The following is a 142,562-nucleotide window of genomic DNA, read 5'->3' on the forward strand; positions in this document are numbered from 1 at the left end:
CCAGGTAGGGGCTGCTCCATTTTGTTTTCCCACCACACAATGTAGGAGAGGGCCTGTTTTCCCACAGTCCTGCCCACAGGGCATGTTCTCAAACTTTTGAGTTTTTGCCAATCTGATAGATGAGAAATGATATCTTGGCTTAGCTTTAATTGGCATTTCTTTGATTATGAAGCAGGTTAAACATTTTTCCATGTGTTTACATTCTGATTCATGTTTGGGTCCCTAGTGTCCAGCCTAGGGCCTGGCACAGGTGAGGCCCTGAAGAGAGATTTCTAGAATGAGGGAAAGAAGGAGCAGATGAATGGACAAGTGAGGAAATGACGCTTAAGGTTGTGTCCAGTTATCACCAGAGCTGGGACTAGAATTAATCTCTTCTTTTTCCCTGTGTCTAATTAATTTTTTCCTGACTACAAAATGACTATTAAAGAGAAAATTTGGAAATCACAGGGAAGAATAAATATATGAAAAATTTTCATCTTTTTACCCTAGGTAAGTCATTTTCTAGCATTTTTGGATGTTTCCTCCCAGATATTATGCGTTTTTTCAGTTATGATCACACTACATACATGTGTTTGTATTCTGTCCTTTTTCACTGAACACTTTTCCATGTTAATAACAATTGTTTGCAAATATAATTTTAACGGCTGTACACTTTTTCACTATCTGAATGTCTGTTAATGTATTTACCTTTGCTCTTGCTGCTAGACTTCTAGATCGTTTCCAGATTTTTGCTATTATAAATAAATTCTGCCATGTTCTTCTTTGTTCACATTCTGGATGTTTGTCTCTCAGGATTAATTCCTGGAAGTGGAGCTCCTGGAATCCCAGCATCGAGCTCCAAGTTTGGGGTTTTTCTTGGCCATGCTCGGACGGGATTATTTGTTAAGCTCTGCCTCTGTGACTTCACAGAGCCCCAGGCCTGGCCTGCTTCTCCGAATCTGTGATGTTCAGTAAAGACTCACTTGCATCACGCTGAATCATCGATGGGCAGAGTGGGGAGCGCCAGAGCCTGCTGAGGGTGAGGAGTCAGAATCTCCTACCTTCTGTCCCCTTGCTCATTCCTGGGACTAAGGACAGATAACCTGGAATCCATAAGGGGAAACTACACACAGACAAAGTCAAACCTAGTGGAGGGTACAGGGCAGGCAGGAATGCTGAGCAGACACAGTCTGTGCTTTGTAAGCATTCATGGTCCAGTGGAGCAGATGCTGCAGTCAGACCTTCCCATCCTGCAAAGGGTTCCACGATGGACCTACACATTGTGCCATCCACAGATGGAACGATCTGGGAAAGCTGCCTGGAGGAGGCAGCAACTAAGTTTAGTAGAAGGAATATAGGTCTTAATGTGACAGATGAGGCTGGGCAGGGGCCAATCAAGAGGGGCCCTCTATGGCGGACTAAGTATCCTGAATCTTACCGACAATGAAGCAGGGGCGACAGAGTCAGGTCTACATTAAGGACAATCCTTCTGGCAGCTGTTTGGGAGGCACAATTGCAGATGTGAACTGGAACTTAGAAAGAGGCCACCACCAGTCTAGAGACCATGACGCCTGAATCAGAGCAGTGGTCATAGAGACGGAAAAGAAGGATGAAGACAAGAAACATCAGGGATGTGGTGGAGACTCAAAACAGAAAAAGTTACGTCAATTTCTGGCCTTCCTGCAGTGGATGGACCTGCGTTCCAGTCCCAGCTCTGTGTGACCTGGGGCAGGGCACTTGCCTATATCTGGGTCTGTTTCAACTTTTGTCAGCTCCAAGAGTTCCTATGTTTTGAAAACCCTGTGATCCTCAGGCTGTAAAGGGACTGAGGTCCTTGGAGGAAAGAGGAGGGGGAATAACCAGAGGCTGAGCAGAGGGAACAGCCGGGGCTGGGGTCTGGGCTCTCTGTCTCCCCACCCCATCAATCTTGCAGCACTAATGCCAGTGGGGTGGCCTGGGTCCAAGCCAGAGGCCAACTTTAAGGAGGAAGAAACTGTCTCTGGCCCAAGGAACAGAGAATAAAAAACGCAGAGCTTCCAAAGAGCCGCCACCAAGTCATCAGCTCTGGCAGAGCAGCCAGCGGTTTTGAATCTGCCCTGGTGTGAGCCAGTATGGGGCAGAGCAGGCCCATTTCCCCCTCTCTGTACATCAGAGACTGCAAGATGATGACGAGCACGAGGATGCCTTTGGCTGCAGGTTGAGAGTAGACCCTGCCGCCAACGGGCTAAATAAAGCAAAGAGGCATATCCTGTTGTACCACTGCAAGTCCAGAGCAGCTCCTGATGTCGTCAAGAATACAGACTTTTCCCTGCTCTCTGGTCCTTGCCTGGTTCCCCTTCCAGCCTCATGAGGAGGGCTGTCATCCTCCCCAGAGCTGAGGGCGGCTGCCAGTGGCAAAGGGGAATCCATGCTTGCATGGGTATGTCCAGTGGGAAAGAGCAGGAGGGACTTCTCTTCCAACGCGAACCATAGGATGTTTCTTAGGTCTGAATGGGACAACTTGGGTGATGTTTCCAATCAATAGCAGTCTCTCCAGGAATGGCATGTCCTGGTTGACTTAGATTAATTGGACTCTAGTGCTAAACCTGGGGGCAGATAGAATAGCCAACAGAATTGGGGTTCTGTGAGGAAGGAAGAGAAGACCAGATGCTGGGTCAGTAGCCGATGTGTCCACATGATGATGAGTGTTAGTTGCCCCTCTGCTCATATGACCTGCACATCCTGGGTTAGCAGAACAGACATCATTTCCAGATCCCCAGTGAGGACTCAGGCACAGAAATGGAGTGGCTTGCTTGCTTCATTCAGTGGGTAAGTGGCAGAGCCTGAATTAAGAGAAATAAACGCCAACCAAGCAGACCTCAAGCTGCCAGCATAAGTCTCTGACCCCATTACTCCCGGTAGGGGGCTGCTACTTCCTCTGAGCTGCTCCAGCCCCTGCCCACTAGGCTCCAAGGCCGGGGGCGTGGGTTTGAACTCTGGTTTTGAGTCTTTGTGTCCTTCTCTATGACATGGGACCATGAGCCTCACCGTCAGTGCCTCATGGCGTAATTGTTGGGGGATTAAGTGAAAAGAGATGAGGCTTTGCTAACTGTGAAATGCTGCAGAACCACCAGGCTTCCCTACTCCTGGTGGAAAAGGGCTCATTCCATGGGCCTTGTCCACACTGAGAGCTGGCAGACCAGAAGAAACAGGTAGCCAGAGGGACCGACGAGACATGGAATCCTCAACTGCAAAGAGCTGATGAGGAGACACATCCAGAGAGGGGGAGTGACCTGCCCAAGGTCACACAGGATTAGAAGCCAGCTTCCTGGTCCCCAACCCATTACTTTGTAAAAGCACCAGAGGTCCAGGGTCGAGTGAGGACCATCCCTTGTTCTGGGTGGGGAGGTGCAGCTGTGACACAGTCCATGGCTGCCAGCACGTCCCCAAGTTTCTTGGGGGCCATTCTTCAGGGGTTCACTGAGGCGAGGCCACACTTCCCCTCGGGCGGCTTCCTGTTTTGGCCAAACAATGACTCTTGCAGGGACCTGGTGCCAGCTGGCTGCAGCTGTTGCCAAGGCCTTGATTTCTTGCATGCAGAGAAGCGAGAGGTCCTGGCCCCCAGGGTTGTGGCCCCAGGGTTGTGGTCCCGACTCCCTGGGTTGTGCTTCTGGCCTCCCCAGACCACAACCCCACACTCAGATGTGGCCTTTGGGCCCTACTGGATTTAGTCATTCCTTCGAGTACTGTTCACACACACAAGCACCTTCTGCATGCCAGGCTGTGTCAGGGCACCCAGAACGCAGAGATACACGAGACGAGAGTTGAGTGATTCTACAAACTTTTATCCTGCACTCATAAGGAGCAGGGCATTGTACTAGATTCAGATGATACAGAAATGAATGAGATACACCCTCTAAACTCACTGGCTGACTCATTTGTTTATCCTCCCATTACTTTGTAAAAGCTTAGAGTTCATCACCAGTTATTTACATGTACATATGAATTAGTGCAAACAGCTCTGTTCCAAAGGAAAGTCTCAGGGCACATGCGGTAAGGATACTAAGGGTGTGGGTAAAAATAACGAAGATGAAGTTTTTTATGATGACTTTTTATTTGAGACGAAGTCTTGCTCTGTCACCAGGCTAGAGTACAATGGCGCGATCTCGGCTCACTGCAACCTCTGCCTCCCAGGTTCAAGCAATTCTCCCGCCTCAGCCTCCCGAGTAGCTGGGACTACAGGTGTGCACCACCATGCCCAGCTAGTTTTTATATTTTTAGTAGAGACAAGGTTTCACCATGTTGGCCAGGATGATCTTGATCTCTTGACCTCACGATTCGCCCACCTCGGCCTCCCAAAGTGCTGGGATTACAGGTATACATCACCACACCCAGCCCTATGATGACTTTTTTAACAGGTGAGAAAATCAAGATTCAGATATGGAAAGAGACTAGCTTAAGGTAAAGGATGGAGTCAGGACCTTAATCCGGGTCTTCGGACTCCGAGCCTTGCACATCAGAGATCTTCAAAAAGCAGGCCATCCGAGGGAAAGCCCCACAGGGTCAGAGCTGCTGTACGAGGGGCTGTGTGTACAGGGCGGGGGAGGCTCTTGCTGCTATGAAATATGAAGGGGGGCTAGATGAAGGGAGGGAAGTCTTGAGCGCCCACGACGTGTGGGGCACACAGGCATTGTCATCCTTCCCCCTCTGCTGATGAGACATGCAGCTCCACGGAAGAGCCTCTGGAGCAACTGCTGAGCAGTGCGGTGCGGGGGCTCAGCTAGGTTCCCTGCTGTAAGGATTGTTCTTTCGCCCCCACGCCTGTCCTGCTCTGTGCCTGCGTCATTTTTCTGTTAGGTTTGGCCAGCAGATGCCGTGGCAGGAGATTAGCGAGCGGAAGAGAGAGATGGGGCCGTTTGGTGGCCCTGCTGCTCCCTGTGTGGCCATGATCTGGCAGCTGCTGCACTCTGAGGTCCCAGCTACAAGCCACTCCTACGCCTCACCTTGCCATGCATGCCTCAGGGTGGTAACAGCTCCCTGACGTTGCTAGTCTCTGGGTGCTCCCCCACTCCTGGCGGATGGCCTTCACCCTGCCCACAGCTCTGTTCCTCCCTTCAGTCAGTCTCCTTGAGTGAGCCGCCATTTGCGGCTACCATTCTGTCTGGTGCAGGCACCATGCAGAGCCAGGACTCAGGCCTTCCCCAGCCTCCCTGCCTGGCTCCCTGACTCCACTGGGCTGCCCCACCCCCACCCCATCCAGGCTGCCTGAGACAGGGCAGTGACTTGGCAAAAGCTGCTTCCCCTTGAGCCTCCGGAATTGTTTTTGGGCTGGGGCTGCTGTGGAAACAATGAGAGGGAGGTTCTCAAGGGCTGCCACTGGGTCCCCGCCATGTCCCCCACCTCTTAGGACAGGCTGTTCTGCCTGGGGTGGGGGCCCGGGACTCAGAGTGCCCTTCTGGGAATCTTGGGGCAGGAGTGGTCTGGCCCAGGCTTCTCTGCTCCTACCTCCAACCTGGGAGTAAGGAGAGTTCTAAGACCAGAGAGGAGGAGAGGCAGAGGTCCTCCTGTGGAGCCAGGAAGGGGCCAGCAGGGAGGGACAGGACTGAGGTCAATAGGTGGACATCTCCGAATCTGCTCCAAGCCTGACCTCCCCCCGAGCACCATACACAGACCTCTGCTGTGCTCCAGAGACCTTGGTAACGCATTCCCTTCACCCCTTACTCCTTGCCCCATGGCCCCTCTATCAGGGAAAGGTGCTAAACACCTGGAGTCATCCCTGATGGTCTCTCTTCCCTGCCCCCAGCCCCTGAGCTTATCAGGCTCTTGCCGAGGCTCGGTGATCCCACTTTCTGAGCTGTACTGGACTCTGGCCTTCTCTTCAGGCTGTGTCTGCCTCCTTGGTCTGCGTTTCATCATCTACACTTAGTTACGGCAATGGCCTCCTCACTGGTCTCACTGATCCCAGTCTGTCTTCCTTTAATCCATCTTCCATTGGGCAGTCAGTGTGTCTTCCAGAAATACAAATCTAAGCCTGTGTCTTCTGTGCTTAAGGGAAGCCCAAACCGTGTGATATGCCCCAGGTCTTCCTCTCCAGCTTTACTTCTGAAGCAAAACCCTTGTGATGTTCCGTAATCCATCAGCCTTTGCTGGCTTCTTGCTCCCTGCTATAACTGATTTCACAATGGCCCCCTTGGAAAGGGGCACTTTCCCACTGGCACCATCACTGTCTCAATCTGGGTTTCTTCAAAAGCCAAGTGCGAGACAAGGGCTTGGTGCAACTAGTTACTGGGGAGGTGATTCCAGGAGGCAGGAGCAAGGGAGTGGGGAGAACAGGACGGGGAAGGAAGCAAAGCCATTGCCAGGGTGTGTTTTATCAGTCTCCATGGTGGGCGACAGGGCTGTATTCCACCAGCACCCGTGAAGTGTACAGAACGCCTTCCAGAACTGCTCATCTGCAGGACTGGAAGCTGGCGATTGATCTGCTGACTCCAGCCCCTACTGGGTAAGGTCCCCGAGACTTCTGTACTGCAATGTCTGCCCAAGCAAGGTCAGGTGGTGCCAAAGAGCCTGTAGCAGATGCAGAAACTCACGCTTGGGGTAGGATGCTGGCCATGAGGTGAGCCTGGGCTGGCAAGGAATTGTCCACGCCAGCAGCAGCTGATGTGACATGGACTCTGGAGGCGGCTGCACAGAAACATTCCTTGGTCAGTCAATACACACGGATTGTTGGAGCTCAGCTGTGCATGAGGTGCCTGGATTGCTAAAGAAGAGGCGACGAGCCAGGCACGGTGGCTCATACCTATTATCCTAGCATTTTGGGAGGCTAAGACAGGCAGATTGCTTGAGGCCAGGAGTTCGAGACCAATCCGGCTGACATGGCAAAACCCTGTTTCTACTAAAATTACAAAAATTAGCTGGGGGTGGTGGTGCATGCCTGTAATCCCAGCTACCTCAGGAGGCACGAGAATTGCTTGAATGCAGTAGGTGGAGGTTGCAGTGAGCTGAGATCACACCACTGCACTCCTGCCTGGGTGACAGAGTAAGACTCTGTCTCGAAAAAAAAAAAAAAAGAGGAAGAAGAAGAAGATGCTATGCACAGAGTGCACCTGCGGGACTATGGAATGAACATGGGTTTTGCCATCAGACTTCCTGGGTTCAAACCCACTTCTGCTGGTACATGCTGTGGGACCTTGAGCAGGTCACATCACCCTTGAGCCACCTCGAGCCACGGAGTATAAATAGGAACTATAAGATAGAAACAATAATTTCCACCATATGAGGTGTTTAAAAGAGTCAAATGTACTCGCAAAAATGAATGCATATGGCAGTGTGATGCTGAATGCAATTAGTTGCGTCCTCCCGAAGCTGGCTGCCCAGGCTCTGCCTCACTCGACTCCCCCATCTCCTCCGCGCCTTACTGCACGGCTTTAGCTTCTGTTGCCTGGCAGCCCTGGCCTCCTGTGGGCAGTGCTGGTTTTGCCCTGTCCCAGCTTTGGGGCCAGCACATCAGCAATCCCCTTCCTGATGCCACTATCCAGAACAGAAATCAATTTTGTGAAAACACAGAATAAAGAGCTGGCATGGCATAGCACACAGCAGTGACGTGTGTGTTTAAATCCCCACACACCGTTTCTGTCTCCTCCAGAACCCTCTTCTGACACAGCTGCCTTTCTCACAGAGGCAAATGTAGCTTGAACCCAGCACCCCCAGTTTTATTCCTCCACAGTCATCCCTACCCTTTGGGTTCTGGGCTCTCCCTATCTGTTATGGGTTGAATTTTGTTCCCCTTCACCCCACAACTCATATATTGAAGTCCTAACCCTCAGTACCTCTGAATGTGACCTTGTTTGGAACTAGGGTCACTGCAGATGCTGTGGGGCTACACTGAAGTAGGGTGGGAACTAATTCCAATATGACTGGTGTCCTTGTAAAGAGGGGACACGAGCGCACAGAGACATATGCACAGAGAAACTCCACGTGAAGACTGGAGTTACACTGCCACAGGCCCAGGAGCTACCAGAACCCGAAGAGAGGCCTGGACACATCCTTCCCCGGAGCCTACTGAGGGAGTTGATCTTGAACTTCCAGCCTTCAGAACTGCGAGATAATCTATTTCCTTTTTTTCTTTTCTTTCTTTTTCCTTTTTTTTTTTTTTTTTTCGAGACAGAATGTCACGCTGTCACCCACGCTGGAGTGCAGTGATACAATCTTGCTTACTGCGACCTCCATCTCCTGGGTTCAAGTGATTCTCCTCCCTCAGCCTCCCAAGTAGCTGGGCCCACAGGCACCTGCCACCATGCCTGGCTAGTTTTATATTTTTAGTAGAGATGGGGTTTTCACCACATTGCCCAGGCTGGTCTTGAACTCCTGACCTCAGGTGATCCGCCCACCTTGGCCTCCCAAAGTGCCGGGATTACAGGCGTGAGCCACCACACCTGGCCAAGACAATAGATTTATGTGGTTTAAGACAACCAGTTTCACAGTAGCCCTAGCAAACAAATACATTACCTAAAAGGGCACCTTATTCTTCTGCTACCAATATCGTTTTCCTGTCCTTCCCGTCCTATCCAACCTTTCCAGCTCTGATTATATGCTTATATTTCTCCACTCCTTGATGGACTGTGAAGTCCTAGGGAGCAGAGCTTGAGTCATCCTCGCTGTTGTGTCCTTAGGGCCTGGCAGAGCCTGGCCCACAGTTCCCATTCAGGAAAGACTTGCTAAAGACTTCTTGAATGCAGTAGCTTTGATGCTTGCCCTTCAAGGACAGTCCAGAGCCGGACAGGCTACACTATCAAGAGAAGGCATTGCCAGACATGAGCAAAGGCGCAGTGAGGGGCAGGAAGGGGCAGGCTGGGGAGGTTGTAAGGAGCCCACAGTGGGCTGGGATGTAGATACTGGTAGTGGGGAGGGATAGGGTGGAACCGGAAGGTGGGGGAATGTGACGTCAGGGTATCGAGGTTTGTGAATGCATTTAGTTGAATAAGCAATGGAGCGGTGGGTGCCGCAGAAAGGAGATAAAAAAATAGCAGGGCTCTGGAATAATTATTAAGTTGCAGAATGGAGTGAACACAGGGAGACCAGGGAGGTCTGGGCTGGGACCACAGTCTAGGTAAGAAATGACAAAGGCTTGAACCCTCATGGACACGAGGATGGAGACAAGATCAGACATTCAAGAGGAAGAAATGCCAGCCTGGGGACTGCCATGGAGGTATTTTCCCCTTTGAGGTGCTACCTCCAAGCTCCTCCTCCTGTAGACGCCACGCTGAGAATTTCCATGATGTCCGTAGTGACATATAAACCACACCACCCCCAGTTCCCTCTCTGAAGGCTGACAGTTCTGGTGAGAGAGTAAAGGACGCACAATCCCCACCCCAGGCTGCTCTGGTTTCTGGTTCACAATTCAAAATGTCAGTTCATGGAAGGAGGTGATTTTTCACCTTTTTTAATATCAATTTTTTATTAACAATCATGAGTAATGCAAGTTAATGGTACAAAAAATTCCTGCAACTACAGTGGCATTGACATCTTACAGATATAAGGTGAAAATTACAGTAAAAAAACGACCCTGGATAATCCCTTAAGAAAAATGACCTAGGATATTAGAAATTCAGGAGACAAAGAGTACATCATTTCATCTTTACCTTTTGGTCGTAAGCATCAAAGACCAATGTCTAGTTCAAAGTGGAACGGATTGGCAGGGTTTGGAGGTAGGGGGTGGCTAAATTATGGTGCTTCCTGCGTATGAGTCCACTATACTGATAAACCAAAGAAAAGAGTAACCACCTGAAATCCTTCTCCCACTCTTATTTTTTGGAGAGTGTTTTCATTTCAGTCTTCTATTTTTTTCCTAGTGCATATGATAAGCTAGGCTAGTGGCGTAGAATTATGTAGTAGCTTTATTTTTCTGACAATAGTACCTGCAAGCCTGTTCCACTGGCTTCCCTTTCCCTCAACCTGGATGATGATATCTTACCTTGAGCAGATCTCCTAGCTCTGGGGATGGGGGGCAATACCGTGAATAGATATCAATGAAGAGCCTCGTTTTCGGTTTCATTTTTATTTTAAGTTCCAGGGTACATGTGCAGGATGTGCAGGTTTGTTACATAGGTAAGTGTGTGCTATGGTGGTTTGCTGCACCTATCAACCCCATGACCTAGGTATTAAGCTCAGCAAGCATTAGCTGTTTTTCCTAATGCTTTCCCTCCCCTCACTCCACCCCAACAGGCCCCAGTGTGTGATTCCCTCCCTGTGTCCTTGCGTTCTCATTGTTCAGCTCCCACTTATAAGTGAGAATATGCGGTGTTTGGTTTTCTGTTCCGGCGTTAGTTTGCTGAGGATGATGCCCTCCAGCTGCATCCGTGTCCCTGCAAAGGACATGATCTCTCTCTTTTTTTTTATGACCGCATAGTATTCCATAGTGTATATGTGCCACATTGTCTTTATCCAGTCTATTATTGATGGGCATTTGGGTTGATTCCATGTCTTTGCTATTGTGAATAGTGCTGCAATGAACATACATGTTAATGTATCTTTGTAATGGAATTATTTATATCCCTTTGGGTATGTACCCAGCAATGAGATTTCTGGGTCAATGATATTTCTGGTTCTAGATCTTTGAGGAATCACCACACTGTCTTCTGCAATGGTTGAATTAATTTACATTCTTACCAATAGCGTAAAAGTGTTCCTATTTCTCCACAACCTTGCTAGAACCTTTCATTTCTTGACTTTTTAAAATTGCCATTCTGACTGGCATGAGATGGTATCTCTTTTTTTTTTTTTTTTTTGAGATAGAGTCTCGCTCTATCCCCTAGGCTGGAGTGCAATGGCATGATCTCTGCTCACTGCAACCTCTACCTCCCACGCTCAAGCAATTCTCCTGTCTCAGTCTCCCAAGTAGCTGGGATTACAGGCACCCACCACCGCACCCAGCTAATTTTTGTATTTTTAGTGGAGATGGGGTTTCACATGTCGGCCAGGCTGGTCTTGAACTCCTGACCTCAAATGATCCACCCACCTTGGCCTCTCAAAGTGCTGGGATTATAGGCATGAGCCACCACACCCGGCCGTGAGATGGTATCTCATTGTGGTTTTGATTTGCATTTCTCTAATGATCAGTGATGTTGAACTTTTTTTCATGTGTTTGTTGGCTGCATGAAAATCTTTTGAGAAGTGTCTATTCATGTCCTTTGCCCACTTTTTAATGGGGCAGTTTGTAATGGAATTATTTATATCCCTTTGGGTATCTACCCAGCAATGAGATTTCTGGGTCAATGATATTTCTGGTTCTAGATCTTTAAGGAATCACCTGTAAATTTCCTGTAAATTTGTTTAAGTTCCTTGTAAATTCAGTTATTTTTTTGAAGTCTGGCAAATAAGGGTCTGGCATAAAGTGGCTTCTAATGTGGTTCCCCAAGAAGGATACTACTTCACTTCTGTGGTGTGATATAATTCCCACCACTTCTGCTGGTGGGAACGCAAAATGGCACAGCCACTTTAGAAGACAGTTTGGCAGGTTTTTGTATATGTGTGTGTGCAAAACTAAACATACTCTTATTCTTCTCCTTTGTATTTACCCTGATTAGCTGAAAACTTACGTTCAAAATCCTGCACACAGATGTTTATAGCAGTTTTATTCACAATTGCCAAAACTTGGAAACAATCAAGTTGATCTCTGCCCCTAGTTCCTAAAACAGCTCCCAAAACCCTCGGAATCTCCCAAGTGATAAGAATGTCTTTTGTATGCCAATGAGATGACTGGTGGCTGGAGGTCCCTAGATAATTTCCATATAGGGGCTGGTTACAGGAAAGATCTAGGCATGGTTAGAGGGTTGGAACTTTCAGCCCCAGGCTGAAGGCTCAGTTGATCACCAAAGGCCAATGATGTAATCCATCATGCTTACCTAATGAAACCTCCATAAAAACCCAAAAGGACTGGGTTTGGAGAGTTTCCAGATTGCTGAACGCCTGGAGGTGCTGGGAGGATAGTGTGCCTGGAGGGGGCATGGAAACTCCCACATATCTTGCCCTATGTATGTCCTTCATCAGGCTGCTCATCAGTATCTTTTGTAATATCCTTTATAACGAACAGATAAATGTAAGCTAAGTATTTCCCTGAGTTCCATGATCTGCTCTAGCAGATTAATTAAAGCTAAGGAGACATCGTGGGAACCCTGATTTATAGCTGGCTGGTCACAACCTGGGGCTAATGATGGGCATCTGAAGCGGGTGGAGCACTGTGGGATCTGATGCTACCTCCAGGTAGATGGTGTCAGAAGAGCATTGAATCATAGGATGTGCAGATGGTGCCTGCTGGAGAAGATTGATGGTTGGTGGGAAGAAATCCTGCATGTTTTGGTGACCAGAAGTGAAGTATTCTATTTCTTATCTCTTGCAAAATGGTATTCTCACCAAAAAGGCAGAACCTGACAGAGAAACTATCAGACAAAACCAAACTGAAAAAAACAGTCTATGAAATAATTGGTCCAGAGTCATCAAAAACGTCAATGTCATGAAAGACAATAGAATATTGAAGAACTGTGCTGGATAAAAGGAAACCAAAGAGACATGGCAGCCAAGTGAAATGAATAATCTTAGATCCAGTACTGGGTCACCGGCGAAGATTGCTACAAAGCATGTTACTGGGGGCATTTCGTGAAATTGGAGCTAGCCTAAGGATTGGATAATAGTATTATTTTAATGTTAAATGTCCTGAATTTGGTAACTATATTGTAGTTATGTAAGATAATATTTTTTTCTTAGAAAATACATGTTAAAATGTTTGGGAGTAGTGATGTATGCAACTTACTCTAAAATGGTTAAGAAAAAAATGTGTATATAAAGAAAAAGTGACAAAGCAAAAGGTTAACAGTCACTAACAGCTGGCGAATGTGGATAAAGGGTATATATGAAAGTTCTTTGTCCTATCCTTGCAATTCTTTTGCAAGCTTAAAAGACTGTGATTCAAAATATATAAAGAGCTCTTAAAACTCAACAATTAAAAAAATAGTCAATTTTAAAATGGGCAGAAGACTTGAACAGACACCTCACCAAAGAAGATATACAGATGACACATAAGCCTATAAAAAGATACTCAACGCCATACATCATCAGAGCTGTAAATTAAAACAACAATGAGATACCACTGCACAACTGGAAAAATGGCCAAAATGTAAAACACTGACAACATCAAAGGCTGGCAAGGATGTGCAGCAACAGAAACTCTCATTCATTGCTGGTGGGAATGCAAAATGGCACAGCCACTTTAGAGGACAGTTTGGCAGGTTTTTGTGTAAGTGTGTGTGCAAAACTAAACATACTCTTATTCTTTGATCTAGCAATTGCACTCCTTTGTATTTACCCAGATTTGCTGAAAACTTACTTTCACACAAAATCCTGCACACAGATGTTTATAGCAGTTTTATTCATGATTGCCAAAACTTGGAAGCAACCAAGATGTCCTTCAGTAGGAGAGGGGATAAATAAATTATGGCACACTCAAACAATGAAATATTTTTTAGCATTAAAAAGCAATGAGCTATCAATGAATGAAAGACATGGAGGAAACTTACATGCATATAAGTTACTAAGTGAAAGAAGTCAGTCTGAGAATGCTACATACTGAACAATTGCAACTATACAACATTCTGAGAAAGGCAGAATTATGGCAAAAGTAAAAAGATCAGTCATTGCCAGAGGTTACAAGGGAGTAGAATAATTAGGCAGAGCACAGAGGATTTTTAGGTCAGTGAAACTATTTTGTATGATGCTATAATGATGAATACACGTCATTATCAATTTGTCAAAATCCATAGAATATACAACACCAAAAGTGAGCCCTAATGTAAACTGTGGATTCCAGGGGATAATGATGCATCCATGTAGGTTAATTGGTTGTAAGAAATGTTCTACTCTTCTGAGGGATATTGATGGTAGGGAGGTTGTGCTTGTGTGGAGGTAGGTGGGTATGGGAACTCTGTATTTTCTGTTCAGTTTTGCTGTGAACCTAAAGCTGCTCTAAAAATTAAAGCCTATTTTAAAAACAAAATGTTAGCCTCTTACTACACTCCTATTAAATGGATTAAAGAAAAAAATAACAATACTAAGTGTTGGTGAGGATGTGGAGCAACTGGATCTCTTACACATTGTCAGTGGGAATTAAATATTGGACAATGACTTTGGAAAACAGTTTGTCAGTGTCTTTCAAAGGAAAACATATACCTACCCAGTGACCTAACATTCCCACTCCTAGGTATTTGCCCAAGAGAAACCAAAATTTTTGTTCACACAAAAAACTGTATATGAATGTTTATAGCAGCTTTATTTATAATTGCCAAAACTAGAAACAACCTCCAAACATTCTTTAGTAGCAGAATGATTACACATCCTGTGGCACATCCATTCAATGGAATAATACTCAGTGATAGGAAGGAACGTGCAGTACTTTCAGAAACACGGATGAATCCCAAGTACATTGTACTAAGTGAAAGAGCCCAGACTCAAAAGGCTACATATTGTGTGACTTCGTTTGTATGACCTTCTGGAAAAGGCAAAACTATATGCAAAACTAAATGGTATCACTTTAGGGTGAGAGAAAGGATTTATATCGTGACAGTGGTGTGGTATCAAAAACTCACAAAACAGAACATTATTAAGGGTGAGTTTTACCATGTGTAAATTACACCTCGACTAAGCCAACTAATCAACTTGAGTTTCCCTTGTAGCTCTGTGACCCAGCTCAGAGACCGGCAGTGAGGAATGGGAGCCTCGTTCGCCTCTCCCCTTATCTGCTCTGCTTCTTTGAATTGGGCTCTAGGTTGAGAGGGGTTTGGGGGAGATACAGGCAAGTGCAGGGTCTGCTCTGAATGGAGTCATTGTAACCTGGTATTAGACTCCTCTAGGTGGCAGATGCCCAAACTCTGGCCCTTGCTTTAAAGGGACAAACATCGTTTGGGTTGTGTGCAGACTTCTCTGTTGGTCTCCTCCAGCTGGTTCCTGGGCTTGGGTGACATATCCCTCAAGATCACCTGTGCCTGTCCCCTTCACTCTGGTTGAGAGTCCTTCTGTAGGCTTCTCCTGGCGGGCAGACTTCTTGGGCAGGGATCTTCCATGATGACTGACACCTGGTTACCTTGCACTGTTTCTGGTTGGTAGCACAGGAAACATTTCTCTCTTTTGCACCCTGCAAGCACAGGCTGCTCCCACGGCAGCTCCCACTTCAGCCCCCACCCCTCATGCTACCAACAGGGACAGCTCCCATAGGCTTTTCCTCTTTAGACTTTTCCAGGGGAGAGGTGGGTCAGGTTCTGTTTCCCCGAAGCTCCAGGGAAGCCCCAGTGTCTTGGCTTGAGCCAGGTGGGGTGAAGCCCAGTACTGAGGTGACTCTCCCCACGGAAAGCCCCTGTATCTATCCTCCTCTCCTGGGTCAGTGCCTGCTCTGAGGTTGCTCTGAGGCTGTATGAGGGCATCACAATCTGTCCAAGTCCTGCTGGATTGTGTCTGGTGCTGTTTTTGAGACTCTGGGATACAGCAGCAATTCTGAGGCAGGAAAGTCGTATTTCACATCCTACCACACATAGGTATTATGTTATTTTAACAAAACTGGAATTTTATGCACATATTACCATTTTATAGCCTGCTTTTTCACTTCTTACTAAGTTTTGAGCATCTTTCCACATCAGTAGACTGCTATATTCGTATCATGTTAAATGGTTGACTAATATCACTTATATAAATATACTAAAACTTAGATCCATCCTCATTTGGCTATTTTAGATTGTTTCTAATTTTAGATTATTATTAATAATGTTACATTTGAGGTGAATTTATGTCAAGCTGATGAAAGGGCCCCATTTGCACGAGGCCCTTACAAATGTCTGGGAGTGATCTAGCAATTTTGTATTCATAATTTTGTATTATTTGTGTTAGGGTGGCCCCTAAATTGTATAAACTTCAGGCTCCGCAAAAACTGGATGTGTCCTTGGCTATGGCAAACATCTTCACACTCAATTGTTTTTTTTTTTTTTGGCTACGTCTTTATTTCTTTAGGATAAACTCCTAGAAACAGAATTGTTAGATTAAAGCAGATGCACGTTTTTAAGATTCTTGAAACATATTGCCAAAGGGCCCTCCAGAAGAGGTGGTTTCATTTACGCTCCCACTCTGCCTTAAATGAGAACACCCACAACTGGGGCGATTTCTAAGGGATTATGTTTCCTTGTTATTGTGGCTTGCTTGTAGCTCACATTCCCACCTTTTCCCGAAAGTAAAGGTTTTGATCTGAGATCCATGGGATCTGTGGGTAGAATTCTTGGGGTCTGTGAACTCGGTTGAGAAAAAAATTATATATTTATTTTCATCATTAGCCTCTCATTGAATATAATCATTCTTTCCGTCTTGAATGTAGACCACAAATCCCCATAGTATTTGCAGTACAAATGACTGTAGCAGTTCTGTAACCAACAGAAATCACATGTTTTCATGTCCTGTTACAGATCTCTCAGAATATCATCTATGCTCATCAGTGCTTCAAAATTATAGTAGTTATTAGACCCACCACTAGATCTTATTATGTAATGTGCTCATAAAGAACATGTATTACTAAATCACAATTTAAAAAAATATTTTGATAAGCACAGTCAATAGATTTGGTTTCCTTTGTAATCATTTGTATTTTTTATTGTATGAATTTTAAAACCTTATTCTGAAAAGAGGTCTATAGGCTTCACCAGACTGCCAAGGCAACGTAAAGTTCAGAACGCTTTTTGTATGGGTCAACTCCCGTATCTTTAAAACTTCCTGAAGGAAAGAAATTAAGCTTTCATTAACCCCTGCCTGGAGCCAGGCCCTGGGGATACATGCTGGGGGTACAGAAGGGACATGATGACCTCTTGCCTTTGAGGAGCTCACAGTCTAGGTGGGATATGCAATTTCACAATTCCTGCCACTCATTGTCCTGTGGGGTGAGGGCCCAGTTTCTCAGATCTTTCAGAATTTTAAGAAAAATTAGAAACCCAGATTTTTATATGTTCCCATATAAAACAACTCTTCCAATATTTAAATGTTGGCAACTAGTCAAAACTTTTATAAACCACTATGTGGGCCAAATAAAGCATGTCTGAAGGCTAAATTTGGCCCAAAGGCCACCAGTTTTCAACCTTTGCTCTAGGAAAGCTGAATTCCAGTGAGGGTGGGACAAATTCATTCTGTAGAACAAAGCAGCAGGGAACCCGAGCACCCCCACCCACACCCCAGGGAAACAGGGAACTGGAGCCTTGGCTTTGAGAAGAGAGAAAATGGGAGAAAAAACTACTGTGGGCAGTGGGATTCCCTGTAACTTGGGTGCAGGCTGGGTGAGGAGACGCATGGCTGGAGGTAGATGCTACTATAATGAGAGTGTCAAGAGAACTGTGGGAATAATGAGGCAATTAAATTATTGTATATCTAGAAAACCTCAGAGCCTCTAGCAAATAAGATTAAAAAACTGCAAAAGAAAAAAATCTATTTGAATTACTAAGAAAAAATGATGTTACTAAAGATAAATGCACAAAATCTATCGCTTTTCTTATTTCCATTACAGTATTGACAAAAACTATATTCCAAAATAAATTTAACAAGAAAGATATAGGGCCTCTATGAAGAAAGTCATACAATCTTGTGGCAGGATAGAATACAAGATCTGAGGCTGGACATGGTAGCTCATGCCTGTAATCCCAGCACTTTGGGAGGCTGAGGCGGGTGGATCACCTGAGGTCAGGAGTTTGAGACCAGTCTGGCCAACATGACAAAACCCCATCTCTACTAAAAATACAAAAATTAGCCAGGTGCAGTGGTGCGCGCCTATACTCCCAGCTACTTGGGAGGCTGAGACAAGAGGATCACTTGAACCTGGGAGGCAAGTGTTGCAGTGAACCAAGATTGTGCCACTGCACTCCAGCCTGGGTGACAGAGTGAGACTCTGTCTCAAAAAAAAACAAAAGAACACAAGATTTGAACAAATGGAAAGATACAACACATCTTGGATGGGAAGGCTTAGTACAGAAATGTCAAACCTCCCCAAATCAATTCTAAACAGAGTCCAATGATCTTGATGTTTATATGAAGGAATAAATGCCTAATAATAGCTAAAAGATATGAAAAATAGTAACTGTACAGATGACTTGTCTTGTAGATATCAGAACAAACTCTAAAATCAATCATTAGAGTAATGGTATAGGAACAGAGCAATAGATCAGTGAAAAAAAAATAAGAAATCCAGAAATAGATATCAAATATATATGAGAACGTAATATCTGACAGAGTAACATTTTAATTATTTAATAAGCAATGTTTTCACAATTACTATTCATTTGGAAGCAAGTAAAATTGGATGATTATTCAACTTCAAAATAAAAAACACATCTCAGGCTGTCTGGGGGTGGTGGCTCACACCTATAATCCTAGCACTTTGGGAGGCCACGGCAATAGGATCCCTTGAGCCCAGGAGTTCAAAATCATCCTGGGCAACACAGGGAGACCCTCTCTCTATTAACAACAACAACAACAGGTTATGTAAAGATTTAAATGTAAAATAAAAAGCAAGATAACAAATTTTGTGTGTTTTTTTTTGAGATAGAGTTTTGTGCTTGTCACCCAGGCTGGAGTGCAGTGGCACAATCTCGGCTCACTGCAACCTCTGCCTCCTGGGTTTAAGCGATTCTCCTGTCTCAGACTCTCTAGTAGCTGGGATTACAGGCATGCACCACCAGGCCTGGCTAATTTTTTTTTTTTTTTTTTTGTATTTTTAGTAGAGATGGGGTTTCACCATGCTGGCCAGGCTGGTCTTGAACTCCTGACCTCAGGTGATCTGCCCACCTTGGCCCCCAAAAGTGCTGGGATTACAGGTGTGAGCCACTGTGCCTGGCCAAGATAACAAATTTTACAAGAAAATTTAGGAGGCTATATGAGCAACCTGAGTGAAACTTATTAAAAATGAAAAGCGATTAAGGAAAAGTGAGACTTTGGAAAATGTTGTAGGTCTAAAGATACCTAAGCAGGGACAACAGACAAATGAGTTATGGAAATGTGAGACAGAGTTTAAGGTCTGCAATATACAATAAGGATTTACAAATTGATAAGAATGAGTTAACTCAGTAGAAAAATGGGCAAGGATAAAAACTGGCAATTCATAGAAGAGTTCATCCAAATAGCAAAAAAAAAAAAAAAAAAAGAAAAGAGAAAAGGTGCTCAGATCCAGCAGTAGGAAAATGCAACTTAAAGTGACAATGAGCGCTCATTTTACACCCGCAGCTAAAACCTGCATTTCTGGCAGGGAAGCACAGGAAAAGATATCTCATACGTTGTTTGTCGAAATGTGAAACATTGCTTTTTTGAAAAGAAAACATTATTAAAAGCATATATAGAATATACATTAAAAATGAATGGAATTTATATATATCTCCATTGATCTAGGACCTCACTTTTAGGTATTTATTCCACAAGAACACAAACCCTCGAGAGTCTAGGCATCTGAATAGAATTTTTTTTGCCTCATGTTTATAGTTGAAGAAAAGATAAAGCTATTGTTCATCAATAGGTGGATGGCTGAATAAATCACGGAATATTCACACTATGGAATATTATGTACTGTCACAAATGATTTGAAACTTATATCAGTTTATTTGGGGGAATTTCCTTGAAGTACTATTGAATAAAAAAAGCAAAATGCAAGAGAGTATATAGAATATGATCCCATTTTTATAAAATAACAATTAAAATCTCTAATACATGCATATGTATGTTTGCATACAATTTAAATGTGTCTGTCGGTGATTATCTGATCATGGAGAAAACATACAGGAGGTTGGATACAATGGGTTACCTGGGGTCAAAGGGGAGGGTGGCACAAGCTGACATAAGCAGTGTGGAAAGAAAAGAGGGAGACATTTTTGGCTAATCCTCTGCCAAAAAAATAAAAAAGCAGGGCCTTTGGAGTTGGACTCCCTACCCTGCAGCTAGCTAGGCCCCCGCCTCCGAAATGCTTCACTCCCTTGGCCATCCCTCCCACCACCCTATACATGGTCTTCCGTGTTTTTTCCATGATACTTGATTGAGGCAGTCAAGTCACCAAGGGGTGGGGAGGACCAAGGGGTCGGGGCTGCTTTCAGTGCATGAGAGAGGACCTCAGTGTCCAGAGTTCAGGCCTCACTCCCCACAAGAGTGGGATTTGCCAAGGCAGCTTGGCAAATTCATGAGTGAGGGGAAGAGGCCACAGGGAGCGTTAATTCACTTGTTCTCTCAGCTGAAGTCCTCCTTCCATCTCACTGAAAGGCCATGTCCTCAGAGAGGATTCTTCTGAGTCCACCCCTCAATGATCTCGCCCTTCACTCCCTTTCCTAGCACTCATCACAATTTGCCATGGTTTTTGTATGTGTGTTTAATGTCTGTTTCCTCTATAAGCGCCACAAGGGGAAATACACTTGCAGCGCCCAGTATGAAATGTGGCACGGCTCCCTAAATGCTGGCTGCTTTCAGTCATTGGCTTCCTCTCTCCTCCATGGACTCACTCTTTTATGCATTTCTTTATTCATTTCTTCCCTTATTCACTCCAGAAACACGCTATTGGTTCATGCCTTTTCCTGATCTGAATCTTCCGCTTTCTAGGGTGAATTTTTCAGAGAAGGTGGGAGTGGGGACATGATGGCAGAATTCTGGGAATGCATCCACAACTTGGGAGGGCCTAGCTGGGTGAGTTGGAAGCTCTCCAGGGAAGGAGGGAAGATTCCAGAAGGCCAGAAGTCTCAAGCAGAAGGTGCCAAAGGAGGAGAGAGGTGAAAGTGATGTGGTGGAGGCTGGGCCAGGTAGACCCCTCTACTCCCAGGCATGCCCTGGCTCTTCCCGCTGCCAGGCCTCGGCTCCTGCCATTTGTTCTGCCTGGAAAGCCTCTCCCATCTCCACGTGTTGAAAGCCTACCCTTCCTTGCAGAGTCAGCCCAGATGTCCTCGAAGTCTTGCCTCACTCCACCAGCTGGAAGGGCTGCTCCCTGCTGCAAACAAACTTCCTGAGCAGAAAATCTGGACCTCCCTCGAGGCACTGACCACTTCCTGGCTTGTGCTGTGGTGTGGCCCCTCTCTCCACCCCATAGGCAGAGGCTCTATCCAACTGTTCCCTGTATCCTGCAGGGCTAGGGCCCAGAACAGAGCAGATGTCCAAGACACTCTGGCCGGACGAATGAGCAGTGCTGAGTTTGGGGTGGGGCAATGATTATAACCCCATTTTACAGATGCCGAAATAGAGGTGCAGATAAGTGGCAGACTTGGCCTTGGTCCCACAGTGAACAAGCAGCAGAATCTAGACTCAGTCCTGCGTTTCTGGTCCCAGAGGCCATGGTCTTTCTAGGGCAGCTTGGTGGGAGGTGAGGTAGGGTGGGGTAGAGTAAGACCCGGGTCCTGGGAGCCAGCAAGCCAGGAAGAGCTGGAGTTGGGACGGCCAAGTTCAGGGAAAGCGCATCTGGGGAGGAGCCAAGATATTTATTATGCTTGGTCTCCAGTTCCAAACAGAGCTGATGGATGGAGCTACTCCAGTTCCTATAAACAGTTCTGGCCTCCCTCCCCCCGCCCTCTCCATTCTCAGCCACCACAGCCCAAGTGTTTCCAGTGCGATAGGGGTAGGGGTGGGGGTGGGGGGGATGATCAAGAAGAGAGGAATGGGAGCAAGGGGGGTGAGCAAAGGAAGGGGGAAGACAAAGATTAGATGGGGTCCTAGAGGCCCCAGGAAGCTGCAGGGAATGGAGGGTGGTCAGAGAGGATTCTTGGCCTTCCCACTGGCCCCCGCTGCCGTGGGCGGCCCGCAGTCTGCATTCCCCTGTCCTCTCTGTGTCCCCTGGGTCTGTTCAAAAAGCCTCCTCACCACATTCTCTGAGAGCTTGTCTCAACGCCACAAGCTTCTGAGTCCTGGAGGGCAGGGGGCATTCACTCAGGAAGGCTTTTCTGAGCTGGCTTTAGTCTGTGTTGGCTCACAGGCCCTGGGGACAGAGAGAACTCCGGGTAGGACCTCTCCCCAGGAGCTCTTGGCTTGGTGGCCAGGTCAGGCAGACACTGCTGAGGGCCGCCCAGGGCTGTGGGCAGCTGGAGGAGGGAAATCCAGACAGTCTCCCCAGAGGAGGTGATGGCGGTGATGGTGGCGAGGGTGGTGGAAGGAGATTGTGTGGGTGGGGCGGGGGCTGAGCTGGTTCTGGCAGAGGAGGTGGGAGAGGCACAGGAGGCAGTACTGCCTAATGGTTAAGACTGCCGGATCCAGAGTGGGGCAGCCTGGGTTCAAGTCTCATCGCTGGAGCTCAGTTCTCTAAAATGAGGATGGTAACAGTAGAAACCTCTTCAAGGTTGTCAGAATGAAACACGACAACGCACACCCAGCGCTCAGCATGGGCTCACCCGGACGTGCTTGACAATGGCCATCTCTGAGCATGCGGTGAGAGGTGGCGGGACAGAGATGGGCCTCACAGGCCCTCGAGCTGCCTGAAGGACAGGGGCACAGAACACAGACGGCAGGTCCCACATCCTGGAGGGTGTGGCCAGCCTTGTGGGTCTGAGAGAGTGAGTTGCTGGCACGTCCCAGACCCTGTTACTGGTGGAGTGGCATGCCAGCACAGGGAACCCCAGGAGCTGGGTCCTGTACCTCAGGCTGACTGTAGCCTGGAGGTGGCAGGGCCTCCTCTTTCCCTGCAACTTGCTAAGAGCTCGGGAAGCTGGATGCTTTGATGACCTAGTTGGCAGCTGTGTCCACGTTTGGCTGAAAACAGGAATTTCTGCCTCACTGGGGGTCTTGGCCAGGTGAGCAAACTCCCCTGTTTGTCAGGAAAAGGGGTCGGGGCCTGGTGGGCTCCCTGCTGGAGCGGAGGCCTGCAGACCCTGGGCTAAGCTCAGTCGGAGCTCCTGCCTTCCCCTTAGGCCTTCACGGAGCACCTACTGTGTGCCAGGGTGCTCTCCTCCAGTGTGTGTGGGGCTCTCTCCTCTCTCCCCCACCCCTACCCCATGAAATAAGCATTTAGAATTTCCCTTTGCAGACAGGGAGCCTGGAGCAGGAACGAGGAGGTGAGAGGGCACGGATCAGAGAAATGGAAGAATCCCTAGGAGGCAGAGCTGCCAAAGCTGGGCCCAGGGGAGGGGTCCAGACTGCCTGCTGGTGGGAAGGAGAAGCATCACAGAGCAGGAGCTTGGGGGAGAGGCAGTCAGGGAAGGGAAGGGAAGGGTGACAAGGTGGCAGTGCCAGGCTGCTGAGAGGTGAAGTGGGCCACTAGGGGACAAGCTTATGAACATGGGAGGAAGGTGTGAGGGCCACAGGAACAACCACTCCTGCTCTGTGCGCTCTGCCCTAGCCTGTAATGCCTCTCAGCACTCTTGTGCCCAGGTGAGGCTGCTTCTGTCCCATACCCCACACTCACCCTCCAACTCCCAGCCAGGAACCAGGTATGGTTTTCTACCAAGTTCAACCTTGATCTGTAGCCCAGCTGATCATTGAATTCTCCAGGCCCTGGAGACCTTTAGCCTTCTACCTGGGGAGGCCTCTGGGAACCAGATTTGGACTTTCGAGAGGAGTGGGGCTGGAGACAGGGATGTAGACCATCAGAGAGCAAGGGGTGTTTCCAGCAACGAGGCCCTAGGTTCCCGAGGGAAAAGGGCCTCGGATGGAGCCCTGGCCATCACCATTTAGAGCTGGCTTGAGGAAGATGAGCAAAGAAGCAAAGATGACCCTGAAAAGCAGTGGCCTGGGAGGGAGGGGACAGCTTCCTGTGTGGAACCACAGCTGTGGGGAGAGCAGGGGCATGGGTGGGGGGCCCGCTGCACAGGGCCCAGAGAGAGAAGGTCTAAAAAGTGTGCTGAGTTTGGCAAAGGATATCCTTGGCGTCGTTAGCAAAGGCAGCATGGGGCTGGGAGGAGCTGAAGGCAGCTCCAGGTGGGTTGAGAGTGGGAGGGGTGGGAAGGGAAGCAACTTTACCAAGAAGCTGGCCTGTGACAAGCAGGAGGAAGAAGGGGAAAGTGGCCGAGGGGCTTCTCACTATTAAGATGGGCAAGACTTGAGTCCAGCTGAAGTCTGAGAGGAAGATGTGAATAGAGACGGAGAGGCTGGAGGCAGAAGAGAGCATGATGGGGCACGGGAGAGAGGACGGGGCTGGGGACCCCCGAGGAGGAGGGGCAGCACCGCCTCTGAGATGGGGCACAGAGGGCTGAGCACAGAGAAGGGGAGGGGGCCTGTAGTTGTAGCAGGAAGGAAACAAACGGAAGCCCCCAGCCTCTCCGCCTTGGGGAGCAGGGTCGCCTGTTGAGTGTGGGGTGACAGGTGTAGCAGGGGCTGTGCTAGTAGCTGAGGCTCCAAGGTCCAGAGTGGTGCTGACCCAGAGCCTCCGTGTCCCCAGGGATTTGCCATGAGGATTGAACAACCATATGGGAGTTGAGGGGCACGGTTCAAGTGGATGCAACGAATCGGATAGCAAAGAGGAGGCTGGCAACTGCACTGCTTCTCCAAAATAAGATTTTAATACATTCAGGTAGGTCATACAAAGAGCTGGTCCCGAGGCCTGGGAAGTGACAGCAGCATTGTGTAGTGTTTTCAAAGATCAGGCGTGGGAACCCATACCTTGGCCTCCAGGCCTAAGGAAGAGCGTTATGTGCAGTAGCACCTGTGGTCCTGATCCCAGCCAGGACTGGGTCTGCCTGGCTGCCCCACGCATCACCAGGGCTTAGCCCTGGCTCTGTGCATTGACTCTCCCTTAACTCCTCTGGGCCTTGGTGTTCTTATCTGCAAAATGGGATGGAGACGTGGCGTTTTCATTTTATCACACATTACTGAGTCCACATCATGAGCCAGACTGTGGGCCAAGCACAGGTAAGCTGACGAAGACAGTAACACAGGGTCTTGGGTTGGTCCCAGGGCTTCCATTCTTCCCAGACAGTTCATGACTCCATGGTATGAGGGACAGGGGTTATCTGGGTGAGCCTTTCTACCTGCTTTTTAGAGGGAAAAAAAAATCCTTGCATGATGACATATAGGAAGGAAGTTTGGAGCCAGCATTACCTTGTGATGTGACAGCCAAGAGAGGACACCACTCTGGTCCAACCCCCATCTCACCCCACCAAATAAGGTCTGACTCTTTTTTTCCCCCACAGGCTCTGACACTGACTTGTACAGCTCTCTGTAAGTTTCATTCTCTTCCTGAACCTCAGTTTCACCATCTATGCAATGGGCGGGGGCTGGATTCAATAGTCTCAAACTCCAGGCTCTGCTCAGTAGAGGAAAAGGGAGTGACAGAACGCAAGAGCAAGGAGAGAACAGGCGAACCCATACCAGGGTGTGAAGGAGGGGAGGAGGGAAACTAAGAAGGAGGAGAGGGCCTGCAGCTGCCTGCCTGGGAGAGAGGAGAGAGCAGATGTGCATGGCACAGGATGCTTCCAGACCCTGCGTGGGCTATGTGGGACCACTTCCTGTCCTCTTAATGGCCTGCAGCCCTTGCAGTGGCAAAGATCCAGGCCCTGGAGACAGAAGGATGAGGGTTTGAATCTCACCTATGGCATTAGTTAGCTGGGACCCTGAAGGGAGATTTGCAGAACTTCAGTTTCCTCTTTTATAAAATAGGGATAAAATACCAACCTCTAAGGGCTATCATATAGGGGCAGACACAAGGCTCAAATTCACATCCACATCTGCCAAGCTAGGTGTAAAACAGAACCAGACATCTAAGGTTCTAGCTCCTGGTGCAAACAGCCAAGGTGGGGCTGGGACGGAGAAGGGGGGCTGGGCAGGGAGGGGCTTAGAGCAGTACTAGGGTCAGGGTGTGCAACATGAGAGTGCCAGGTAGAGAGAGGGCCTGTCCAGAGCAGGAGATGGAATGGCCCAGTGCTGGGCTGGACCCCTTAACTAGACCCTGCTGGAGCCGCCACAGGCCACCTAACAGCACCAGATCCAAGACACACTCGGACAGCTCCAGTTCTCTCTTTCGGTCATAAGCTCTTCGTTTTCAGAGAGGCAGAAAGTCATTATCAGATGTGACAAACAGTCTGCTTGGAAACGTCTCAGACAAATCCTGCCGGGTTTGGCCCTCCCTGGCCCTGGCACTGCCGGGGCCTGACTCTCTGCCCTGAACCAGCAGGGCCTGCCGAGCTCCAGACCCCTGGGCTTTCACTCCTCAGGCCCTGAGCACACTGTGTGGTCACCGTGTGGCTCTGCAGCAACCCCTCCTACCAGACTGAGAGATTCTCGAGGGCAGGAATGTATCTCATTTCCCAGCGTTCCCAGTGCCCAGAGCAGGGTGTGGCACAAAATAGATGCTCATTGAAGATTTGTTGATCTGATGGGTCAACATTATTCTCTGCTGTCCCTGAAACCGCCCAACCTCTGGCTTCCACAGCTGGACCCAAAGTGCAGCCCGGGAAGGGAGTCACCTGCTGATGCAGCAGGCGGCAGAGAAAGGAGTACTGGGCTGCGATTTGGGGACCAGCGTTCTGGGACCCTGGGTCACTGTGTGACCTTGAGTCAGGCCTCACTCTTCTCTGTACCTCAGGCTCCTGCACTGACCTAGAGCATCTCCCGGCTTCTTTAGGCTTTATATTGTTGGTTAAACTTCTGCCGGCGGAGGCAGCAACAGGTGGCCAGCGTGGTGAGGAGGATGGCAGAGACCAGTATGAAGGTGAGGATGATAATGAGGTTGATGTTCTTGAGTCCCCCCTTCTCACAGTCTTCGGGACGCACGTGGCTCAGAGACACCTCCTCCTGAGAGCTGAAGCGGCAGATCAGGTCCCGGGTGGCGTCCACGTCCACTCGGCCCTGGTGCAGCTGGGCTGCCAGCCAGCCATTGCCACAGCAGCTGAGTGGATTCCCCTGCAGGTAGAGGCGCCGGAGGCTGGTCTCCAGGCCACCCATGGCACTGCCTGGCAGGAGGCTGAAGCTGTTGTTCCGCAGGTCCAACACCTCCAGTGACACGGCCTGTGTCCAGGCGGGAAGGTGGCTCAGGCGGTTCTCAGCAAGATTGAGCCGCTTGAGGCAGCTGAAGTAGGGCAGGTCCACCTGCAGGACCGCCAGCCCATTGCCCTGCAGTGCCAGGACCTCCAAGGAGGCCTCCAGACCTGCCAAGGCCCCCCTGGCCACCACTAGCCCAGCGTTGGAAGAGAGGTCCAGCTCAGTCAGTGGGGTGTGGAGGAAGGCCCCTGCCCTGATCATCTCTATCTCATTATCCACCAGGCTCAGGCTTCGGAGGGAGGAGATGCCGGAGAAAGCCACACAGCTGGAGGGGCCAGGCTCAGCCGGACCCCCACAGGGGTTGACCTGGTTCCCCTGCAGGTTGAGATGCTGCAGGCTGGCCAGGTTGGCAAAGGTGTATGGGGGCAGGTCCCGCAGGGCATTGCCCTGTAGGAGCAGCGTCCGCAGGGACCCCAGGGCTCTGGTGCCCAGTTCCAGTGCCTCCAGGGCATTGTGGCTTAAGTCCAGGAGCATCAGGCAGGGCAGGGAGCCTGAGCGCCGGGCCTCAAAAGCCCGCAAGCAGTTTCGGCTGAGGTTCAGGAAGCACAGGGAGGTCAGGTGCTCAAGAAAGCTGTCGGGGATGAGCTCAATCTCATTGTAGCTCAAATCCAGATTCAAGAGCTGGGAAAGGGGGTGGGCACTGGCATTCCCCCTAGGGTTTGAGAGGGGCAGGGCTGACCAGCCCTCAGAAGGTGCGTGGATGGCCTTGCTGTGCTGGGGTGGCCCTGCAGGGAGCCGGATGAGGTTATTGGACATGTTCAGGTAGATGAGTCTCGGGAACGCGGCCAGATCAAGAAAATGGAGCAGTTTGTTCTCCCGTAGGTCAAGCCAGGTGAGCTGGAACTCGGCCTGGGGCTTGGGGGCCGTCTGAAAGGTCTCGATGCTGTTGCAGCTCAGGTCCAGCACCCGCAGCTGCTGGAGGCTGAAGTCAGAGATGCAGGTGAGGGAATTCCTGGAGAGGTTGAGATGGGTCAAGCGGGGCAGGGCTTCGAAGGCACCGTCCTCGATGTCCATCAGCACGTTGCTATGTAGGTCAAGCCGCTCTAGCGCAGGCATGCCCTGGAAGGTGTGATGGGTGAGGCGAGTCAGACTGTTCTCCGCCAGCGAGAGGGTATGCAGGCGGGGCGCCTCCTCCAGCATCCGCTCCAGCAGGCCGCTGTACAGGCTGTTCCCAGACAGGTCCAGGGAGGTCACGTGTGGCAGGGGGCCCAGGCCACCAGTACTCAGTACAGTGCCCACCGCCAACCGGTTGTGGGCCAGGCTGAGGTGCTGCAGGTGGGGCAGGGCCTGGAAGGCTCCTGGCTGGAGGGAACTGATCTCGTTGCTGCTCAGGTCCAGGTGACGAAGTGCCGTGTAGAGGCCCAGGGGTGAGACCAGGATACTCCGCAGCTGGTTCCCAGATAGATCGAGGGTCTCAGTGTCCAGTGGGAGCCCCAAGGGGACCTGAAGCAGGCCCAGGCCCTGGCATGAGACCTTCTTGTCTACCTGGGGAGGGACAGGGTGGGGAGACAGCTGGCATGAGTGGGTGTAGCAGGGGATGAAACCAGACATGCTTACCCAGGAAGGACTATGAGACCACTGCCCGGCTGGGGAACCCTTCTCCCGTGGACTCCCAGAATGCTCAACTTTTCCTCATCACGGCTTGATCACCCCATGCCTGGATGACCTGTCTGGCTCCTGATCCATCTCGGGCACCCAGCACAGTGCTGGACATTAGGAAGGAACTCGATGAAGGTTCCATGGGAGGATAGACAGAGAGATGATAAACAGATAGAAGGATAAACGAACTAACCAAGAGAAACCCTGTACTCATTATTACCCCTCTTACAGGAAACAGCTGTCTATCCCACAGAGTGACCCCGAGCCAGTGAGCAGCAGGGCAGAGCTGGGACCCAGGGCTCCTGGTTCCATATCTTGGGTCCCTTCTAGGGCACAGATAGTTAAATTTCCAGTAGTAGATGGGAATTTCTTCACTTTGGGAGAAATGTTTCCAAAAGGGAAAACTGTAATTTGTGCTCTGTCATCAGTTTTTGTCTGTCACTCAGACCTCATTCACGCTCTCATGTCATGGGCACAGCCTGGGTTCTGGGGTCTGCCTTCTTGTGGATGCTTCCCAGATGTGTCCTCCTCTCTGCTGCTGTTACCTGCCCCCTGTAGGGGGTGGCTTTCTTCCCAGGCTGGGTCAGGGGATTGGGACCCTGGAGGTGGCAAGGGGCAGGGAAAAGATGGCCAGGGCCAAATTCACAGTCTTTGGTGACAAGACGGTGCTCGTGCTGTGTGACCTCCGGGAAGTCACATAACCACTCTGCTTTCTTATGTCCTTCCCCAGCAGCCACTCAGCATTTGCCATCTTAGTTAATACTTTCAGGCCCGTGGTCCCATTGGTTTTTACCATAGCCTGCCCATCTGATACGATCACCCCTATTTACAGAAATCTAGGCTCAGGGAGGGGAAGGGATCGCCCAGCTGGTGAGGAGCAGAGCTGGCATTTGAATCCAGGTTTTAACAACCAAAGGCCCCACTCTCGTTCTTCCACAGATGTGCCTTCTGGGGCCAAAATTCCTTCTGTGCAAATGCAGGTGTCCCTTTTCTCTTCAGGCCTCCAGGAACCCTAGCCTTTCCCAGAAAAGGGTCTGACTTCCACAATCACTGGGCTCAGGCTCGCCACCTGCAGCTTCTGTCTCCGCTGACCGGTTCTGACCCATTCACTGCTCAATGCCTGACAGCTGCTCAAAAGCTCCACTCTGACTATGTGGTACCTTGGCTTAAATCCCTCCAGGGTGAAGTCTGGGACACTCAGCAGGGTGTTCGAGGCTGCTTGTAGCCCCTGCCAACCTGTCTCCCAACTCCCACCCCAGCCCACATGCAGTGACCACAGCTGGCCACTGCCCACCATGCCTTCCCACACCCACCGCTGGGTCTCCTCCCTGCACTGGATACACCATCCATCCCCAACCAGATCCACACGTGAACTCTTCAAGCTGAGCTTCAGGGCCTCCTCCACCAGGGACTCCTCCCTGACTGTGCTTCCTCTCACAGCTCTGACCCGCTGAACTGTGGCTGTTTGTGTGGGGACCTGCTAGACAGCGAGCTCAGAACAAACAGGGACTGGTTTGGTGGATGTGGATGCCTTGGACCTGACTCGCGGGTCATTTTTTTCCTAATGAATGAGTTCCAGACATCATTGATTTAGTAAAGGTCTGAGGTACTAAATCAATCACTTCTCTGGGAGGAAAGAAAACAGATGATTGGTATTTTAAGAATACAGTCAAAGACAGCCAGAGTAAGAAGAGTTCAGTTCACCCGCTTCCCAGAAGAGGACACTGAGGCCTGAAGATGGCAGTGACTTGCATGAAGTCACAGTGAGTCAGTGGCTGAGCTAGTAGGGAAGGAACACAGGCCTGCCTATTCCTCTCCTGGTCTAGCTCTGTGCTTCCTCCTGAGAGCCCCAAGGTGAGTAGGATCTGCTGGTAGGCAGGGCTGCACTGGGAGGCCCAGCTCTCCAGTTCAGTCCAGGAAGGGCTTGAAGGCCAGGGCGGTGCTCAGAGCTGCACTTCCAGGGTCCCCATGCCTCCTTCAGCTCTGAGCTCCCAGCATTGCCTGACTTACAGTGGGAGGGAATTAGAGGAATTGGCCCTTTGCCAGAGTTTAGCACTCCCACCCACTGTCCTGGGCTATCGGGATGCCACTGCCCAGATTCCATTTGAGAAGCAAAGACTTGCCATCCAACTCCATTTCACCATCTCATCATGGAGGAACGCAAGGTAAGGAGAGACACCAGGCAGTCAAGGAGAGCTGGGTTCGTAGGTCCCTGGTAGGTCGCACGTCTTCTTAGCTCCTGTGTGTATTCTCCCCATGCTGGTTCAGAAAGTGCTTTCCTATCTATTATCTCATTTCCCCAGACTCCAAAACTCACCCGCTTCCCCTCTGCCTGTTGGGTGGTCAAGGCCTTCTCCTCCGGGCCTCCTCTCCCTGAGGTAGAATGTGTGTTTGTATTTGGTGATGCCTGAGGCCTTCTCTGCCCGTAATTCTGGGCTCCAGGAATATTAGAAGGGCTCTGAAGAGCAAGAAGAGCCGTGGCAGCAGGAGACATTGCACACCCAGGGAAAGGCTACGGGCAGGCAGCTGCCAGCACCTCCTGCCTCCTGAAGCAGCTGCCTGTTGAGTGTCATAAGCTTCTTTGGGTCTCAGGTCCAAGAGGGGCTTCTGGAGGGCCTGTCCTTTCCCAGCCAGGCTCTGGCCTTGACCTCAGTGACTGCCTGGCCTTACCGTGGACCTACATGTTCTCTTTTCCCTGTATCTCATAGGATCACAAGAACTTTAGGAGGCTAGGCGCAGTGGCTCACGCCTATAATCCAAGCACTTGGAAAGGCCAAGGCGGGTGGATCACGAGGTCAGGAGTTCAAGACCAGCCTGGCCAACATAGTGAAACACCGTCTCTACTAAAAATACAAAAATTAGCCAGGTGTGGTGGCGCATGCCTATAGCCCCACCTACTTAGGAGGCTGAAGCAGGAGAATCACTTGAACCTGAGAGGTGGAGGTTGCAGTGAGCCGAGACTGTGCCATTGCACTCCAGCTTGGGTGACAGAGTGAGAATCCATCTCAAAATATATATATATATATATATATATATATATATATATATATATATACTTTATGGCTAGTTTTCCTGGCTTGGGGCAGGGAAAAGGAACAGAAGCAAATCAAAGTTGGTCCTTGCCCTCCTTGCCCTGAGGAAGTTCATGGTCTGGTAGGTGAGACGGGCTTGGACCCATTCACCAAACACCCCATGTGCTCAGTCTGCTCAGTGTTGAGATAGAGGGAAGCCTGGGGACCGCAGGAGCCCAGAGGAAGGGCGTGACCAGACTAGGTCAGCCTGGGAGGGGGCTGGGGAGGCTTCCTGGAGATGGCAGCATTTGACCTGGGCAATAAGCAGTGAGAGGCATCCCAGCGGGAAGTCCCAAGTCAAGGAGCCCAGTTAGGAAGGGGATTTGTCTCCAAGGGGAATCAGCACAGAGGAGCCCCTCCCAGCTGGCCTACCCCAAATTCCCCACACATATATCATTCTAGCTGGGCCTAGTGCTCGTGGGGACAGCTTGGGAGAATACAGTCTAATCACTGTTCCCAGCTGAATGACCTTGGACAAGTCACACTTCTCCAAGCCTCAGTCTCCTCCTTTGCAAAATGAGAATAATGGTGCTTACCTGGTAGGACTGCTGGGTAAACAAGGTATTTAAACATTCTAGTAGGTGCTCATTAAATACAAGGTGCATTGCCTTTCCTCTCCTGACTCTTCTAACTCCTGGCTTCTGGGGCTGAGGCACTAGCACGCCCTAGGGAAGGGAGGTGGGGGTGGCCCTCACCCTGTCTGGGTAGAGCATCTTACCATCTTACAGGGCACTTTGTCTTGGCGTTGTGCAGCCAGGCCTAGCGTCAGCAGGGCCAGGAGCAGCAGGATCTGGGGGCTCATGGCTCTGTACAGGGGGAGAGGAAAGGGGAACACTGTAAGACCCCTGGCTCCTTCCCACTGCCAGCCCCCATGCCCACCCATTCCGTGCCTGTCCTTGGGGAACCCCAGAGCATGGCTGGAGCTGGAATAAAAGTGTTTTGAGCAGGGCAGGGAGCAGGTGGGAAATGGGCCTGCAGCCCATCACAGAAGGCCTCTCACCCAGGCCAAGGAGTCGGCCCCTTACCCAGGGGAAGCAAGAGTTTAAAAACGGCATGTGACTTAGATGGCATTTTCAAAAGACCCCACCTGGTGGAAGACAGCCTGGAGGGGATGCACAGAGGCTGACGGACCCTAAGGCTTGCCCTGGGCCATGCTCAGTGCCAGGGATTGGGGGTGTGGGGGTGGAGAGGGGGCTTGGAGAGTGGGCCTCTGACTATATTTCCACCCAGGTCACAGATGTCCTCCATCCCAGCTCCTCAGTCTCTACATGGAATTTCTTGTTTTCTGCCCACCCACCCCCTCCTTATATTTTGCCCTTTGATTCTCCGGCCCTTGCCATTGTTCAAGGCTGGGCCCAGGCCTTGACAGGAAGCCCCACAGGAGGCCTGTGCTGCCCCAGCACTGCTCTGCGGACTTCCCCAGGAACAGCCTGGCAGGCCCTGTACTTTCACTGAAGCCACACTCCAGCCTCCTGGGCCAGCCCTTTACTCTAAGAGCAGCCAGGGGTGGGGCTAAGGGACTGTGCACAGGCCCTCAGCAGGGTCAAATCCCAGTGCTGCTGGAGGCTCCCTCACTCCCTCACTGAGGATATGAGCCAAGTGCTAGGGACATACAAATCCATCCATGAATTTCATTCATTCATTCATTCATTCATTCATTCACACCTTTATTGAATGCCTCCTCAGGTCTGACTCTGTGCTGGGAACCGGGAGCTCAAAAAAAAAATTGAACACAAAAAAGAAGCAATGGTGATACAGACAGAGAGTCTTAAAGAGGGACACAGGAAGCCTTCCAAGAGGACCGGACTGAGTCACCCACATCCGACTGCTCCATCTTGTGTCCTCTATCTTCCTGCTGTGTGACCTTACAAGTCATTTCACCTCTCTGAGCCTCAGTTTCCTCATTTGAGGTTAATGGCAGCCACACCAGGTTTTGTTGAGAATCAAATGAGATGCCACTTACAGAACCCTCATTATGCACTAGGCCCTCTTCTTGGCCCTTTCTAGGCATGAACTCATTCCATCCTCACAAACATTCAATGACTTGGTTCCATGATCATTTTACAGAAGGGAAAAGGAAGGCTCAGAGAGCTTAGGTACTATGGCCGAGGTCACGTGGTTAAGGAGCCGCCGGCTCAGGCAAGCCTGGCTCCTGGGTCTGTGCCCTTCAAATCCACACTCTCGGCTGCCTACAGTGGGTGCTCCCTGAGTGCGTACTGAACCGCTTCCCCTCTGCCTATTCCCCTCAGCATCTGAAGGATGCTGGAGGAGAAACAGCATTTACAGGGCTTTTGAGGGCAGTGTCTTTGACTGTTGGAACCCGTTAGTGATGAGCTTTGGATGAAGATGGCTGCACTGAATCTCGTCCAGTTCTGTCACTGGCCAGCCCCAACTGTTGTGATGATCAGGCAAAGAATGGCGGCAAAGGTGACCTGTGTCCTCACTGTCCTTCCCAGCTGGTACAGTGACCCTCGTGGGGCTGAGCATCCCAGGTGAGGCATGCTCACTGGGGAGGCCCCAAGCCTGCAGACAAGTGGCCTGGGCAAGAGGAGGCACGAGACATCTCAGGAGTCCAACTCAGAAAAGTGCCAAAGACTGTGTGTGTGTGTGTGTGTGTGTGTGTGTGTGTGTGAGAGAGAGAGAGAGAGAGAGAGAGAGGGAGAGAGAGAGACAGAGGGAAAGAGAGAGAGCGAGGGTACAGGGGGCAAGATTACTATCACAATAAGCCCACCCCTACATTTAAGAATGTTAGTCTTCTAAGCACTTCATCTCATTTAATTCTCACAATCACCTATTGAGGCAATTACTGTAATTCCCATTTTACAGATGAGAAAACTGAGGTTCCGAAAAGTGAAGTGACTTACCCTCAGAGTTACCCAGCTCATAAGGGCTTTGGAGCAGGGATTTATCCAGGTCTACATGACCTGAATCCTGTGTATTCTCTAGCACATGCTGAGCCAACTCCCCGCTACAGAACTGTCTTCTTTTGCCCATGACGAAAAGGAGGCTCAGAGAAGTGACTTACCCAAAGTCACGCAAGGAGCAAATAGCAGAGTCAGGATCAGAATCCAGTTCATCTGCCTCCAGAGCAAATGTTTCCACGATACCAGACCAAGGTCTCCTTCCCTCAGCCCTGCTAACGACCCCTCCCACGCAGGAGTAGGGCTGACTAGCTCATAGTCTGGGCTGGGAGGTCCTCTCTCTCCCTCCTCTCGGCCTCAGCTGACTTACTGGCAGATTGGGGTCCTGGGAGAGCTGCTGCGGACGTTCCTGTCGAGCAGTGAATCACTAAGGGCAAGCCTCGTTTTGGAGACATGTGCATCCCACGGGGGAATCAGACCTTGACCCAAAGGAATGTGGCTGTGATGGCGGAATTTCAGGCAGCTCAGGGTGGGGGTGGGAGTCCCTCACATCTCACCACCCATGAAGAAGGCTGGCTTCAGAGCCGCTTGGAGAGCGGTAGGTGCCCCTCACCCCACTACGAGAGGTGGGCAGGCCATCTTGTGTTGTGAGATGGGCAGCACCACGCCTAGCCAGGATGGGAGCGTTGCAGGAAACCTGAATTCAAATCCCAGTCTGCCCTTGCCTAGCTGTGTGTTCCTGGGCAAGTCCTGGTCTTCAGGCCATTTTTTTCCAAGCTGTCAAATGGGAACGCCAGCCTCACCCATTTGCGGGAAAGATGCGTCGAGACCGGAGCCTTGCGGGCCTCCCCGGGATCGAGGGAGGGTCTGCCACGGCTCCACGCGCGCAGTGTGGGCAGCGGGAGGGGAGGTGTTGGGGGGGCGTCCCGTGGGACCAGCTCCCGGCCTGCGCTCGCGAGGGGCGCTCGACAGTGCGACCCCCGAGGGGCGGCCAGCCTCGCCCGCCCGGAGGCTCCTACCTGGCTCAGCGCGGCCGCAGCTCCTCTCCCGGGCAGCCTCCGCACATTTTGCGCCAACTCGCCCCCGGGTCCCACCCCGCGCCAGACCCCGGGGTCACGGCCCGAGGAGGCGCAGGCCGCTCGGCTGCCCCACGGGAGCCCCGCGCTCCGGCCGCAATTTAAATACCTCTCACGCGCGCCCGCCACGCCACGCCCCCCTCTGGCGAGGCTGCGGGGTCCTAGCGCCCGGCCCGTGCCTCGGTTTATCCGGAACCGACGGGACGGGTGGGGCGGAGAAGCCTCTTCACCACCCTGGGACGTAGGCTAGGAAGGGACGGGGGCCCAGGGGCGGGAGGGAGAGGGGTCGCAGAGGAAGCGCCGCTGGAGAGGCCCGTCCCGGTGGCCGCGGCACGTGCAGTTCGCCGTCCCACGGGGTCCGGAGGGGGGCGCGGTGGCTCTAGCAGCCTCAGGTCCGCAGAGGAAATCCGGCCTGGCCCCGATTTCCCAGCTGCTGGCGCCGCCGCACTTAACGCGGGGGCAAACAGGAGAGGTGACGGCGGGGCTGAATGCGGAAGGAAATGACCCTTCGCTGGCCCTGGGGCGGCCGCGGAGGGGGTTCCCCGCACCACGGCGGTCCGCTCTGGTGGGTCCTGGCAGGTCACTTTTCCTCCCCGGACTGTGCTCTAGTGTCCAGACTCGTCCTCTTCCATCATCTGCGGGAGCCTTCAACAGCCTGTTAAACAGCACCGTCGAAGTCCTCAGTTTTCAGAGAAACTGAGGCTAGGTAGAGGCATTGTGTACACATAAAAACCAGTTGCCTGAGACTAGTAAGGTCCCTATTTATGGTTGGGGAAACTGAGGCTCAGAAAGGTTAAATGTCATGTCCAACGTCACACAGCTTATAAAAGTCATGGATTTAAGCCCAGTCTGCCTATAAAGCGAAGTCTGATCCAGTTTGGCCATTATCTTAATCGAATTTTTAACGTATTGTGCAAATATGGGGTGGTGGTATTGTCCTTTAGATCGGGGGTTGAAGGAGATCTTCCCCAAAGCCACCACTCTTCTAGATGCCTGAGCCCTACCAAATCACAGGTATCCTGCCCTGCTGCCTGTGGACTCTAGGATGCAGGTCGCTAGAGGAGAGGGGCCCTGGCTGGCCTCCAGGTCCTGGTTCCAAGGGTAGAAAGTGCCTCTTCCACGGTGTTTCGCTTCCCTGATGGTCACCACCCCTCAGACTGGGGCAGGGTGCTCATTTTACAGGCATGAAAGTGCAACCACACAGAGCCTTGTGGCAAATCAGGGTAAGGCTGGGCTCAGAAGCGGGATTCCTTGAGGTCTATACCGTTACTGCTGTTTCCTCCCCCTGTTCAGTCCATTGTGGAGACGGATCTGGGCAGATGGGGTCAACCCAGAGAGGACAAGCCATGACAACAGGGGCCTCAGGGGCCTGACCAAGCCTTAGAGGAGGAAGTAAGGGAAGGCTTCCCTAAGAAGGAGGCCTGAGCTGCAATGAGGTGATGGGTAGGAAGTGCAGGTAAGGAATCTCTCAGCAGGACTTGAGAAGGGTATCCAAACCTCTTTCCCTTTGCCCCCAGTCACCTGAGGCATCAGAACAAGGAAACTGTACCCGTGAGGAGACATATGTACCTATGTCCATAGGGTCCTAGCTGGTCCATCCAGCCCCTTCTCTGGTCTCTAGTGCTCCATTTGGTCAGACAGAACCTCAGTGCCCCAATCTGTCAAGTGGGAAAGATAGTAGCTACTTCTTGGAGTGTGCAATGGATCCAGCTGGAGCCTACACCCAGTGGTTGTTAGGCAACCTCTCAGTGCCTTTACTGTGGCAGCCTGTGGGCTTCCTTTTCCAGGTCCCTGTCCAAGGGGCCAAATGTCCAGGAAAGTGCTTTGAAGCTGCCCTGTAGTATAAGCAGAGTGACTGGATCATTTGGGCAGTTCCTGGTCTCACCTATCAGACCAGCTCCCCGCCATCGAAGCCCAGGTTGGCTGAGCACTGCCTCACCCTTCCCAGAGCTACTACCAAGCAGAAATCACTGGGCCATGGTAAAGCTTCTGCTAGGGCCCAGGAGGGCAGAGCTGGGGCTGTGGCAGACTGGGGGTGAGTGGCCCACCTCCCACACCCCCCCAACAAGAAGCTGTGGTTGTGGTTAGTCAGTTCGTGGGGTTCCACTTTACTCAGTGCCCAGATGGGGCTCCCCATGAGTTTGAGGCAAGATGAGCAACCAAGTGTGCCCATCTGCTGCAGATGCCTCTGGGGACCAGGGGCTAAAAGCTGGGAAGCCCACAGGCTCAGCGCCCCTTCCTCCATCTCTTCCCTTCTTCGGCAGTTATGTTGTTGTGTGACTTTTGGCAGGTCGCTCAACCTTCCTGACCTCAGTTTGCTGAACTGCAAAGTGAAACTAATAACAGTGCTTGATGTATGAGGATGGCCTATAACGACATGGGTGAAGTTCCGGGTTGGGGGTGGGGGGAAGCTTTGCTCAGTAAACATGACCTCTCTTCTCTGGTGGGCCCAGGACAGTTGGTGAATAAAAATGTCCAATGCCTACCTTTGTGGAGCTCCCAGGCCAGTTGAGAGACAGATGAGAGCACAGAGGATGATTGAGTCCAGAGGCCTTGAAGGCCGCCAAGTCCAGGAGGCAGAGCTTGAGTCTGCAGGAGGAGGGGTGTGTGGAAACTGAGCAGACTCAGGCTTGCCTGGCAGCCATGCGGACGGTCTTTTAAAGGCCACCAAGGCCAACTTTCCATCCAGTGTCACTTAGCTTCTGCTGGCACACCTCCAGAAATGGGGAGTCCTCCTGGGCAGCCAATCAGCAGACAGCTCAGACTTCACAGTGCCGGTATTATTGTGGAAATGCTTCCATTCCTTCTTGCGTTGTCAGTGAAGATATGAGAGACGCATCTCTTCCTGTGTCCTCAGGACTACCATTCTGAGATGAAAAACCCGCTCAGGCACCAAGGCAGGCTCAAGCCTCCCTGGGAGGATTTCACCTCAAGCCATATTGAAACCTGAGGGTCCTATGAAGGAGCTATTGTCCCAGAAAGGCGATGATGTGCACATCTTGTGTGACCTTGGACAAGCTGCTAAACCTCTCTGAGCTTTGCTGTCCTGATCTAACTGTAGAACCAGAGTGGAAAGGACCATGGCACCCTAGACCACAAATTTAGTCTCCACTGCTCTTTGCTGAACCCTCACTGTGGGTCAGTCCTTCATCTCACGTGGCAAATGGGAGAAAAGACAGCCATAGACAGCCTTCCAGTTGGGTGTCTTAATTCTCAGTTACTGACTAGGAAACTCAGGCTCAGAGAGGTTAAGTAACTGCCTCAAGTCACACAGCACAGCTACGGAGCCAAGAATTGAACCCAGGTTTTCTGACTCTCAGGCCAGATCTCAGTGCAGAGATGTGGCTGTCCTCACTCCCTGCTTCTGCTCAGCACCCACATGCGCCCTAAGAGTTTGGGAGTTCCCGCATGTGCCCCTTCTGGGCCCTGCCTTCTAGTGCAGAACCCTGGGTTCCCCACTTCTTCCCTGACTCCCCTCCCTTTCTCCCTAGGGCAAATGGGCTAGGTCCCACCAGCTCTAAGCCACCTCCTGGAGGGGCAGGAGGATGTTATGAATGGCCCGGTGGTGGGGAGTAGCTGGTCTGCTGAGTGGGACTATCGAGTGCTTGCAGGACCAGGCCTGGGCCAGGTGCTTGACTTATCCCCTGCGCATAGCCCTCCGACGAGGGGAGGACTATCTCTGCTTGCCTTTTACAGAAGAGGGATGAAGCCTAGAGGGACCCTATGACTTGCTGGTAGTCATGCAGCGGACACAACGGGCACTCCCATCCCAGTCCTCAGGCTCCAAGTCCTCATTCGTGGCCAGAGACTGACTCAGCTGGCTTTCTGCACCCCCTCATGGCAGCACTTAGCGTTACCAAGGCAGGGGAAGCAGGTGCTAGTGAGGCCCCATATACCCCGCAGCCACCACACGGAAGGCTCCTGGCTCAGAGTCCCGTCAGTGACTACTGTGGCTGAAAGGACCAGAGGCTCCCAGAGGCCCCAAGGGAGCTGGGGGGATGGAGCAGGCAGGGCAGGATCAGAAGTGTCTCCACAGCTTGCTGCCGTGCTGAGCCATGGAGCATGAAACCGCAGCTTTCTGCAGCACCAGGCTGCTGGGAACCTGGGGGTTTGTCCCTTTGAGCCCTGACACTTTGTTCTCCATTTCAACTTCTTGAGGGGTAAACCCGATATGCCCTTTTTTGATGATCCAAGGTTTATCACTTTGGGCTTGGTTATGGTCCATGAGGTCACAAAGTGCCATCTCCAAGGTACCCAAAACAGCAACATCAGGGGAGCAGGGCGCCGGCAGAGGAGGCGAGGCCCCGTGAGGGTGGCCCTGCCCCCAGGGAGCTGGTCAAACTTGGGCCAGCCATTTCCCCTCACCGGTACAGTTTCCTCGCCTGTAATGTGGAGACAGATGTTCTGCTAACTTCAGGGGGTGTTGAGGAGAGGATGGCTTTGTGGAGAGCTGAATGGCACAAGGGTTGGGTCATATGATTATTGATATCATCTTTCTCACATGAAAGTCTGTGATTCTGTGGTTGACAGGGACCTGTCAGGGAAGGGAGCACCCAGAGATGGGAGAGCATGACTGCTGAGTCCTGGGAGACTTGAGGTCTGGGAGGGGAGCTGAGTAGGGGAGATCCTAGCACTTTAGGCTCAGTGGACCCCGGACAAGCCTGCCCTCGACCCCCCAGCTCCTGAGGCAGGTCCCTCTCCTGTGAAGGGAAGGGCCGTGGCCCAGGATGCACCCCATGGTGAATGTAGCTGCCTGCAGCAGTTCCCTGGGGGTCCCTTTCCAACTTCCAAATCAGGATTTCAGGTCCTCACTGGGCTGAGTTTCCAGTAGGCTGTAGGCTCCTGTCTCTCTCAGAGTGGTCAAAAGTCTTGAGGCCTGGCAGAGCTTCCAGAAGCTGGTTTTCAGGTATCCAGTTGATCCCCACAGATAATGGTCACCTCCTGAAGTTTCAGAGAAACTTGCCTGCCTCCTTTACTTGCATGCCAAGAAACAGGACAGATTCTAGGCCCAGAGAGGGTGAAGATGTGGCCTGAGGTCACACAGTGGGCAGAGGGTCTCATTCTCCTCCTCCCCGACTTTCTTCCACAGGCCTCACATGGGGTGCTCCTAGGTTCACACAGCAACCTCCTCAGAAGTCTAGCCCAGTTCTTCTCAAGCTTTGGCAAGCACATGAATGAGGGCTGGTTAAGTAGATCTCTGGGCCCCACCCTAGAGAGCCTGGTTTAGTAGGTCAGAGGTGGGGCCTTAAGTCTGCACCTCCAGCAAACCCCCAGTGGTGCTGATGCTGCCAGCCCTTGGACCACCCTTTGAGATGCGCTGCTCCAGGGAAGCACCGTGGCCATGACGGTGAGGGGCAGGTGGGCTCTGCGGTGGGGCTCAGGGCAAGTCCTGGCCCCTGCTCTCACAGTTGCCCAGCCTTCACCATGAAATGGAGATAACACGAGCCCCTCCCTCACTGCATCACAGAAATGAAGGAATGACATGTAAAGGTTATGGTTAACAGGATTGTTAATCTTTCTACTGAGGGTAATTCAAGTTGGGAAGGGAATAGGCTGGACCAGGCAGCTTTCTAATGCAGCTGTCATGCTGCAACCCATTCAATCCTTAACTACACCCAAGAAGGTAGATTTGTTGTTATTATTATTAGCAGCTCCATTTTGCAGATGACACATGAGGAAATGCAGCAAGGAGGAGTAATTAGCTTCAGCCTGCACAGCCAGTCCGCGTGAACCCAGGCAGCGAGGCTCCAGCGCCTACACACTGAATACTCGATCGTACCGTCACTTGAAAGAGCATTAATGAGCCCAAAGAGCAAACTATCTAAACGCTCTGTGTGTAGCTGTGTCCCCGTCCCACCTTAGGTGGGATGAGGAGGGGACTGAGAAGGGCAGAGTGGAGAAAGAGAAGCAATCTGGGTTTCGGAGAGACCCACCTGGGCTCTCACCCTCACTGTGCCACTCACTGCTGTGTAATTTGGGCTGGTGGCCTCACCTTTCCGAACCCAGTAGAGTGAGAGCAGCGATGGACAGTGGACAACTAGGGCAGCCTGAAGAGTGAGTGTGTTTGTATTAAGCTGCTGCTCGCCAGTCAATGGCACAGCTCGCCGTGCTCCCTGCCCAGGTCAGCATTTGAGGGTTTGGGCAGCAGCTGTGGTCTTTGTGCTGGTTCATTTCAGGGAGAGGGAAGTGGTTTTGAAGCTTCCCCTGGCTGTGCTCGGGGGCTCAGTAGGGAGGAAACCTGCCTCAAATGTAGCTGTGGCTGCCCCTCGGGGAGAGTGTGAGGGTGCAGCATCCCTCAGGGGGGCAGCTGGAGGCCCCCAAGGGGCGAGTGGGGGGGCAGAGGCCTGGGCACACCCAATTGTCACTGGGGCAGGGTCTTCTTAGGCACAGGTCACTGAGCTCCCACTTGCCCTAGTCATGTTGCCATCTTCCTCATGACCATAGGGCCTTCCCAGAGTCCTCCAAGTACTGCACATTGAGGGGAAACCGAGGCTCTACAGGGGCAAGGAGGAGGCAAGACGGGGGCTGCCCTCTCTGCTGCACTGGGCTTTCACCCCTCCCCCATGACATTTTTCCACCTGCTGACGAGGGCCACATGTGCTCGCCCCACAGACACAGTGCACCTGCAAGAGCACACACAGCCACACACATCCTTCACATGCGACACAGATGCACGGCCACAGCTCATGAAAACAACAAGCATCGACCTCACACGCGAATTTCACACAGGCACACACACGATTCACAAACATTCAGATATTTCAGAGACACCCTCAAAAGTCACACAGTCACCACACATGGTGACACACACCCTGCACAAATCCAGCTCCCAAATATACACCACACATGCAAAACACAACACACACATGCACATTGAGCATAAACAGTGGACACACACTGTATCCATACATCCTACACAAACACCACACTCACAAACATACCACACGCATTGCACACAAACACAGCTCACATCCAGTATGTACAATGAGGACTTAAAATACCAAGGCTCCTCAAACCCAGTGCACACACAGCAGACAGAGAGCACAGAGAAGCCTCTCGTCTGTGTGCATGGACGTGCACACACACAGACACGTGAGCACGCCTGTACACATGGGCACAGGTGCACATGCTCATGGGAACTAGGCTGTCATCTTGCATGGCTCATGACTTTAATTTTTCCCAGAGGCAGACCACGCATGAGCCAAGTGGCTTCCACTAGGGCTGGTTTCCTGACATGGAAAAGGAAAGGAGGGGAAAGGACGTAGTTTGGGCTAAATAAGTCAGACAGACTGCCTTGGCCTCTCAGGAGTCTCATGATTAATCCAGCTGGGAGGCTGTGAGCTTCGAGCCCCAGGAGCTGGGCTCGAAGAGTTCTGGATCCTGTCTCCTGAGGGGTGGAGGCCAGGCCTTGTCCCCAAGCCAGTCTCTCTGTAGGTCTGGAAGCTTGGAAAAGGCCACTCCCTGGCCTCTTCTAGACTGTGTGGCTTCAGCCTGCTTGCCGGTTTTCCTCTCCTGTGGTGCTGGGGTCAGGAGACTCGGGTTTAAGCCTGAACCTGACTCCCAAAACTGAACTTGCCCCTGCTGGCATCAGTGCCTGCCTGGGCTTCTGGTGGACAGGCCATGTTTCCTGCCAGCAGAGGCAGCACCTGCCTCCTGGGAACCTTCTGGGCAACGCCTCTTGTACACGCCCTGTTTCACCAGCCCCTTCTGGGCCTTCCAGGTTCCCTTCAGCTGTGGCCCTTACCTCCTCCAAGCCAGGCCCATAGGGAGCTGCCTGCAAGACAGCTACTCTTGCTGCCTCCATTGCCTGCCCTCTCCACCTGTCTCCAGCCCCTCATTCCAGCAAGCGCATACACGGCAGAAGTGCTGTGGCCGGGCGGAGGGACAAGGCCCAGGTCCCTTGGCTGTGTTCTTCACAGCTTCCCCTCCTCCTTTAATGGCTCTCTCCCCGTGGCACTTTGGAACGCCCCCCTGGCCCTCCTCTCTCCTCTCTTGCAGCTCCTTTGGATCCTGCTGCGGGCCCTTCTCTTCCTCCTCCTCCTCCACCTGATCTCTAAATGTGGAAGCTCGCGGCTCCCACCCCCTCTTCGGCCTGGCTTTTTCTCCCCTGGCCCTTTCCCCAGGACTGCTTCCTGGCCCAGGATCTCTCTCTTCACGCTCATCCACTCAGCCCCCACATGGCAGCCAGATGAAGTCTCTCCAAAACACAGGTTTGACCAGGTCACCCTCCTGCTTAAAAGCCTTTGATGGCCTGGGGCGTCTGAGTCCACGTCACACTTCCCGTTTTCCTGTCTCTTTCACGATGCACAGGGGCCAGGTTCTACATCACGAACCCACATACATCCTCCACCATCTCCTCTCCCCTTTCCTGCTCTCCCCTGCTGTGTCCTGTTAGCCCTATCAAAGTCCTTCTCCCTCTTTCTCCTGCCTCTCGCTCCTCCTCTCTCTTCCTTCCCATCTATCTCTCCCTCTCTCACCTCACTTAGAGTCACCAGAGGTGAGGGCCGCAGGAAAAAAAAAGCCAAGCCTCCAGTTCAAAAGGCTCTTCATTTCCACGCTACATGAGTCCAGGAGGTCAAGAGGAGAGGGGATGGTGGCTGTGGGAACACACAGCCCTCCAGTGGGTTTTCCCAAGCCGCAGGCCAGGGTTCATTACTCTCCCTGCCTTTTCACTCCTCCGTGTCCCCACTTGCACTGCACGTCTTGACCCTGACCTGGGTCCACAGCACACTCTGGCATCTGCCCTGCTCTGCATCCATATCCAGACACCTGGCTGCTGGCCTTGGCTCCCCAGCCTCATCTGCCCCCTCCTCTGCACCCTACCCCATCTCCATTCACTGGGTCCCACCCTGCAGCTGGTGACCTTGTCTGAGTCACCTTTTTCCATTTAGTATGTGACTGGGGCCCATAAGGCCACCAGGGTGGCGCAGGTGGTGGAGGCTTTGGAGCTGAAATCCAGTTCTGCCACTGGCTTGCTGGGTGACCTTGGACTGAGTCTCAGTAGCTTCATGGAAAACAGAGGCAGAATATTTGCCTTGTGTGATTGAAGTGAGGGGTGCATTGCAGATATTCCATCCATGTGGGTTCCTTCTTTCTGGTGAAATAAAGACCCTCTGTGTCCTGCACACAGGGGAAACCTTGGAGACAAGGCCTGGGGAGACCTGAGCTGGCCCTTTGCAGGGTTCTCAGACCTTGGATCAGTCTTGTAATTGTTCTTTGGGTAACCACCAATAAACCAGGAAGCTGGGACTGGGTGCTGGTGGGCCAGGGACAAAGGGAGATCTGGGGATGAGGGGATGATGAGAAAAGAATGGAGAAAGGTGAAGCCACTGCTAGGGAAGGGACTCTGGGAGGGACAACTGAGGCTTAAAGGGTTCATGAAGCTTGGCTACATGGTGAGCCATGATGCGCTGTCTTCTCGGGCTCCCAGGAATTCTTCACCGACTCCATTTCTCACCGGGGCACTGGGGAGTTGGATGTGGTTCTAGGCTCCGTCAAAGTGCAGAGTATGGGCTCAAATTGGACACATGGGAAGAACAGGGACTGTCTCATGGCCGGCTCCCCCCACCCATGTCTGTGACAGCAATTCTGGAAACATGCTAAGTGGATACTGTGATGTTCCTCAAGCTGGAAGGATTTTGTACCTGGACACAATAGTGATGGGAAAGGTCTTCTCCAGGCCACTGGTTCCAGGCCTTAATGGGTAATTGTAATCACTAATAGGAATACTTTTTAGAATCAAAACCCTCTAGGTTGAAATTGGGGGTCTGAGGGATTTGGAAGGACAAGACGGCCCAGGGCATAGGGATAGGAAGGGGCTGGGCAGAGCGGGGAGAGCTGGCGGGGCCAGCTCCAGGAGCTCCTCGGCAAAGGCCCTGGTCGTCAGTAGTGCACACTTGCTAAGTCGGAAAGTGACGTGGCCAGGTCTGTGCTGCAGGTAGATGGGGTGGGAATAGAGGCAAGAGAGCAGCATGAAGCCTGGTGCCCTTGCTGTGGACCAAAGCCGGAAAACATCAGGGCAGGCTGCATAGGACTTGGTGACTGATTGCGGAGGTGGTAGAGAGCTGTCATGAGGAGGACAGGGAAGAGAGGGCCATCACCTGTTTCTGCGCCAGGAGACCAGGCAGAGCATAGTCAGGGTAATCTGTGGCTCACCGGGAAATGTCCACAGATCAGAGATGCTTCTGCAGTCTGTGGATGGGGCAGTCACGCCTGCCTCCCAAGAGAGAGTGTGACAGGCCACAGGAGCCAGTGTCCAGTATAAGACGATCACCCATGCGTTGTGTCATAGAAAATGCCAGTGTCTGGAGACACATTGGGACACACGCCGACTTGGGCCAGGCCTTTCCAGTGGGGAGAGGACCCTGAGATCTGCTGTCTGTTTCAAGACTCACAGGGGCCAGGTTCTATATCCTGGAGCTCACACTCTACATGTTGACAGAGCCTAAAACCCCATCCAGCTCCCCAGTTCCCCGGTGAGAAATGGAGAGTTGTTGAACTGTCTCTGTGCTTCAGTCATGCAGGGAAGTTCTCCACGTGGGACTCCTCCGTGGGGTGCCCCATCACTCCGTGTATCCCCCTCCTCCCTCTCCTTGCTGGGCAGCCCGTAGGCTGCGGTGGGGCCTGCGAGTATCCAGGGTTGCCAGAGGGGCTCCTGTTCACTCTAGAACAACTTGCCTGCCCCCTAGTGGATTACTGAAGAGTCTCTCGGGCCGCAGAAACCTGCGCCGCTCCTGATAGGGAGACTGGGGCCTCCAGCAGGAGGGACTTGTGCAAGGAAGTCCAGGTCAGAGCGTACATGGGAGGTGGCATGGCCAGCCCTTGAGAAGGGGCCGGACTTGGGTGTCCCACAGCTCCGGTGAACGCAGCAGCCCATTTGACCGGTCAGTCTCCTCTCAGAGTCTCAGGTCCTCAGTGCTCAGAGACAGTGCACACAGCAGGCACTCAGCACATGTGTGGCGTTTCCCTCCTGTTCCGTGTCACTTCACCTCCCTCTCTGTAAGAGTGTAGACTCCACTCTGTCTTTTGAGCAAATCTGGATTTTCATGCATGTGGATTTCCTTAAAGGGAGGTTCACCTGCCACCACGGTAGCCTCCTTTACCTCCCCTGCTCCAACATATTCCTTCCCCACTGAACTTTTCTGGTCAGACACTGGGGTCACACAAACAGGGTTCAGACCCAGCTTTGCCCTCCAGAAGCCCCTATTCTGCAGGGAGAGACTGACACAAGACCATACCTAGAGTGTAGTCAGTGCTGGACAGGGTGGCCAGGGCAGAGGAGCCAGAGGAGGTGCCAATCCCACAGCAAGTTGAGGTGAGAGGGAGAGTGTCAGGGAAGCCTTCCTGGAGGAAGTGGCAGAGGATCAGAGATTTGGAGAGGAAGGAGTGAGCCAGAAGGGATGGGAATCGGGGCTGGGAAAGAGCCTCCAGGCCGGGGCAGGGGTTGGAGGTGAGGGCGTCCATTGCAGCACGGGGGCAGTGGTGAGGGTAGGCAGGGCTGTGAGGGGAGCCACGAGCTGATGTGCTGCCTGTGCCTGGTGTGCCGGGATCCCAGCTAAGCATCAGACTGACCAAGCCCAGATGCAGAGAACAGCAGAGGAGAAACCAGGCAGGCGACCTCAGGAGCTGGCATTGCAGGAGGGGAGATTATTTATTAGATGCCTTTGGGCTAGTTAGTTCCTTGCTTTGTTCATTCATCAATTCGGCTTTCTAGCATATGCCTCTTCCTGGGCACTGGACTAAAGGAAGGAACTAGATAAGGTCCCTGCTGTCAAGTGAGGGTCAGGCATGGCAACTACTGATTCCATACCGAGGAAGATTGGGAAAGGGTTTCAGGAGGAGGTGGCATTTTAGGTGGATGTTAAAGGATGTAGAGGCATTCACCAGGTGTTAAAAAAGGGACAAGGTCATCTAGGTAGAGAAAACAGCAAGAGCAAAGATGTGGCATCATGAGGGGTTCGCAGAAGATGAAGGAGTGTGTCATGGCCAGAGCTGGTTGTGTAGGGTGCAGATGAGATGGGGCCAGCCTGTGGAAGGCCTTAAATGCCGGGCTAAAGTATTTGGACTTTTCTAAGGAATCCATCCCAAATTGTGCCCACCTGAAGAACCAGGGACCAAGCAATTCCAGATCACCCAGCCCTGCAAGGACTTTCTGGAAACCCATGGCTCCATCCGCTGTAGTGAGAACCCAACCTCTCTAGAAATGCCAGAATGTCCCATTGCTGGGAATGTACTCCAAGGGACAGGTGAATGGTCACAGGCTGCTGGAGGGAAGGCAAGGGGCCTTCATGGGCACCAGCTGGCGTTGGCTCATCATGAAAGCCATACCTTGGAGCTCCATCTCTGGGGTCCCATCTGAGCATGTACATGGACACCCATATGAATGTTGGACTGGCTCCTCCCACGAGCTTCCTCAGCCTCAGCTGGAAGATGCTGTCCTCACCACTGTTCTGCAGAAGAGGAAGTTGTCTGCTCACTGAGGCTGTCTCCCCAGAACCCTCCAGGGACCACTGCTGTTTTTTCTGGGATTTTGTAGCTGTGTCACCACCTCATATCAGGAGATAGATGGGCTGACACATACAAGGACTTTAGCCCCCAAGCCTCCAGTTCCTCATCTGTAAAGTGGGCAAATAACTCTCTTCTTAGAGGGTGGACATGGTTGAGGCAATGTGCATGAAGCTCCTGGCACAAGCCTGGCCTATAGCAGGTGGCAGGTAAATGGGAATAAATGAGACCTAAAGCCTCCCAGATTGGAGGAAATGGTCAGCCCTGGACTGGGGCATAATGCAGGATCCAGGTGGGCCTGGGCCTCCTCCCTTTGTCCCTAGCTGATGAAGAAAGGTTGGAGAGAGGTGAGAACCTGGTGTGTGGGGGGGAAATATGGTTTGGCCATGTCCCAACCCAAATCTCATCTCAAATTGTAACCCTCATGTGTCAAGGGAGGGACCTGGTGGGAGGTGATTGGATCATGGAGGTGATTTCCCCAGGCTGGTCTTGTGGTAGTGAGTGAGTTCTCATGAGATCTGGTTGCTTGATAAGTGTTGGGCGCTTGCCCCTTCTCTCTCTCTCTCTCTCTCCCTCTCTCTCTCTCTCTCAACACCTTGTAAGAGTTGCCTTACTTCCCCAGGCATGCAGAACTGTGAATCAATTAAACCTCTTTTGTTTATAAATCACCAGTCTCAGGTAGTATCTTTATAGCAGTGTGAAAATGGACCAATGCAGGGAGTCTAGTTACCTGCAGCATGTCAGCTTTGGAGCCAGAGTTTCCTCCTAGAGTCGTTAGGAGCCTCTAAGAACAGAGCTGACTCTGCCCCTCTCAGCAAGGGCAGCTCAGGAAACGGGCAGAGGGGCAAGAGCCACTCCCACCATATAACCTTCCAGAGGCCCGGGAGCATGAAGACCCATGGTGGAATCCAGACACACCCTGACAAACAGCACACATGCACACAACAGGTACTTAGACACACATCACACATATGGGCACACATGGTATGCACACAGATACATGTGCCACTGCCCCAGATTTTGGTGCTCATACAGACATGCTCAGACATAACACACAGTAAAGCCTCATGCATGCAGACACATCAAGGCCATAAATGCACAGAAACACACAGAAATATCAACGCACACATACACAGACAACATGCACAAACGTCCACAGACAAGCATATACATGCAGACACAGACGCAGGGACAACACACACATGTCCACAGGCACAGGCACAGGCTCACTGTCACTTGCCTGCAAAGGGCCCTTTGAGCTCCTGCGTCCACTTAAATATACACAAGGTCGCACAGGTCTGTTCACCTACCCCGCCCCCCAAGTCACGTCTGCACCACACTTCTCAGTTGAGTGTGTGTTCACCTGTGCCGCCTCCTGGATCTAACAGCAGCCCCGTGAGGCAGTTAGGGCAGGGGCCTGGGCCCTCCCGTGCAGTGAGGAGCAGAAGGCCTAGAGACGGCAACCGACCAGCCTGGGTCGCACAGCTCCCGGCAGGTGTCTCAGTCAGCTTGGGCTGCTGCAGCTGAATAATACGGATTGGAGGGCTTCAACAATGGATATTTACTTCTCACCGCTTTGGAGCTTGGAAGTCCCAGATCGAGGTGCCGTCAGGGCCTGGCGCTGGTGAGGCCTGTCTTCCAGGTTCACGGATGGCCTCTTGTTGCTGTCCCTTGGTGGAAAGAGCTAGCTCACTGGCCTCTTCTCGCAAGGGCACTAATCCCATTCATGAGGGCTCCAGCCTTATGATCTGATCACCTCCCAAAGGTCCCACATTCTGACACCATCACATTGGGAGCGGGGTTTCGACATAGGAATTTGGGTGGAGAACACAGCCCTTCAGTACACAGCAGTAGGAAAGAGGAGTCCTGGTTGGAACTGTGGTCCCCTCCTCCCTGGTGGCGGTGCCGGGGCATGTGCTCATGGATGCTCACAGCAGACACACAGCTGTGCACCCGGAGGGGCTTCAGGAGTCACCTAGACCACATGCTCATTTTACAGATGAAGAAACTGGAGCCCCGAGAGAAAACCCACAGGCCTAAAGGGAGCCACCCACAGGACCTGTGGAGGAATGGGCCACACCTCTGACCCTGTCCCGCACCCCACCCCACAGCTGTACCACATGCGCAGATACGATCACACACAGCCACAGGCACATTCCACAGACACACGCATCCAGATCCTCCCTACTCAACACTCCCGCAGGCTCGCAGGGGCACATGTGGTGTTTCCACAGGCCTCTCATTTAACTCTATGGTGATATGGGATGTAAGAGTAACTGGCTCCATTTTGCATTTGAGGAAACTGAGGCATAGAAGGGTTAGGACCAAAGGTACACAGGTAGGGACAGGCAGTAGCATCTCCCAAAGCCAGTTCTACACACATCATCACATCCTTACATACCTCTTCTCTCTTACACACACACACACACACACACACAGGCACCTGGCCCTCTGTGGGCACAGCAGCCCCCAGGCAGAACATTTTTCCAACAACCGCCAGTTCAGTTTTTGTGCCAGCTCCCCACTCCTAAGGGGTCTTTTGAGAAGGGATGAGTTTGTTTGGGGCTTAACTTGCCCACTTGCCCCCGCCCTTCTCCCCTCAGTTGGGGAAATGAATTCCACGTGTGCCTGATCTTGCCTGCTCTGAAATCACCCCAGGGATTTGGTGAGCACTCTTTGATGTTGGAAGCCATTTAGTAAGTTGGCTACTGGGGGGTTTTTGTGTTTGTTTGGTTTTTTTTTTTCTGTAAGACAGAACTCTCGTCTCGTTTTCCTGAGAATCAAGGAATTCTCACCTTCCCTCCTCCATCTTGAGTTTCTGAGTTCCTGCATCCCAAGGCCTGGACTCCAGACACAGTGCTCGCAGACACCGGAAGGTCTAGGCTGGCTTGGGGAGGAGACGCAGGGAAGGAGGCAGCATACTTTGAGCATTTCCTATGGGCCAGGCCCTGTGTTAGAAGCTCTGAATCCTCTCAATGCCCATTTTAGAGATGACAAAGCAGAGATATGTGACAAGTGGGAGGCCCAGAGGAGCCTGAAGCCCTTGTCTGCCTGGCTGCACTTCCTCGTCCCAGCCTTGCTTCTGCCAAAGCAGCTGTGCCAGCTGGGGCAAATGACCGCCTCCCCTGGGCCTTGGGCCCTGCAGCTGGATAGTGGGCACAGGGTTCCTCGGGATTGGCGCTCATGGTAATGAGCTCTCTGCATCAAAACTATTTGTCAAGAACAAAGCAGCACGTGACAGGAGTGAGAGTATCTATTTTTATTGTTGTTCTGTCGAGAGGCAAGTTCAGCTCTAGGATTTGCATGGGAAGGCGTCAATCACTATCACTCTGAGTACTTAGTAATGAGCACCCGGTTGGCCACCAGGGAGCTCAGCAAGGAAGTCTGAAGAAAGTGGAGCAGGGAGGGGAAGGGGGTATCCACAGGAGTCTCTGTGCCTTAGGGCCTGGCCGAGGCCCTTCCAGAGCTCTGGGTCCCTGCCGCGTCCTGACAGGCTTTGGTAAAGGCTGCCTGGATGTCGTGGTTTATGAGGTCTTGCCAAAGGTCTCTGGGAAAAAAAGGAGAAACAAGAATCATAAAATGACCACTGAGACCCGCAGTCGTGGGCGTTCAGAGCCCCATCCTGTTGGCGGGGAACTCCTTTCACTTCCTTCATGCTCCTGGGCCCCCCGCAGCCCAGCCATGGGCACACACCACCTGCCCCTCCTTGAACTTTAGGGAACTGAGATGGGGAAAGGTGAAGTGTCTTTTCCAGGGCCACACCATTGCTGACTCATCTGCAGGTGTGGCTTCAAGCACAGTGGCCTCCTAGGAGACAGAGAGCTAGCCCAGCTTCCACCTCTACTCAGAATGTGACCTTGGGAGGCTGGGAGGCCGTGGGGCAAGGAGCTCTGTGACTCTAGGGTATTATACAGCTCCAGGGTAGGGACCCTGGTCTCCTACACAGTTTCCTTTTCTCACTTGCTGTCCACAGGTGCCGGGAGCAGGGTGGAGCCAGGTCACTGCCATTACGCAGAGAAGGAAGACAGGCTCTGAGGGACAGCCAGGGTCTCACAGCAACCTGGCTGGCAGGGGATGGGGTTTGCACCTGTTCGGAGGGGGCAGAGAGGAGAAGGGGGCCACTTTGTGGAGGGTCTCTGTGACGTCTGACCAAAGGCACTTCCATAGGCACTGCGGCTTGAGTCCGTGGCTACACCCAGACACGGTTGCGGGGAGGGCCTCTGTCCCCTCCCTTGATCTCCACCAGCCTCCTCTAAATCCCCAAATAGAAAGATAAATCACTTCTGCAGATATGGGAAGTACATAAAGTGGGGATTAAAAGTCTTTAGGAAACTTAGCTTCAAAAAAATCAAAATCAGGTTATAACAAACAGTGCAAGCAAAACATTTGGTAACTGCTTTGTACATGCAGCTCCGAGACAAGGTCCCAGCCAGCCTGTCCCGAGCCCCTCCTGCAGAGACTCTGTGTGTGTGTGTCTGTGTCTGTCTGTGACCTCATCTCCAGACAAGTGGGGGGGCGCGTGGTGTTCCACACCCATGATGAGCGTGTGCACCCCGTGAGCTCACGTGCGGGACTGCAGTGCAGCAATTCTCCCCTAGCTGCCCGGAGGTCTGGGAGGCTCCCACGTTAGGTGGTGCCCACTGCGACTAATCTCTGCTCTCCTCCCTCCCGCTGAGCCGAGAAGATGAAAACCTTTCTGGCACTTTCTAAAGTTTCTGTCCAGGAGTGGAAAAGCCATCAGCCGAGGGGGCGCAGTATGACAAAGCTGCTAGATCTGCAGGTCCCCAGTTCCGAGACAGGATGGGCAGGGGAGGGCTGGGAACTGGGCTTTTCAGTAGTGCCTGAAAGGACAGACTGGGTCAGGAAGCTTGGTGGAAGGCGGCTGGTGCACAGGAGACTCAAGAGGTCACGTTCCCTGGGTGCTGAACTCCAATGGACAGATGTGCTGGCAGCTCGTGGTCCGGGATCTCCTGAGTCTTACATGGGCAGGGCAAGCTCCGTCAACTGACGAACAAGAAATGTCAGTAGTGACAAGTGCTATGGAGTCCACCACGCTGGGAAATGGGCTGGAGGGTGACCGCAGGGCCCATCTAGAGTGCGTGCCCTGTGCCACCTCCTGACTGAAGCAGCATTTGACTGAGACCAGGAGGATTGAAGGGGCAGGGCATTCCAGGTACAGGGAATAAATAAGAGCAAGCGGCGGAGGTGGGAAGAGCACGGCGTGCTTTAGGGACAGTGAGGCGGCCCGTGAGCAGGTGGTGAGCAGTGGAAGCTGGCAGGAGAGGCTGAGCCGAGGGGCAGGCACTGGCTGGACAGCGTGGAGCCTTGGAGGCTGCACAAAAGGCTCCTCATCTCAGGGGAATGGGACAGCCCGGAAGCGTTAACAGCAACAACCTTTCCTGTCAATCATGCTTGTGGTTTTTGTTGTTGTTTTGAGACGGAGTCTTGCCTGTCACCCAGGCTGGAGTGCAGTGTTGTGATCTTGGCTCACTGCAACCTCTGCCTCCCAGGTTCAAGTGATTCTCCTGCCTCAGCCTCCCAAGTAGCTGGAATTACAGGTGTATACCACCATGCTCGCCTAATTTTTGTATTTTTTAGTAAAGATGGGATTTCTCCATGTTGGCCAGGCTGGTGTCCAACTCTTGACCTCAAGTGATCCGCCCGTCCCGGCCTCCCAAAGTGCTGGGTTACAAGTGTGAGCCACCGCAACAGGCCCATGTTTGTGTTTAATATCATTCTGGCTGCCAGGTGGAGATGGATGGAGGGAGCCCTGTGGTGGGCCATGTGAGGGGCGTGGTGGCATGGGTCAGGGTGGAGGCCGGGAGTTGGAGAAGCCAGCCAGAGGAGGGGTGTGTGATGGAGTCCAGGCTGGGGGGCATGGGTGAGCAGGATCTGAGCCTGAGGTCTGGGTGTGGGCCTCCCCAGAGGCTCTGGAGGCTCCAGACTTACTAGTGGATGTGGGTGGGTGTGGAGATGCCAGGAGCCCGGGTCGGTGCTGGTCTGTCTTAGGATGTTGGAAAACCAAGTTTCAAGGGTTGGTGGAGCTTTGCAGTCTGTGGTGCTGCGAGGCCCCAGAAAGAAGCGTTGAGCAAGCAGGGAGAGCTTCAGGAGCCTGGAGCCCAGCGGGGTTGGAGCCCGAGGCGTGTGCTAGGTGTCCTCAGTGTCTGGGTAGTGAGGGAGGCCCCAGGAAGGGGAGGAGGAGCTGGTGCCAGAAGAAGAAAGAGTTCCTAGGAAAAGGAGGGCAGAAAGGCAACGCTGCTGAGCAGTCAGGTTGAGAAGTAAAACTGCCCCCAGATCTGGTGACTTGGACGGAGGTTACTGGAGACCTTTCCAAGAGTCTTCTGGGCCCGAGGGGGTGGAAGTCAGACTGTGGGGGTGGGGAGGGAGTGGGAGGTGAAGAAGTGAAGTTAGGGTCAGCTGCCGGCTTCTGAGAAGTTGAGCTCTGAGTGGAGGTGAGCAGTGGGATGGGTGCTGGTGGGGAGGCAAGGCCAGAGGAGGGCTCACTCCTCAGGACACGGAGGACAGCGGGAGGAGAGGCCCTCCATGTAAGGGAAGGGAGAAGAGGGCCACAGGGGAGCTGAGGACAGAGTCCAGCGGAAGAGCCAAGGGGCCCAGACAGGAGCGAGGTCTGCCCAAGGCCACACCACAGTCAGGGCCAGGCCGGAGCCCCATGTCCACACCATGCTGCCTGCCCTGCAAGTCATTCATGACTCTGCAAAGGAGGAGGGCCCCAGTCACATGAAGGCCTTTCACCAGCACAAGCTGGTTCTGTCCCTGAGAGGCTGGCATGTCCCTGTGAAAAGGGTGTGTGTCTGCACCCTGGGAGGCTTGCCATCCCATGCCGGCGTCTGCCCACACACTCACTCTCCTTCCCGCCCTCCCTTGCTGGGAGCCCCTCTGGACCCTGACATGTATGTGGCAATGGGGGACTCAGATGATGGGGAGCAGCTCCTGCCCTGAGACCCAGGCTTCCTGGAGCCCCAAGGCCTTGGCTCCCAACAGCAGGAGGGGAAAGGCAATGGCTGCTGTGACCTGTACTGTCCATGTAGGTCCTGCCTGCTTGGGGGATGCTCAGCCTGGGCTGCTCCAACTCTAGTCCCTTCCCAGGAAGCCCATATTGCTTGTCTTTGAGGGATGGGAAGGGGTGGCCTTGGGTGGGGGGCCATCCTGGAAGAACTGGCGGAGCCAGTCGGAAGTTTTGATGAAGGGTGCATTCTGGGCAGGGAGACAGGCACTGACGTGGGGGTGCTGTAGCACTCCAGGTGGGTCTCTGGCTTTTCTGGCTCCCCACCGGTCCAATCAGCCAGTCAGTCTCTGTGGTCCCTGGGACCTTCTCGGCAATTGGCAATACCTGAGCGCCTTGCCCTCTGGCCCTCTGCAGACTGCCTGCTGAAGGAGGGGCAGAAGGGAATAAGGAACTGCACTTTGAAGTAAAATGCTATTAACATTTCTCCCTTCCCCAGCCCCATGTTGCCCTCAGTGAGGGACATGGGTTCTAGGGGACAGAAGACAGAGGGAAGAGACAAACCACCAGGCAGGCACAAGCTCTCTGAGAATCTGCTTCACATGGCCTCAAAAATGTGGGTGCTCTTTTTATCTGAAAGTACCTCATTTGTGGAATGAGTCTCACTGTTGCCAGGCTGGAGTGCAATGGCACGATCAACACTTATTGCAAACTCGGCCTCCTGGGTTCGAGCGATTCTCCTGCCTCTGCCTCCCGAGTAGCTGGGATTATAGGCACCCGCCACCATGCCCGGCCAATTTTCGTATGTTTAGTAGAGACGAGGTTTCACCATGTTGGCCAGGCTGGTCTCGAACTCCTGACCTCAGGTGATCTACCTGCCTCGGCCTCCCAAAGTGCTAGGATTACAGGTGTAAGTCACTGCACCTGACCTACTGTGGGTATGTTTATAAAGTGCTTTGAACAATATGGGAAGGTGCTCAGGACAGTGAGCTGAGGGCGCAGGTCGGGATGAGAAGTGATCTGGGCTGTGTGACCTCAGGCACCCCAAGCACTTGAGAAGCAGGCGTGCAGGAGTCCTGCTGAAGCGCTAACAGCAGCTGCCTCCAGGGATTAGAAAGACGGGATTATTGAATATTCAAAGAATTCTGTATTTTCCAAGCTTTCCACACCAGGTGGGAAATACTTTTATAATCAGAAAAATAACAAATATCAAATGCAAAACAAAAGCGTCCAAGTTTTCTCGGAAATCTCTCTTACCCAGGTTTGATGTCCAGAGGTGCAGGGAGGGGCCTGGGCCTGGGGAAGCCTGCCATCCCCACCAGCCAGGAGGTCTCTTCCATGCCCTTCCCTTGGAAGTGAGGCAGAAAGGAATGGGAAGGTCCCTCCCCATGAAAACCTCCTCAAGCAGAAGAGCAAAGGCAGAATGTGTGATTCCCATAGCTCTGTGAAGCGCAGCCTAGAGCCTGGACACTCAAATCCTGGCTGTGCTGCCTCCTAGCTGTGTGACTTTGGCCAACTCACTTTACCTTTCTGTGCCTCCGTTTCCTCAGTACCTCACAAAGTCATAAAGATTAAATAATTTCATATTTCTCTGTTGAAGAAATAACTCAGCTGGGTGTGTGTATAGGCTCATGCCTATAGTCCTAACATTTTGAGAGGCCAAGACGGGTGGATCACTTGAGGTCAGGAGTTCAAGACCAGCCTGGCTAACATGGAGAAACACCATTCTACCAAAAATACAAAAATTAGCCAGGCATGATGGCACATGCCTGTAATCCCAGCTACTTGGGAGGCTGAGGCAGGAGAATCGTTTGCACCTGGGAGGTGGAGGTTGTAGTGAGCCGAGATCACACCATAGCTCTCCAGCCTGGGTGACAGAATGAGATTCTGTCTCAAAAAAAGAAAAGAAAAGAAATAAAAGAGAAAACAAAAGAATCATGAGCTCTGTGATCAGCAGATCTAGAGTTCTAAGATCCCAGGATTTTACCATCTATGATTCTCTCTAACCTTCACAATGGAAGGACCTGGTGTGGTGGCTTCCCCTGGGGGTCAGGAGTGAGGGGACTTGAGGGGCATGAAGATCAGGGCTGGCTGGGCTGGAGGTTCCATGCCCCATCCTGGGCCAGGGCTCTATGAGATAGATATTGCCCTTGGAGCCCCCAGGCCCACCTGAAGAGCCTGAGGTTGGTGTGCTGTCCTCCCCACACCTCGCTGCCCTCCCCACACTTCTCTGGCCTCCTTACACCTCTCTGCCCTCCCCACACCTCTCTGCCCTCCCCACACCTCTCTGCCCTCCTTACACCTCTCTGCTCTCCCCACATTTCTCTGCCCTCCCCACACCTCGCTGCCCTCCCGACACCTCTCTGACCTCCCCACACCTCTGCCCTCCCCACACCTCTCTGCCCTCCCCACACCTCTCTGCCCTCCCCACACCTCTCTGCCCTCCCCACACCTCGCTGCCCTCCCCACACCTCGCTGCCCTCCCCACACCTCTCTGCCCTCCCCACACCTCGCTGCCCTCCCCACACCTCTCTGCCCTCCCCACACCTCGCTGCCCTCCCCACACCTCGCTGTCCTCCCCACACCTCTCTGCCCTCCCCACACCTCTCTGCCCTCCCCACACCTCGCTGCCCTCCCCACACCTCTCTGCCCTCCCCACACCTCTCTGCCCTCTCCACACTTCTCTGCCCTCCCCACAGCTCTCTGCGCCCCTTTCTGGCATGCGTCCTCCATTCCTCAGGATGCCCAGTGCTCACCCCGCTAAATAAGACACGGCTGCCCTGACTTATTCTAGCTCATTCTCCTCTAACCCCAGCCATCCAGAGCAAAGGATTCCACGTTTGCTGGCTTTCACAGGGTATGTGACCATGAACACGTTGCTGCCCACTCTGTGCTGCACCCTTCTGCACTGACATTCCACGGTGTAATTAAGTGAGTCCCATACGGCACTCAATTTCTGGGACCCTGATGCACTAAAGTGCATCAGGCCTTTAAACTAGATTGCTCCGGTCTTCCTGCCAGATCTGGCTCCAGCTGAGGAATTTGAGGAGTAAGAGGAGGTGGGGTGGGAAGAAAAGTCACTGATAAGAATGGTGTACCATTGCCTTTATAGAAGGTTAACATTCAGAGAGAATGCACAGGTTGAAGCCTTTCTCTGCCTTTGAAGTACTCAGCCACTAAGATTCAGCATAGGTGTTGACTTAATGGCTGAAATACTATGCTTTGTTTAGTCGTGTGAAGTACGGGAATAATGACTAGAATAAGAATGGAAAATATAAGGGCCAGTAAACCTCCTAGTTTATTAGGGATGGATCATAAGATTGCACATGCAAATAAACAGTGTCACTCTGGCTTAATGTGGGACAGAGTATCGAGGGGATTGGCTAAAGTGTAATTGTCCGGGTTGCCCAGGAGGTCAGGCGAAGAAAGTACTAGAATTGTTAAAAGGAGGAGTAGGAAAATGAAACCTAGACTACCTTTGGTTGTACAGTAGCGGTGGAAAGTAATGTTGTCTGGATCTGATGAAATTCCTGAGGGGTAATTAGATCCTGTTTCACGTAAGAATAAAAGGTGAACAGTTGCTAGAGCTGCAATGATGAAGCGGAAGGCGAAAAATTGTGTATGAGTGGCTTTGTCAACTGAGACTCTGCCTCAGATTCATTGTACGAGGTCAGAATTCATTGCACGGGACGGCTGATAGTAAGTTGTAATCACTGTAGCTCCTCAGAATGATATTTGGCCTCATGGGAGCACGTAGCCTATGGATACTGTTGCTATAGTTGTGAGTAGGGGGCTAATGCCAATATTTCAGGTTTCTAATAATAAAAATGATCCATAGTACAGACCTTGACCAACGTGTAACAAGAGGCAGATGAAAAATATTGAAGCGCCATTAGCACAAAAATAGCAGACTATTCATCCGTAATTTATATCTCAGCTGATGTGAGCAGCTGAAGAGAAGGCAGGTGAGGTGTCTGATGAGTAGTGCATGGTCAAAAATAATCCCGTGATGATCTGAAGAATTAGGCAGGCCAAGCAGCGAGCCGAACTTTCATCACATAGAAATGTTAGATGGCGTTGGAAGATCAATGATAAATAGTTAATAATTTCTATTAGCAGGTGTGTTTTGAGGTTATTGGTCATTGGTGTTCCTATAGCTGAAGTACAATGATGATTTTTCATATCATTAGTCATGGTTAAGTTCATGTGGGAGTAATGGCTATGCTTTATTTTTATTAAGTGTTCTTTTGTTTATGGGATTTGTAGGTTGTTCTTTGAAACTTTCTCCTATTTATGAGGGCCTAGGGCTAATTGTTAGTGGTGCGGTGGGTTCTGGTATTGTGTTGAATTTTGGTGGGGCTTTCATGGGGTTAATGGTCTTTCCGATTTGTTTGGGTGGCTTGATTGTTTTTGGTTATACTGTGGCGATGGCTATTGAGGAGTATCCTGAGGCATGAGGGGGGCTTTATTATTGGGGTTGTGAATAGAGTGGTGTTGGGTGAATAGTTGAGTATGATGGAATGGTGGTGACGATTGATTTTAACAGCGTAGAGAGTCGAATAACTTTTGAGGGTGAGGGGGCGGGGTTGCTGCGTGAGGATTCTGTGGGTGTAGCTGCCTTGTATAGTCATTGGTGTTGATTAGTGGTGGTTGCTGGTTGATCTTTCTTTGTCAGTATTTATGTTGCAATTGCGATTACTCAGGGTAATAGATGAGATGATTAAGAGTAAGGTTGGGTGAGATGGAATAAAGAGAGAAAGTAGAGTTTAATTAGGCCTTTTTGAGTAGGTATGGTAATGGAGGCTGAAATTTGGGTTTGTGAAATGGACTTTGGTATGGACTTTTCTAGTCAAATTAGGTCTAGTAGAAGTGAAGCTAGATTTTGGCTTGTGAATAGGCTTGAGTGAGGGGTAATGTGGTGAACTGTGGTTAAATGATAACCTACTATGTTGGAGAAGTTGAATGTCTGTAATGGGAGTTGTAGCTTAAGGTTATCAGTTACGAGATTAAGCTCCATTGCTGGTGGCAGGCCTAAAGTAGTCACTCCTACGGCTGTGAGCTTGAGGTGGAGTGATGTAGTTGTGTAGGGGGATGAAGCAGGGAATCAGTGTTAGTGATAAGGAATCCGGGGAAGCATTACTGGGTATATATCCAAAGGATTATAAATCGTTCTACTATAAGGACACATGCACACGAATGTTCATTGCAGCACAGTTTACAATAGCAAAGACCTGGAACCAACCCAAATGCCCATCGATGATAGACTGGACAGGGAAAATGTGGCACATATACACCATGAAATACTATGCAGCCATCAAAAACGATGAGTTCGTGTCCTTTGTAGGGACATGGATGAACCTGGAAACCATCATTCTCAGCAAACTGACACAAGAACAGAAAATCAAACACCACATGTTCTCACTCATAGGCGGGTGTTGAACAATGAGAACACATGGACACAGGGAGGGGGGCATCACACACTGGGGTCTGTTGGGGGGAAATAGGGGAGGGATAGCGGGGGGTGGGGAGTTGGGGAGAAATGCCAGATATAGGTGAAGGGGAGGAAGGCAGCAAATCACACTGCCACGTGTGTACCTATGCAACAATCTTGCATGTTCTTCACATGTACCCCAAAACCTAAAATGCAATTAAAAAAAAAAAGGAATCCGGGGAAGATACTGACACTTGTTAGATACTTAATTGAGTTAATTAGGAGGGCGTTATTTTCGTTAATAATGATTAGAGCTGTGAAGCGAGGTTGTCCTATTAGAGCGAAGAAAATAATTCAGTTACTCTAGAGGGCTGTCAAGGAGGTGGCAATAAGAGTAACAGGAAGGGCTCAGGTGTTGGTATATGACGTGTTAGCGGTTTCGATAATAATAAGATCTTTAGAGTAAAAGCCTGCGAGGAAGGGCACACCTGTAAGTGCAAGGCTGTCGATAATAAGGCAGGAGGAAGTGAGGGGTAAAGCTCTGAATAGCCCTCCTGTTTTTTGAATATCTTGCTCATCATTGAGGCTGTGGATCATGGATCTTGGACATATAAATAATATAGCTTTAAAAAAGGCGTGGGTGCAGATGTGAAGGAATGCTAGGTGTGGTTGGTTAATGCCAATTGTGACTATTATAAGGCTCAATTGGCTTGAGGTGGAGAATGCTATGATTTATTTTATATCATTTCATGATGGGCACAGATTGCTGTAAATAAGGTGGTAATAGCCCCTAGACATAATGTGAAGGTTTGAAATGATAGATTATTTTCTATTAAGGAGTAGAAGCGGATGAGTAGGAAGATTCCTGTTACAACTCTAGTGCTGGAGTGGAGGAGGGCTGAGACTGGGGTGGGACCTTCTATGGTGGCTGGAAGTCAGGGACGGAGGCCGAATTGAGCTGACTTTCCTGCTGCTGCTAAGAGAAGGCTAATTAATGGAAGGGAGTTGGGGGTGGGGAATAAATGTTTGTTGAAACCCTCATGTGTTGCAGGATAAGAGGAATCATGCTGTAGCTAAAATAGAGCCAATATCGCCCATGAGGCTGCACAGGACTGCTTGGAGGGCTGCTGTGTTAGCGTCTGCTTGGCTGTACCATCTACTGATTAGGAAGAAAGACATCATCCCTGTGTTTTCTCATCTGATAAAGAGTTGAAAGAGATTGTTGGCGGTGACTAGAATTAACACAATGGTGAGAAAAATAAGTAAGTATTTTGAAGAATTGATTAATGTTAGGGTTTGAATTTATTACCATACTGAGAATTCTACAACAGATCTGGTAATGAACAGTGCTACCGGGATAGACATTGGGGAGAAGTGTCTAGTCTGAAGCTTAGTGAGAGTTTGGAGTTTGGATTGTCATGCAATGTCAGTTGGTGATAATAAGTTCTTGGTCTGCACATATAAACATTGTTGCAGGGAAGAGGCTAGTGAGGAAGGTGCATGCAATAGGTATTTTTACATAATTTGGGTATAAGCCTTTTTTACAGGGGTTAATTAAGGTAGTAATAATTGGTAAAATTAAAGGGATCGTGGCTACTATGGTAGTGGAAAAATACATGACTATTACTTTTATTTGGCGTTGCACAATGTTTTTGGTTCCTGAGACCAGCAGACGACTCTATTCCTTTAAAAGTTGAGAAAGCTATATTGTTAGGCATGGGGGCATGAGTTAGCAGTTCTTGCATACTTTCTCGGTAGATAAGAAGTTGCAGGCTTCTGTTCTTAGATTCACAATCTCATGTTTTGGTTAAGCTATAGCTACAGCATGTAAACTCCATAGTGATCTTGGGGTTTAAGGACAGTAGGAAGATAAGTGTAAGTATCAATACATTTTTTCATGTAAAGGAAGGTTTAATGCTGTTAATGTGACATGTGAAGTCCCCCGTTGTGTTGTGATTAGCACACACAGGGAGTAAAGGTCTGTAATTAGTATATTAAGTCCTATAAGCACAATAGTGACGTTTGATCAGGAGAATGAGGCCACAGTCACAAAGAGTTCTCCCACTAGATTAATGGTAGCGGGTAAGGCAAGGTTAGTGAGATTTGCTAGGAGTCATCAAGAAGCTATTAGTGAAAGCAGTGTCGGAAGTCCTCGGGTAAGTGATATACTTCGGCTGTGGACTTGCTTGTAGTTGGAATTTGCTAGGCAGAATAGTAAGGATGAAGTGAGTTCATGGGCAATTTTAAGGGCGATTGCACCTGTAAAGATTCAAGGGGTTTGAGTAAGGATAGCCACGATTACAAGCGCTTCCAGAGGAGTAGGTGGCTCACAGTATGCGGCTTACAGAAGAGTGGCTTACAGAGGGGTAGGCAATACATGATTTTAGGTGGGTTTGTCATAGACAAATAGAGCTTATCATAAGTATCCCTCATAGGGGTAGCATGAGGAAGGAATGGGCTATATGTTCTGTTGGGGGCTAAGGATGGGATAAGTCGAATTATACCATAGCCACCTAGCTTTAGGAGTACCGCTGCAAGTACTATTGGGCTGGCAACAGGAGCTTCTGTGTGGGCTTTGGGGAGTCGTAGGTGAAGTCCATATAGAGGCATTTTTACTATAAAAGCCATGATACATGCTAGTCACATAAGAGTGTTGAGTCAGGAGGTTGATGATTCCTCATTAACAACCCAACATCACACTGTAGCAGCAGAGAAATGGCGTGGGACTGACTGGTGGGTACACAGAGAAAGCATGACAGTCATTGTTTGTGGGGAAGGAGGAGCAGAAGAAGTGTTCCTGGGTCAGGGTGGGCTGCAGTGAGAGGTGATGTCTGAGCTGGGGTTCTGAGGGATACGTAGGAGCCCAACAGTGCTATGGAGCAGGCACAAGCTTTGGAGCCATGAGATCTGGATTATGAGCTATGTGACTGACAAGCCACTCTGCCTCTTTGATTGAATTTCTTCAACTGTAAAATGGGGACAATGATGCTCCTTTCATTATTGCTGAGTGACAAATATTTTGATGTGTGTTGTACACTGGCATGCTACACAGATAGGTCATCAGGAGAACTGACTTCTCAGTCCTGGCCTTTCCTCTCATAAGGAGCCAGATGGCTCCCGGGGAAGAAATGTTTCCTTGGAATTTGGGGAGCACAGAGAAAGTGTAAAGGTGACCAGCTACATCCCCAACTCTAGGCAGCCACATCAGTCAGATGAGAATCTTTCCTACTTCCCACAGAAACTGGACCCTTAGGGACTTTTCCCACAAAGGCCACGGAATTCTCTCACCTTCAGCTCAGTCTGACTTCTGATATCAATTTGGTAGCCTTCATCAGGACTGAGCAGTATCTGGAGAGTGCTTTGGCTGACATAAATTCTGTATGCTGAGAAGAAAGGCAGTCATCAAGTCACCACCTGGTGACAGCATACCTAGTATTTGGTAAAATCATTAAGAGCCTGCCATGACTGCAGTTCCAATCAATCATACACATAGTCGTGATTTATGTAGCACCCTTCTTCCAGCCTTCTTGTCACTCTAAATTGTTGGCCACTAAAAGAGACCCAGAGGAAAAGCAAATTACATAGATTGAGTGCTAAGGGGAGCTCATAATGAATTCAGACCCCTAGGAACAAAATTTCCACTTGTAAGGAAGCCTGTGAAGGCTGAGTCGGAGAAGACATGCAGTTTGTAGTTTTAAGAGCAGGATTTCCCAATAGAGCCACAGCACCCAGTTATGCGGGATGTGCCCTGAACATTAGAGCAACAACCTACACAGCCAGAGGCGGAAGACCTGGGCCTTCAACACACATTTTAGCTGCCCTGACCAAGCCATCATGGTAGCTCCTGCTGTCAGCAAGGGCCAAAGGCGCTGGGGATGTCTTCATGGTGGTGTCAGGGCTGTCCCAGCACAAAAGGAGGTGGCACATAACCAATTAAAAAAAACACTTCAAAGGCTTTCCTCTTTGTACAATGGGGAAACTAAGGCCTACGGGAGGAACATTTTGCCCAAGGACACTAAGCAAGCCAGTCGCAGAGTCAGGGCCGGGACCCAGATTTCCTGCCTCTTGAGTCATTGTTTTCCCTGCTAACGTCCTCATGAGATCACAAACATGATGTGGAAAGTTAAAAGAGCCGATGACACATATCATCTCCTTCTATTAGGTTGGCGCAAAAGTAACTGCAGCTTTCGTCATTACTTTTAACGCCAAAACGACAATTACTTTTGCACCCACCTTGTGGTTGCTTTCCTAAAAACTAGGGTACGCTGCCACCAGGTGGTGATTTGTTTACTAAGAAACATTTTATTTTATTATTTATTTATTGAGATAGAGTCTCACTCTGTCACCAGGCTAGAGTGCAGTGGCGCAATCTCGGCTCGCTGCAACCTCAGCCTCCCGGGTTCAAGAAATTCTCATAAACTATTTTAAACAGCCAGCCTGTACAGGTTATTGAAAGAGTCCCTCCCTGGGCAGGACAGAAGTATGAGATACTCATGCAACCCTGTGGACTCCATCCAGGAAGCCGTGGTGTCCCCAAAGAGGCAATACTGAGGCGTCGTGAGACCTGTGACCCCTGCTGCACAGGACCCTGAAACTCAAATGAATCCAGTGAGCTCCAGCAGGTCTTGGACCAGAGAGATTCCAATGACAGCCTCACCCTTCTCTACCCACTGCCATTCCCCATTGCATATCCTGGGCTCTAGTTGCGAGCTGAGGACAGACTGGAGTCTCCAATGACATCCAAAGAGGAGTTGATGCTTGTGCCAGGCTCTGTGCTGGAGGCGAGGGTTCATAGATAGATCAGAGCCAGTCCCTGTTCTTGGGCAGCTCCCGGCCCAGTGGGGACAGATGTGTAACCTGCGATAAGCCTGTGATGAAAGAAGCACCAGGACCACCACCAAGAAGGGCCTCTAACCCAGCCAGGGACTTGCTGGAGGATACATGCGCTCTGTCTTGAAGGATGAGAGAATGAGTGGGCAGGGAACAGCAGGTGCAGAGGCACAGAGGCAGGGAACCCATGTGTATGTGTGAAACTGCAAACAGCTGAGTGTGGATGCAGGGCCATGCAGGGAATGCTGGGAGACGAGGCTGGAAGGCAATGACGGTGGTGGGGTGGTGGCGGCAGTGCGAATGGACTTTATCCTGCAGGCCAAGGGAACCGTGGCGGAAGGAGCAGGGGCATGGGAAGGTATGTTCTTGACTCTGAGGGCTCCCCAGACCCATCCCAGCAAACATTTGGTTGTTTGCATGACCACAGAAGGTTTCTGTCCTGCCTCTTCCATCAGACTATCAGCATCACACATTCTGTTTTCTTTTTTTGAGACAGAGTCTTACTCTATTAGCCGGGTTGGAATGTAATGGTGCAATCTTGGCTTACTACAACTTCTGCCTCCCAGGTTCAAGTGATTCTCGTGCCTCAGTCTCCCAAGTAGCTGGGATTACAGGCCTGTGCCACCACACCTGGCTGATTTTTGCATTTTTAGTAGAGCCGGGGTTTCTTCATGTTGGCCAGTCTCGAACTCCTGACCTCAAGTGATCCCCCAACCTGGGCCTCCCAAAGTGCTGGGACTACAGGCATGAGCCACCATGCCCAGACAGGCTCTCTTATTTAGAACTATTAAGACCTTAAAATAACGTAAGGGAAAAGAAACATAAAATATTCTCACCATAGAGTTTTAGAATCTCTGACATCCAGAAGCATGCCACTAGAGGTGACCCAGCCAGTGCCCAGGGAAGATTGGGAGATGGATGTGGCCCCTCACCCTCAAGGCTCCCAGCTCATACCTGAATGCAGGCTGGCCCTGATGCGAACCGGAACATTGGGCACATGCCTCATCCAGAAGTGCCCACAGAGCTGAGGATATCCAGTGCCACGGTGGCGATCTCAGCCACATGCCAACTTCCATTGCGCCAAGGCAGCCCCGACACCACCATGTAGGCACCCCAATGGTCTCCACCTAGAAACTGCAGCCTTCACACTACAGCACGGGAACACACCCTCCCTGGCCCACTGCACATTCTGCTACATGTGGCTGCTTCTCAGGAATTGCAACCCACCCCGTGGGTCTCTGGCCCGCAGTACCATCTTTGCCAGGCCTCCAGTTTCAGGCACTTTAGCAATTGAATTGATTGGATCTGTACATTTCAGATCACCTTTGTCTGTCTTGCAGGTGACAATGGCTTTTTTTTCTTTGTCTCTGGCCCCAGGCCATGAGCTCCTTGGTGGCAGAGCCAGGTACCCCAACTGCTCAAGGCCATAGTGGCAGATCAGGGATTATTCTGGAGAGGACTGTATCTATTTAGAGGACACCTCCCATTTTCCAAGCCCTACTGGCCTTCCAAAGGGGTACCAGAAAGAATGTAGGTTTTGGAATGAGACAGATATAGGTTCAAGTCCTGGTTCTGCCATTTACCTTGGGAGATGACTTCACCTGGGTGAGCCTCAGTTTCCTCTTACATGGAATGATTATTAGAGGTGAAGTATTTACAGAAGCAAGCATACCAGTGCTGAATACACAGAGGCTGCGGCCGTCCTCCTCATCATCACGGTTTTGGAATCTCCTAACTGGAAGGGGCTTTGCTGGTCACCCACCCAATCTCCCCCACCCTAGTGGCTGTTCTCGCCCGCTCACATCTCTTGATAGGAAAGTGTCTCCTTCTTCTGTAACCACTTCTCTCTTTAGGCAACTCTGATTTCCTTTCTTCCCTCCCTCCTTCCCTCCCTCCCTCCATCCCTCCTCCCTCCCTCCCTTCCTTCCTTTCTTTCTCTCTTTCTTTTTCTTTTTCTGTTTTTGAGACCAAGGTTGCCCAGGCTGGAGTGCAGTGGCATGATCTCAGCTCACTATAACCTCCACTTCCCAGGTTCAAGAACTTCTCGTGCCTCAGCCTCCCAAGTAGCTGGGACTACTGGTGTGTGCCACCATGCCTGGCTAATTTTTGTATTTTTAGTAGAGATGGAGTTTCACCATGTTGGCCAGGCTGGTCTTGAACTCCTGACCTCAGGTGATCTGCCCACCTTGGTCTCCCAAAGTGCTGGGATTACAGGTGCGAACCACCATGCCAGGATGCAACTCAGATTTTCAAAAGTTGAGTTGAAACCTGCCTTTCACCAGCTGGTTCCAGCTCCACCTCCTGAACTGGACCCATATACCTTTGCTAAGCACCTTCCTCTGTTCCTAAGGCCTTTCCAGGTGCTGGGAACACAGATGTGAATGAAGCATGGCCTTCTCCCCTGCCACAGGCCAAGCCTGCGAAGGTGAAGACAGCGACTCTTCCCTGAGTCTTTTCCGGCTCCTGCACTGCTCCTCCTACAGCAGGCACGTGTTGGCTCCACTGGTCCTGGGCAGCAGAGCCTCCCCTGCCAGGCACTGCTGCACTTAGCACCTGGTGCACAAGGATAGTGATGCTCCCCTGCCCATACGGGGCGCTGTAATTCAAAAAAATCTCTCAGGCAACATGCAAGTGTGGGCTGTGCCCCACTACCTATGCCCCCATGACCGTGCCATCTCTCCCTCACCCCAGCTGTCCTCCACCTCACCACCAAAAAGCGATCTGCCCTAATCACATCACATTCCACTCTGATACACACTTCAGTTTGCTCCCTATGGCCAATGGCCTAAAATTCAGGCCTAGCTGTCAAGGGCCTCCATCAGCTGCAGGATTTCCTGGTGTTTCCTAACAGCTGCTCCTGGTTCCCCACACATCAGCCAGACAGAAACCCTTTCCACCGTTTCAAGAGACACTCAGTTCTTGCTCACCTCGAGGCCAGGAGCGCCAGGTCACTCTGCCTGAAAAGTTCTCCCCAGTCTCCGTCTGCTGAAATCCCACCCTCCATCAGTCTCGCTCACACGTGATCTAGTGTGCAGAACCTTCCCAGTCCCCAGCTGCAAGAAAGATGTTTCCCTTCTCTGGGCTATGGCCTGCTCTCCCGCCCTGTGGCCTGCCTGCTGCTGTCCACCCAGCATTCATGGGCTAGTGGTAAGAGTGGCGGGGTTGGTGGCAGGGCTGTCCCAAGCTGTGCACCTTTCCACAAAAGAGATCTTCCATGCCACGCCCCAGGAGGGAAAAACATGAGAGACCCCTGGCTTTCCCTGCTGTCTTCTTCCTTGCCAGAGGAAGAGGAATGCCTTACTTGATTGGTGGAACTGGAAAAAGGACAAAGTACCTCTGAAATACTCATATAGTGCTTACTATGTGCCGTACACAATCCCAAACCCTTTACAAATAGGAACTCATTAGACCTTCACAAGAATTCTGGGATGTGGGTACTATTACTAAGACCATTGTACAAGTGAAAACTGGGTCAGAGGCATTAAGTCACTTGCCAAGGTCACTTGCAGCTAGTTCGTGGGTTTGAACTTGGTCAGCCCAGCTCCAGAGTCTGCGCACTATGCTGCCTTTCTATGTACATGGCCTAGGTCCTTTCTCTTTCTCTCTCTCTTTTTTTTAATATATATATTTTATTGCACTTTAGGTTTTGGGATACATGTGATGAACATGCAGGATTGTTGCATGGGTACACACACGGCAATGTGGTTTGCTGCCTTCATCCCCATCACCTATATCTGGCATTTCTCCCCATGTTATCCCTCCCCAACCCCCCACCCCACACTGTCCCTCCCCTATTTCCCCTGCACAGACCCCAGTGTGTGATGCTCCCCTCTCTGTGTCCATGTGTTCTCATTGTTCAACATCCGTCTATGAGTGAGAACATGCAGTGTTTGATTTTCTGTTCTTGTGTCGGTTTGCTGAGAATGATGGTTTCCAGATTCATCCATGTCCCTACAAAGGACACGAACTCATTGTTTTTTATGGCTGCATAGTATTCCATGGTGACATGTGCCACATTTTCCCTGTCCAGTCTATCATTGATTGGCACTCGGGTTGGTTCCAGGTCTTTGCTATTGTAAACAGTGCTGCAATTAACATATGTGTGCATGTGTCTTTATAATAGAACGATTTATAATCCTTTGGATATATACCCAGTAATAGGATTGCTGGATCAAATGGAATTTCTATTTCTAGGTCCTTGAGGAATCACCACACTGTCTTCCACAAAGGTTGAACTAATTTACACTCCCACCAACAGTGTAAAAGTGTTCCTATTTCTCCACATCCTCTCCAGCATCTGTTGTCTCCAGATTTTTTAATGATTGCCATTCTAACTGGCGTGAGATGGTATCTCAATGTGGTTTTGATATGTATTTCTCTAATGACCAGTGATGATGAGCATTTTTTCATATGTTTGTTGGCCTCATGTATGTCTTCTTTTGTAAAGTGTCTGTTCATATCCTCTGCCCTCTTTTGAATGAGTTTGTTTGTTTTCTTCTTGTAAATCTGCTTTAGTTCTTTGTAGATTCTGGATATTAGCCCTTTGTTTGATGGGTAGATTGCAAAAATTTTTTCCCATTCTGTTGGTTGCAGCTTCACTCTAATGATTGTTTCTTTTGCTGTGGAGAAGCTCTGGAGTTTAATTGGATCCCATTTGTCTATTTTGGCTTTTCTTGCCAATGCTTTTGGTGTTTTAGTCATGAACTCCTTGCCTATGCCTATGTCCTGAATGGTTTTGCCTAGGTTTTCTTCTAGGGTTTTTATGGTGTTAGGTCTTATGTTTAAGTCTTTAATCCATCTGGAGTTAATTCTAGTGTAATGTGTCAGGAAGGGGTCCAGTTTCTGTTTTCTGCACATGGCTAGCCAGTTTTCCCGACACCATTTATTAAACAGGGAATCCTTTCCCCATTGCTTGTTTTTGTCATGTTGTCAAAGATCAGATGGTTGTAGATGTGTGGCATTGCCTCCGAGGCCTCTGTTCTGTTCCATTGGTCTATATCTCTGTTTTGGTACCAGTACCATGCTGTTTTGATTACTATAGCCTTGTAGTATAGTTTGAAGTCAGGTAGCGTGATGCCTCCAGCTTTGTTCTTTTTGCTTAGAATTGACTTGGCTATGTGGGCTCTCTTTTGGTTCCATATGAAGTTTAGGGTGTTTTTTTTCCAGTTCTGTGAAGAGGGTCATAGGTAGCTTGATGGGGACAGCATTGAATCTATAAATTACTTTGGGCAGTATGGCCATTTTCACAATATTGATTATTCCTAACCATGAGCATTGAATGTTTCTCCATCTTTTTGTGTCCTCTCTTATTTTGTTGAGCAGTGGTTTGTAGTTCTCCTTGAAGAGGTCCTTTACATACTTTGTTAGTTGTATTCCTAGGTATTTTATTCTCTGTGTAGCAATTGTGAATGGCAGTTCGTTCTTGATTTGGCTCTCTTTAAGTCTGTTATTGGCGTATAGGAATGCTTGTGATTTCTGCACATTGATTTTGTATCCTGAGACTTTGCTGAAGTTGCTTATCAGTGTCAGGAGATTTAGGGCTGAGACAATGGAGTCTTCTAAATATACAATCATGTTGTTTGCAAATAGAGACAATTTGGCTTCCTCTTTTCCTAATTGAATACCTTTATTTCTTTTTCTTACCTGATTGCTCTGGCTAGAACTTCCAATACTACATTGAATAGGAGTGGTGAGAGACGGCATCCTTGTCTAGTGCCAGATTTCAAAGGGAATGCTTCCAGTTTTTGCCCATTCAGTATGATATCGGCTGTGGGTTTGTCATAAATAGCTTTTATTATTTTGAGATATGTTCCATCAATACCTAGTTTATTGAGAGTTTTTAGCGTAAAGGGCTGTTGAATTTTGTCAAAGGTCTTCTCTGCATCTATTGAGATAATCATGTGGTTTTTATCTTTGGTTCTGTTTATGTGGTGAATTATGTTTATAGACTTGTGTATGTTGAACCAGCCTTGCATCCCCGGGATGAAGCCTACTTGATCGTGATGGATAAGTTTTTGATGTGCTGTTGCAATCAGTTTGCCAGTATTTTATTGAAAATTTTTGTGTCTATGTTCATCATGGATATTGGCCTGAAGTTTTCTTTTCTTGTTGAGTCTCCCTTTCTTCTCTCTTTTGAGGAGGTTCTGCCTACTGGGTGTGCAGCTGTGATTCAGGGAGGGTGCTCCAGCTCTGGGGATCCAGCTCTGCCTCAGATGTGTGTCCCCACAGTCCAGACTAGGGGATAGGAGTAGAAGGCCTCATTGTGGCCATACAACCAGACCACATCTCTGATCGGCTAAAGCTGATCTCTGAGATGCTGATCTGCCTGATGCCTGAGCTGGAAGGAAACTGCAGGATGATTAACATTCACTCCTTAACCCTAGAGACAGAAAGATGAGCAGGCACAGGTCATCTTTCCCCTCCAGGTCCCCTCCAGGGGCTCGTAAATGTGATGTGCTCAAAGCTGCCTATCATAGTGGGCTCTCAGCTGCAAGCGATTCCCTTCACAGATGGGAGAAACAGCCAGAGGAGAGGTGCAAGCCAAGGTGTCCATACTAACAAACACAGATGTGAATTCTAACTCCACCACTGACTTGCTGTGTGGCCCTGGGTGAGTCACTCACCCTCCCTGCACCTGTGTCCTCATCTGTACAGTGGGGATAGTAATCCATACCCCGACAGGCACTGAAAGGGTTAGATGAGATCACGTGTGAAATTCCCCAGGCCAAGTTAGCCCTCAGTAGGTGGTTAACTAATGCTCATCCTTCCCTCTTTGCTTTCCGGGATGCCTCAGCACCTGGGATGAGGCAGGTGATGGAGGTTAAGATGGTGACTACGTGAACAGTGGTGCTTTCTCTCCCATTCCTTAATCTGCAGAGCAATCCTAAACCAGATATACTTTCATCCCTGTTTTATACATGGTGTACGGAGGCACAGAGAGGTGATGTGCCCAGAGTGGATTGGCAGTAGGGCCAGGACAAGACTTGTGCCTGGCTGAGCTGTGGGCGGGGGTGAGGCTTTGCCTCCCCGACAGCCTCCAGCAGCTCCGCTCTGGAGTCATGTCCATGAAAGTGCACATTCAGCGAGTGTGGGAGGGAATCACAGACCCCTGTGGAACCAGGAAATGATTGCCTGGCTGCCTTCCAACCCAGACCGGATTAAAGAGCAGTAACCAGATCCTGTTGGGGACCAAGGGGAAACCGAGGCGGATGGCATGAGTGACGAGAGATGCTCGCACATCATGAAGAAGGGGCCTCCTGTTTCCCCACATCTGGAGGGGTGTGCGGGCCTTGTTTGATTTCATTTCACTCTGCCAGAAAGATGCAGACCTCCTGGCTAGAGTTCAGAGCAGATCAGAAGGCATGATTCAGAGCCAGGGACACATGTGTGAGGAAAGATTAGCAGGGGAGGAAGAGACGAGGCTGGGGTGACTCAGGGCAGATCAAAGCTGTGAGGCTCAGCGAGATGAGATGAGGAATCTTTTCCTGGGGCTGTGGGGCCAGGGCGGCTCTGGAGGCAAGGGGGAATCTCAGGCAATGCCTTGGAACTGAGGGCCAGGGCAGAGACCGAAGGTCCTGAATGGGGAACGGGAGGGAAGCTGCACCCTTGGGTGTTGCTGACGCAGGTCCCTGCGGGTACCTGTAGGTCGGTGTGGTGCAATGGACGGAGCACTGTGGTGGACGCCGTAGGCTCCTGTCCTGGCTCTGCTGCTGGCCAGCTGTGTGACCTTAGGCAGGTCACTTCCCTCTCTGGGCCTCAATGTCCTCCTCATTCTGTCAACACACATTTCCTGAGGATCTATGATGTGCTGGACACAGCCAGGCACTGGAGAGTGATGCTGGGTGGAACCACAAAGTGCGACGTAGGGGGAGTTGTGCACGCATCAAACAGGAGGGGGAGAAGGCTAACCCGAGACCAGAGACACGCTGTGGGGAGTTGGGTGAAGAGGAGGGAGAGCACTGCTCCAGGAGGAGGAAACAGCGGGTCCCTAGGCCTGGTGGTTAGAGAGCACGAGGCATGTGTGCGGATCCAGAGGCCTGCAGAGGGGGAGCAGATCGGCTGGAGACACAACTGGGGAGGTAGGTGGGGCAGCTCCTGGAGGGCTTGTGGGCCATTATGAACCTGCGGCTTTATCCTGAAGATGTACATGTCATGGGGATGGTGAGCCTCCCGGAAGAAGGGCCTTTGGACCAGCGTAACCAGACTCAAATCTCAGCCTCATGTCCCGCTGGGACTATGTTAACAAGCCACTTAGCCTCTGTGGCCTCGTTTTCCTCCTATGTAAAGTAGCAGTACCAGTCCCTACGTCATAAATTGTTTTGCTGAATAAATGGGCTAATATATTTAAAGCATTTAATACTAGCATCCAGTATACAGTAAGCACTCAATAAGTGTTGGCGATTATTGTTGTTGGGATTCTATAAATAGTGCTATCACCAGATTGTCTGGAACCTCAAAGAGTTCATTGTGTCCTTGAAAACTTCCTCCCAAGGCATCCTTTTCAATCTGGCTCCAGCCCTCAGGGCCTGGCCCTCCCCTGCCCCTGCCTCCTTGGAGGGCTGTGGCTGGACAGGGGCTGGTGAGTCATGAATTAGGGCTAAGGCCAGTAGAGCCTGGCTGTGGTGTTTCCTGGGACCTCCCTCCATGCCTTCCTAACCATGTCTGAAGCTGCCCCTAGATGCCCTGGATCAGAACAAGGGGCAGGGTTGTGGCGGAAGGTCCCCACAGCAGGAGCAGAGTGGAGGAATGGCGGGCAGGAGGCGACTCCGTCTCACGCTCCACGGTTGACACCCAGTTCTGCGTGGAGGACAGGATCCTCCTATCCTCTATGAACCTGCCGGGACTGTGGTCATCATTCCTGTTCACAGCCAAAGAAACAGAGGCCCAGAGAGGGGAAGCTGTTAGCCCAAAGCCACACAGAAGCTGGTGGCCAGGCTGGGACTCAAGCCCAGGATTGAGAGGTGCACAGGGAGGGGCCTGGAGGCCCTGCTGAGGCCCCTGCTGTCCTCTCCGGTGCCCCCAACTCCCCACTCCTGGCCCATTCATGTCCAGCCAGCCCTGCTGGGTCAGTGTCCTCACACTCACCAGGCCCTCTGAAGCCTCAGACTTTAGCATGTTTTTCCCCCATTGCCTGCCTGGGGCGGCCACTACCAGACTGGACAATTCTGGGGGCCCTCTCAGCCTCCTCCGCCTCCCAGGATTACTACTTTCACTGCGGGTCATCATCTTTTACCTGTGGGACTGAGAGCTCCTTGAGTATAGGGAGGAGAGCTGAGTCATCTGTCTGCCCATGCCCAGCACAGGGTCAGGCACAGAAGAGCCTGCTGATAAGATGGTAAGGGGATGGACAGGCGGACGATGGACAAGTGAACAGTGTGGTCCATTAAATGCAAAATGCCCTTGGCGGATGCTTTTGAACTGAAGATGGAAGAAAAATGCCAAGTCATCCATGAAGGTCAGCACATCCAGCCCTCAGCCAGGAGTCTGGGGCCATGGAAATGCACCAAACAGAACCCCTGCTTGGAGGAGCTGCATTGTTGTGAGGAACAGACATGTAAATGACAGGGAACGGCAGCTCTGACAAGGGAAAAGCGCAGTCAGCTGTGTGTCCCATTAATGGGTTGATTCTGTGTGGGGTGGGCAGGCAGCAAGAGGACTTTGCAAAGGAGCCTGTACCCAGCACAGCATTACAATTAACAAACACAACCCTATTGCACTGGGTCTCACAACGACATTGTGAGATTCTTTGTTCTTCTCAAGAATAGATAGAAAGAAGATAGATAAATAAATTGATGGATGGACAGATGGACGGACAGATGGAAGGGTAGGTGGATCGATGAGTAGATAGATAGAATATATGTAGATCATTTATTTGTATAATCTATCTCTATTTCTACTTCGTTCCTCCAAAATTTTAATGACTAAGAAGAATAAAAACAGTACAGTATCACAAAATAAAATAATAAACATGTGAGAATATTAGGACCAAAGGAGAGGAAAGGTTTTTTTTTTTTAAAAAAAAAAAGGTAAATCTAGGAGTGAAATCTGTATGCAAAACCCGTGCTAGAATTTGGTCACCATTTTAGATATGAGCTTTCTAGCAACAAAGCAAAGAGGGAAATACAGATTACACATCTATGGGGCCCGTAAGACAATGGAGTATTAAACTAATTGCTCAAAAGAAATACAACTGCTCCTAGTGCCAAGCAAAGAGAAAAGCCTCTCAGTTTTTTGTATGAGAACCCTTATGTGTGACTGTGAACTGCATCTTCAACAACAGCCTTACAGGGAATCCAGCAGCCATGTTCCTAGGAAGACTTACTAGAACCTTACCCAGTGTGGTTTGCACCTTCCCAGAGTGCAGTCAGTGGGAAAAGCAAATCAATCATGGTCAAAGTGAAGGGGTCCATGCTTGTCAAAATCCAGCATCTTGAATGTGTGTGTGTGTGTGTGTGTGTGTGTGTGTGTGTGTGTGTAGGTATGCACAACCTCCATTAATACTGCTTCTCTCAGCCAGACATCTACAAGGTAGGGAGTGGCAGCAGCCCCTAAAATGCACCTATTTTGTATTGTCCACTAAAAGCAGAGGCACAAGCTTTGAAGGGTGGGCATGACAGCTGCTGACCTTGAGACACCAGCAAGGACATGAAGCCAACTCCAAGGCCACCTCTGTATGGAAGGTCACCATTTCATAAATGAAGAGACAGAGGATCTGAGAGGTGGAATAACTTGCCAAGGAGCACATGGTGGTGGATCTGGGTCTCAAACTGAAGTCTTTTATATTCATGTTATCACCAGCCATCCCACTGAATTATTTTATCATTTGGAATTATATATATTTCTTCTTCCTTTCCAATATTAATTTTCTTGTCTAATTGCATTGTCTAGTTCTTTTTCTTGGACTTTACTCTCTCCTTCTCAAAGAGTTACGTTAAAAAAATGTAGTTATCTCACTGGACGGTCACACCTATCTGGAGAGTTAGGCCAGGGTTAGTTATCTTTCCAGGCAACATACAAGGAAGCTGAGGCTCAACAGGGCCATTAACTTGCCCAAGGTCAAACAGTGGGTAAGTGGGATGATATCCACTGGATTCTCACATAGATGTGAACCCAGGTATCTGACCCCTCACTTCCCCACAGTGTGAGGCCATTTCCCCACTTCTTCAGGCTGAATCTGTGTGCCCATCTCAGCCTTCTTTGCCATGGGACCTTGGGCAGGAATCTTAGGCAGGAATCCCACAGTCACCCCTCAATCAGGGCAAGAGCCTTTCCCCACCTCACTGCCCATGGCAATCTCTAATGCCCTGGAAAGATTTGAGGCTGGTGCTTTAGAAACTGGTTGCTCGTCCTAGTTCTGCTACCCACCCTTATGGTGATCACTTAGAGGTCTTACTCTGAGGTCCAGATTTCTCATTTGTGGATGGGGGCATCACCCCTGATGCCAGAGCTAAAAGGGGATGGGGCGTGGGAAGAGAGGGGGTGGGCAGGGCTTCTCAAAGGGCACCTGTGTGCTTCTCCTTGGACTGCCTTGCTGCCTCTCTCCCTCTTGTCACCTGTCCTAACCCTCTTCTTGTTCTCTACCATGCAGAGACTGGTGTGCAAGGTCCCCACAGAGTGAACGACATTGCCTGCTTATCATCATCATCATCATCATCATCATCATGATTCTGTCCTCAAGACAACCCGGCCACACGTCATCCTCTCTCCACACCAGGCTGTCAGTGTTCTAGTTCTGCTGTGACTCTAAGCCTCAATTTCCCCACCTAACAACTGATGAAAATAACCCCTGCCACTGGGTCTGCTGGAGAGCCTGGGCGAACCGAGAGATTCTCAAGTAGGCTGGGAGGAAGAGGGGCTAACAGTGAGCTCAGGCTCTGGAGTCCACAGATCAGAGTGGGACTTCAGATGACCCATTTATTTCTGCAAAAGGCACATCGTTTCTCTGAGCCTCAGCTTCCTCACCTGTAAGATGGGCATAACCATACTATATACCTGGAAGGGCTGTCTCAAGGTGGAGTAGATTCATCCCCTTTGAGGAGGGCTGGAACCCTCCTTTCATGAGTGAGGGAACTGGGAGCCCTTGGAGCCAAGGAGGAGAAATTTCTTTCTGGGTTTCAGTTCCCTTCCCATCCCTTTTTGGCCTTCTTGTTGGGGATAGTGCATGAGTCACCATCCCATTTGACAGACAGAGAAACTGAGGCTCCTGGGAGTGAAATCAGTACCCACATAGGGCCAGTCAAAAGCAGACATTGCACGACCCAGATAACTGGGCCTGGTTTGCACCCAGCCTGCATGATCTCCACCGCCCAGTGGTTCAGAGCCTGCAGGTGTTGGACCCCGAGGGCCCCAGAGTGCGGGGTCGGGGAAGCTGTATGTGCTTACAAAGGACTGTGTGCTGACGGAACCAGTCAGGCACCACATGCACACATGTACTACTGCTTTTCAAAGGCATGCAGATGGCACTGTCGTGAATAAAACACAAATCCATTTCAAAGCGTTGCTGATTTCACAGCAGATTTTATCATTGGGTATGTTCTCAGTCAGCTGATATTAGAAGTCAAATAGTAGCATGTGAGACTCTAACCTTTTTTGACGTTAAAATGGAGTCTTCATATGTGAACATGCTGGGAACCCCTGCCCCAGGCTAGGCCAGGTCTCATGCTCCCCTCACCGAGCCAGGCATGCTGTCCACACCCCAGGCACAGCCATGATTGATGGACAGTGCTGAGGGCTGGGGGAGGAGGCTGAGCGTCCAGTTCTGGGGGGGCGGGGGACAGGCTGGGCTCTAAGAGGATGCCCCACAGACGACTCCAAGAGATTTTAGAGCAAGATCACTGAGCTTGGACCAGGGGATGTCCACCCAATCCCAGGCCCACAGCTTCCCCTCTGAGAAGTCCCCTCCCCTCTCTGAGCCACACTTAACTCTAAAAAGGGGGTGATTAGCCACCTCCCAGGGTTGTCAAATGGAATCATGCACATGAAAGTGCCTTAGGAACTGCAAAGTGCCCCCACATATAGGATCCTAAAGAGATGTTAGAGTCAGGAGAGAAGCTGGGACCCCCTTAGCATGCTCCTCACATCACCCCGGCGGGTATTTATTGAGCACCCACTGCATACCAGGCACTCCATCTACAGAATTTCATTGAATCTTCACAGCTGCTCTGGAAGGCAGGCATCATAGTTCCCATTCTACAGATGAGAAAACTGAGGCTTGGAGCTTAAAAGGGATTTACTCAAAGTCACGAGGCAAGTTGGTGTGGAGCTGGGCTTAGGTTGGTGTTCCCTGGAGCCTGTGGACTGAGCCCTGTACTCCCCGAGGCCAGGGAAAGCACACAGCAGGAAGCAGTGGGTCCTAGACTGACAACCTTATCAAGAGTGGCCAGAGTGTTCCAGGCCTGGGTCCCTGCATGGAGCTGGATGGAACCAGGCCTGGAGCGCCTTGCACTGGTGGTGTGGCTTGCAGATCCCATCTGGCCGGCCTTTCCCTCCTGAGAGGCAGATGAGGGGGAGGCATTGAGGAGTGTTGAACAAATGTCTGATAAAGCCCCCCTTCTTCCCACTCCTCCACCTCATAAATTTGGGCCTGGAATGCTCATTATTCATGGGGGAGTGCTGTGGTGGAGAAAGGCAGTGGGGCTGGGCCTCCTGGGAGTTAAAGATGATCCATCAGGGTGGGAGTTGAGGGTGGGCTCGGCTCTGTCACTGCTCTGCACTGTGGGCTGAGGTGCCAGGTGTCTGTGGAGTGCCAGGTCCCTGGGACTGGGCAGAGGCAGTGGGGTATGGCAGAAAGAGCGGTCTGGGGTCCAGGGGGCCCAGACAGAGAGCACAGAGGGGAGGAAACATTTCTGGAGTTGGGCCCTGGCACTGGGGCCAGAAGACAGCAAGTGTGTACAGGCCAGGTGACGATGGGGAAGGTGCGAGGGATTATCCTGGGGACCCAGAAGTGTGAGGACTGAGAGACTCTGAAGGGCCTACCTGCGCAGGTGACCAAGGCCCTGGTACTGAGCAGCCTGGCCACATCGGCCATGGGGCTGGGGGTCTGGCACATTTGTTATTGGATTCCCACTTATAGATGAGAACACTGAGGCTCAGAGAGGGTAAGCGGTTTGTGTAAGGTCACAGAGTAAGACAGTGACACAGCTGGAGTAGGGCTGAGCCCTGTATAGCCTGTGCTGGGCGTGGAGGGGAGGTGCGGTCGGGCGTGAGCACCTACAGGCATGGCAGTGACTCTGGGGAGGAAGGCAGGGGCGGGGATTTTCACCCAGAGCACAATGTCCTTAACCCCTAGAGTAGGTCAGCTGCTATTCTGGCAGAGTCACTGAAGGCTGCCAGCCTAAGTCAACTTCTCATGGTCAGACTTTAGGTGTGTATGTCTATGTGGTTATTTTCAGGCCCAGATTTCCTGATTGTCACAGTTCCCCACTAGGCAGACCAGACTCCAGCCAGGGACAGCCAAGGAGGAGGAGAATACCTTCCTTTCACTGGGAGTCCTGAGGAGCAGTAGGGTGGGCCCTGAGTCAGCACCTCCTGCAGGATAATGCCAGTGCTGAAGATGTCCCCTGTGAGGGTGCCCCGCCCGGGGCGCCCAGGCCCTCGCGGCAGCTCAGGAGCTGTCCACAGCAGCTCTGCAATCGCAGGGCAGGGCCACACCACCATCACCCACTGACCACCCAAGCCAGGCCGGGCGCATCTATTCTCCTTGATTCACAGGTAAGGAACCTACAGCTCGTTCAGAAATGAAAAGTGATCAACTCAAGGTCACAAATGCCGAGGACTGGAGATCGCCCTCTCCCCCCGCCTTACAAGCACCTGGTTAAACAGAGGCCCCCGAACCTACTGGCAGCTGGCCTTCCAGGCTGGCCAGGGTTGGGGAGCCTGCTGAGTGTCCAGGAGCTCTGCATAACCATGGTCAGTGGTCTTGAGCACAAAGCATCTGTCCACCACACAGTTTCGGGACTTGAGGCGGCCATGAGGGAAATGTCGGTGGTACAGATACCTCATGCCCCGAGGTGGACATAATGGGAGTCCACTCATGCCCACCCACAGATTGGTGCTCACAGGGCATAGTGGCCAAGTCACAAAGCCATGGTGAAGCTAGAGTCTATAATGAATGAGAGAGAACCTGGTTATCTCGGAATTCTCACAGGCCCCAGAAAGCCTTCCTGCCTCCCTGTACCCGTGGCCATGCTGTTTGGATATCCCTGGGTTAGACAAAGCTGAAAGAGCCCAGCTGTGGGAAATCTGAGCATCTCCTGTCTCCTGCCCTCCCACTTCCCTGCAGTGCCAGACCCAGGGAGGGATCTCACATGGATGAAATCCAGCGCAGGGAGGCCTTGAAGGTCCAGCCTAGGCGCAGGACTTCGTTCCACAGCAGGTCTTCCAGGCTGCCTTGTGGGCAATGCTCCAGAACCAGAGTACTGATCCCAGGTTCATGAAAAAGCCCAGGCAGGTGGCAACATTCTCATGGCGCAGCTCCCACATCTGTCAGGGCAATGGGCACCTTAGCAGTCCTCAGCGGCCATTTGAGGGCTGGACCAGGTGCAATACACATCTAGGCCACTTGCACTTAGCACCAAGCACAAGGCTAAGTAAGCATGGAGGGGCATCAGAAGTGTTGATGGATGGATGGATGGATGGATAGACAGACGGATGAAGGGGTGGGTGGTGAGGGATGGATGGAGTATGGATGGATGAATGCATGTGTGGATAGATCGTGGTGGGTGGTGGATGGATGGATAGATGGATGAATGGGTGGATGGGTGGATGGGCAGGTGGATGGGTGGGTGGGTAGTTGGTGAGTAGGCAGGTAGATGGGTGGGTGGGTGGTTGGGTGACTGGTGAATGGTGGTGAATTGGTACTTGGTGGGCTGGTGGGTAGATGGGTGGGTGGGTGGGTGGCTGGGTGGATGGACAGGTTGGTGGGTGATTGGTCAGCAAGTGGATGAATAGTTGGTCCGTGGGTGGGTGGATGGGTGGTTGCATGGTTGGTGAGTGGGTGAGTAGATGGATGGGTGGATTGGTGGGTGGATAAATGGGTGGATGGATGGATGGATGGATGGGTAAGTGGATGGGTGGTTGGTGGATGGGTGGTTGCATGGTTGGCGAGTGGGTGGGCAGATGAATGAGTGAATGGGTGGGTAGATGGATGAGTGAATGTAAATCAACCAACAAACAAATTTTTAAAAATAATAATGAAGATTTTTTTCCCCCTCACAGAGCTTACTTTCTAGCAGGGATAGGGAAGGGTGTGTTAGTAAACAAACAATAAACATAATAAGTAAGTAGATGTATTTTTAGTGTTAGAAAGTGATAGGTGGTGTTAAAAAAAGAAGGGTAATAATCCATATTATAACTCTGTGTAAGTGTTTTTCATATTGCTACACAATAGTTGTAATTTCAGTGGTCAAAGAACACATTGAATGGATGTGTCATTAGTTGGTATGGATGGAAGGATCTGAAGCCTCAGTATCTGGTCTTTATTGAGTCTCCCCATTTACCATTGACCATGACTGATCAAGGGAGTATTAAGGGGCTCCCCAGTTAGTATATGGGGTCTGGTCATGGTCCTCCCTGATCCCATTGTGAGGCAACAACCACATTTCCTTGTGATAATTGGGAACAATTACTTGGGCTTACGCAGTGATTCCCTTCTCTATCTGTTGATTCAGGGTCCTGAGGATCTCCAAATGGCCAAGGAATGGTTTCAGTTTTCAATTCATTGGAAAAAGTGCTGCATTCTCTGGAGGGAGTGTTTCTCTCCTGGGAACTAGGTGCTCCAAACCACCGAATCCAAGATCACAGGAACAGGCAGGAAAGATTCTTCTAGTGAGTTTGTGGTAAAAGAGGCCACTCCTATCTTTCTTCCTTTGTTCCCAGCCGATCCATTCTGACTGCAAGAAGATGGCCCACTTGGCCCCTAGGTACAAGGCATATACAGCATCCTGGAAGCACGAGATGCCATCTCCTAGCTCATTTGGCAACTGAGCTATTCCCTAATGGACCATTCCACATTTCTGTCAAGCCAGATGCTTCTGGGCGATGGGAGACGAGCCCACTGCTTCAGTTTCTTTGTGGTAAAATGCTTCCCCTGGTCAGAGGCAATGTTGTATAGGACAACATAGTAACATGCAGGGCACTCTCATAAGACTATAAGTGATGGTACTGGAAAAAGCACTGTAGGCAAGAAAAACAACTCTACACAGTTCTATTTCTATCTCTACAAGTAGAAAAAAGGCATTGCTGCTTCTATGAAGGGAGAGATCTAATATAATTAAACTGTCACCAAGTAACTGGCTTGCCCCCCAGGAAAGGGGTGCCAGTTTTTGGGCTCAGCAGTGACCTCTGCTATCTGCAGGTTGGACACTCAGCTGTGGAAGTCACCAGACGAGCCTTGGTGAGTGCAAGCCCATGTTGTGGAAGCAATGCAAGTCTCCGTTCTGGCTACCATGGCCACACGGCCATTGAGTAAGCACTGAAGGGACCATGGAAGGAAGCTGACTGATAGCCACAAGTCATCTTGTCCACTAATCTTGAGGGTTTCTGTCATAGATGCCCAATGGTCAGGCATTACGTGGACCACATATATCTTCACACTCTGTGACTGCTCTGAGAGGCACATACCTCATTGACACCAATTTCCAATTTTGTTTATAGCAAGATTCTGGCCATCCAGACAGCCCATTGTCAACTGTCCATGAGTCAAAGTAAGTAAGGAGCGCAGAGCTTCTGTGGTACTTATTTCACCCTCTGTGGTACATTTCAGCACAAAACGGACAACTGGCTGCGCCTCCCTGAAATCCTGCCCTAGAGGAAGATTTCCTTTCACAACTTGTGTGTCAGGACCAGCCTTGATTGGAGAGGTAATGTGGCTGCCACCCATTTCTGGCTGGTGCCAGCATACCATGATATTGATCCATGAACCAGAGACGCACTTCCTCCTCTACCAACGGCCGATAAGAAACCCCCCATGTATGATTTTGGTATCGGGTTATCAGTTGAGAGAGAAGTGGCAAAACATAGAAGAAGGTACCACGGCAGTCTGAGCCATCTGCTTGGCCACATATTTGCCACTTCTGTTCTTTGAAATAATGCTTCTATGCACGGCCAGGCCTCTGATCCAGTGAATCAGATAACCCCTGGCTCAGTGGTCAATTCTGGTAGAACAGTCACTCGGTATTCATTGTCATATTGGGTCTCTACCAGGGGTAGGAGCAAGTCAGAGCTGCTTTTCAAGTGGATAAAAGTTGTTCACAGAAAATAATATATATGGCTTTGTGCCCAAAGCCTAGGGGTCTGTGTGTGATTCTCCTGCTGACACAGGTACCACGGGGTCTGTTGGGTCATAAGGTTCAATGGCAGGGCAACTTGCAGACATCTTCTGTTCAGCTCCCTTATTGCCCTGGGATCTACCGAAAACTGGCAGCTTTCTGGACTACCTGATAAATAGATCAAGACAACACTCCCAAATGTGGTATGATTAGGTTGGTGCAAAAGCAATTTTTTGGGGGTATGTATTAGGTTGGTGCAAAACCACAGTTGCTTTTGCACCAACCTAATACATTGCTTCCGACATCCAAACAGGCTCATCAAGCACTATGTCCCTTTCTACGCAATGTTTGGTACAACATGCCACAACTTGCTTCTCGCATTAGAAAAGGTATTCCACTGGGCCCCTAGGAACTTCACCAATATGACAGCCCCCTGAATTTTTGCAAGGTGTACCTCCTTCTCTCTGGCGTGTATCACTAGGATATTTAAAATACTGGCTATCTCCTAAATACCAGATCCAATTAGCAAAATGACATCAATATAATCAATCAGCATGGTGTTCTGTGGAATATTGAGCCGATCCAAGGTCCCTTTGAGCTCTATTATGATAGCAAACTAAAGCAGTAACATAGCTCTGGGGACAAAACAATAAATAAAGGCATCCCGTTGTCCTGCGAACCTGTTTTGATTTTCCTTACCGATAGGAATGGAAAAGGAAATATTTGCCGGGCTAATGGCTGCGTACCAGGTGTCAGGGGTGGTACTGACTTGATCCAAAAGATAGCTGGAATGGCAGCCTCACTTGGCATCACTTACTAATCATTAATAAGTTTGTGATAATATGCTATTATTCTCTAGGACCCAGCTGGTCTTTGCACCAGTCAGAGTGCAATTTAAATGGTGACGTGATAGGGATCACCACCCCTGCCTCTCTCAAGTCTTTGATGTAGACACCAGTTTTTGCAACTCCCCGAGGGGGGTTGCTCTTGCTATACTCACTGGGCAGGGGAAGCTGAGTAGGGAGCTCAACATTTTATCCCATGGAATCACCAGTCCACAGGCCAGGGAACAAATATGGGGATTCCATATTTGTTCTACGTGTCTACTCCCATCATTCATTCTGAAACTGGGGAGATAGCCACAGAATGCCTGCTTGATCCCCCTGGACCCTCCCTTAGAAGCTCTCAGGCCAAGATGGCACATGTTCTCTGATATTGCTACTCTTTACCACTGGCCCTCAGGGCATTTTGGTTCTTCAGGAAAGAGTGACCCTCTGGGCTAGTGTCTAGTAACTTTCTGGATGGTCTGAGTCCCTCCCCAGAGAACAGTCACCTTGGTTAATACCACAGGCCCCCTTGGAGGAAGAGTCATGATCTACAGTTTCCTCAAAGGGACCCAGAGTCCCCTCAGTCACGGACTCTGAGTCTGTGGACGGCTCAATCTGGGAACCTAGTAAGAGGCAATACCTTCTGCTATGGTGACTCAAGGTGGGTTTCCATTCAGCACACTTCCAAGTTTTCATTCCGTTAAGTGTCAAGCGCATATGTGTGCCCCTCCTTTAGGGTAGGAGGCTGTGAGGAGGGAGGTGTTGCAACTCTGCAGCCTTTAGCTGGATCCTGGACTTGGCGCCCCGTTACACCTTACCTGTACCTACAGGACGTGAGGGACTCCTTCCTTCAAGGTGTTGTGGAAGCCTTCTGATTGTCACATGTTTTCAGTGGTATGGTCATAATTTTAAATTTCATATTTCATAGATACATGGCTATAAAAAACAGCCAGGTTGCTTATCTTACCTGAGTCTAAGAAAAAACCAAAATGAAACAAAAGAAGACCTCCACTGTGTTCATAGGTGGTCTTGCTGCCACAGGGCTGAGTGCCACAGCTGCCTCATGGCCCGAGGTCTGGCTTCCGACCTGTGCTTCAGCCCTTGCTCCCACCAGGGATAACTTGCTTGAGTCCCGTTTCTCCCAGCAAGGAGATAACCCCTGTATCGTACGAACATAGAACCACGCAACTCCTGAATTCTGTTTGAAGGGTCTCTTTCCTAGGGCCACTTCTGGTATTAGTCACGGCCCCAGCAGAAACTGAGGTTACACTAACATTAGGACAATTCTAGGGAACCTGTTCACACAGGGCGATGCTAAGGGTGGGGGTAGCGGCACCAGAGAATGTCGCAGTGACTCCAGGCTAATGTTGGCAGAACTGTTGCCTCCCCAGGCACAAAGGTCTGAGCAGTGGGAGTTTTCAGGAGCCGGGAAGAAAGTTGACTCCCTTGACAGGAGCGGTGACTTTGGTGAAAGGGCACAACTAGATTGCAACGTCCCTACAGGGGGGACTCAGGGAACTGGAAGCCCAATCCTGGGTCCTCCTCCCTCCCTCTGATCTGCTATTAGGGTTTCTCATTGGCTGAACTCAACTGAATCCAGGGGCAAGAGACCCGTTGCTGTTGTTCATAGCTGTCAGCTCCTGGCACCCAGAAAGGGCGGGTGAGGGTGGAGAGTGGATCTGGACCGGTAAATGGAAGATCTCGGCACAACCACTTTCCCTGGGAGACTCAAGGGGCAGGGCCTTGGGAAAAGGTTTTTCCCAGGAGCAAATGCCTCCCAGGGCATCCGAGGAGAGAGGTTTGGCACAGGCAGGGGTGCAGAGGCTAGAAGCTGCAAGGTACATGCCAGCGTGTGCTGTTTTCCAAGACACGAAGCTGACAGGCAGGCCTGGCCCTGATCTTTGTTAATCTGGAAAAGACCTTATTTCTGGAGTCTGTTCATCTTCCTTGCTTGGCTCCTCCCCCTGGACACCCAGAGAACCCAGGAGAGACCACCCCCACCTCCACAGTGGCCCATGCATGGCTGATACTGCTGGCTAGGGCCACAGTGCCAACATTCTACCCTGCTGTCCACCTAGTTCCCAAGGCCTTTAGGGTTCTGATCTCACCAGGGCTCGTTTGCCCAAACTTAGCCTTTAGCCAATTTTTCCCGTGTGCCCAGCCATGTAAGCGAGACATGGTTTCCATGCCTGAAGGGGCCACTGTCTAGTGCCCGCCTCTATAAAATCCTGTGGCAATAACAGCTCAGCTAGAAGAAAATACGAGGTGTGCATGGAGCCCAGAAGAGGAGACTAACTGTATGGGGTAAAGACAAGGAAGACGTCAAGAAGGAGGTGTCCTTTGACTGTGTCTTGAGTGCCCATAGCCGTTCGCCAGGCGCATAGGAGAGGAAGGCGTATCAGGCAGCGGGACCAGCATTAGCAAGTGTCTGGAGGCACAACGGCATGAAGAATGCCAGGAAAACCAAACGCCTGGTTTCCTGAGGCTGCGACATGGCAGGGATGAGGCTGGAGGGGTTGGTAGGGACCAAATAAAGAAGGCCCTTAAATACCAGGCTTGGGAGTCTAGATTTTATGCTAAAGACAAGGGGCAGGTAGGTAACAGGGGGCTCTGGACAGTTCATGGCTTAGTCATGAGATGTTATTATTGTTGTCTCCATTTTACAGATGAGGAAACTGAGACTCAGGGTAGGTGAGTAAATTACACAAGGTGATATCATTTGTCCAAGTCATGTGACATATACCCTAGAAGCATCTTATCTCTATGAATTCCTGGGGAGAGCAGCAGAGTATGGTGTTATGCTCTAATGATGGGAAACTACCTCAAACTTCAAGACTTAGCACATTGACAATTGTCGATTTTGCTCATGAATCTACAACTTGGGCAGGGATTGGCAGGGAAGCTTTGTCTCTATGCCATGCAGTATCAGCTGGGGCCACCTGCCCAAAGCAACTTGTAGAGCGTGGGGCATGGCTAGGACCAGGAGGCAAATCCCAGGAAGGGTGGGAAGGCCAGCCACCAGCTCCTAGGTCCTGCAGAGACTGAGTCACAGGCAGAGGGCCATTGCTCTGGTGAGTGTCACCAGGAGATGGGACTGTCCTGGCTGGTGGGGTGTTAAAGGCCACTCCATCTGCTCCCCAGGAAAATGGGCATCCTTCTCTGAGGAAGGAGTTTTAAGTGGCCTCTATGCCACCGCTGAAACAGGACAGGAAGCCCCTGTGGTATCTGCACTCAAGCTTGCACACATCCACTGCTGAGCCACTCACTGCTCCCTGCCCTGGGGCCTCTCCCTGGCCTGCAGGCTTCTGTCCTTGGAGTTGGAAACCGGCCTCACTCTGACCTCCACACTCTGGTCGCTGTTCTGCACTCTCTGCCCAAAGGACAAGCCTGCCCCACTCCCCTTGTCAGCCCCAGGTAGTCAGACAGCAGCAACAAACATACAGCACAAGTAAATCACATCCCCAGAGCCTTTGCAATCACCCAGGGCATGCCTCATTTAGGACTGTCCTAGGTGCTTCGCACTCATTCAGTTGCCACACTCCCGTGAACAGGACAGGCCCTTCCTGTCTTGCTCATCACTGGGTCCCAAAGACCCTGCCTGGCACATATTAGACATACAATAAGTATATGTTGAATTGTTAACCCCATTTTGTGAATGAGAGAACCAAGGCACAGAGGAGTTTATACTTGCCAAAGATCACACAGCTCTGAAGTGGCAGAGCTGGGATTTAGAGCCAGCAACTCCAGCTCCAAAATTTATGCCCTCAACCCCAATATGTTCTGCTTTTTAATTAATATAATGTTGGCTGGGCACGGTGGCTCATGCCTGTAATCCCAGCACTTTGGGAGGCTGACGCGGGCAGATCACCAGAGGTCAGGAGTTCGAAACAAGCCTGGCCAACATGGTGAAACTCCTTCTCTACTAAAAATACAAAAATTAGCCGAACATGATGGTGGATGCCTGTAATCCTAGCTACTCGGGAGGCTGAGGCAGGAGAATTGCTTGAACCCAGGAGGCCGAGGTCACAGTGAACCAGGATCACGCCACTGCACTCCAGCCTGGGCGGCAGAGCAAGACAACATCTCAAAATAATAATAATAATGTCAACCATTTCCTCACATGTCCTCAACTTTTCTTTTTCCAGGATAGCTTTTCTAAATGTTTTCTTACGTAGGTACTAACAATGACGTGAGATAAGTGCACTCGCGTATGGCCCTGGAACATAGTCTCATCTCACTGGAGCCTCGTCAGAACCATGACAGCAAAAGCTCAGAGGAACGGTGGCCTTTCCTGCCCTGTTCATTGCTGTACCCCAAAGCCAAGCCTGGCACATAGTATATACACAATAAACATATGTTGAATTAGTTAACTTTACAGATGAGGAACTGAGATTTAGAGAGCTGATTCTTGCTCAGGGTGACAGAATCAGTAAATGACAAAGCCCTGATTTGAAACTGGTTGCTCTGCCCCCAAAACCTGTTTCTACTGCATCATTCTGCTTGCCCTTTCTGGGTTTCAGTTTCCCCAAATGAGAATCCCAAGGCTCCTTAGAGTGTTTGCCTTGACAAAGAATATAATGGAAGTAAAGGTGCTCTGCAAAGAAGAAAGGGACACACAGGTTGAGGGGGCCTTTCTTGTTTCCTTCACTGAGGCTTCTACAGGGTCTAGAGCAGGGTAGGAGCTGAGGATGCTGCAGTGAGAGAGAGAATGATGCCTACAGGACATGAGTAAAATTGAGATGGAGGGATGGACAGATGGATAGATGGATGGATGGATGGATAAGTGGATGTAGGGATGGCAGATGGATGGATGAGCAGGTGGGTGGATAGATGAATAAACAGATGGGTGGGCAGATAGATGGATGGATCGATGGATGGACAGATGGATAGATCGATGCATGTAGGGATGGCAGATGGATGGATGAGCAGGTGGGTGGATAGATGAATGGACAGCTGGACAGATGGATGGACAGATGGATGGATGGATGGATGGATGGATGAGTGAATGTAGAAATGGCAGATGGATGGATGGTCAGGTGGGTGGATGGATGGATGAATGGATGGATGGATAGATGGATGGACAGATGAATGGATGGATGGATGGTCAGGAGGGTGTATAGATGAATGGACAGATGGGTGGATGGATGGATGGATGGGTGGATGGTGGATGGATGGATGAATGGGTAGATGGACAGATAGTGTCTTAGTTCATTTCATGCTGCTATAACAGAATATCACAGACTAGGTAATTTAGAATGAACAGTAATATATTTGGTTCATGGTTCTGGAGGCTGCACAGTGCAAGATCGAGGGGCTGGCATCTGCTGAGGGACTTCTTGCTACATCACAACATGGTGGAGGGCATCTCATGGCAAGAGAGAGCATGCAGGTGACAGAGAGGCAAAATGGGGCCAAACCCCTTCTTTTATAAAGAACTCGATTCCTGCAATAACAACCCACTCCCACGATAATGGCATTAATTCATTCATGATGGCAGAGTCCCCATGACCTAAGGCCTCACCTTGTTAAGGTCTCACCTCCCAACACCTCCACACTGGGCATCAAATTTCCAACATACAGTCTTTGGGGGACACATTTGAACCATAGTAGATGGAAAACTAGATTGGTGGACAGAAGGCAATGGATTGGTAGGTGGATAAGCAAATGCAAGGATCACGAAGGATGGATGTAAAATAAACATTACTGTATGGTGTGGTCTCAGACTGGTATTTTAGTTTTTATCCAGCAGAGGGCACCAAAGCCCCAATAATTGGCCTACATTAGCGTTTATTGGCAGTAGAAAGCTGCCTGCAGGAGAGCACACCTGGAGTCAGAACCGGGCCAGGCCTGTAGCTTTTGGGCAGCTCAGGCAGGTGACAGGCCCAGAACACAAAGGACCAGGTTAGAGCCCTGGGGTGCAGGGGCATAAAAAACACAGGCTTAGGGCGCAGTGGCTCATGCCTGTAATCTCAGCACTTTGGGAGGCTGAGGTGGGCAGATTACTTGAAGCCAGGAGTTCAAGACCAGCCTGGCCAACATGGCGAAATCCCGTCTTTTCTAAAAATACAAAAATTAGCCAGACGTGGTGGCATGCACCTGCAATCCCAGCTTCTCGGGAGGCTGAGGCAGGAGAATTGCTTGAACCCGGGAGGCAGAGTTTGCAGTGAGTGGAGATTGCAACACGCATTCCAGCCTGGGTGACAGTGAGAATCTGTCTTAAAAAAAATAATAAAATAAAATAAAATAAAGCACAGGTTTAGGGACAGACCCTGGCATCTGCCTCCTGGAATGGGGGCTTCAGGGAGAGTACTTCATTCACAGCCTAGAGTTCAGATCCCTTTCGGGGAAGTAAGTGTGCCTTCTGGGCTTGTGGTGAGGATTAAATGAGATGCACTTGGGGAAAGTTTGGTATGCTGGGGCCCGACACAACTGAGGTATTTGAGGCTGAGAGTCTTGCATGACATATTCTAGGCCACCTGGTAAGTGTGAGATGAGAAGTAAAGACAGTTTCTGAAGCTCTAAATGAGATTTCTATGAAAATAGAGAAAATTCTATTAGAGTAAAAGTGGTTCCTGGGGAATCAAGACAATTTGTGGGGCCAGGGGGGCTGCTCTGAGGATGGAAAAGATGGTCGGAGACCCTGGGAGGCTGAGTTACATCCTGAACCCATCCTGCCACCCAGGGAGGACACCAAATACACACTTAACACCCGACCAGGAGCTCCAGGTGCAAGCCGGTAATGTGGGAAATTACCATTTTAATGTGGAACTTGACTTGTACCTCCCACAGGGATTGGATGTGAATTTGCCTTCTTAACAGAGTGTTTCAGGAATCTGAGTTTTCCCTTTGGCATTTATTTTATGTGTTGCTTTCACTCCTGGTCCCTGCCAGGGATTTATCGCAGGGACCAAGCTTGGTTTGAATTGATTCAGAATGAGCTTTTCGGCAGGCAGCATCCTGTAAAAAAGCCAGGCCCAGTTCGCTCACTCTGGAGTTCATACAGCTCCAAACAATCAGCAGAGAATGCCAATCTCAGGTTTCCCCGGAAGCAGTGGCTGTGCTGAGCGGAGGGAGGGTCCAGCCCAGAGCACGAAACAGCTGCATTGGGTGGAGAGCTGGTCCCCTGGCTTGGTGAGGGCTGGCCTGGAGACTGGGAGAAGGACCCGAATCTGGGAAGGAGACAGTACTTTCAGTTTGCCTTTTTCTTCTCATAAGAGGCCTGCTGAGCTGCTGCAGGCCACTGTAGCTTTGAGCGGGACCGACCCACTGTGGTCTAAACGTACTCCTGCTGGGGCTGCCGCCCGAGACCACCTTCGTGTTTCAGCCGCCCCCAGTGTGGTTTGCCCAGAGTGAGCGAACACCCTCTGCACCTGGAGGGTCTACCTCCTCCACCTGCAGCACATGGCCCCAGCTCCCTGTCCTGGGCCCGAATGTGATCTTTGCATTCATCCCTGATGAAGTTCCTCTGGGAGCATTCTGCTCCTTAGTCCAGCATATTGAGTCTCATGCCTTCCTGCGTCTGTGGGCTCCACATTTTCTGATCTGCTCTGTGCCAGCTGTTTTTGATACTGGCAAGACAAAAGAGACTGCTATAACCTGATGGGAAATGCAGAGATTTGCAACCTGGCGGAGGTACAAGAGGAGGTGAGAACAATCGGCTTTGGAAGGGGACCCTGTGGGCTGGTGAATCCTATCCCCACTGTCCTCATGCATGGTGCAGGTTGATGAGCTTGCCTGCTGCGACCTTATCCCCATCTCCAGCTAGGCGGTGGGGTGAGACAAAAGCAACAGAGGGCAGGCTGGAGGGGACCTGCAACTGGCAAAGAGCCAGCAGCAAAGAGCAAGGAGTAGATGGAAGAATCCAGAGACCTGTGAGCAGCAATGCAATGAGAAAGGGCGCCGCATTTGTTCCCGGGGACCCTGCCAGTGCCCTGGAGGACATGGGGCTGAGAGTTTGCAGTCTGAAGCACTGCCAAATTATTCTCCATGGTCCCAGTGCTGTTCCACAGTGGGCAGGCATGTGCGAGCCTACTTCCAAAGGCCCAGGAAGCTGAGAGGCTGCAGAAAGAGGCTGACATATCCTGTTTCTCAGAAGCATTTTGGAGGGACCCAAAGAAAAGCCATGTCCGAGAGACAAGCTGGTGGATTCCTGAGCCACTCCCTCCAAGACCCAGGCTTATCTACTACAGGGAAGAAATGTGTATGACAGTTATAGGGAAAGGCAAAAATGCTATGCAAATCTGCCCAAGGACAGGATTTAGGGTCCAGGTTGTTTTGGCCTAAAGGCAGGATTTTATGGTAAGTAGGGCTCTTACACCAAGAATGGTAAATAAAGTAGAAATCTTAGAAGCCTTCCCTGACCCCCTGCTTGGGGTTAATCCAAAGCCATCATGGCAGATTAGCGTCTAAAATGGAGCAGCCCCCACAAGCGCCCAAATGGAGCAGACCTGGCACAGTGTTTGCAGCCTTCACCACAGGCCAGAGGCGGGACTGAAGGCGCAGAGCCGACCCTAGGCTGTGCAGACCTGAGGATCCGCAGGCTCCCTGTGCGGAGTTCCAGGGCATGGGGGTGGGGAAGGGGGCAGCTCCTCCTCTGTGCCGATAAACCACCAGTGGGATACCCCACAGGCAGGCCTGTCACGCCTCACTCTGACATTTGGGCCACGCTCTGCGGACCTCTTGCTTGCTTTATGGCTGTGCCACCTGTGATGTGCCTGCCCCCTAGACCTTGCTCTAAAGGCTCAGCCCTGCCACACCTCCCACCCTAAAAATGCCAGGCCCAGAGCCTTTGGTCAGAATCTGACTCTGATGGGTCCCTAGTGAGATGGCAGATCTCACCTGCTTAATTCTTTTGTGTCTTTTCCAGGACTAGGACCCACTGGCAAAGGTCTGCTTCTCCAGGCTCTTTCAGCTCCTCCTCCCACTGGCAAATCTTCAACATGGGGTTGTCACAGTGGGCAGAGGACATATGGGCAGGCCAGATTTGTGCTGGGCTGCAAATTCTGCCTCTGACTGACCTGTGGTCTCCTCACTTGTGAATGGAGGACAATTGCACCTGCCTTCTACAGCAGCCCTGAGGTTTGCCTGGGTGACAGCTGTGCAGGGCGCTGGCAGATGCCCAGTAAATGTCTGTTAGATCCAGATCCTGGGAAGCATGGGGGCCAGACCACAAGATGCAGAATCTGCGGGCTTGATGGGATTATACCAGCTCCTAACCCAGGGCTGGGTCAGAAGTCTTTCTCCCTGCTGGGTCTTTGGGTTTTGTTTTGTTTTGTTTTGAGACAGGTTCTCACCCTCGTTGCTCAGGCTGAAGTGCAGTGGCGCCAGCCTTGCTCACTGCAACCTCGACTTCCTGGGCCCAGTCAATCCTCCACCTCAGCCTCCTGAGTAGCTGGGACTGCAACTCCTGGGCTCAAGCAGTCTTCCCACCCAGGCCTCTCAAAGTGCTAGGATTACAGGGTGAGCCACCTGCCCAGCCTCCTACTGGGTCTGGATCCATATCTACCTGGAGAACATTCCAAGGGCCAGACTGGGGCTGGAATTTTGCAGTTAAGGCTATAGTAGATGCCAAAGCGAGGAAGAAAGCTTTAGATGGCCCTGAGTGCCAGCAGAAACTCCCCACGAGAGCTGAGTGCCAGCACTTGTGCCCCGGCTACATGCACGTGTATGTAGGGGCACACGTGTACATGTGCACGTGCACCCAAAGTGTGCTCGTGGAGCCAACGCCTACTCTCGGGGTTTGGGCTGCAGCAGGAGTTCCACCCTCTGAGTGCCGCGTCTAACTTTCTGAGCCTTCCGTGAGACAGAGGCAGCCAGCTGGGCCCAGCGTGCTTCCTGGAGCCAGCCTCACAGCTGCGGTTCCCACTTCAGGGAGGAGCCTGGCTCTGGTAGGGACAGCATGGCATCAGCTCCCTGCTCTGTCCTAGGCCAGGGTGGGAATCGGAAGGGGGATGTGAATAGGGATAGGGAAGTAGGTGGGGACCCAGAAGCACTGGTATTGGGAACAGACTGAAAAAACAGTGTCAGGGAGGGAGCTGGCAGGCAGTGACCAAGTAGCAATGGGATAAGGAGAAACAGAATCACAACAAAGTTGTCACAGACAGAAAAGAAGTAGCCAGAGAAAGGGGCAGAGAGAGAGACAGAAACAATAGAGTCAGAAGCAATGGAGACACAGAAAGGGGTAGAGGGAGAAAAATATAAAGAGATGCCAAGAAGAAAAATTATGACAGAAGCAGATGTGCAGAGAGAGAAACAAAGTCACAGAGGAAGGAGAGGGAGAGACACCAAAAGAATGAGAGGCAGAGAGGAAATAATACGTGATCCACAAACAAGGAGCAGAAAGAGAGGGGCAAACAAGGATGTGTGCCAGGGATGGGAGGCAGGAGCGGGCAGAGCCAGGAGGGGTCTGAGAATCCACCATGTTCAACCTTGTCCCCATTTTCCAGGTAAGAAAACTGAGGCCCAGCAAATCATGGCAGGATCAGGCTCAGAATACAGGTGACAAAGATAGCAAAAGAAGAAAGGGCCCTGGAGGAAAGATGAGAGCTGGACAGAGAGTTCCAAGGGGAGAAAAGCAGGAGGAGAGACAGATGGGAGTGGAAAGGGCACAGCGGGCTATGGCAGGGAGCCCCTGCCTCTCCCTAAGCCGGGGAATGGCAGTGGCCAACAGACTCCAGGGCCTCTGGCTTGGCCCAGGTCCCAGTTGCAGGCAGGGAAAGAGAAGGTGGGAAAGAAGAACAGAGCACTTGACTAGGGTGTGGGGCAAGGCTGAACAACACTGCCATGGGATTTCCATTTAAATCCCCACATTCCTGTCGGGGCCAGTGATTTGTTCCTCAGGCTTCTTCAAATTAGAAACAGTAAGTCAGCAGGAAGCACCCTGGCGGGGAGCATGCTGGCAGGCCTAAGATGTGTCAGCCATGGAAATCCACAACCGTGAGCCACAGATACCAGGAGTTACCATGGTTCTCTGTCTGGACCAGGCAGTGCAGGGCATGAGCACTGGGGCTGTGAGTGGGCTTAATAATGATTTACAGACATCTTGCTCAAGCGGCCGGGCGCAGTGGCACACACCTATAACCTCAGCACTTTGGGAGGCCGAGGCAGGCGGATGGCTTGAATCCAGGAGTTTGAGACCAGTCTGGGCAACATAACAAAACCCCATCTCTGCAAAAAAATGCAAAAATTAGCCAGGCATGGTGGCATACACCTGCAGTTCCAGCTACTTGGGAGGCTGAGGTGAGAGGATCGCTTGAGCCCAGGACTCTGAGGTTGCAGTGAGCCATGATCGTACCACTGCACTCTAGCCTTGGTGACAGAGGGAGACCCTGTCTCAAAAATAAGCAAGTAAATAAGAGAATGCTCCAGTGCCCTGAAGCAACTCTGCTCACACAGGTATGGATGTATAACATGCATTTCAGGAAAAGGTCTCCAATCAGGAATTTAATGATGTATCCTTAGGGTTCCGAGATTTCTATGAGGCTTCTAACTTGAGGGTTTTCTTTGAGTTGGCATTTTTTTTAAGAGCTCTTCCCAGCTGTGAAGGCAAATGGTTTCTTTTTCCATGACTATTCAAACTTAAAGGACATTTTCCTAGAATAAGACTTGAATTTCTGCAGTTACGGTTGTGCAAGCAAGACTGAGCATCAAGTGGGTCAGTTCAACCAACATCAGCCTTTGCTCCCCTGGCCAGGTCCGGGACCTCATGGGGTGGCTGTCTGGCATGGGCGTCAGAGCACAGGCAGGGTGAGGAAGATATTCACTCAGAGGGGAAAAGGGTGATGATGGGAGACTGGTTATATATGATCAAAAAAGTAAATGCATTTTAGATAGTCAGAGCCAAGTTTCTCACTGCTAGAGAAGGGAGTTACAAGTATGGAAAGAGAGAAAAATAAAATTAACCCAATGGTGTTGGATTGGATTTGGAGGTAGCGGTGTGAACTCCTGGTTTTCCAGCTAGATATGCTTTCTAGCTCTCCCATTGAGAGGGCCTGGAAGCCACATCCCAATAGCAATGAACAGTCCAGTCTTGGCTTGTTCAAGCCAGGGCCGCTTGTAGCAATGGCTGATTCCAGGCCTGGGACAGAGATCGTACAAGATGAGCCTGGAACAGCTTGCTGTGCCAGAAAGTGAATCGGTGCTTAAAGAGTGACGCGGACATGTCAAAAGACATAGAGGTTATTCCATAGGGGCTCCCAAGGGCCATGTCTGGATCACTCTGTGCGTCAAAATAAATAACAGTAATGACAGATTATAACTCACTGAATAAAATAAGAAACCATGAGTCCAAACTGTTAGGGAGGGCAGGAGCAAGGAGGAGGAACAGGATAGTTATATAGTCTCAAAATACCTCCCCACAAAATACATGTTCATTACACATGGAAAAGGAATAATTTTCTGCAGTAATTTTCCTATGGGGAAGCCTGGCAAGCACCATCAAAGTGATCAAAGCAAAGATCACCAGTAATGGGACAAACTGAAGTCACATGCCACCTGACAGGACACAGTGAGAAAAACACAGTGTCACCCCGGTGCTGCTGCTGCTAAAGATTTCAATCCTGAATCTAATCACAGGGAGGCATTCTACAGAGTAAAACTGGCCTGTTGTCTTCAAAGGTATCAAGCTCATGAGGTCAAAGGACTGAGTAACTGCTTCAGTCTGAAAGAGATGAAAAGACGTGACAACGCAGGATTTCAGAGGAGATTATAGTCATGTATCCATGGTCATTTCCTGATGTCGATGGTTGTGTTGTGGTTATGTAGGGGAACGTCCTTGTTTGTAGGAAACGTTAAAATATTCATTCAGGAAAAAATAAAGTGTGTGTATTTTACTTACAAGTGTCTGCAAATTCAAAATTGCTTTTAGAAAGTTTGTCTGTAATCTGCCCACAATAAAACTCCCAAGATAAAACGTTTTTCAAATAAGCAATGCTAAGCCTTCAAGGAATGAATAACCCCTAAATCATACAGCTCCTCCATACCAAAATCAAAGTCGATGTAGTGAAGGAAAATTGCAAGTTTACAGAACCTATGAACATGTGTGTAAATATCTCACATGAAATATTAAGCAAAGTCTAGGGCCTGAGGCTCTGGGAGTCTTTCTTGAGTGCCACCTGGCCAGCCCTGCGCCCCTGCCTGGCCCTTCCCCTCGCCCTGTGGCATGGGGCTGTGCTGGCAGCAGCGCCATCTTGGATCAGTGGGGTGAGTCCCCTGGAGAACTGGCAGAGCAAAAAACAGGAGGGGCCTGGGGCACTTCCTGGTGTAGAGTCGCCAAAATACCCCTGAATTCCCTCCTCCAGACCTGTGTCTGAGAAAGATGTAAACTCCTCTTATGTTTAAGATACAAGTATGTTGGATTTTCTGTCTTTTACAGCCAAATCTAATCTTAGTATTGGATAATAACATATGAAAGGAGAAAAGCCATATTTTCCTATCATAGATGAAAAAAAGGTACTCAGTAAAACTCAACGTTAATTTACAATTTAAAAAGAAAACAAAAAACCTCTTAACAAACTTGCAAGAATACAAACTTCCTTAACTTCATAAGAATACTTGCAAAACCCCAAAAGCAAACATCATATTCAACAGTGAGTTGGTTTTTTATTAAATCCTCTTTAAAATCAGGAACAAAACAAGGATTCCTTCTGTCACCACTGTTACTGAATTCTCTTCTGGAGACCCTAGCCAGCACACCAAAATAAGAAGAGATGAGAAGTATAGAGATATGAAAGAAAAAAACAAAACTCTGTTTGTACATAATGTTATTATCCACATAGAATCTACAAATAATCTGTAAATAATTAAAATAATAGAGTTTAGCAAAACACAAGAACATGAGACATATACATAAAAAGTAGTTGCATTTTTATGTACTGGAAACAAAGTTCAAAAATGGGGCCAGGTGCAGTGGCTCACGCCTGTACTCCTAGCACTTTGGGAGGCCAAGGCAGGAGGATCACTTAAGCCCAAGGGTTCAAGACCATCCTGGGCAACATAGTGAGACCCCATGTCCACATACACACAAAATTAGCTGGACGTGATGGTGCACACCTGTAGTCCTCAGGAGGATGAGGCAGGAGGATCACTTGAGCCCAGGAGATCGAGGCTGTAGTGAGCCATGATCACACCACTGCACTTCAGCCTGGGTGACAGAGTGAGACCTTGTCTCTAAAAAGAAAAAAAAAGTTCAAAAAAAAATATTTTTAAAAGATGCATTTACAGTTACAACAAAAATTAAAATAGGAGCCTTGAGACAAATTTAACAAAAGACATGCAAGCCCTTTTATGGAGAAAGATTTTAAAGCTTTACTGAAAAAAATTAAAGAAGACCTTTTAAAGTGGGTAGATATTTTAGATTTGTGGATTAAAATGATCAATGTTAAATAATTGATTTATAGATTCCATGTTATTTCAATCAAAATTCCAGCAGCTCTCTTGGAGAATTTTGCAAGTCGATTCTAACTTTTATTTTTTTTAATAGATGAGCAAAGGGCAAGATACTCCCCAAAGAGAAAAATAAGGTGAGGAGTCCTGCCCTGCCAGCTATGGGGATTTCTCATAAAACCATAGAAATTAAGACAGTGTGGCTGCCGGCAGAGGTGGCGAATAAATAGATTTATGGAACAGAATGGAGACCCCAGAAATAGGCCCCTGCACATATGGAAACTTGATAAATGACAGCTGTATTGCAGATGAAGAAAGAACTAGTCACTGAATGGTGCTAACACTTCTGGAAAAAATGAAACGTGATCTGTACCTTACACCACACACAAAAATCAATTCCAGATGGATTAAGGGCTTAACATGTGAGAACCAACTTTTTTTGCTAATTTTAAGAGAAAATATAGGAACATTCCTTTATGAATTTAAGCCAAGGAAGAACTTCTTAAACAAGACATAAGAAAATGCAAACATAAAGGAAGAACTGTAATACATTTGACTGCTGGAGAGTTAGAACTTCTGTTCATCAAAATGTATCATAAAGAAAGTGAAAATACAAGCTACAAAGTAGGTGTCACAAATTGCCTTTTCCAGAGATGGCTGCAACAAGAGCTCCCATCTCACAACGCTTTTGGAACCCTGCCACTCCCCAGCAAGAGGTAGAGTGTACGTCCTCTCCCCTTGAACCTGGGCAGGTGCTTGTGATGGCCCTGAGTGGTAGGGTACGGTCAAGTGATGCTGTGTGACTTCTGAATACAAACGAGGCACACTTCAGCCTCTGTCCCCTGCCTCTGGCCTTGTTTTCCTCCAACTCCACCTGCACTATGCAGGTGACACAGAGTGGCATTCTGGCTCAGACCCTGATCTGATACTCCACCTGACACATCAATGTTCGCTTGGGTTTGGCCTCTTCCAGCTGTCTCAGCAAGACCTTCCTTCGCGTCCACCTACCCTGGAACTACCTTGGCCCTACCTGGGGCCAGACACTTTCACAGTCCTCAAACTGAGAGGTAGAGTGAGACAACACAGAAATTAAGGCACACCTGAGCCGGATGCAGTGGCTCACACCTATAATCCCAGCACTTTGGGAGGCTGAGGCAGTTGCATCACCTGAGATCAGGAGCTCGAGACTAGCCTGGCTAACATGGTGAAACCCTGTCTCTACTAAAAATACAAAAATTAGCAGGGCATGTTGGCAGGCACCTGCAATCCCAGCTACTCTGGAGGCTGAGGCAGGAGAATCGCTTGAACCCGGGAAATGGAGATTGCAGTGAGCCGAGATTGAGCCACTGCACTCCAGCCCTGGGCGACCAAGCAAGACTCAGTCTCAACGAAAAAAACAACAAACAAAAAAGAAATTAAGGGATATCCAACATCTATTTGTGCTAAGGAGTCAGAGATAGAGGGGTGGGCTCAGCAAACCCATGTAGGTACTGTGTCCTCACCAGCTGCCCGGTGCTGTCCTCCAGGGTCATGCCCAGTAAGGGTAGGAAAAGGTTTTGACTTGGAAAGTTCAAGTCCTTGCTCTGCCCCTGATGTGCTGTGTGACTCTGGGCATGTCACTTTGCCTCTCTGGGCTTCAGCTTCCTCAGTACCAGGGTTCTTGTGTTTATCATTTTTATGCACATAATACTTGACGGGGTGGGGGCAGCTGACATGTGGAGCAGGTGCTTCATAAATGGAGTTAAAAGAATGCTTTGTTCTCCCCTCTTTGCCCCATTATGCCCACCCAGCAAACTTCTGCTAGTACATCAAGACCCATCTCATATGTCACCTCCTCTAGGAAGTCTCCCTTGACTCATCAAGTCAACTGGTGGCCTCCATCACAGCACTAAACTCTGGTCCCACCTCATCCAGCCTGGACTGTGATCCGTCTGAGAGCAGAAATCATGTCTGAACCATCTCTGTGTCCCACGTCCCAGCCCAGGACCTGGCACAGAGCAGGCAGCAGGGAATGGTTGTTGGACTAATTATTTAATCAGCATATAAGAAAATTTGTTCCTTCAGGATGGATTCTGGCTGAAGGCCACAGAGCCTGTTTCTGGTCAGCGGGGTACCCCAGCGGCCCGGCTCCTCTGAGAGGCCCATGAGTGAGGTGAGCCACGAGGCTGTTGGGGAAGTCACTGGCATCCAGACGGCTGCCTCCTCAGCCGAACCCATGACACACATGAGACTCTCATTTACTCACTTATTTTCCAGTACTGGCAATACTCCAATCGTGGCATTTTTTTTTCTGTTAAGATCTGCAGACATAAATGAGGATAGTAACTGGCATCAATGCTGACTTAAATACATCCTCATGGCTTTCATATCTTAGACGAACGGCGCAGGGAAACTAAGTCACTGCTCCGTCTGTGGATTGCCCGTGGCAGCGCGGACTCCCAGGTGGCTTCCCTGGGCTTCCTGGGCCACCTCCCTCTCTCATCTGGTACTAATGTTAGCCTTAACTAACCTTAAAAAAAAGGTTTAAAATAACCTTAAAATAAAAATCGTATTTTATTTTAAAATAAAATCAAATCTGATGTCCTGAGGTTTGGTCCTGGTGTTTCATCACGGACCCCTGGCCCATTTGAACTCAGTCCAGCTCAATTAAGGGTGAACTCAGATACAAGGCAGCCCATGGGCCATGCTGCAGTCCTTTTATGAGACCCCCGTCGGAGCCAGTCTGTCCTGCTGCCTCTCTTCCTGCTTCCCCATTTTCATACCAGTGCAGCCTGAGACACTGTCTCAGAAACATCCCTCCAGCTGCGGGCAGACAGGTGAGAGAGGGGGAGACTGAGGCAGGAGATCATTGTTGCCGATGCTCTGATGCCCTGCCCCCTACATCCCCCAAGGCCACCCCAGCTGCAAGAAATGGTTTTCAGGCTGTGACAGCGGCCCACCCCACACGCCACCCTCTCTCTGCTTCTCTGCCCAAGAAGATAAGGGCTTTCACATGAGCCTGTTCAGCCCTACAGATACCTCGGGGTTCCCAGTGAGACCAAGTTTGTGTCTCACACACTCTTCGTTGTTTTTTCTCCTCATTTTCCTCACCGCCCGCTTCGCTTCTAGGAGGATCACTACCACCCCCATAAACTACGTGACCAAGTCCAAGGTCTGCTTTCAGGGGAACCCTAACGAAGACAGCCATGGAGGAGGCAGAGGCAATAGTGCAGAGGAGGGATAACGACCTGAACCTGGAGAGGGACTGTGAGGGTGGAGAGAACTGATTGAACAGCAGAATGGGTGGGACCTGGCAACTGATTGGATATGGGGGGTGGGTGAGAAAGAGGGAGGAGGCAAGAGTCGTACCCAAGTTTCTTATGAAAGCAGCTCCTTTCCTGTGGAAGGAAACTATAGGGAGGTACAGTGGCTCACGCTGGTAATCCCAGCCCTTCGGGAGGCCAGGGAGGGTGGATTGCTTGAGCTCAGGAGTTTGAGACCAGCCTGGGCAACATAGTGAAACCTTGTCTCTACAAAAAAGACAAAAATTAGCTGGATGTGGTGGCTTGCACCTGTAGTCCCAGCTACTTGGGAGGCTGAGGTGGGAGGATCACTTGCACCTGGGAGGCAGAGTTTGCAGTGAGATTGTGCCACTGCACAATCTTCAGCCTGGGCTATATATATACTTATGAATATATTGCATATACTTACGAATATCCTTGTAAGATATGCATGAGTATAGTGATCACGTAAATAAAAGGATTTAACATGGCTTATGAGATTGTGTGCATACAGGATTGTACATTTAATCAATGGGATGTTAAAGGCAGTTATCAAAACAATGATGTAGGAGAAAGTGTACAGCATTTTCTAGATAGCCTAGAAAATAATATTTATAGGCTAGGCACAGTGGCTCACCCCTATAATCCCAGCACTTTGGGAGGCCAGGGAGGGAGGATTGCTTGAACTCAGGAATTCAAGACCAGTTTGAGCAACATGGTGAAACCCTGTCTCTACAAAACATAAAAAAATGAGCTGGTCATGGTGCTGTGTGCTTGCAGTCCCAGCTACTCAGGAGGCTGAGGTGGGAGGATGGCTTAAGCCCGGGGAGGCTGAGGTTGCAGTGAGCCATGATCATGCCACTGCAGCCCAGAAACAGATATCTCTTTTTTTCTCAAAAAAAAAAAAAAAGAAAGAAAATTGCATTTATAAAGAAGAGCTCATTTTGGGAGTATGTATGTACATGGGTATGTGTAACAGATTCCAACCACGGAGCACTCAAATGCGCAAAAGAAGTGGTAATTTTATTTTGCTAACTAAATTTAGTTTCTATTATGAGCTACCATTCTGTGAAAGGGAAACTGAATCTCAGTCACTTCTGGATCCCCCCCACCTCGTTTTCCCTGTTCCTACAGGTAGGTCCTCCAATATCATCTGTCTACAGTGGTGCCCCTGAGACAGCCCGTCGGCTTGCCTGAGCCCTGGCTGTCAGTCCTCACTGGTCATTGCCTGGTCAAGCCTTGTTCCCAGCCACATGGCCCTTCTGTTCCAGGCAGCCTTCCTGGCTACTACACGGTCCGTGTGGTAGGCAGAAAAAATATCCCTCTTTTCCAAGATGTATTCACTCCCTAATCCCCAGAACCTGTTAGTGCTGTTGTTGCCTTATATGGCAAAAGAGGAATATTGCCTTTTAGGGCAAAATATGTGATTAAGACGAAGATCTTGACGGCAACAGCTCGTCTTGTGTTACCTGGATGGGTCCTAAATGCAATCTGCATGTGCTCTTACAAAGGGCAAGGGGAGATCAGATGAACTTGCAGGGAAGGCCATGTGAAGATGGAACAAAGAAAGATGCAGGAAAGGTTCTCCCCTCAAGCCCTTGGGGGTAACGTGGCTCTGCTGACACCTTCACTTCAGCTCCCTGAACTGATTTCAGCCTTCTGGGCTCCGGACAGGAGAAAACACATTTCTGTTGTTTTAAGCCACTCAGTTTGTTGCAATTTGTTACCACAGGAAACTGATACAGCTGCACATTGGCATATAATGATTGTTTCTGGGTGTGTGTAAACAAAGGAGGGGCACCTGGGATGCGGGCTCTCCATCCCTCCCCACAATTCCCTGGGGCCCAGGACACCCTCTCCTCTCTCAGTCCCCAGGGATAGGGGACATATTGTGAAGCTCTCTCAGGCCCATCTGCCAGGACTTCTCTCAGGCATCTGTGCTCTGAGAGTCAGGGCCCCAGCAGGCTGTCAGGAACTCAAGTGCCCTGGCCCCTCCCAGGCTCTGCTGAGGGGGAGGGCACAAGTCCTGCCTGCTCTGGGAGTCCCCAGCACCCCTCAGTCTCCGTCTCAGTGTGGCTGGTTCCCACACACTCTCTTCCTGGGACAAAACTGGGGAAGGTGGGTGGGGCAGGACCCCTCCTCAGCACCCACAGTTCCTTGCAACTCTCCCTTCCCTTCATCAGAATATTTTCTGGCTGGTCTGGAAGCTGGGTTGTTTGACTCTTCACCACTTCTTCCAAATGTGTGGCTTACACTCAAACCCACAAAGCCAAAGGCCTTTATTGTCGGGGTTCCACCGTGGCATGAGGTCATGGTCCCCGATGGTCAGGGTGAGAGGGAAGGTCTTGGGTTAAAGAAACTCTGGAGGGTGCCGGGCATGGTGACTCACACCTGTAATCCCAGCACTTTGGGAGGCCAAGGCAGGCAGATCATGAGGTCAGGAGTTCGAGACCAGCCTGGCCAACATGGTGAAATCCCGTCTCTACTAAAAATTCAAAAAGTTAGCCAGGGGTGGTAGCAGGTGCCTGTAATCCTAGCTACTTGGGAGGCTGAGGCAGGAGAATCACTTAAACCTGGGAGGCAGAGGTGGCAGTGAGCCGAGATTGCACACTGCACTCCAGCCTGGGCAACAGAACAAGACTCCGTCTCAATAAAAAAAGAAACTCTGGAGGAAGGGGAACAATATTTAATTGTTAAATTGCTTTTTCTAGCTACGCGTGCACACACACACACACATACACACATACCTTTGTATATGATTGGAGAGAAATACTACCAAAAAGATTAAAAGTCCTTAGCTTTGGTTCACAAACATTTTCTTCATGGTCCCATTCCTGTACATTTCCCCAAATACCTAATATTAACATGTATTATTTTTGTAATTGAGGAAAAATTGTTATTTTAAAGGAATTGTTTAAAGGGCATAACATTTAAAACAAAATTTTTAAGTAGGCGTGAAAGAAACAAGTGAAAGGATAGAGCTGGAATTGCCTAAAGACCAATGCATTTGCCATGGGGCGAGCACACGCTTCGCTTCCCACCTCCCAGCAGCCCGTAAGCATGAGAAACGCAGCCACAGTGCTCATGAGATTGAAACAGACCAACTGCTCAGAAGGACTGCTATTCTTAGGCCCAAAAGCAGACAGACATTCCTGCCAAGGATCTGTTAGACACATAGTATTAATCTACTTTTTAAAGAGGAAAGTGAAGCTGAGTGGTGAGATGATTTGCCCAGAGATGCAGCTATAGAGAGGGGCAACTGGGATTGGAACCCGCAGAATAGCCACGAGAAGTGATCCTTTTAGAATCTGTCACATCATGTCTCTTCCCTGCTCAAAACCTCCAATGGCTCAGGTCATTCACGGCAAAAGCCAAAGTCCTTACCACGGCCAATAAAGCCCCTACCATGGCCAATAAAGCCCCAGTGAACTCGCAGTAACGAACGCCCTGACCTCACGCCTGAATGCTCTCCTGTTCCCTGCCTCCCACAACAAGCCAGGTGACCTGCCTTAGAGCCTTTGTCCTGGCTGCTCCTTGGCCAGAAACATACTCCCCACACACATCTGGACAGTGAACTCCACACCCTTCAAGGCCTGGCCCAACTGTCCTCCTAAGGAGGCCTGCACTGACCACCCAATTTAAAATTGTAACCCACCCCTTCCCCCTACACACCCTCTCGCACTGCTCTATTTTTATTCATAGTGCTGTTATCTTCTAACATTCACTGGTTTGCTCTTTGTCATCTGCTTCCTCTGCTGGAAAACAAGCCCTATGGGGACAGGATTTGTCACTGATGTCACCTAAGTGTCATAGACAGAACCTGACACATAGTAGATGCTAAGTTTTTGTTGAGTGATTGAGTGATGCACAGAGTATGCTCCCCACATTGCCTGGCACATGGGGAGGCTCAGAGAATGCGGCCCTATTTGGCTTGTGAAGGTCAAGGTTGGGGCCACGTCCCTCTGCATGTGTTAGGGTGGATAGGTCAGGTCCTGTGTTGGGTACTGGGGATCAAAATAACCTGGTGCTCCCAAAAGCATTGGCAACAAAAGCCAAAATAGACAAATGGGACCTAATCAAACTCCACAGCTTCTGCAAGGCAAAAGAAACAGTCATTAGACTGAATCGGCAACCAACAGAATGGGAAAAAATTTTTGCAGTCTACCCATCCGACAAAGGGCTGATATCCAGAATTTACAAAGAACTAAAACAGATTTACAAGAAAAAACAAGCCCATTCAAAAGTGGGCAAAGGATATGAACAGACACTTTACAAAAGAAGATATACATGAGGCCAACAAACATACGAAAAAATGCTCATCATCACTGGTCATTAGAGAAATACAAATCAAAACTACACTGAGATACCATCTCACGCCAGTTAGAATGGCGATCATTAAAAAATCTGGAGACAACAGATGCTGGAGAGGATGTGGAGAAATAGGAACACTTTTACACTGTTGGTGGGAGTGTCAATTAGTTCAACCATTGTGGAAGACAGTGTGGCGATTCCTCAAGGACCTAGAAATAGAAGTTCCATTTGACCCAGCAATCCCATTACTGGGTATATATCCAAAGGATTATAAATCATTCTACTATAAGGACACATGCACACGAATGTTCATTGCAGCACTGTTTACAATAGCAAAGACCTGGAACCAACCCAAATGCCCATCGATGATAGACTGGACAGGGAAAATGTGGCACATATACACCATGGAATAGTATGCAGCCATCAAAAACGACGAGTTTGTGTCCTTTGTAGGGACATGGATGAACCTGGAAACCATCATTCTCAGCAAACTGACACAAGAACAGAAAATCAAACACCGCATGTTCTCACTCATAGGCGGGTGTTGAACAATGAGAACACATGGACACAGGGAGGGGAGCATCACACACTGTGGTCTGTTGGGGGGAAATAGGGGAGGGACAGCAGGGGGTGGGGAGCTGGGGAGAGATAGCATGGGGAGAAATGCCAGATATAGGTGAAGGGGAGGAAGGAAATCACACTGCCATGTGTGTACCTATGCAACAATCTTGCATGTTCTTCACACGTACCCCCAAACCTAAAATGCAATTAAAAAAATGATTAAGGGATAGATCCAAGATGGCTGATCACTAGCAGCTCGGGATTGTAGTTCCCAGTGAAAGCGCAAAGAACGAGAGGACGCCACACTTTCAGATGAATTTTTGTTGCTCACGGACCAGGAGATTCTCAGTGGAGGAGCCCCACGGGTCGCCAGCGTGACTCTTGTTGCTGGCACGGCAGTTTTGCTGGTGCCTCGGTGCGGCGGTTCTTGGTGCAGAGTAAGCGGGACTGGGTCCCCTTTTGGCCAACGTTTGGAGCTCCTGGAAGGCAGAGTCACCTATTCAGCTGATTGAAGGACGGACTCAAGAAGGGAGCCAGACCGGAGATTCCTGGGCAGAAAAGCACCATCAATCTTAACACCGCTGTTTTGGCTAGTGCAGTGGATTACTCAGATTTTGGCACTGGGAATCAACAAGTTGGATGTTAACTCAGAGACCTAATTAGAAAGTTGGTAATTACAAAGATGACAGATGGATAAATATATAATGAAGGAAAGAAACCAACCTAAAAAGGCAGAGAATACCCAAAATCAGAACGCCTCTCCCTCTACAGGGGATCACAGTTCCTCATCAGCAACGGAACAAGGCCTGATGGAGAACGAGTGTATTCCATTAACAGAAGTAGGCTTCGAAAGGTGGATGATAAGAAACTTCTGTGAATTAAAAGAACTTGTTCTAACCCAATGCAAAGAAACTAAGAACTTTCAAAAAATGTTTGACGAAACGCTAACAAGAATAGACAATTTAGAGAGGAATATAAGTGAATTAATGGAGCTGAAAAACAATACGAGAACTTCACGAAGTATGCACAAGTTTTAACAGTCAAATTGATCAAGCAGAATAAAGGATATCAGAGGTTGAAGACCAACTTAATGAAATGAAACGAGAAGATAAGATTAGAGAAAAAAGGATAAAAAGGAATGAACAAAGTCTCCAAGAATATGGGACTATGTGAAAAGACCTAATCTACGTTTGATAGGTGTACCTGAATGTTATGAAGAGAATGAATCCAAGTTGGAAAATACTCTTCAGGATACTATTCAGGAAAACTTTCCTAACCTAGTAAGGCAAGACAATATTCAACTCCAGGTAATACAGAGAACACCACAAAGATATTCCTCAAGAAGACCAACCCCAAGGCACATAATTGTCAGATTCGTTAGGGTTGAAATGAAGGAGAAAATACTAAGGGCAGCCAGAGAGAAAGGTCAGGTTTCCCACAAAGGGAAGCCCATCAGATTCACAGCAGATCTCTCAGCAGAAACCCTACAAGCCAGAAGAGAGTGGGGGCTGATATTCAACATCCTTAAAGAAAAGAACTTTCAACCCAGAATTTCATATCCAGCCAAAAAGCTTCACAAGCGAAGGAAAAATAAAATTTTTTGCAAACAAGCAAGTACTTAGAGATTTCACCACCACCAGGCCTGCTTTACAAGAGCTTCTGAAAGAAGCTCTACACATATAAAGGAACAACCAGAATCAGCCTTTCCAAAAATATATCAAAAAGTAAAGAGCATTAACATAATGAAGAATTTACATCAACTAATGGGCAAAACAACCAGCTAGCATCAAATGGCAGTACTAAACTCACATATATTATTATAAATCAAACTGGATAAAAAGCCAAAACCCATCAGTATGCTGCATCCAGACCCATCTCACATGCAATGATACACAAAGACTCAAAACAAAGGGACAGAGGAAGATTTACCAACTAAACGGAGAGCAAAAATAAATAAATAAATAAAAAGCAGGAGTTGCAATTCTCACCTCTGATAAAATAGACCTTAAAGCAACAAAGATCAAAAGAGGCAAAGAAGGACATTACATAATGGTAAAAGGATCAATGCAACAAGAAGAGCTAACAATCCTAAATATATACACACCCAATACAGGAGCACCCAGATACATAAGGCAAGTTCTTAATGACTTACAAAGAGACTTAGACTCCCACACAATAATAGTGGGAGATTTTAACACCACATTGTCAATATTAGACAGATCAACGAGACAGAAAATTAACAAGGATATCCAGGACTTGAACTCAGACCCGGAACAAGTAAACTTAATAAACATTTATAGAATTCTCCACTTCAAATACACAAAACATACATTCTTATCAGTACCATATCACACCTATTCCAAAAGTGACTACATAATTGGAAGTAAATCACTCCTCAGTAATTGCATAGCATTTCATAGGTTTCTCCATTGTTAAGCACAATTATAAAAAAAAATGATAAAAAAGAACAAAAACAAAAAACAAAATAACCTGGTGCTCAAGGACTTCCCTTTCTGATGGGCAACACGCGCCAACTAACGTAACACAGAAAGCAAGGCAAATGTTTCATTGGAGGAAAAGGTACCACCATAAGGAGATAATTTATATGCTACAATCATGCCGGGCACTTTTGTATAAGTTTTCTCACCAAATGTTCGAAGGACCCACAGGTAGGTACAAACAGCACCATAAGCAAGCAAGTGAACTGAGGCTCATTGAGTCAGGGAACCTGCCCAAGGTCAGGTCGGTGTGGGTGTCATTCTGGTCCGGGGGATCTTGGGGAGTTGCAGTAGAGCTAGCTGAAGGCTAGGTGAGGTGTTAACAGAAAGAGAAGGCGGACTGCACATCCCAGGTGGCAGGGACGGCAGAACCAAGGCACAGATGCAGTAACCTGTGACATGTGCTTAAGGGCAGCCAGAATCAGGAAAGGGCAGGTCTGCCTGCTGTGCTGCCTGGACCCATGCTCACGTGGGACAAGAGTCTGGTGCGCAGCCTGGGGAAGAGTGTGCCCAGGCTCAGTGCTGAGATGGGGTGAAGCCTGCAGTCCTGGAGACAGCCTCCGCCCTTGGCCTAGGCCCTCATTGGCAGGACTGGCCCTCTGTCCCTGGCCCCCCAGGCCTGCTTCAGGCTGCAGCATCCCCAGGTTTGCATCTCTGGCTCCTCAGCAGTCACCCTAGCCATTTGGTCCAGAACCTGCAATAGTAAGTTGGGTATGCTGGTTCATACCTGTAATCTCAGTGCTTTGAGAGGCCGAGGCAGGAGGATCACTTGAGCTCAGGAGTTCAAGACCAGCCCAGGCAACAAAGTAAGAGATGCCCATCTGAAAAAAAAAAAAAATTAGTTTGCTGAGTGTGGTGGTATGTACTTGTAATCCTCGAGCTAAGGAGGTTGAGGCTTCAGTGAGCTATGATTGTACCACTGCAGTCGAGCCTGCGTGACAGAGGAAACCCTGTCTTTTAAAACAAACAATGTGCAAAAAAATTTCCAGGCACCTTCACTCAGTCTGCTGTGGGCTTGAGGGCCACTAAAAAGCAAGCCCAGCCCTTTTTCCATGCTCCTTAGCAGTTTGGTCTTAAGTGGGGCCACTCTCTCAGCAATTTGTGACTCTTAATTTTTTGTTTTAAGTCTTGCACTAGGATTATCATAATTTATATAAGGGTGAATGTGTATTGAGCACTGACTGTGCCCTTTCACATTCTTTATTCAATTTCATTCTCCTGACAAGTTTGCAAATTAAGTTTTATGCCTCCATTTTCCTGAGAATCTGTGATATATGCAAAGCCACAGGTGATCAGTGATTGAGATTCAGTCATTCACCATCTCCTTCCTCATCCCTTCCTTTGTTTACTCTTTGTTTATTTCTTTTGAGCATCCCCCCGGCCAGCCACAGAAGGCATGGATGGGATTTGAGCACGGATCCCCTGATTCCTGGCTTATTCCTTTGTCAGGCACTCAGATTCCCTCCCGAATAACATTTATCATGAGCTTCAGCGTTGGAGGTTTTATCCATGTCTTAACCTGTAATTTCCGTAACAGTGTACCAGGAGGGAACGTGCTGTCCCGTTTTACGGGGGGGAAAACAGAAGCTGAGAAAAAAGAAGTCGTTTGCCTGAAGCCACACATTGGCGAGGGGCAGAGCCCAGGATCCAACAGGGCTGAATCTAACCTATTGATTCCCACCTCACGGTTCACATTCCATCCCATTCTTCCTTTCTCTGCCTTGCCCTCTCATGCCTGGGTTCTCTTATGTCCCTCGGGTTGGGTTCTGGGATCTCAACGGTCTCAACGGCAGCAGCGGGATATCTAACAGCCCAGCTCCCAGCAGGCTCTGCGGGAGAAAGGCAGCAGAGGAAAGCAGTCCCCAGTGTATGTGTTTGGGGGTGGGGGCATCAGTACAGTCCCTGTTCTGGGGGCTGCTCCCCGGCCAGGCGCTGGAGCAGTTGGGGACCGGAAGGCACTAGGCTGCTTCATGCAGGGTAGGTGTGGGGCATCTCCAGGCCGGCAAAGCTCAAATGACCTTGGCCATAGGGGTCACAGCCAGTCCCTTCTCTCCCTCAGGAAGGCAGCGCTGGGACGTTGTGGGTGCACTCCCCTGACTGTCCTGGGCACACACCCGACAGAGGTGTGTGGAGGAGGTGGGGTGGGAGAGGGGATTCAGGCTGGCCAGGGCTGGGGTGGGCCTGGTTTGGAGAAACGACCACCCAACAGCCAGGCTTGGGGAGGGGAAGGCCAGAGGAGGGGAAGGAGGAGTCTGGAGAGGGGAGAGAAGGACGTAGAAAAACAAAGACAAGGAGAGAGGGCAGGAGTGGGAGACACAGGTACTGGGAGTGAGTAGAGAGACAGAGATGAGAAAGAAAAGGCAACAAAGACAAAGCCAGAGACGCACAGCCACAGCCCGAGAGACAGAGCCACACGGATAAAACGAGAGAACAGAGAGGGAAGCAGGGGTCAGAGGGCCCCAACGACGCAGAGAAGGACGCGAAGGACAGGAGAGGGACATCCCCTGGGGGCAGGGAGAGGCCTTGGGCAGCTCCTCTGCTGGACTGGGCTGCCTGCCTGCTGGACTCCGGGAAGGAGGCAGTGACCGCACCCGTCTGGAAGCTGTCAGGTCCCTGGAGGATGAGGGCGTGGGGAGGAAGCCAGACATGAGCCACGTCTAGAGAGAGGAAGCGGCGGGATTTGAAAAAGGTGTGAGTGGGCAGAGGGGGCAGGGAGGTTGCAGTAGCTGGGCTCTCCAGTCTGGAATTTTTCAGTGGGGAAAAGAGCAAGGGTCTGGCAGTTTGGGGCTCTTCTGGAGAAGGGCTGGGCTGGGTGCGTTGGTTAGAGAGAAGGCCAGCTCCCCAATCCCACCTCTGTACAGATGGAAAGCAGAGCCCTAGAGAGAGGAAGTGATGGGCCCAAGGTCACAGTTTTCAGGTCTTCTCACTCATTCGTTCATTTATGCACTCACAGATTCAGCAAACATCTACTGAGCCCCTGCCAAATGCCCAGTACTGTGCTAGGTTCTAAGGGAACACAGATGAGCATTAGATGGTCTCTGCCCTGGACCCCACAGTCTGTGGGAAAGGCGGGCACGACTACACAGTGTGCCAGGCGCCACCATGCAGGGAAGCTCAGGGCTGTGAAGGTCAGTCTGAGGGTTCGAAAGCAACTCCTTGAGGAGGGATGCCAGGCTAAACTGAACCGACCAGGAGGAGCAGGGAGGGAGGGCATGCCAGGCCAGGAAGGCCGAATGACCAAAGTGGTCACACTGGCGGGGGGAGTCACAAAATTCACTTTACTCTCCAGTGCACAGGGAAGCTGTGATTTTATGTGTTACTAATCTGACTTTCCTCCCAAACTCCTCCCTCCCTCCCTAACCCTGGGTTAGCAGGAAAAAGTTACATATTGCCAACTAATTTGGTTGAAAGTTTGGTCTGATCTGATCATTGAAACTGTCTAGGTAATGTCAGTCTGTCTTGTATAAAAACACCCTGTCCCTCAGCTTGCTTCCCCTTCTGCCTGCCTCCCAGCTTTGTGGGAGCATCAAGGGTGCGTGGGGAGAGGGGCCTTAGTGGGAGCAGCCAGGCGGGCAGATTGTCCTGAATAGGCAGATGCGGTCAGTGCCGCTGCCTCTCCAGGGCCATCCCACGCCTGTCCAGTGGCTGGTTTCTCACATGGGGTCTCCAGCTCATGAGCTCAAGGTGTGCCTTTAGCCCAGGCTGTTCCTCCAGTGGCGGCCCTGGCCAATCTGGCTGCACCTGGGCTCCTGGTGCTTGCAGACCCACAGTCTCTGCCCTGGTCCCTATCAATCCTCCTGCCCAGAGGGCTCTCATCAGCCTCTGCCACCCAGGCCCTTTATCCTTCCAGGCCTATTGGTTCACTGGCCCTCAATTCAGCCTCCTGGTCCCCTTGGGACCGGCCAGCCGGGGGAAGCCAACACCTAGGCCTCCCTCTTTTGGGCCACATTGTAAGTCTAAGTTCACAGGGTTGTGTTACCCTGTTGCTGCATGGCATTCCATAGTATAAATGTATTGGAGTTTTCTGTTTGTCTTTTTTGAGACAGGGCCTGGCTCTGTTGCCCAGGCTGGAGTGCAGTGGTGCAATCTCAGGTCACCGAGACCTCCACCTCCCACGCTCAAGCCATCCTTCCATCAGTCCCCCTAGTAGTTGGGACTACAGGCGCACGCCACCATGCCCGGCTAATTTGTGTTGGAGTTTTTAACCACGTCTTGTTCTTGTTCATTTTCCTACCATTTTTCACTGTTATAAACAGTACTGCAATAAATATCCTGTACTTTCCTCTTTGTGCACATATGCAGATGATTTTCTGGGGTAGATACCGTGAGATGAATTGCTGGGTCAAATACATAGAGGTATGTGTATTTTAAATTCCGACAGAGCAGGAGTGTCTAATATTTTGGCTTCCCAGGGCCACTTTGGAAGAAGAATTGTCTTAGGCCACTCATAAAATACACTAACACTACCGATAGCTGATGAGCTAAAAAAAAAAAAAATCACAGAAATGTTTTACGGAAGTTTACGAATTTGTGTTGGGCGGCATTCAAAGCCGTCCTGCACCACACATGGCCCATGGGCCACAGGCTGGACAAGCTTGTAGCAGAGTCTGTCAGATGTCCTCTAAAAAGGCTATGCCAGTTTACACGGCCAACAACTCTCATCAACATTGGCTATCATCGATATTTTTCAAGATTTGTCAATGTTATGGGTGAAAACTAATTTCTGATTTGTGTTCCTTTTATTTATTCACTTATTTATCTATTTATTTATTTAGTAGAGATGAAGTCTCATTATGTTGCTCAGGCTGGTCTTAAACTCATGGACTCAAGCAATCCTCCCACGCTGGCCTTCTAAAGTGCTGGGATTACAGGCATGAGCCACCATGCCCTGCTCCTGGCTCTTTTTAGCTTCCATTTCCTTTTAAACTTTCATTTCCCTGATGACCAGCAAGGAGGGCATCTTTGCATGTATAAATCCTTTTTATTTCTTTTGTAATTTTTCTACTCAAACACTTTGCCCAGTTTTCTATTTGGTCCGTCATTTCTTACTGATTTACAGGAGCTGTTTCTATTTTCCGGACATTGATCTCTTCTTATATACGTGGCAAATATTTCTCTTGATTTGTCATGTATGTCTTAACATTCTATCTCTTACTACAAGAAAAGTTCCTAATTGATATGTGGTCAAATGTAGCTTAACTTAATTCTTTAAGGCCACTGTGCTTTTTTGTTTCTTAAATTAAAATTAAAATTTGCTCAGATCTCCAATCTTATCTCTCTTGGGGAGAGGCCACATGAGTTGTCTCCCACACAGTGGGAAAGGGACTTAGTTCAACTTTCCCAGCCAGTGAGCCAGCACCTGTGTCCAAGGAACCCTTGTGGCCATCACTCCCAGCCACCAGTAGTACCGCATGGAAACTTGGCCCTGCCAGCTGAAGCAGGGCCCTCTGCCAGGCCATCGAGTTCCCCTGAGGGATCATCCCACTACCTCCATGCCAAGCTCAGATAAGGGTGCACCTGGTCTCCTTGCCTGGCAGCTCTGCCTGCATGGCCCCTGGCCGTGGGTGGTCCTGGCTGGGTGGAGGCTGGCGCCACCATTCTCTCAACGATAAGACTTCTGTTCCCTCTTCTCCTCTGAGTCGGCTCAGGGGCCTGGCAGCTTTTCCTTTCAGCCCACAAAACACTTTAATTACACTCTAATTACACTCCCATTCCTGCCCACACTGCTGTCCCCACCCAGGCATGGCTTTTCTCCACGCTTCCTTGCCCACCCCATTCAGAGGGTGGCTGTGTTTCCCACAAGTTGAGAAGAATACAAATCCTCCCGCAGCAGCCTCTCCCCTTATCAGCCCTTGTACCCTGACAGCCTAAGCATATGGTGCTGCGGCAATTAGGGGGAATCTCATTCTCATTTTTCATTCCCAGGCAACCCCAGAGTCCAAGACGCAGGTTTCTTCCAGAGTCTGCTTTCTCAAGAACCCTGACCTGGCCCTGTTCCTCCAGGGACCCCTCACTCTCCTAGGACAGTGGGGGCCTCCCTTGCAGCAACATTGTAAGGAAGATCACATTCAGGAATTCCAAGGTCATTTTCTGTCTATTACGCTTCTCATTAAATAAAATAAAATACAATTTAAATTCTTAAGGGTCCCCCGTTCTTGGAGCGCACCCACTGCTCATCTGAATTTTAGAGAACCACTAAAGTGCATGTAGCCATTCAGAACAGCACTCATCCTAAGAAGGAAAATGCTCTCTAAGAAGCCACTATGCCTGAAATGCCACCATATGTATACACCGTTCCACCGTGGAAAACGTTGCCTTTTCAGTCTCTTCCTGTGAAATGCAGGCATATTTAGCTCCTCATGCTATCATATGAATTAGCCTATCACTGGGTTCCCTTGTGACAAGAAAGTCCACGGCAACCAGACTGCCCAGGTTTCCCAGGAACATCCTGATCCTAAATATTAAAACATTGCATTAACCAGTATCTATATAACCAAAGCGTGTACTCCCTATACACCATCCTGTTCTTTTCAAGGAAATGATTTGTTGACTGTGTGACTGCATATGGCTTCATTTTTACGTCTTGTTGACCCTTAACCCTGTCGCAGGCCATGAGCTAGTGCTGGAGATACCAGAGCAAAGACACAGTATCTTCAAGATGGCGTTCTCGGCCATGGGGGCAGGGCGACAGGTGAGCGACAACCATAGCCAGCAAAAGAGCAGACACTGGAACAGAGGTTACAACCGAGTGCTATGGAGCCAATTGAGGTGGTAACTCATGGTCTGGGGAGCTGAGAATGCCCTGAGGCATCTCTGGGTGTAGCCACGTGGAATAGACCGGAAAGGGCATTATAGACAGAAGGAACAGCCGTGCTGAAGCCCAGAGGCTGGAAACAGCATCTCGCTTTCACGAGGCAAACACCTTGGTACTGTGAGGGCTGGAAAAGGGGTAGGTGGAGTGAGAGGAGGGCGGCAAGGCAGCGGCCAGGTCACGAAGGGGCTTGCATTTACCAGTCTAGAAAGGAGTTTGTAGGTTTTATCTTGAATGCAATCAAGACTCATGGAAGATTTTATTTATTGCTTTAGTTTAGCTTTTTATTTAAGTATGATACACATACAGAAAAATTCACCTATCATAAGTATGCCTTTTGGTAAATTTTCACAGGGAATATACCCATGGAACCAGCCTCCAGACCAAAATCTTTAAGGTGTCCAGCACCCAGAAGCCCCCGCAGCTCCCTGCCAGTTGCTATGTGCCCCCAAGGCTGACCACTATCCTGTCTCCTAGGACCACAGGTTTGTTTTGCCTGGTTTTTGAACTGTATAAATGCAGGTGTACATTATGAACTCTGTTGTGTCTTTTCTGTTGTTTGACAGGACATCTGTGAGATCCCTCAATATTGCAGGTATCTCAGTGGCTGGTAACACTCCATTGTGTGAATCTGCCACTCTCTGTTGATGGGCATCGGGTGGTCTCCAGTTCTTGGCTATTATGCATAGTGCTATGAATGTTCTTGCATATGCTTTTAGTACACACGTGCACACATGTCTGTTGGGTATATTCGCAAGAGTAGACTTGCTGGGTCGGAGAGGGTGTGCACGTTCAACTTGAATACGAGATGCCAAATCATTCTCTCAAGTGTTTGTAGACGCAGGGTTTTGAGCAAGGAGCTGGTAGGAGCAGGCCTGGGTCTCGGCAGTCCCTCTCTGCACAGGCTGAGTGTGGGGGCATAGGGACATCCCAGTGAAGCTTTCCCAAGGCTAGTGAGCAGTGGGTCTGGAGCTGGGGAGCCGGGGAGCTGGGCAGCATGGCTCTAGTCTGGAGGGGGTGGAGAGTGTGTGGAGTGAGGAAGGCAGGGACCAGGGTGAGGATGGAAAAAGAGGAGCCCTCAGAGGCGACCGCAGAGGTGCAGCCTAGAGAAGAGGGAAGACCTGGCAAGGGGAGAGGAGGCAAATCACAAGGGTGCCAAGGGGAGCATCTGAAGGCAGAGGCAGGCCTAGAGCACCAGAGGCACTAAGAGGGCCAATGAGTCAAGACTGAGCAGGAGGTGTTCACTAGATTTGACAAGGGGGCTGCGGGAACCTGAAGGAAAGCATGGTCAATGGGTTTGGTATACGTGCCAGGCCACAACAGAACAAAGTAAGGAAGAGATGGGGGATGAGCTTTAGGAATCAGCACTGAGCCTGGAAGCATGGTATTTGTGCCACTGAAGTCAGCCCACCTGGAGGTTGGGCCTCCCCAGCATCCTCCCATCCCCCAGGTGCAGCAGGAGAACCTGCCATTCCCACCAACAAAGGCCTCCCATGGCCAGTGCATCATGGAGGAGGAGAGTAGGGTGGAGACTCAAGGAGATTAAAAGGGCCAGGCAATTCTCTCTACTCTTCCATTGTTTATCTGAAGCTTAAGGGTGATTAGAGAGTATAGAAATGGGAGTAGCTTCACGGGATAAGAATGAAAACAAAGAACTCTTCAAGGACTGTTTCCAACACAAAGTGACTTTGGTCACTGTCCAGGTCCTTTCCTCCCTGGGGACACCCTGCCCTTTACTCTCCCTGGGTGTGGCTCTCTCATACCAAGGAGACCTACATCCTAACCCTAAGGATGACAACCGCAGCAGAGGATTCAGTCAGGCCTTGTGTTAAATGGTTCCCACACAGCTTCTCATTTAATTCTCATTACAATCTGAGGAAGATAGAATAGCGTATCATTACCCCTATTTTATAGGTGAGAAAACTGAGACTCAGGGAAGTAAAATGACTTGCTCAAGATTACCCCAACTAGAAGGCTGCAGACACTGACCCCAAAGCCTATGTGCTTCTGCCAGCAAGTCAGCCTTCCCAGCACCCAGGCTCTTAGAATCTGGGAGTCATAATGTGGCCACCTGCTCTATCCTTTGGGAAAACCCAGGTCTACCTCTTTTCTCTCCACTTCCCCAACGAAGGACTTTGTTTTGTATTAGGGAACGATGGTGCCACCGCGAGAGGATAGAATTTTCTACTAGCTGCACAACCATGGGCAAGTCATTCCTCCTCTCCCAGCTGGTTTTCTCCCCTGTAAAATGGGAATAATAATTTAACCTCTCAGGGCAAAGGTGAAGATTAGCTGAGCTGTACATCAAGGCCCGAGTGCAGGTGTCTACGAGTCAACGGTCTACCCCTGTGAGTTCTGTTCCTTCCCCACTCCTGTTTCCATGCTTGGTCCTCCCCTCTCCCTTTCTCATCAGAGACCTGGGCCTCTGCATGGACAGATCCAGGGATGGTCTTTGCTGTGAGATCTGAGTAAGGTCTCATGTTTGCTTTGGGTCACCCAGATCTCCCCAGCTTCTGACAGCCTCTGCTCACCTTTCAGCCTGAGGAGCCCCTTCCCCAAGACACGAACAAACACTGCAAAAAAAAAAAAAAAAAAAAAAAGATGAAAAACAAAAACAAGGCTGAGAGTCTCTTGGCTCAGAGCCACTGAACTGGCCTACCAATAGGCTAACTGTGGGATCCTCATTTGAGTGCACACCCTGACTCAGAGGCTGATAGGTGTGTAGCACTTGCTGGGCCTTCATTCAAACTTACCTGACTTATTTTCATGAAGTTCATTGTGTGGGCACACACATGCACACATCCTCACACAAAAGCCCTGCTCACACTTGCACTCACAGCCCAGGCCACAGTCACACATACTCAGAGCCAAGAATATATGACCCAACTCAACCTGCTAGCCAGTGAGCTGGAGGGTGTGGGGGCAGCAGCTGGGCAAGATGAACTCTGTTAAGTGGGAAATATCATGGTCCTGCACACATACGGGTCTGTTTTTAGCCCCCACTCCAAAAGAAGAGTGAAGCTTCCAGCCAGAAGGGGCTTTGCAGCTCTGCCCATCACAGCAGAAAGGCAGGTGCTCACTGCAGAGAACTGACACGGGCTCAGCGTGGAGCGAGGGCTGAGCTCCATCAGGCCACCAAGCTTGTGGATGCAGAAGTATCACCTTCATCTTAAGTCTGGTGCTGGTGGGCATGAAGCTGGTCAGTTCAGGGCTCCCTCAGACAATTCAGAACTTTTCCCCACTCCTTCTACTTGGAGTGCATTTCTGTTCTGGAGGTGGGAGGGGTACAGAGGGCCAGGACAACAGCCTGGATCACCTTCAGTCTATAAGGGCATCTCCCGCTACCCCTCTTCCCACTGGTAGCTCGAGCACCAGCATCTCCCCTCTGCATCTGTGGAAGGCCCACATTTCCACCTGCTCAGACCCATCTCAGATGTGGGCATAAAGGGCCTGGGTCTTGAGATTTAGAGGTCCATGCATCTCACAAAAACTGAGATGCAAATATATAGATAGATAGAATCTTGGAAGAAATTGTTCTGAAAGCCCATTAACATACTGAGCCAACAAAAATTAGCAGAGATGGAAGTAAGAGGCAAATTTCCTCCTCTCCCTGCCAGGCTAGAGGATCTAGGCTGAGATACATCACCAATTGAGCACCGAGCAGTCCTGTGTCTCAGGCTCGCTGAGGTGTCAGGAGGGGAAGGCACACTGCAGAGGTGGCCTCATCTCTCACATATCCACGTGGGCTTTGAGCTGCCCCCACTGTGCCTGGACCCCTCAGGTCAGTGCTACCAGCACCATTAAGTCTGATCACTGGGAGGTCATAAGCTCAGACAGGCTTTGGGGCAGTCATTAAATCAGGGCCAAGGGCAGTGGGTCATAACCGAGTATAGGAAAATAAGGAAGCATCTTTAAGGTTCTGAAGGAAATTAGAAGCACAGAGGCATTCCCATGGGGCCTGGCTAAAGCTCCAGGGATAGCAGAGGGTAGAGGACAGGAGTTCCCAGCTGTGACTCTGCCCAGACTCATCAAACCTCAGGTCTGGAAGTTCCAGCGGCCTCTGGGCGGCTGGGGAGGCAAGGCCCAGGGTGGGCAGGGGCTCCTTCAAGGGCTCACAGCTGAACCAGGATTGAAACCAGATCTTTTGATAAATGACTCTGCCTACCTCCCCATGTACCTCAGGAGACCTGGAAGTTCCAAGGCTGTGACTTGTCCCCATGTGACTGGGACTTTGTTTCTTCATCATAAGATAATGACGTTAATGAGACCAAGTCAGCGAATCCCACCTTGACCCCAAGCAGGACCTTGCATCCCCACAATGATAGCTTCCATCCCCCAAAGACAAATATAACCTTAAGAATAGCTGGTCAAATTTGCAAACTCAGCACATAGATTTTTGGCTGTTGCACTGCTTTGGAAACTGACCTGAGTTCAAGGACTGGCCCCACTACTGACTTGCTAGGAGCAACTGGATAGTCACCTGATCTGTCTTAGCCTCAGTTTCCTCAGCTTTCAAATCAAAATAACCCCTTCCTTGCACAGTTCTTGTGAGAATTACAGAGAACATCTTGCCAGGCACATAGCAGGCCTGAATGACATGTAGTAGGTTGAACCACAAGGAATTGTCAGTTTTTCAAATAATGGGTCCACCTAATAATTATCTATTTTATTCATGTTAGCATAATCATTATTGACGTGTGCATATTACTTTATCTCTCAGTCTCCTCATGCAAAAAAATGGTGATGATATGCAAAGCACCTTGCATAAGGCCTGGCACATAGCAGGTGCTCACAGAAGCTTCGCCTCCTCCCTTCCCGTCCCCTCTGCACACAGTCACTTTTTCCTCCATGGGTGGCCCTGGGGAACTTGTCCTCTTTCCTGATTACCACAGCCCTGTTGGCATGAGGCTGAAACTGTGACCAAGAGACAGGAGAGGAGAAAGTAAATGACTTCTAAGATAATCTTCTCAGAGAAGTTTAAACATTAAAAGAAAAGGAAAACATGTTGTGTTTTCAAAAACCTGACACACTGCCACACTTTCAGGTCCTGCCCAAGACTTCTGGTGGGTTCTGGGGCAGGAGACCGAGCACTGCAGATGGGCTTCTCCCTCCCCACTCGCCCCCTCCTAAGACTCTCCTCGAGTCCCTGAGCAGCTTCTGCAAGGAAGTTATTCTGTGTGTTCTGGGTCACAGCTGACCAAACAATCAGAATAGCTTTTTGGCATCTGGAGCCATAATGGAGCAGAAGATTCCGGGTCCAGGAAGGCCCCAGCGTCTCTGAATCTAGCCCTCTCCCTCCTGGTGAAGTAGCTGTCACACCCTACAGGGCAGAGGCTGATACTCTCCAGTGATGAAGATGCTGCCCCATCCCTGACGCCCCCTGCAGGGTTCTCTCTCATGCCAGTCATGGAGCCCTTCCTTTTGTCCAATCTCAGCCCCTCTTTCCTTCATCCATTCTTCACATAGCCTCTGACAGCATCACTGTGCTGGCACAGTAGTAACACAGGGATGTCGGGACAGCCCCTGTGCGTTCCCCAGTCTGTTTCACTTGGGTGGCATTACCTATTAAACACCCAACTTCTCCACCAGCCCAGGCTCAGGTGAGGCTGGAACTAGGTGAAACAGGACCCAGGTAAGGCTGGACTCTGGTGGCACAGGGCACAGGAGGCAGTCTCTAAATAGTTGTTCAATGTTAAAGAAATGGATGAACAAATGAATGAATAGCCAGGCTCCACAGGGAAGCTTTGGTAACAAGACGCTCACTGCTTCAAAGGCAGCCCATTTTCCTAAAGGTTAGACGTGACAGACCCGGGCTGAGGCAGGCCTAGCCGGACCCAGATCTCTTTCGGCACGGGAAGCAGCATCCACTGGAGAAGCCGCTGCTACCCAGAACCTTGCCTGGGCTCCAAATTAGGAGCTGGGGGCTGCCCAGGCCTGGAAATCCCCAGTAGGGTTGTCTCACTCCACCCATACTCCACAAGTCTGGTCATTCTCAACCCTGTTTCTTGGAAGGAGAAATTGGCTCATAATCAGAAGTTCCAGAATTCACTACAGGAAGTGGCCACTGAATGAGAGGAAAGGCCCCCAGTTAAATGAGCCAAGAATTCTGCATTCTGATTCCCACTCCAATGGGCATGTGATGCAGAGTTAGACAGATCTGGGTTCAACTTCAGTTCTGCTGTTTAAAAGCTGTCTGGTTTCTGGCGAGTTACTTACTTCACTGAGCCCTGGTTTCTTCTTTTGGGAAAGAGATTATAGTATCTGCCTCAACAGGTTCTTGTGAGAGGAATTGGTAGGGCTGATACTCAGCAGGCATGCCAAGATTCTAACTCACTGCTTGGTAAATAGCCATGACTCAGAGCCCCTTCAGTGACCCTGCTGCGCAACCCAACATCCCGCTACCTTCCCACCATGATTCAGCAACCAAAGGGTTAATATCTAGCCCCTCAGAAGGTCCCCAAGATCCTGGCAACCCTTCTGATTGGTTGGTGCCCATACTGAACTAAATGGGTGCCAGTAAATGCTCTGTAAACTACAAAGTGCTGGTTAACCCCAGATCCACATTTCCAGCTCCAATCCGTCTCCTGGAGGCTCTTTACCCACCTCCTGGCCCCTCCGCCTGCATACCTCATGCACGTGGCACTCTCATGACTCCCAAACTGAACCAAGTTTCTCCAGTTAGACTCATCCCAGGGATTGCCTCCACCTCTGCCCGGCTGCTCCAGGCAGACAAGCCTGGGAGACCCCTTTGTTACCCAGTCTCTTCTCTATCTGGCAATCCTGTTTCCTCCATGTCCCCCAGCTCTGTCCCTCCTTCCTGCTCCCACCTACCTGGTGCCTTCATCATTTCTCTGCTAAATCACAACACAACCTTCTCACTGGCCTCTGGAGCCCAGTGTGTCCTTCCACATCATTCTCACACTATAGACAGAATCGCCTTCCAAAAGCGGAGTCTCTCACTGGGCCCTCAGTGAAATGTCAGGCAACATTGACATCCCTCAGTAATGATTGTTGGAGGTTTGGTTCCTGGGGAAGGAGACTCTGAGATGATTTGCTTGCAGGAGGTTTATTGGGGGAGTACTTTCAAGGTCTATACCTGGCAGGAAGTGACTGAAGCAGAATTGGGCAGAGGGATAAATTGGGTTGCAGTGCAGACCCCACAAAGGCCTTGGCCAGCCCCTCGGGAAGTCATGGAGCCGGAAAGACTCTTCATCGTTGTCCCAAGTTGGGGCAAGGGGCCTGGGCCTTTATACCCCCATGTGAACCAGCCTCTGGATGCAGGCTGGCCCTGGAGGGACCATGGCATTAGGTGAGGCGGCAATGGCGGTGGTGGGAGGAGTCTCAACTGCAGGCTGCCTGCCATCAGCACTCTCAGCGGCTGAGGGGTAGGGGTAGGAGGCACAGGCAACAGCAGCACATCACAGCGCCTGCTACAGAGATGTCTTGGCTCAAGCAGATCCTCAGGGACGTTTGCCACATGATGAAAAGAATAACTTCTCATTGCCTTCAGGACACATTTTGAATGTCTGGTGTCTCACACAGGCTCCTCATGATCTGCCCCAACATCCTCTCCATTCTGCCTTCCTCTCCCCGCTCCCAGCTCGCACACAACTTTCTAACCATATTGTGCTTCTTGCAGTTTCCCAAGCTCAACATGCGATTTCACACCTCTCTGCTTTTGCACGTGTTATTTCATCTGTCTGGAAAATGGAAAAAAAGAAATCCTATTCTCTTCTTCCAGCCAATTCCTGCTCCTGTATCAAGACTCCAGCTAAGCTCTGCCTGCCCTAGGAAACCTTCTATTAATTCCTCCAAGTTTGGTGCTCCCACCTCACGCAGAGCACAGCCATTAGGTGCTAATCTGCCCCCGCACTCCTCCAGGCTCAGATCCACAGGGCCTGGTTACTCTGTTACTTAGGATCCATTTGTGCTGGAAGAAGAAGTCTTGGGGGAGGGTAAGGGAGAAACAATGGCCAGTGTGAAGCCTGGAAGCATGGAAGCACCCAGTGTGTGGGAGAAGGCTGCTCAGTGTCTCACACTGTTCAACACAACGGTGTCGTCTTCCTTCTCCCCTCACTGCCATCATCACCATCATCATTCTTGTCATCAAGGCCACACTTTTGAGTGTTGACTACATACCAGGCTCTGTGCCAAGTGTTTTAGACACACTTCCCTTTAATCCTTATTTTATCCTCACTATTAATAACCTCCAAAGGTAGGTACTATTATTATCACTATTTTACAGATACAGAAACCAAAGTTCAGGCAGGTTAAGAAGTCTGCCCAAGGTCACACAGCTGGTTAATGATCTGTGTGACCCAAGAACACTCTCTGTTCACTGCCCCGTCAGGGAGCTGGGCCACGCTGATCTCATCCCTTTCCAAGCCTCCCACCCATCACTGTCTGCCTGTCTAAGGAAACTCCTTTCTAAATGAAAGGACACAGAACTGAGAAAATGTGGGATGGGTCCAGCTGGAGCAGTCAGGGGACCTGGGAGGGGTGGGGAGAACGTTCAGACCACATTTGCCCTTCTAGATCCAACTGAGACAGGGTTTGATTCAGTTCCAGCTACTGCATATTGCTTGGAGATTTTGTCACCTCTTCATATCTGCAAATAGGGAATCTGAAGTCCCAAAAGGGAAGGGCCCCATCCAAGGTCACACTGACCATCAGGGGTCAACTGAACCTACAGCTTAGACTTTGGGCTCCCAGACCAGGGCCTTGCCCACTGCCAGGCTAACTGCAGCAAAGGCTATTTTTAAGGGATAATTCGAGGGTGTCAGGAAGAGTTCCTCCTCCCTACACAAGGGTGTACCTCCCCAGGCTGCCAGTGATACCTGGAATCCCTCCAGAAGGCACAGGTCATGAACCCTGGGTTCAGGCCCACCGTCTCCTCTCCATCCTCCCTGGGACCCTCCTGCCCAGGCTCCCTTGCCATAGGAAATGCACAAGCAGCCAGGCGCTGGCTCTGAGGAGGCTGTGGAAGGAGGCTGCCCCCAAACCTGGCCATGCCAGGGACAGAGAGACAAACAAGAGGCAGAAGAGCCGAGTGAGAGACTCGTAGCCAGATTGATTTTAATCAGGCTCCATGCGTACTAACCGTGTGACCTCTGGGAAGATATCTGATTACTGTGGGCCTCAGTTTTCTCAGCTACAACCTGGGGATGAGAGTTACTGTCTGGCAGGGTTGCTGCAGGGATTCAGAGAAGTAGATGTTGATGGGATTTGTTGAGGCAGCAGGGCTGGGTGCCCAGAAGGGGCTATCGGTGGCAGCTGGGATTACTCTTGAGTCTGGAGTTGGACAGAGCTCCTGGAATTTATGCTTCTCCAGTCCTTGGTGGACAACACGGGTTCCTCCATGACCCTGGAGTCCAGCATGAGGCCTGGCCAGGATGCCCAGTACCTAAGGTCTATTGAATTGTATGGAGTTCTGTGCTGGCAGAACTGATCCCAGCAGTTGGGTGATGTCGGAAGAAAGGTACAGTGTGAGGGAGACCTTCCTGCTACCTGAAGGTGGAAGGACACCATGGAGATCTGGGGAGTTCTCTGGAAGTTTTCAAGCAGAAGCTGGGTGGATATTGAGCAATAATGCCATCGCCGAGAATCACGTAGATTCACTGAAGTTATGCGCCTGGGGAGAATGTCTAAGTTGGAAGGCCTCTCACAGGTCCTAAAGTCCAATCCTTCAACACATACACGAGGGAACAGGCCCAAAAAGGGAACAGACCTGCCTAAGGTGAGCCATTGCCAGATCCAGGATGAGGAGCAGGACTCCTGTCTCCACAGAGAGAGGACTGGTGCTATTATAACCGTTTTATAAAAGGGAAGGCTGAGGTCTGGGGAGAGGTATATCTTGCTAAGGTCACCAAGAGAGTACGTGAGAGACCAGAATCTATCTCTCTGGCTTCAGGGTTGCCCCGTGGCTGCCTGGCTGGAGTAGGACGAGAAGCTTGATTCCACCCCCAGAAAGACTGGAATGAATCCTTCCTGGGGCCATTGAGCAGTGTCTCCCGGCTGGAAAAGATACCAAAGCTCACATTAGCTCTGACATCTGCGAAAGCACCAGGTCCCGGAGGAGAGGCCTGCCAGGTGCTGACAGCCTGTCCACTGTGCATCTGAGGAGGAACCTGGGCTCAGAAAAGGGGGTGGCTGCTCCAAGATCCCACGGCCACCCTGGCCAGGCCAGGCCTAGACCCCAAGGCTGGACTCTCTCAGGAGAGGGACAGAAACAGAGAGAGACAGAGATAGAGACGCCAGCTCAGACAGGAGAATGTGCTCACCTGGCAAAGTGGGAGCAGTAGGGAGGAAACATCTCCATCACTTGGCAAATGCAGGCAGCCCCTGGGCAACCCGAGCTCTCAACAGTCAGGGAGCCTTTGGGCACTTGGAGAGAAACAGCCTGGATTTGCTGCGTTCTGGGAGAGCCCCACTGTTCTCTGCGGGAGGAGGGCTCCCACGGCCAGCCTCTACCTTCCCAGTCACTGCACTTAGTGAGAACAGCAGACGCTTCTAACTCCACACAGCCTTCCTGCCTTCCTGCCTTTGCAAGTGCTGCTCTCTGCCTGGATGCAGAACCTCCCTTGTCCCCCTGACTCTTCCTTGCCTTGTCCTTCTCAGATGATGCTTCTCTGAGGCTTCCCAGGTTGCCTGAGCCAGCCTGGCCTACTCCCTGAAGCAGATCAGATGCCATCTGCCCTGGCCTCCCCAGCCTGAGTGCCTCCTTCCCTCTGTCACAGTGCAGGTCACATCCTCGGTCACTGTGTCTGTGTCTGCCTCTGGCACCAGAGGGGAAGCCTCTATCAAGCAGGGTTGGGCTCTAACCTAAGGTAACATCCCCAATTGCAGCAAAGGGCTGACTGCAGAGGATCCACAACTTCCAGCCCTCCCTCCCTTCCTTTCTTCCTGCAACAAATACTGACTGAACTCCTGTGGTGTGCCAGGCACTCTTCTAGGTGCAGGAGCTAGAGCAGTCAACACAAAGCAGTGAACAAAGTCCCTGCTGTGTGACCGCCATTCTAGGAGTGGATGAGGAAGCAGACAATAGTGAAAATGTAATCAAGAATCAAGAGAAGTTTGGGTGGTGACAGGTGCTATAAAGAAAGTAAAACCTTGGGGCGCGGTGGCTCACACCTGTAATACCAGCGCTTTGGAAGACTGAGGTGCGCAGATCACGAGGTCAGGAGTTTGAGACCAGCCTGACCAACATGGTGAAACCCCATCTCTACTAAAAATACAAAAAATAGCCTGGCGTGGTGGCACACACCTGTAATCCCAGCTATTCAGGAGGCTGAGGCAGGAGAATCACTTGAACCTGGGAGGCGGAGGTCGCAGTGAGCCGAGATTGCGCCATTGCACTCCAGCCTGGTCAACAGAGTGAGACTCTGTCTCAAAACAACAACAAAAGAAAGTAAAACCATTTTTATTGAACTCAGAACTTCAGACAGGGAAACCAGGGGTTCAGACACGTACGGTGGGCAGGAAGTGGGGCATGTTAAGTTCCAGACCCTCCAGACCCCTCTGTTACCTTCTATCTCAAGGGCTGCCAGGCACTGGGGGAGGCAGGCATGTGGGAAGGAAGCCTTGGGGCCCCCCTGGAAGTGCCAGACGTTTCTCCCACCCACAGACATATTTTCTGGCTCTCCAGGAATTTGATTCAGCAACAGTAACTTAGCAGTTGCTTGTGAAAGTCACAAGAACAGCCTTGAGAGTTCCAGGGGTGGAGACTGGAGAGGTGGGCGTGATTAGTCCCCCCTCGAAGGAGGGCCCATGGTCACACTATTAGTCCCTGGCCTGGCTGAGATTTGAGTCCAGGTCAGGTGACTGTTGGGCCCATGGGCCTCCTGTCACTCCCCGTAGCCTCCCAAAGCCTTGGAGGGCAAGCAAGTGGTCCAGCCACAGCCAGAACCTGGACACCAAGGTCCTAAGCCCAGCACAGGTGAACTGAATGGGAGTCCCTCAACTCCTCTGGGCCTCAGTTTCTCTCCGAGGGTAGCTGTGAGCATCAGATAAAGTGAATCATGCACGCACTGTGGAAAATGCCCCATGCACCTGTCAGCCCCGCACCCCGAGGCTCCTCCCCTCCAGCCCTCTGTGCCTGGCCAAGTTGGTCAGTCACTCACGGCAGGTGTGCTGCTGAACATGGGCAGAGGTGAAGCAGCTATGAACTCTGCTCACCTCACAGCCTGGCACAGAAAGCTGTGAACTCTGCTCAACTCCAAGGATGGGGTGGGGCTGAGGGCAGGATTGCCCATCTGGAGAAAGAGGAGGGCAGGATCGAGGGTGGTGTCCTGAGTCCACCTGCTGAGGCAGGATGACTCAGTAACATTCCCACTGCCCTCCCCTGAGACAGCCAGCCTCTGTTCCCAAGCCTGGAGATGAGGCAAAGCCAGCATTTGCTGAGGGCCTACTACGTGCCCATGCTTTGTTGGGTGTTACTGAGTCTACTATGTGATGCACACAAAGTTAAGTCACCAGCTCAATGTTTCATGAGGGTATTAGTTTGCTGGGGCTGCCATAACAAAGTACCAGAGACTGAGCACCTTAAACACCAGACACGTGTTTCCTCGTAGCTCCACAGGCTGGAAGTCAGAGATGGAGGTGTCAGCAGGGCTGGCTTCTGGAGGCCTCTGTCCTCGGCTATCGATGGCCATCTCCATGTTCACAGGCTGTTCTCCCTCTAGGTGTGTCTGTGTCCAGATTTCGTCTCCTTATCAGGACAATGGTCATACTGGATTAGGGCCCATCCTGTTGACCTCATCTTCATGAAATTATTATTCACCCTGAGCCTCTATGTAAGTGAAGCAATTCAGAGCACAGGCTGTGAAACCAGAGGGCCTGGATTTGGGTGTCAGCTCCATCACTTACTAGCTCTGTGAACTGAGAAAGTTGCTGAATGTCTCCATGCCTCAGTTTCCACCTCTGTAAAATGGGGCTGATCACAGTAGTGTCTTTCACATAGAGTGGTGAGGATTAAATGAGTTAAGATGAGAACCCTATTTTGCCCATTGTGAGCTTCAGCTAAGTTGTTAACTTTACGTTTTATTTTCTGGGGCCACTGCCACACACATACCAACAGCACAAAAACTCACTGAGTGTGGCAGCTCTGCCTTTCTCTCACTGTGTGGTCTCGGACAACCAATTTCCCTCTCTGAGCTTCAGTCTGTAAAATGGGGGTAGGAGCTCCACCTCCCAGGGTCACTCTGAGCATCAGATGTGACCACAGCATAAACACTGGGGAATGTTCTAGGAGTGATTCATCCCTGTAATGACCCCAGAAATGAAAAGGAAAGCATGCCGATGAAGCACCATTTTTCCATTCTGGTACAGGGTCTGTCCTGCAGCTCCAAAAGGAGGACTTAGAGCTGGCTAGGGCGGGAGGCAGGGCCTCAGCTCAGTCATGAGTAGTTCACTGACCCTGGCTGCTCACCTGGGGCTGAGGCATCTCTTCTTTGCAAAATCGTTCCTGGAATGTCTCCTCTGGGAGCACAAAGCTGGTGAACTTTTTTCACCCCTGGCAGAGCATCTGGCTCTGGTCATGTGGTAGCCTTAGGCACAAGCTTACACAACTGTGCTCGGCCTGGTCCTGCCCTTACCCTCTCTTCTCTCTCCTGCCCTCACCCCCTCCTCCTGCCGCTTCTATCCTCTGCTTTCTGTCTGTCCGACTAGACCACCCACTTCCTCTCTTCACCACCTGGTTTTGAGGACACACCCAGCTCCCGGGTCTGCCACTGGAGACACCTAGGATTTCGGCCTTTGGGGAGAAGGGGAGGGGCATGTGAGCAGTGGAGACAGCCAAAGCTAAAGCTTTCAGGATGGAAAGTGCTGCTGTGTTTTGGGCCTGTCACCTAGTAGGGGTGACCATTGGCTGTGGCTGGGAGGAGGCAGATGTGTGGTGGGCAGCGAGGCTGAATAGGCAGATGGAACCTCACTTTGTGGTCCACAAGGACATGAAGAGGTGGAGGCTAGAAGGGGCTGGGTCAAAGTCCTTTTGGTCAGCATTTTTCATGGAACCAGGTCTCACTCGAAGGGTACAGCATGGCCCAACAGCATGGCACAGAGAACCTCCCAGAAAAGCAGAGGACAGGCAGGTGAGGGTGCTCAGGGGCTCTCAAGTCCAAGAGCCTGGGGTGCAACTCTATCTTGCCACTCACAAGCCATACAGCCTTGGTCAAGGCATTCTCCCTCTCTGAACCTCAGTTTCCCCATCTATAAATCAGGCTAATAATTGCACCCATCTTGTTGTGAGTACTCACCAAGGTGGCAGTTGTGACATTTTGCACAGCCCACAGCAGGAGCTCTGTAAATATTAACCCCTTCCCCATCACCGCAGGTCTCAGCCCTGAGGGCAGCTATGTGAACTGAGTTACCCCTGTTATTCGCCAAGGTTTACTAAACACCTGTCTCCATAATTATTGTTATAAGATATCATTATCAATAAATACTAAGCAACTACTATGTATCCAGAATCACATTAATCACTTTACATAAATGATTTTGTTAAAGCTTTTCCACTACCTTGCAAGGTAACAAGACAGTGTTTCTTCATTTTACAGAAAAGTAAATAGTCTTTAAGGGACTCACCAGGAAGTGGCAGAGCCAAGATTTAAACCATACCAGAGGTCACAGCTGGAGATAAGATCTGCAGTTCTTATGCATCAGGAAGCAACTGAATTCCGGGGGAGCGGGGAGTGGTCCCAGAAAACTTCCCACTGTAAACTGTTAGTGGGATGTGAAATCAATTTACAGGGGCATGACCACCATTGCTATTCCTAATGGAACAGAACAGAGTAAATAGGAAAACACCAGTGCATATTACACACAGCAAGCCTAAGTACTGTCTGCCAAACTTGTGTTCTTTATATGTACGTTTCCCCAGTTGTGTGATAACATGCCTCTTACTATGGACTAACTTTTAAAACAAATCTGAAACTCTTAACTCCTCTTGCTCAGGGCCAGGACCGATTCTAATGTGCTCTGCGAGTAACCTTCTGTGGGGTAACATTCTAAAGTTCTGTTTGTCTTGGGACAGAACGTAATAAATTGAGCACACAGCCCTTTGCACACAATAATGTAATCACGCAACGACCCAAGCATGATAACGAAGTTCCCTGGAGTTCACCGGCCCTCAGAACGTTTTGACCTAGTCAAGAGGCTTCTGGGTCATGGTAACATCTTCCCCAACGGCGGGAGGGCACGGGGATGGTCGGAAGGACTTTGTCAGCTGAAATCATCCTGCAAGTACCTTGGTATTAGTAAGATGTTCTTGCTCGGGTCATTTGCTGGCAAAAATAGAACTGGAATCCTGTGTCCTGCCCCAACCTCCAATTGGGGGCTCTGTGTCTGGTATGGTGCTAAGACACAGGGAGAGGAGCAAGGGAGAATTGGCAGGGTCTGTGTGATTGGCAAGGGCCCATAGGCTAAAGGGAGGGAGAGAGACCAGCAGAGGATGGACGGAGCGGGGAAGGGATGAGTCTGCAGGCCTGTGTGGGGACAGCGGGGAAGGCAAGAGTTGCCAGGCCTCTGGGAGGAAACCAAGAGGCTAACAGGAGGACACAAAGGCCCCCAGTGCCTGTCCTCCCTCACTGTGTCCCCAACACCAGGACTCCTTCAGATGAGCATCTGACAATGGAGAGACCAGCTGTGGCTCCCACGCATGTGGCACCAAGGCCCGTCGCCTCAGCCCACCCACAAGACCCCCTGTCCCGAGACTTGCTCCCCTTCTTTCAGACCCATACCTCCCTGGGCTCCTCATCCCCTGTACTCAGCCACAGTGAACCACTTATAGCTCCACACCCTCCGGTCTGGTCTTTGATCATGCTTCTCCTTCTGCCTAGAAGGCCCTTATCTTCTTCACCAAGCCCACATTCCCAGCCCTGTGCCCAGCAGGACCCTCTCAGCCAGGCCCTCCCTCAGGACACTTTCCTTGATGGCTCTGGCCAGCACCGGGACCCTCTCTGCTCCAAGTGCTCTGCACAGATTTCTAGTAGGCACCAAAACTCTTCAGGACCTAAGGTAGGTCTGTGTCAGTGTGCCCACCCCTACTGCAGGCTCCTGGAGCCCAGCGCAAGATTCAACATGTGTCAGAGGCTCAGCAGGTGAACATTTGTTGGATGGATGGATGGATGGATGGATGGATGGATGGATGGATGGAGAGTAAAGACAGTAGGACCCATGGATGGAAGGATGGGATGGGCGAGAGGGAATACATAGTGAGGTATGCCATGTGGAGAAGTAAATAGAGCTCTTGAGCAGGAGTCTAGAAGCTTTCCTGTGACCGTGGACAAGTCACTCTCTCTCTCTGCACCTCATTCTCCCACCTGCAAAATGAAAAAGGTGTTGGGGTTAAATACCCGCTTTCCAATCCCCAAGGCTCTCCAGCTCCCATGCTGGTTTCATGGTGGCTAGAGCATCACATCCTGTCAGAACATACAAGTCAGCTTAGCTCCTGGATGCAGGGATAGGGACAGAGGTCTCAGGGTCAGAGGTTTCGGGTCAGAGGCAACCTGGAAGCAAAGCTAGGGAAGGGCAGTGCCTCTAGTGTAGACCTGGCCTCCTGGAAGGAGATCAGCTCTGGCAGCTGCTCAGGAGGCAATTTGTTCCTGGCCTCCTCCCACCACCACCAAACTAGGAAATTTGGAGGGAGGGCTTGGGAGATTTGACTTCACACCCTGCAGCCTCTTTATAGGCCACAATCTCCCTCCCAGAGAGTGGACCAGAGATCCACGCGTGGCTCCAACTAAGGGAGCCTCCCTCTCTACAGTGTCCCCTCCCCCAGCCAAGGGCCAAAGCCACCTTCCATTTTTATCTCTTTGTGCCTTCCAAGCCTCCCACATCCCACACTGTGCTCTCCTGGGCCCTAGAGTCTAGCTCTTGCCTCAGTTTCCCTGTCCAGTTTTTTCGTTGTTCAGTTTTTTTAAGTTGTGGTAACATGTAATATAAAATTTGCTGTCTTAACTATTTTAAGTGTGCAGTTCAGTGGTATTAAATACATTCATAATGTTATGCAACCACCACCACCACCATCCAGCTCCAGAATTCTTTCATCTTGTAAAACTGAAACTCTTTACCCATGAAGTGTATGTCTATTAGATCTGCCTGGTTTATTCCTTACTTATCTTTTGTCTGGTTGTTCTATCCATTTTTGAGAGTAGGGTATTGACATCTCCATTATTATAGAACTGTTTATTTCTTCCTTCAATTCTGTCAGTTTTTTGCTTGTATTTTGATGTTCTGTTGTTAGGCGTGTAAATGCTGATAATGTCTTCTTGCTCTATTGAAGCTTTTATTTTTTATTTTTTTCCTGAGACAGGGTCTCAGTCTGTCACCCAGGCTGGAGTGCAGTGGTGTGATTTCGGTTCACTGCAACCTCCACATCTTTTGGTTGTTGTCACAGAATTCTATCTTTACTCATTGTGTACCCAAAACCACAAACTAATAATTCTTTTAAATAATTACCCTCTGAAATTATGTAGAAAACAAAAAGTGAAGTTATAAACCATTGCTACAATAATACTAGCTTTTGTAATTACCCACATATTTATCTTTATTGAGAACTTCATTTCTTCAAATGTCTTTGGGTCCCTGTCTAGTGTCCTTTTATTTCACTGCAGGACTCCCTTAGGTAGTTATTGCAGAAGAGGTCTAGTGGTAAAGTCTTTCATCTTTTGTTTATCTGGGAATGTCTTAATTTCTTCCTCACTTTTAAAGGACGGTTTTGCCAAATATAGGATTCTTGATTGACAGGTTTTTCTTTTAACTATACCATCTCACTGCCTTCTGGCCTCCAAAATTTCTGATGAGAAATCTGCTGATGGTCTTTTTGAGGATCCCTTGTATATGATAAGTCACTTCTCTCTTGCTGCTTTCAAGATTCTGAGTCTTTGGCTTTTGACAGTTTGGTTATAATGAGTCTCAGTATGAGTCTGAGTTTATTTGACTTGGAGTTTGCTGAGTTTCTTGGATGTTTACATCTTTCATCTAATTTCAGATATTTTCAGCCATTATTTCTTCAAATATTCTCTCTGCTCCTTTCTTTCTCTTCTTCTAAGACTCCCACAACGTGTATTTTGGTCCATTTGATGATATCCCAAAGGTCCCTTAGGTTCTGTTCATGTTTCTTCAATCTTTTTTCTTTATGTTCCTTAAACTCGACTATTTTTACTACCCTATCTTCAAATTTGTGGATTCTTTCTTTTGCCTCCTCAAATCTGCCTGAATCCTTCTAGCAAACTTTTCATTTCGGTTACTGTTCTTTATGGTTCCAGAATTTCTTTTTGGCTTCTTTTCAGGTTTTCTCTCTCTTTTTTGATCCATTTTGTTCATACATCATTTTCTTTTTATCTACATCTTCTTTCAGTTCTTTTAGTATATTAAAAAGAACTGTTTTAAAGTCTTTTTCTAGTAGATCTGCCGTCAGGTCTTTTTCAGGGACAGTTTCTGTTTATTTATTTGTTTCCTTTTAATGGGCCACACTTTCCTGTTTCTGTGTATGCTTTGTGTTGAAAACTGAACATCTGACTCTAATGATGTGGTAGCTCTGGAAATCCAATTCTCTTGTTTCCCTAGGGTTTGCTAGGTTTTGTTATTGTTTGTCTATAGATGTTGTAGGCTGTTTCTGTGCCCAGGATCAGCTTGAGATATAAACTGTTACTGTTTTTCTGTTGATGTTGTGGACTGTCTCTGCTGCAAACATCAGCTTGCAGTGTAAACTCAAAGTCTTCTGGAGTCTTCTCTGAGCCTGAACATTTCCCTTAACATATGTGGTCACTTTCTAACTTTTCCTGTATATACAGTTGCTTTTAAATGTTCTAGTTTTTAATGTCTGGCTCCCAAAGGGGAAACAGAAAAATAAAGGAGCGGGAAGGGCACTAGCCCTTTAAATCCTTTGGCAGTCCCTTCAGCTGGAGGAGGAGAGTCTTGCAACAACAGGGGAGATGCAACAACAATGGCCACCTGCATCTGTGTCTGTATTTCTTTGATTAGAAGCAACAATCAGTGATCAGAGCTCAGATACCCAGTATTCATTACAGGGTCCTTTTTGTCCACCCTGGCTCTCACAAGCTGTGTGCAGGTTGCTGCTGGAAAACACACAACCGCTTAACACGGGGCTGTGGTCAGAGTAACTGCTTTCATGTTAACAGCTGAAATTGACTGAAATTAAGCACGACTTACTGTCCCAGACTTCCCCTGGAAGTTTTATGCTTTCAATAGACTTCAGTGTTCCAAAACAGTTACATCAGGCAGATTCTGCCAGTGCAATTGTTGTCTAGGTGGGAAGACGGATTCCTGATGCTTCCTACTCTGCCATCTACCCAGAATCCTCTTCTCTGTCCAGCTTTACAAACGTTTTTTCCTATGTTGTAAAGTGAATTAACAAATTATAAGAGTAGTAGCCAACATTCATCAAATACTAATATAGTAATGTGTTACTATATTCCAGGCAGTGTTATACACATGCTATACAGATAATTCATTTAATCCTTGCAACAACATTTGAGGTAGGGACTATGGTTTTCCTCATTTTACAGACAGTAAGTCAAGATTGCAGGGGGGACAGTTAAGAACTTGCCCACTTTGAAGCTAGGATTCAAACCTGAGGTTTGGCTCCAGAGTCTGCACCTTGCTAGAATAAAAGAATGGGTGAACAAATGAACAATCTTGTTCATTACAGAGGTATCCTCAGTATTCCCTGGCATCACAGAGGAAGGGTCCTAATAGTAGAATTAGAGGTTGGGCAGGTCAGGGAAGGCCTCCTGGAAGAAGTGATACCTGAGCTGAATTTTGAATAATAAGTAAGAGATGGGGCAGGGCAAGGGACACTTCTGTGGGCACAAAGAAAAGCAAAGACCCAGAGGTGGTAAGGAACTGCCAGAAGCCGCAGGAAACCACAACAGCTGGGGATGTTGGAGCATCAGGCTGAGGCAGGAGGCAGGGCTGAAGAGACAGCTGTACTGAGGCACAGACCAAGCGTTTCCAGGCTCAAAGGAAGAGAACCTGCAGGAAATGGAAATGTCTTTGTGCAGGGTGGCAGGGCTTGGAGGACAGAGAAAACTGCAGCTGCTAGATTGAACTGAGAAAAGCATCCCAGGCAGGGGAAAAAGCATGGAGGTGGAAGAGTGGGAGAGAAATATTTAGGGAAGCATTTGATTTGGCAGGATGGGAGAAGCGTTTGTCATGCAATGACTGCTGAGACACCAGCAAAGGACAAGCACAAAATTCTGCCCTGCAGAGGAATGGCTGAAGTTCTGCCCGTGCGCCCGTTTTCAGTTCCAGCTGCAATCCTGGGTAAGTCACTTCTGAGCTCAGTTTCTACATCTGTAAAATGGAGGGGAAATTCAACCACCTAAGAAGCCTGCTCAGACGTTTAATGAGAACACATGTGGAAGGTCTTCCAACTTCAAGGCATTCTGTCCTGTCCCGAAGTCCTTGTACTGATATCAGAATCACCAGAGGAACTTTCAGAAAAATAACCTGCCACATGCCAGGTCTACAGAGTCAGGTTCGGGGGGTGGGGGTGGAGACTCATCCTTTTTCTTCCAGCTCTTCTTTTCTGCTATTTCCACACATGGTTCTGATGCTCTATTAACTTAAGACCTGCCAGCTTCTGACAGTTGAAAAGAAGAAAATGCAGCAAGATAAATAGAGATCCTGGAGGCTCAAGGAGATACATTGGATCTGAAGGGTTTTCTGGACAGGGCTTGACAGCTATAATGGACAGAAAATGAAAGACTTTTCTCAAAACATGGGAAATGGGACCTTTCTCAAAATGAAAGGATGAAAAGTGTCTTTAGACCGCCACTCGAGAGCACTTCAAGAAAAGAGATCTTCAACAGATCACCTCCAGCCACAGTATGGCTGTTCAGGTAAGTCAATTAAAATCACACCACAGCCAGACACTGTGTAATCCCAGCACTTTGGGAGGCCAAGGGAGGAGGACTGCTTGAGTCCAAGAGTTCAAGATCAGCCTGGGCAAGATGCTAAGACCTCCGTCTCTACAAATAATTTAAACATTATCGAAGCACAGTGGTGGTGTGCCTATAGTCCCAGCTACTCAGGAGGCTGAGGCAGGAGGATCCCTCGAGCCCAGGAATTCAGGGCAGCAGTGAACTATGATTGCACCACTGTGCTCCAGCCTGGGTGACAGAGTAAGACTTCTTCTCTAGATAAATAAATAAAAGCATACTGCGCCCTACAGCTTATAACACAATACTAATTCATTTGATCACCCCAATATCCCTGGGAGGTAGGGCTTCTATTTATCCCTATTTTACAGGTAAGGAACCTGAGGCTTAGGGGAGGAAATGACTTACCCAAAGTCCATAGCTAGCCAGGGATAGAGTAACAATTTGCACCTGGGATCCTTAGGTTCCCAGGTCTTTCTGCTATACCACCTCTGCTCTTTGCGGAGATTATAAGGCAAGAGAAAGAGCACTGGAGCCCTAACTGTTGTTCTAGCTCTGCAGAGAACATGCTATGTAACCCCAGACAGATCTCTTGCCCTTTCTGGGCCTCACCACTATCCCTCTGGTGTGGTTGTTTGGATGACATCATTATCTTAAAAGTATCCAGCACAGTCCCTGACATGTCACAGTGGTCAAGATGACCACAAAAAGGGGAAGAGAATGGTGAAAATGATGGTGCTTATATACAAAGGGCATGGCAACATCATAGACGGAGGGGCCAACTTCGCCAGCGAGAGGGCTTCCTGGGGCGAGGACATTGAACAGACTTGATGAATGGAGAAAGTCCACCTCCCTTCCCTTATTTCTAGGTGACTAGGGGACTACAGCTTGGGATGTGTAAGAGGGGTGGCCAGAACTGAGGCTGGAGTGTTAAGGTGAGGTGGGGGCATATCACATAGGCCTGGAATGCCATGCCAAGATTTAGCTGTTGCCATTGAAAGGCTTTAAGCAGGCAAGTGTCATGATCCATTTTGCAGATTTGCAGTTTAGAAAGGGCACTCCTGCTAGAATGTGGGGAGCAGGCAGGAGAAGAAAGTCTAGAGGCACAGAGATTCTCAACTGAAGGCACAGTGGGGTAAAGTTCATGGAGATCCCCCAGCTGAAGCCCGGAGGGCCACCTCCCCCTAAGGGGAGATCAAGAGAAATGATGAATGTGGAAGTATTCAGAAACTGCTGCCAGTTTTCAGCCAAAGTGTGAAGGGTTGTTGATCACTTTTATGTTAAATGTGAGGGCTGGAACCTCCAGCCCACTGGCTAGACCCTGCACACACAGTGCAGTGGGAGTTAGCATCCCTGAGTTCCCAGGAAATTGAGTCCTTTCATCTCCAGGTCTCAGATGCTGAACTTGAGACTCACTAAACAATTCCACATGGAGCGGAGGATGGAAATCCTTCGTCCAGAGCAAGGTGGGGATGCCATTCCTTCAAAAGAATGTCCCTCCTGTAATCCCAGCACTTTGGGAGGCCGAGGCAGGTGGATCACGAGGTCAAGAGATCGAGACCATCCTGGTCAACATGGTGAAACCCCGTCTCTACTAAAAATACAAAAAATTAGCTGGGCATGGTGGCGCATGCCTGTAATCCCAGCTACTCAGGAGGCTGAGGCAGGAGAACTGCCTGAACCCGGGAGGCGGAGGTTGCGGTGAGCCGAGGTTGCGGTGAGCTGAGATCGCGCCATTGCACTCCAGCCTGGGTAACAAGAGCAAAACTCCACCAAAAAAAAAAAAAAAAAAAAAGAATGTCCCTATGGGAGGGGTGGAAGCAGCAAGAATACAAGCTAGACAAGCCAGAGAGTCCGGAGGTCATTCCCGGGCACCCTCCCCTCCCAAGCCTGCTGGGCTTTCTAACTTCTACCCCAATCCCTGATGGAAGACCTTTAGCAGCCACACAAAGAAGCTTCCTGTGAGCCAGAATAATGCTTCACCTAAATTACCTTGTTTATTCCTCACAACAACCTCTTCTATAGTTGCAGAAACTGAGTCTCAGAGAGGTTAGGTAACTTGCCTAAAGTTACCCAGAGCTGGTAAGTGGCAGGGCTGGAACCTGAATCCTGTCCAAGCTTGGCCCTCGCCAGATGCTGATTGCAGGTCTCTCTTTCATCAAGGCGGTGGAGGGTGGGGGGGCCTTTAGAGAGCGGAGAGAATGGGAGGGGTCTGGCTCCTCCCTATGGGCCCCAGGGGGTGCGGAGTGGAGTCCCTGCAGCCCTTTTAAGCCCAACAGTGAGGAAGACACTGGATACCAAATGGCCCATGGTGCTATCCCAAAGACTCATGAGGAGACTCAGCTGGATGATCACAGCAGGCCTCCTAGTTGTGGAAGCTGGGATTCTAATCAGGAGAGGACAATGAATGGAGAGGAGAGAGGGGAGCTCTCCCTGCCTCCACACATATGAGACCAGACTCCCAGCCTTTTCTCTGCACCTCCCTAACTGGCAGGGTCCACAGGTCTCAGCCCAAGGGCATTTCCAAGACCATAAAATGGCTCTGAGTGCAGGGAGGACCTGCAAGACCAGTTTGTTTTCTGGGCAGCAGATTTGATTTTGCTGCCCTGAGGCCTGGGGTAGTGGCCTCTACTCCTACTTCACTATCTCCCTAGTGTTTTCCTTCTTCCCAAGGTACACAAGTGTGCATGCACACACAGACCCAAGCAACTCCTTTTTTTCTATGAATAAGAAAAAGTAATAAGGAAAGAAAAACCAAACAGACGGGGTGTGTTGACAAGTCTGGGCCACTGCAGGGGGGGACATTGCCCAATCTCTGCACCCTGGGGCCCTCTCCAAAGTCTAGGAGAAGCTCCAGGGAGGTCCAGGGCCCAAGACCAAAGCCTCTATCAACTCCCCCACCTGTGAACTGCCCCTCCCAAGGTAGGCATTGTCTGGGTGTGTAGACTGGAAGCCACACACACACCCAACTCTCCACTCCTAGGGAATGCATCCACCAGGTCATTTCTCCTGCAAACCCTCATTTTAAAGTGTCTTGGATGCTTTCCTGCCCTTTTTAGCATAAAGAGGGGTTAGAACCGAGGAGCTGCAGCAGGGGGAATAGGCCGAATCTGCTGCCTACTCACTTGCCAGTTTCCCTTCTTAGAACTCTAACCAGAAGTCAATGGTTCGCTCCATAAAAGAAAAACTCAGATCTGTTGACTTTCTCTCTCCTCTCCTACTAGCTTTTCTGCCCGAGCCGGGCTCTCTCTTCTCTGTGGGTTCGTCTTTCACCAAGTCTTTCTCTGCTTCAGATTCTTGGTTTCTGGCTCACTGTCGTCCCTGAACCTCTTTCATTCTTTAAAAAAAAAAAAAAAAAAAAAATGGGAGGGGCGGTGAACAAGCAAAGAGGAAGCCCTCACCCACCCACCCAATCTTTTTCTTACTAGCAACTAATTCCCTCTTTCTCCACACACACGTACACGCACACACACACAGGCACGTACTCCTGCGACCTCCAGATGTTCCCGACCGTGCGGCCATCTGCTTAGATTGCTGGGGCGCGCAGAGGGAGGGGGCAAGGATCCGGGATGCAGGAAGCTGCGAGCAAAGGCGACTGGAGGGAGCCGGAGCTACGCACTTTTGAGACGCTCCCTAGGGTGGAACCCGGGCTCGGCGCGGGCTCCGCAGGCGGGGCGCGCTCCGAGAGAGGCTGGCACTTTGGCGACATTCCCTGAGCCGCCCCGCGGCCGGCCCAAGTCGCCACCCGGCGCCCGGCAGGGGGGAGCCCGGCTGCGGGCGGGGACCAGGGGGCGGGCCGCGCCGAGCGGAGAAAAGCGCCGGCCTGAGGGCCCGCGGCCGGGCCGCCGGGGTGAGCGTGCCGAGGCGGTGGCGGCGCCGGCTTCCAGGTGGGTGCGGGTCCCCCGGCGGGGCGGGAGTCCGCTCTGTGGGCGAAGGTCCCGAGCCTCCGACCCCGTCCTCGCCGCCCGTTTAGAGGGCGGGGGCGCCGGGCACAGGGGCGGGGCTGGGTCCCGCCGAGGCCCCTCAACTTTCGCCGGGCGCCTGGGGCTGGGCGGGAGCGGGGAACGCAGACCCAGGGGAGAGGGCGTTCGGGAGACAAAGGTTCCGCTCCCGGGCGGTGGGCGCCTGGGCCGGCGCCTCTGGGGTCTTTGTGCGGACACGTGCATCTCACGTTTGTGGGTCTTTGTGGATTTGCGGTAGGCGACGCGCCGCTGCCGGTGCCTTTGTGTGTCCGTGGCTTTGCGTGGCTGCTCGGCGCCCGTGTCCACGTTTGCGGGCCTGCGTTTGGCTGAGGGTGTCAGTGGGCGCATCCCGTGTGTCCGCGTACGTGGTCGGTGCCTGCCGACGTGTCTGGGCTGGGTGTCCGCGGAGGGTGTGCGCGCCGAAAGCCTGACGCCGCCCCACCTCCCCGCTCCCCCGCTGTCCACCCGGGCCCCTGACTTGGCTCCAAACTTTTCTCCCGGTTCCTCGGGCAACAGCCCCCGTCCTCCCCACCGCAGTTCGGCCGGGGGCGCAGGCAGGCCTCCCCTCCCCTTCCCCCTCTCCCTCCTGAGGTCCCACGACTGCGAGGGGCTGCGATGGGATTGGTGGTCCAGGGATCGGCAGCGCCTGGGGACTGGCCGGGCTGGGCGGAGAGTGCGGACTCTCCCGCAGACCTCCGCGGGGAGGAGGAGGTGAGCGGTGGGTCCCGGGCTCCGGCTCTGGGTTGAAGAAAGGAAGGGACTGGGCGGCTGGCGTTGCCCTCCCTGCGCTTCTTGGAAAGAGTGTGACCCAGAGAGATATGTCTGTTAGTTGGGGAGACCGGCCCCACTTTGAGACCCGCTCTCCATTTGCAGCCCACCCCCAGAGTAGGGGGACCAGCCCTCTGACGCGGTAGGTGAGAGGGCGACCGCCAGTCCAGATCCGGGCATGCCCGCGGCTTCGGCTCGCAGGACCCGGAGCTGGGGGCAGTGGGAGACTTGCACACTTAGGTTTCAACTGGGACGGCCACTGGCCCACTGCGCGGCGCTGGCAAGTTGCTCAGCTTCGCAGAGTCGCGGTCACTCAGGTACTGACAGGGGGAGAACTCCCTCGCGCGGCTCGGGGTGTGCGATGGGAATAACCTACGCTGCTGGAGCCGGGTGGAGAACGGCACCCGCCCACACTTGGGCCGGCGAGGAGGTGACTCAGGACCTTCGATCCTTTTTTCATCCTTGTGCGCTCTGCCCTTCGGATAAGTCTAGACTTGCAGCGCCGGACTGACGGGAGAGGAGAGGCGGAGAGCGTCAGGAGCCTACTGAACTTTTGAGCTTAAGTCGCAGAGATAACCCTAAACACCCTCTTCCCCACCGCTCACTCCAGTCTTTAACCTAGAACTTTGTCGGATGCTGCAGACATGATGGGAAGGCACAGGCCGCTAACCTGAGAAAGCGAAAGCTGTGGGCATTTTCCTTTGCCTCTCTGGCCTCAGTTTCCCTTCTGGTAG

General features: G+C 50.3%; 2 protein-coding genes and 1 long non-coding RNA gene across 13 annotated transcripts in view; 2 read left to right on the plus strand and 1 right to left on the minus strand.

Annotated features, from left to right (window-relative positions):
- Positions 1-22,574: 22,574 nt before the first annotated feature.
- On the plus strand, positions 22,575-76,935 carry LOC135270122 (uncharacterized). Its single transcript, XR_010338371.1, has 3 exons — positions 22,575-22,766; positions 24,350-24,481; positions 76,870-76,935. It is a non-coding gene; the product is annotated as an uncharacterized LOC135270122 (long non-coding RNA).
- On the minus strand, positions 24,449-35,629 carry LRRC32 (leucine rich repeat containing 32). Of its 4 annotated transcripts, XM_012469620.2 has the most exons (4): positions 34,642-35,300; positions 32,335-32,422; positions 30,863-31,003; positions 24,449-28,431 (listed from the first exon to the last, which is right to left on the minus strand). In XM_012469620.2, the coding sequence occupies exons 2-4, from the start codon at positions 32,416-32,418 to the stop codon at positions 26,527-26,529; spliced, it is 2,130 nt and encodes a 709-aa protein (XP_012325043.2). In that variant the 5' UTR covers positions 32,419-32,422; positions 34,642-35,300; the 3' UTR covers positions 24,449-26,526. The 4 variants fall into 4 exon arrangements, with proteins under 4 accessions (XP_012325043.2, XP_012325045.2, XP_012325046.2 ...); XM_012469622.2 differs by lacking the exons at positions 30,863-31,003; positions 34,642-35,300 and adding an exon at positions 35,497-35,629; XM_012469623.2 differs by lacking the exon at positions 30,863-31,003.
- Positions 76,936-140,962: 64,027 nt separating the features above from the next.
- TSKU (tsukushi, small leucine rich proteoglycan) overlaps positions 140,963-142,562 on the plus strand; it is a 14,806-nt gene continuing 13,206 nt past the window's right edge. For 6 of the 8 annotated variants that reach the window (XM_012469619.2, XM_064365311.1, XM_064365314.1 and 3 more), the window contains exon 1: positions 141,773-142,562. This exon is cut by the window's right edge. The gene's annotated coding sequence lies outside the window, so the exon portion shown is untranslated. Of the gene's footprint in view, positions 140,986-141,772 lie in introns of those variants that run through there. The other 2 variants (XM_064365309.1, XM_012469617.2) reach the window with 2 other exon arrangements.

The sequence above is a fragment of the Aotus nancymaae genome, unplaced genomic scaffold (genome assembly GCF_030222135.1).
Source record: "Aotus nancymaae isolate 86718 unplaced genomic scaffold, 86718_ANA_hifiasm-v0.15.2.pri h1tg000059l, whole genome shotgun sequence".
NCBI lineage: Eukaryota > Metazoa > Chordata > Mammalia > Primates > Aotidae > Aotus > Aotus nancymaae.

Coding starts and splice junctions, on each gene's coding strand:
- LRRC32 (XM_012469620.2), bottom strand. CDS start 32,418: ATGAGCCCCCAGATCCTGCTGCTCCTGGCCCTGCTGACGCTAGGCCTG. Junction 31,004..32,334: donor ACAAAGTGCCCTGTAAGATG/GTAAGATGCTCT, acceptor CTTGCTCTTCAG/AGCCCTTCTAATATTCCTGG. Junction 28,432..30,862: donor AACAGGCAGAGGGGAAGCGG/GTGAGTTTTGGA, acceptor GTCCCTCCCCAG/GTAGACAAGAAGGTCTCATG.